The 121,681-nt window shown below is 38.9% G+C and overlaps 10 protein-coding genes and 3 long non-coding RNA genes across 18 annotated transcripts; 9 read left to right on the top strand and 4 right to left on the bottom strand.

Annotated features, from left to right (window-relative positions):
* Positions 1–9,332: 9,332 nt before the first annotated feature.
* On the top strand, positions 9,333–12,038 carry LOC139190162 (uncharacterized). Its single transcript, XR_011574209.1, has 5 exons — positions 9,333–9,547; positions 9,631–9,790; positions 9,896–9,964; positions 10,663–10,721; positions 11,749–12,038. It is a non-coding gene; the product is annotated as an uncharacterized lncRNA (long non-coding RNA).
* A 1,773-nt stretch (positions 12,039–13,811) lies between these two features.
* Positions 13,812–17,953, top strand: LOC103449331 (argininosuccinate lyase, chloroplastic). The gene is made up of 7 exons (XM_008388634.4): positions 13,812–13,972; positions 14,643–15,018; positions 15,119–15,499; positions 15,739–15,887; positions 16,489–16,780; positions 17,057–17,221; positions 17,381–17,953. The coding sequence occupies exons 2-7, from the start codon at positions 14,692–14,694 to the stop codon at positions 17,636–17,638; spliced, it is 1,572 nt and encodes a 523-aa protein (XP_008386856.3). The 5' UTR covers positions 13,812–13,972; positions 14,643–14,691; the 3' UTR covers positions 17,639–17,953.
* A 6,860-nt stretch (positions 17,954–24,813) lies between these two features.
* On the top strand, positions 24,814–25,423 carry LOC139190093 (uncharacterized). Its single transcript, XM_070809831.1, has 2 exons — positions 24,814–25,215; positions 25,301–25,423. Exons 1-2 carry the CDS (start codon positions 24,814–24,816, stop codon positions 25,421–25,423), a joined length of 525 nt encoding a protein of 174 aa, XP_070665932.1.
* Positions 25,424–31,814: 6,391 nt separating this feature from the next.
* Positions 31,815–36,332, top strand: LOC103449332 (protein XAP5 CIRCADIAN TIMEKEEPER). Its single transcript, XM_008388636.4, has 13 exons — positions 31,815–31,980; positions 32,427–32,651; positions 32,942–33,007; positions 33,106–33,170; positions 33,283–33,395; positions 33,766–33,844; positions 33,960–34,036; positions 34,122–34,183; positions 34,294–34,425; positions 34,526–34,579; positions 34,718–34,783; positions 34,976–35,050; positions 36,013–36,332. Exons 2-13 carry the CDS (start codon positions 32,481–32,483, stop codon positions 36,061–36,063), a joined length of 1,011 nt encoding a protein of 336 aa, XP_008386858.3. The 5' UTR covers positions 31,815–31,980; positions 32,427–32,480; the 3' UTR covers positions 36,064–36,332.
* Positions 36,333–36,743: 411 nt separating this feature from the next.
* LOC103449333 (co-chaperone protein p23-2) lies at positions 36,744–39,827 on the top strand. The gene is made up of 5 exons (XM_008388637.4): positions 36,744–37,194; positions 37,293–37,636; positions 38,919–38,953; positions 39,036–39,081; positions 39,659–39,827. Exons 1-5 carry the CDS (start codon positions 37,190–37,192, stop codon positions 39,688–39,690), a joined length of 462 nt encoding a protein of 153 aa, XP_008386859.1. The 5' UTR covers positions 36,744–37,189; the 3' UTR covers positions 39,691–39,827.
* A 904-nt stretch (positions 39,828–40,731) lies between these two features.
* On the bottom strand, positions 40,732–45,391 carry LOC103423160 (uncharacterized). 2 transcript variants are annotated; one of them, XM_029090804.2, is made up of 10 exons: positions 45,237–45,391; positions 44,627–44,912; positions 43,981–44,082; positions 43,615–43,784; positions 43,219–43,352; positions 42,929–43,106; positions 42,060–42,633; positions 41,794–41,906; positions 41,454–41,697; positions 40,732–41,223 (listed from the first exon to the last, which is right to left on the bottom strand). In XM_029090804.2, exons 1-10 carry the CDS (start codon positions 45,299–45,301, stop codon positions 40,990–40,992), a joined length of 2,100 nt encoding a protein of 699 aa, XP_028946637.2. In that variant the 5' UTR covers positions 45,302–45,391; the 3' UTR covers positions 40,732–40,989. The 2 variants fall into 2 exon arrangements, with proteins under 2 accessions (XP_028946637.2, XP_070665513.1); XM_070809412.1 differs by lacking the exons at positions 44,627–44,912; positions 45,237–45,391 and adding an exon at positions 44,203–44,268.
* Positions 45,392–46,811: 1,420 nt separating this feature from the next.
* On the top strand, positions 46,812–60,978 carry LOC103423161 (FH protein interacting protein FIP2-like). Its single transcript, XM_029090269.2, has 11 exons — positions 46,812–47,071; positions 47,543–47,652; positions 48,117–48,251; positions 48,960–49,115; positions 49,591–49,674; positions 58,273–58,319; positions 58,408–58,481; positions 58,702–58,760; positions 58,954–59,013; positions 60,047–60,127; positions 60,698–60,978. Exons 1-11 carry the CDS (start codon positions 47,026–47,028, stop codon positions 60,749–60,751), a joined length of 906 nt encoding a protein of 301 aa, XP_028946102.1. The 5' UTR covers positions 46,812–47,025; the 3' UTR covers positions 60,752–60,978.
* Positions 60,979–62,016: 1,038 nt separating this feature from the next.
* Positions 62,017–66,179, bottom strand: LOC114820089 (uncharacterized). Of its 3 annotated transcripts, none has more exons than XM_029090267.2 (7): positions 66,022–66,179; positions 65,320–65,381; positions 64,569–64,669; positions 63,557–63,818; positions 63,253–63,449; positions 62,731–62,918; positions 62,017–62,564 (listed from the first exon to the last, which is right to left on the bottom strand). In XM_029090267.2, the coding sequence occupies exons 3-7, from the start codon at positions 64,667–64,669 to the stop codon at positions 62,251–62,253; spliced, it is 1,062 nt and encodes a 353-aa protein (XP_028946100.2). In that variant the 5' UTR covers positions 65,320–65,381; positions 66,022–66,179; the 3' UTR covers positions 62,017–62,250. The 3 variants fall into 3 exon arrangements, with proteins under 3 accessions (XP_028946100.2, XP_028946101.2, XP_070665512.1); XM_029090268.2 differs by having other exon boundaries at positions 65,290–65,381; positions 66,022–66,172; XM_070809411.1 differs by having other exon boundaries at positions 63,553–63,818; positions 66,022–66,160.
* Positions 66,180–70,038: 3,859 nt separating this feature from the next.
* On the top strand, positions 70,039–71,028 carry LOC103449326 (uncharacterized). The gene is made up of 2 exons (XR_531353.4): positions 70,039–70,454; positions 70,786–71,028. It is a non-coding gene; the product is annotated as an uncharacterized lncRNA (long non-coding RNA).
* Positions 71,029–84,458: 13,430 nt separating this feature from the next.
* On the top strand, positions 84,459–86,253 carry LOC103449327 (protein VAPYRIN-like). The gene has a single exon (XM_008388629.3). It carries the CDS (start codon positions 84,475–84,477, stop codon positions 86,098–86,100), a length of 1,626 nt encoding a protein of 541 aa, XP_008386851.3. The 5' UTR covers positions 84,459–84,474; the 3' UTR covers positions 86,101–86,253.
* Positions 86,254–100,470: 14,217 nt separating this feature from the next.
* Positions 100,471–101,365, bottom strand: LOC114819930 (uncharacterized). The gene is made up of 2 exons (XR_011574045.1): positions 101,035–101,365; positions 100,471–100,921 (listed from the first exon to the last, which is right to left on the bottom strand). It is a non-coding gene; the product is annotated as an uncharacterized lncRNA (long non-coding RNA).
* A 5,564-nt stretch (positions 101,366–106,929) lies between these two features.
* LOC103449328 (5-methyltetrahydropteroyltriglutamate--homocysteine methyltransferase-like) lies at positions 106,930–112,183 on the top strand. Of its 3 annotated transcripts, none has more exons than XM_008388630.4 (11): positions 106,930–107,184; positions 108,194–108,547; positions 108,644–108,731; positions 109,229–109,356; positions 109,459–109,850; positions 109,934–110,097; positions 110,299–110,379; positions 110,475–110,641; positions 110,744–110,849; positions 110,937–111,389; positions 111,490–112,183. In XM_008388630.4, exons 2-11 carry the CDS (start codon positions 108,198–108,200, stop codon positions 111,856–111,858), a joined length of 2,298 nt encoding a protein of 765 aa, XP_008386852.3. In that variant the 5' UTR covers positions 106,930–107,184; positions 108,194–108,197; the 3' UTR covers positions 111,859–112,183. The 3 variants fall into 3 exon arrangements, with proteins under 3 accessions (XP_008386852.3, XP_008386853.3, XP_070665511.1); XM_008388631.4 differs by having other exon boundaries at positions 107,093–107,393; XM_070809410.1 differs by lacking the exon at positions 108,644–108,731 and having other exon boundaries at positions 107,093–107,184; positions 108,194–108,573; positions 109,179–109,356.
* A 993-nt stretch (positions 112,184–113,176) lies between these two features.
* LOC103449329 (uncharacterized) lies at positions 113,177–119,807 on the bottom strand. Its single transcript, XM_008388633.4, has 11 exons — positions 119,539–119,807; positions 119,338–119,417; positions 118,215–119,203; positions 117,195–117,294; positions 117,025–117,110; positions 116,362–116,444; positions 115,627–115,754; positions 115,452–115,553; positions 114,693–114,986; positions 114,478–114,600; positions 113,177–113,799 (listed from the first exon to the last, which is right to left on the bottom strand). Exons 1-11 carry the CDS (start codon positions 119,540–119,542, stop codon positions 113,419–113,421), a joined length of 2,370 nt encoding a protein of 789 aa, XP_008386855.2. The 5' UTR covers positions 119,543–119,807; the 3' UTR covers positions 113,177–113,418.
* Positions 119,808–121,681: the final 1,874 nt, after the last annotated feature.

The raw sequence follows: 121,681 nt of genomic DNA, 5'->3' as shown, positions 1-121,681 counted from the left end.
AAGCTCATGAACAGTACACTTTCACGGGAAGTTTAGAATCTAGGTTTTCCGAAGTAAAACTTACCTGAAATTGGTGTCTACGTGATCGTGGAGGTTCCAGGAGTTCGATGGTGGTCTTAAATGGAACGTTGGTACAAGATTGTGGTGGTTCTTGGTGGTTGCCGTGAGTTCGAGAGTAAGAGAGAGAGTGAGAGAGAGTTTTCTGAGAAGAATAAGAGAGAAGGAAAGGTTACGGGTTTTAGGGAATGTTTTGAGGGTAGGAGGCCCTACCTAAGTCCAAACACAATTTAACACATACAAATATAAATCTAACCCCAGTTTAGGATCTTAGAGTAAAACAAATGTCATACATTTACACACCTTAATCCCGTTTAGGGATATTTTAGTACTTTCACGTCCTCGGAATTTATAATTCCAGCCACCAACCAACCCAACAAAACTCATAAAATAGCCTCGGATACATATCTCTCATCCGTTCTTCCGTCTCCCAAGTAGCTTCTTCCACTGAATGGTTCCTCCACAATACTTTTACCACTTACTCTGTCTTAATTCTCAGGACCTTCTTTTTCCAATCCAAAGTCGTCATTAGCTCCTCACTAATTAGATCCAGTTTAATTCTCAATAGTTACACCAGAATCCCATGTGACGAATCTGCCACCTAGTGACAACGCATCGAAATATAATACCTTATGCACCTTAGCCAATTTTGAAGGCATCACAAACTTGTATGCAACTTTATTGATTCCTTTAGTGATCAAAAATGGTCTGATGTGTCTCCTTTCCAATTCTCGCCATTTTTGTTCGTGGTGAATTTTCCAAAATATCGACTCATGAAACACATCATGCACTTACAACAACTCTGGAAGCCATTCAATTCTATAATCAACTTCACCAACCTTTCGATGATCACGCCAAGTCCGATTCATTTAGGATTTAACTTGCCTTCCTTTCCAACCCGAATTAAACTTTTCTATGGTGAACACTTCGAAAATATAAAACCATTTACCTTATATACTCGATTAGTGGCATATCCATCTGTTGATCTCTTTTGCCATTCCTGGTTACTTCAGGTTAACTTAATCACATGAATACTTTGAGGAGACTCATCCATAGTCTCAGGGTCTACTAAAACTCTTTTGTGATCGAATCTTTCTCTACCCAGAAGCATTCCATCCACAATTCAGCAAAAATCAACACATATAACACGTTTCATGGACATTATGGCGTTACTTTGAAAACTGGCGAAACCAACATACTTAAGAAACTCAGCAGTTCCGTAATCCAATTCTCTTTCCATAAAACAAATAAGTACCGTTGCACTGTCTGGGAAAGGTTGTTACTCAACACTGGAGTAAATGTACTAACTTGTTACGTTAACCAACTATTACTTTAAATTCGACCGTAACCATCTTGTATACAGGGAAACTTGTATACATAGTCCAAAGTAATATCTTTCCATTTCCGTTTCGAAACAGAAAATAGTTATCTCAATCCAAAGGTTTATTTCTTTCTGCCACAATCTGCTGACCAATAAAACTGTCGAATGGTATGATAAATCTTATTACTTTTGGAATATTGCAGAAGTTGAACAGTGAACTTCGTCCAATATTTGCTTGCTTTAAATCCTTAGCATTAGGCACATACTTTTTGTTTTCTTGTATCCACATACCATTTGATTCACGAATCATGTACTCATTCTTTTTCCTTTCTTTCCTTGCCTCATATCAAAATCCTTCTGAGTAAACAAATATTGGAGACTCTTTTGATTTGTAAAATCTTGCATTCTCACTAAAATATAATGTCTCCATAACTTCACAGCAAGGATGGTAATCGTGACTTCCAAATCACCAGTAGGGTAATTCATCTCATGAGATTCCATTTGTCGTGAAACGTATGCAATCACCCTAACATTTGCATCAACATGCATCCAATACCATTCAAGAAACATCACTAAAAATTTATGATTACCACTATTCTCTGGGATTACTAAAATACGTGCATGAGTGAGGAAATACTTCAGTTGTTGAATCCTTTGCTCACAATTTCCTTCCCACTCATACATAACCTCCTTTCTCAACAGTCTCGTCAATGACAAAGCAATGACTGAAAAATCTTTCACAACCATCCAAGATAGCCTGGTAAGTTAAGAAATTCCAAATCTCAATTACGACTCGTGGTTGTTCCAAATTCTCAATTTCTGCTATCTTTTAAGGATTCACTTGAATACCTTAAGAATATATAACATATCCCAGAAATGCTACTTGATTCATCTAACATTCGCATTTGCTAAACTTAGCATACAATCGACATTCTTCCAATCTTTGTTCCACCGACTTAATACGTTTACATGCTCTGCTCTGGCTCAGAATATGCCAGGATATCTTCAATGAAAATGATATCTATTTATCAAGGCATTATTGGAATACTTCATCCATCAACTCATAAAACAGCATGAGTATCCATATAGCATCACCAAACTTCATAAAGACTATAACAAGTCCAGAAAAACCATCTTATGATCAACGTTACTCATAATCTTCAATTGATAATAGACAGACTTCAAGTCAATCTTTGAAAATATACAAGCACCTTTGAACTGATCAAATGAGCGTCAATACACCACAATGGATAACGGTTCTCATTCGTTACCCGATTCCATTATCTATAATCAATGGATAGCCTTAAAAATCCATTTTCTTCCTCATCAACGAACTGGGGCTCCCCCAAAGCGTTGTACTAGGTTGAATAAAACTTTTATCAACCAATTCTTTCAACTGAATTTCCAATTCCCTTAACTCATCATGAACCAATCTTTAACATAAATTTATACCTGGCAACAAATCAATAGTGAACCTCATATCTCTACCTGAAGGCAATCCAGGTATACTTTCAGGGAAGACATCAAGAAAAGTCTAACCCCTTTTTCATTTTTTTTTTATTTTTTATTTTTTTATTTTTTTTCACACTTCTCCGAGCAACATCCTTTAGTACCACATGAACTAAATATTCTTGGGCAGCCTTTCAAAACAATCTCTTTGCTTTCACAGCATAAATAATGGCTGAACTCACTTCACTTTGCATGCCCACTCATTAAGGTAATCTCTGATCATCCAGATCGATGGAAAGTAACTGGTTTCCCGTAACATTCCATCTAGTCACAACTATAAACAATCAATCTAATGGAATAAAATTAACTGACCCAATACATACTTTATTATTACTGAACATTCTAAATAAGTACAACACTAACATAAAATAACCTACCGGTTTGCTTGCTTAACGAATCCACGAATGAGTTATTAATATTACGGTCTGCAGCCCGCAATACTGATAAATCATCGTTGTCTCGATAAGTAGGCAACCACTCTCAAAGATATAACAATACTATTTTGCCACTCAATGCAAAATACATACACTCGTCTCAACTACATTTATTTACTACTCTCTAAGTAATAACATACATAATAAGAAATATATCAGCCGAAGTCAACTAGAATGACCAATACGGCTGATTCAACTCTTATCTCAATAATACGTCGGCCGGATCCACTCCGCGTGGTCGGTACGGCCGAGCCTATAACTCACCAATTTCTCATGCGTCAGTCGAATCCACCTCTCGTGGCCTGTATGGCTGAACATACTCATCAAATCTCTCTGTACCCACGGTCAATCCGACCAAACTACTAAATCCATAAACCTGCTGAATCGATACTACGATGTCATAGAAAACTGTTGGGTACAACTGATTTTAGGGACGATTCACAATTCTGTGTCCCCTCTGTTCACATAAACACATTCATTAATTTCACACTTCCCAAAGTGTTAATTTTGTACCTGCTGCACAAGGTACATTTCCTTTACTCGAGACACCTTGTCTCAAATATCTGGATGGAACGAGGCAAGTCTGAAAACTTTCTATAATATTCATTTATCGTCAACTTCCTTGATTCACATTTGCAAACTCTTGCTTACTACCATCGATAAATGCCGGAGGGATAAACTTTTCCTTAAACAAGTCCTTAAATAATTCTCAATCAGCTGTTTCCTCTGGTGACAACAATTAACAATCCTGTTTCCACCAGGATACAAATTCATACCCAAAACCAGGTAGTCGTCTCGACCCCTTGTCAGAAGGAAATTTCCTTTGACTTGCATAACCTGAAACATCTTTTCCAAATGGTTAAACCGTTACTTCGCTCCCTCAGGTTCATCATTTCATAAGGTGATTCAAATTCGACTCATAATCCGTCTTAAAATGTCCCTTTTTATAATAGACTGAATCACCATAATAATAGTTTTCCCTAAACCGCTATATTAGGGAGACTAAATTCCTCTAACTAAGTGGCTTGCTACGAGGCGGTGTAGTTCTGACAGAATTCACTAGAACTTCTCAAAATGTCCAAGATTGCAACCATGCTCTGATACCAACTGTGTATACCACGCCTTCCTCCGCAGAGATATTGTCCGCTTTGTGGTGGAACCCGGCGCACCGGTCCGACCCCACTCACGGGTTTGTTTTTGCAAGCCGCAGCTCCAAAACGCGTCTCTGAAGAGTACATGCGAGCGAATACATATAAGGCCCAAGGACAGCCCTCACGTTGTCGATGTGGGATACTACAATCCACCCCCCTTAGGGAGACCGACGTCCTCGTCGGCACACCGAACGGCCGTGAGTCTGGCTCTGATACCAACTGACACACCCCGTCCCGAAGGAGGGCATGCTGGCCGTCACGTGAGAGTGACGTAACCATTTGCACAGTACGGAAGCTTTAAGATACAATTGATAAGTTGATACACCCAAAGGTGAGTCCTAATTTTGTCCAATCTGTCAGAACACCGTCGAATTCCTCGTAGTCACCACACCTTTGTGATTCCTGAACCTGGAGGGGCGCAAAACCAAAATTGAGTGGGTCAGTAAAACAATTCTTTTCCAAATCCAAACATTTCTCAAAACGTTGTAACCCCTCTCCGTAAAACCTGTATACTTTCCCAGAAATATAAAATATAAATATACATATATATATTCTCAATACTTCAATTCATTAACTCAACATTTTCTCATATTAATTATGCCATGCCACATCATCTCAACATTTCTCATATTAATTATGCCATGCCACATCATCTCAACAGTAATAAGGTATGAATGCATCAACATAAATCATATCAGGTGCAATAAAGTAATCAACCGGAGGCCCTCTAATAGCCCTGTACGGTTGAACCTAGAGCTCAAAATCTATCACTCTCACTCTGCCGGAGTCACCTCTGTGACCTGTACGGCCTTCTGCACATAAGTTACGCTCTAGTGCTTCTCATAAATCATCTGTTGTAACATCCCACATCGCCCAGGGGAGTGATCCTTAAATGTGTATTCCCATCCCTACCTAGCACGAGGCCTTTTGGGAGCTCACTGGCTTCGGGTTCCGTAGGAACTCCGAAGTTAAGCGAGAAGGAGGCCAGAGCACTCCCAGGATGGGTGACCCACTGGGAAGTTGCTCGTGAGTTCCCAAAAACAAAACCGTGAGGGCGTGATCGGGACCCAAAGCGGACAATATCGTGCTACGGTGGTGGAGCGGGCCCGGGAAGTGATCCACCCCGGGCCGGGATGTGACAATTGGTATCAGAGCATGGTTGCAATCTTGGACATTTTGAGAAGTTCTAGTGAATTCTGTCAGAACTACACCGCCTCGTAGCAAACCACGTAGTTAGAGGAACTTAGTCTCCCTAATTTAGCGGTTTTGGGGGAAACTATTACTATGGTGATTCAGTCTATTGTCTAAAGGGACATTTTAAGACGGGTTATGAGTTGAATTTGAATCACCTTATGGAATGATCAACCTGAGGGAACGAAGTGACGGATTAACCAATTGGAAAAGATGTTTCGGAATATGCAAGTTAAAGGAAATTTCCTTCTGACAGGTGGGTCGAGACGACTACCTGGTTTTGGGTATGAAATTGTATCCTGGTGGAAACAGGAATGTTAATTGTTGTCACGAGAGGAATCAGCCGATTTAAAATTTTTTAAGGAAAAGTTTATCCCTCCGGCATTTATCGATGGTAGTAAGCAAGAGTTTGCAAATGTGAATCAAGGAAGTTGACGATAAAGTTAATGATTCGTCATATCAAGGATATAGAAAGATTCAGAGCTTCGAAAGAAGTGAAGCTAGAGTTAATTCTTCCAGCTGAGGTTTTAATGTCGCTGGTCAGAGTAAAAGTGATGGATATACTGGTAATCCCAGATATTTGAGGCAAGGTGTCTCGAGTAAAGGAAATGTACCTTGTGCAGCAGGTACAAAATTAACACTTTGGGAAATGTGAAATTAATGAATGTGTTTATGTGAACAGAGGGGACACAGAATTGTGAATCGTCCCTAGAATCAGTTGTACTCAATAATTTTCCATGATATCATAGTGTCGATTCAGCAGAGTTATGGACTTAGTAGTTTGGTCGGATTGACCGTGAGTACAGAGAGATTTGATGAGTTATATGTTCAGCTGTACAGACCATGAGAAGTGGATTCGATTGACACATGAGAAATTAGTGAGTTATAGGCTCGGCCGTACCGACCACGCGGAGTGGATCCGGCCGACGTATTATTAAGATAAGAGTTGAATCAGCCGTATTGGTCATTCTAGTTGACTTCGGCTGATATATTTCTTATTATGTATGTTATTACCTTGAGAGTAGTAAATAAATGTAGTTGAGATGAGTGTATGTATTTTGCATTGAGTGACAAAATAGTAATGTTATATCTTTGAGAGTGGTTGCCTACTTATCGAGACAACGATGATTTATCAGTATTGCGGGCTGCAGACCGTAATATTAATAACTCATTCGTGGATTCGTTAAGCAAGCAACCCGGTAGATTATTTTATGTTAGTAATGTACTTATTTGGAATGCTTAATAATAATAAAATATATATTGTATCAGTTAATTCTGTTCCATTAGATTGGTTGGTTATAATTGTGACAAGACGAAATGTTATGGGAAACCAGTACTTTCCATCGATCTGGATGAACAGAGATTACTTTTGTAAGTATGCAAAATGGATTGAGTCAGGCTGTTATGTATGCTGTGAGAGCAAAGAGATTGTTTTCGAAAGGCTGTCAAAAATACTTAGCTCATGTGGTGCTAAATGATGTTGTTTGGAGTAGTGTGAATAATGTCGAAAGAGTTAGACTTTTCTTGATGTCTTCCTTGAAAGTATACCTGGATTGCCTTCAGGCAGAGATATGAGGTTCATTATTGATTTGTTGCCAGGTATAAATTTATATTGGAGATTAGTTCAGGATGAGTTAAGGGAATTGGAAATTCAGTTGAAAGAATTGGTTGATAAAAGTTTCATTCAACCTAGTACAACACTTTTGAGGAGCCCCAGTTTGTTGGTGAGGAAGAAAATGGATCTTGAGACTGTTCATTGATTATAGACAATGGAGTTGGGTAACGATTGAGAACCGTTATCCATGGTGATGTACTGATGTTTATTTAACCAGCTCAGAAGTAATTGCGAAGATTCAAAGATTGAATTGAGGTCTGGTTATTACCAATTAAAGATTATGAGCGACGTTGTTCTTAAGATTGTTTTATGAACTATGGTGATGCTATATGGATACTCATGCTGTTTTATGAGTTATTGGATGAAGTATTCCAATAATGCCTTGATAAATAGATATCATTTTCATTGAAGATATTCTGGCATATTCTGAGCCAGAGCAGAGCATGTAAACGTATTAAGTCGGTGGAATAAAGATTGGAAGAATGTCGATTGTATGCTAAGTGTAGCAAATGCTAAAGTTAGATGAATCAGGTGGCATTCTAAGATTTGTTATATATTCTTAAGGTATTCAAGTGAATCCTTAAAAGATAGCAGAAATTGAGAATTTGGAACAACCACGAGTCGTAATTGAGATTTGGAATTTCTTAGCTTACCAGGCTATTTTGGATGGTTGTGAAAGAATTTTTAGTCATTGCTTTGTCATTGACGAGACTGTTGAGAAAAGAGGTCATGTATGAGTGGGAAGGAAATTGTGAGCAAAGGATTCAACAACTAAAGTATTTCCTCACTCATGCACGTATTTTAGTAATCCCAGAGAATAGTGGTAATCATAAATTTTTAGTGATGTTTCTTGAATGGTATTGGAGGCATGTTGATGCAAATGTTAGGGTGATTGTATATGTTTCACGACAAATGGAACCTCATGAGATGAATTACCCTACTGGTGATTTGGAAGTCACGATTATCATCCTTGCTGTGAAGTTATGGAGACATTATATGTTGATAAGAATGCAAGATTTTTTTTTACGAATCCAAAAAGTCTTCAATATCCATTACTTGGAAGGATTTTGATATGAGGCAACAAGGGTGGATTGAATTACTTAGTGATTATGATTGTACGATCAGGGCGATCGTGAATTGTTGTAACTGAAGCACTTGATAAGAAGACTGCAGTAAGAATTAATATCTGGTACGCTTGCCATGGTTATCTTCTTGTGGATTGGAAACCAACTAAAGTAAAGTTAAGAATGAGTACATGATTCGTGAATCAAATGGTATGTGGATACAAGAAAACAAAAAGTATGTGCCTAATGCTGAGGATTTGAAGCAAGCAAATATTGGACGAAGTTCACTGTTCAACTTCTGCAATATTCCAAAAGTAATAAGATTTATCATACCATTCGACAGTTTTATTTGGTCAGCAGATTGAGGCAGAAAGAGATAAACCTTTGGATTGAGATAACTATTTTCTGTTTCGCAATGGAATTGGAAAGATATTACTTTGGATTATGTGTACAAGTTTCCTTGTACATAGGATGGTTATGATCGAATTTGAAGTGATAGTTGATCAATGTACCAAGTTAGTACAATTACTCCAGTGCTGAGTAATAACTTTTTCCCAGACAGGGCAACGGTACTTAATGTATTTTGTGTTCGATGCGTTGTCACTAAGTGACAGAGTCGTCTCATGGAATTATGGTGCAACTATTGAGAATTAAATTGGATTCGACTTGATAAGGAACCAAGGACGACTTTGGATTGGAAAAAGAAGGTCCTGAGAATTAAGACAGAGTAAGTAGTAAAAGCTTTGTGAAGGAAATCATTCAGTCGAAAAGTATGTGGGAGAAAGAGAATCGGATGAGAAAGATTTACCCGAAGCTATTGTTGGAGTATGGTTGATTTAGTTGGTTGCTGGAATTTCGGGGACGAAATTCTATAAGGAGGGAAGATTGTGACAGCCCGTCCCGGAATTTTAATTCCGAGGACATGAAAATATGAAAATGCCCTTAAACGGGACTAAGGGGCGAAAATTTAACAATTTGGATTGAGTTGGACACGTGGGATCCCCACATCCCTCAAAACCTTCCCCAATTCCCGTACCTTGTCTCTCTATCTCTCTTCCCTCACGACTCTCTCTCACTCTCAGTTCTCTCTCTTCCTCTCCGACGCTCAACCTCACCCAAAACCACCTAAAACATAAACAAACGTCCAAGATAAGACCACATTTGGACTCCTGGAACTTCCACGATCACGTAGACATCAATTTCAGGTAAGTTTTGCTTCGAAAAACCCTAGTTTCAAAGTTCCCGTGAAATGGTACTGTTCATGATCTTCTAAATGACTACGTTTTAGGCTAAAACAAGATCACAGCGGGCTTAGTGAGGTCCCAAGGAAGCTCGGAGTGCTTCGTTGGAAGTTTTTGGACGTAAGAACACGGAGATTGACAAGTTCAAAGTTTGGCCGGAGCTTTCGAGGAATTTTCCGGCGAATCCCCGGCGAGTTAGGAGTCGAGGTAGGTATCAATCTCTTCGTCTCGTCAAGTACTACAACTTTCCTTTTTGTTTCACTCAATTTCGTTGAGTATTGAAGAAGTTATACTCATTTGAAAAATACCCAGTTTCCGGCGACCTCCGAGGCTTTCGAGGCATTTTGCGGCCAAAATACGGCTAACTAGGTGTTGTGCAAGGTACCATTCTCTTTGTCTCTTCAAGGGCTACAACTTTCGTTTTTGAATCACTTGATTTCGTTGAGAAATGACAAAGTTATGGCAATTTGAAAAACTGCCCGGAAAACGGCCGCCGGAAAAACCAGTCCGGCGACCCAAGGAAGAAGAAGGTGCTACAGTAAAAATAAAAAATAAAAATAAAATTATTTTAAAAATATGTCGACGTCCGTGACGTCGAGTAGATCACTGTGGTATATTCATATACCTAAATTGAACACCGTATGAGAAAGTTATTGAGGATTGTTGGTTAGGTGTTCAAATAACGTTTTATAATTTTCACATTTAGGTGAAAATGTGAATTGACGATCCGACCGTTGGATCGTCACCAAACTTTGATACGTTGCAATACGTAATATTTGAGGATTATTGGAACTTACAGATTGGGAATCCGATTTGCGGATCTTCCGGAATTGGAATTGTAAGTCCATAATATAAAATGTTAACCGTCACTTAGTTTTGGAAATTGACGGAGATCCGACCGTTGGATGGTAATGAAATTTTAGGATGTTGTCCTAGAGGTATAATGTGGACCTCTGGAAGTTATGGATTTAAAATCTGAGGGGTGGATCTTCCGGATCAATCTACGTAGTGACGTATTTTATATAAGTTATATATTTTATCGATATGAATTCTGAGGTTGGAATTGATTATTGTTTGAGGCGCCGATCGTCATGACGCCTTGGCGTATTGTGCTAGGGAGTTGTAGGGCGAACTCCAGGTGAGTGGGCAGTTTTGTTTTCCGTATATATATATATACTTGACGTTTCCCAGAAATTGAATTGAAATGAAAATATGTTTAAAATGAAATGCATATGAGTTATGTGGAAAAACGGGAAGTGAAATATCATGCATAGAATTGATATGAAAAGTATATAGAAATGTGAGTTGAAATGCCATGCATGAATTAATATATGATGCATATGTATGAATTGGTGCGGTGGACGCACAAGTAAGAATTGATTTATGATGCATATGTATGAATTGGTGCGGTGGACGCACAAGTAAGAATTGATTTATGATGCATATGTATGAAATGGTGCGGTGGACGCACAGGTGAGTATTTAATTACTGTTATGATGATGATGATATATATTGAGCTCAAATCCTGCACCATGGTTTAGTGCTTATAGTATTCACCGCATCGCACGCTCGCCTTGGATCCAAGTAGATGCTAGTCGTACAGTCCACGCGGAGTGGGTACGACAGACCAGTCGCGAGAGTGTTAGTGAGATTCCGACTGGTGGGTGACCTTAGATTATGTGCACAGATGATTTATAAGAAGCACTAGAGCGTAACTTGCGTGCAGAAGGCCGGACGGGTCACAGAGGTGACTCCGGTAGAGTGATAATGATAGATTTTGAGCTCTAGGTTCAACCGTACAGGGCTATTAGAGGGCCTACGGTTGATTACTTTCTTGCACCTGATATGATTATGTTGATGCATTCATACCTTATTAATGTTGAGATGATGTGGCATGGCATAATTAATATGAGAAATGTTGAGATGATGTGGCATGGCATAATTAATATGAGAAATGTTGAGATGATGTGGCATGGCATAACTGATATGAAAAATGTTGAAAAAGTGAAATGAAGTATTGAGAATATATATGTATATTTATATTTTACATTTCTGGGAAAGTATACAGGTTTTACGGAGAGGGGTTACAACGTTTTGAGAAATGTTTGGATTTGGAAAAGAATTGTTTTACTGACCCACTCAATTTTGGTTTTGCGCCCCTCCAGGTTCAGGAATCACAAAGGTGTGGTGACTACGAGGAATACAGCGGGGTTCTGACAGATTGGACAAAATTAGGACTCACCTTCGGGTGTATCAACTTATAAATTGTATAATTAAAGCTTCCGTACTGTGCAAATGGTTACGTCACTCTCACGTGACGGCCAGCATGCCCTCCTTCGGGACGGGGTGTGTCAATTGCTAGCTTATTGTGAGGTACTAAAAAAATGTACAAAAAGAATTAATTATTTGAAAAAACTGTTTATATGACGAAAATACCCCTACATTATTTGGTGCACTATTTTGGGTTGCTTTTGTATTTTTTTGTTTGGGGGGCATTTTTATCCATTTTTTTTTATGAAGCATGTGACCCCAAAAGGGGTTGTTGGCTTTATATATAGAGATGAATATGTGAGTTTGGAGATATTTTTTAGTCCGGCATGTGTACGGCCTAATACACAAGTGTACTAATGCAATCGTTTAAAATTGAAAAAAAAAATTCAACCAATTGTAACGTGACCATACACTGAAAATTTTCTTGCGAGTTTGATTTTCAATTTTGAAAATGGAATTAGGTATCGTTTGGTATGTAGACGGGACGGGACATGACGGGACGGAACGGAGAGGGAGCAAAGATGCCCTCGGATGGAAACAAGGAGGAAGGAGACGGAGAGATTATAATTTGATGTTCCACGGATGTGGAACGAGTCGTTCCAGAGCGTGAAGTGGAACGAAAATTCACCAAAAATTCGTCTCGTGGAACAGCGTGTTCCACCCATTTTAGGCGCACCAAACGTGGGACGGAACGTCTCGTCGCACTCCGTTCCGTCTCATCCCACGTACCAAACGGTAATGAGATGCATTATTTGCTTTTTTTTTTTAAATTTACAACCAATAATTATTTCGATACCTTGTTACTTAAGTTATGACTGACTTATTGTGTAATTCAATTTAATTTCACTTTAGATTATACAAGTATCAAAGTGATCTAACTCAATTTAAATAACATTACTTAAGTTAATGCTCAAACTAGGTTTAAATGGTTTTTCCTAATTCGAATAATATTTTCTAGATCACATGTGAATCTCCTCTATAATAAAAAAATCATGAGACGTATCTGTATTAGTGAGATGGTTCACATGTGTTTTACAACCCTAATCATATTGAACATGTCCCGGAATTAGTTTGGTCTCTAGGAAATATTTTTTAATTGTAAAATTAATTTTACTTCACCCAAATCCCTATATTATAGGTTAATTAGGGCACATCAAGTGCAAAGATGTAAAACAGGAGATACAAATGGAGCTTTTACAACTCTAATGACATTTTAATTGAAACTAATCTTTTGCACGCAGAGTGCGTGCAAAAGACCTTCTTTTTTTTATCATGGATGCTACGTGAGATTGAAGATAATTTTTATATGTTGATAAATGAGTAAAAAAAATGGAGGTTGGGTCACATATTTTTCAACGTGTCAAACTTTGGTATGTTTTGATACATTAACTCCAAAGGAAGACAATATGTACATATAAAAACCAAAAGTCTACTTGTAACGTGATTGCCTTGACCAAATCATGCTGTCTTTTAATGTATCAAACAAAGTAAAATATCAACGATATGTACATATCGTATACTTGTGACAAGAAGCCATGCTCATCATGGGTTTTGAAAATAGGGAAGTTAATGAAAAATGCTTGAAAATTTTGAGTTTTTATCGATAAGGACAAAATAAAAAGTAGAGTGAATAGTATCAAAATTGATTTTTTTTTGTTGTATAAAAATATGATATTTCGTTAAAATAAACAATATGCTTTTCGTTAAAAACCTCTTTGAAGATCAACAACATTTGCATATGTAAACATATCGTGACACAAACCATGCTTGCCATGGGTTTTTAAACTGGAGGCATTTAGGTCCATTTCAGTCAGATTTTGGCTACGGTTGAAAGATATTGTGTCAAGTTTTGGTATATTTAAGTGGTGTTTTACTACAGTAGTGAAAAATCATTGAACCCTTACTTGATTTAATTGATGCTGTGAGTTCGAATTCCGTCGGTGGTAAATTTAACATTTAATATAAAAATATGTATCGGTTGACAAAAAAAAAAAATTTGGTATGTTCTATTGCTTCCCTCGGCTGCACCAATCTCAGTACAACTGGCGGCTCCTCCAGTCTACACTGCCAGCATCCCAGCTACACCTCCACCCGCCTTCTGTCCTTCCTCCGGCGAATGTAAGTCTTCACTTCTTCTTTTCCTTTTTCTTGTAAATTAATTTATGAATTGTTTCTGAATTCTGATAGAGTGATTTTAGACTTAGGAATCAATGTTGATGGGTTTTAGTTGATAGATATTTTAGGGATTTACGATTTCAGTTAATGCCCAATTTCTGATTTCGCATAATTCCTAACCTTTGAGGGATTTAAAGGTTCAGATGATAGTAAAGATGAGAGCTTTGGATGATTTCACATAAATGTCTAATTTCAAATTTCCGACTTGGGTTTGTAATTGAGCTCGGCAGCTTTGCGGATTCAGTCCACTCCAATTTTTAAACCCTAAATCCGTCCCTGCTCAATGGCGGATGCCATTTGGTATTCTTTCACATATATTATTATTGTTCATCATCTTCTGCTAGCATGTATACTTCACAGCCAATTTTTTTTTTTTTTGGAAAGGATTCCATATCCAGTGTTTGGGATCACCATGACCGTCTTCTCTTACCCTTTGCAATGTTGTATACATTAGGTTAGGTTCTGGTTTTTCGTTTTCCTTTTCTAAAAATTTGTTAGAGATTGTACCTCTGACTGTTAGCATTTTTTTGTTTATGTTTTATGTTTCGTTATTTTGGTTATAATGGACGGCTGTACTAGTTGCTCTCCTTATTTTTTTCGAATTTGTTACCAGCCATAGATTCATTCTTGGTCCACCGGCTTAAAAACTTGTGCGCTAGTACATGAACATGGAGTCCTTAGCTGTATTCAACAACTCATTCTCACTCAGCTCTCCCTCACATGACCACTTCATCCCAAAAAACCTTCGACCCTTTCGTATGGCGTCTTTGCAATCTCACAGACAAATGCCCAAGCTGGAGGTCCGATGTGCCGCCCTGGCCCAATCCACTGACCCCAAGTCCAAGGAGGCCAAGCTCTGGGGTGGTCGCTTTGAGGAGAGTGTGACTGACGCTGTCGAGCGATTTACTGAGTCCATCTCGTTCGACAAAGCCCTCTACAAGCATGATATCATGGGCAGCAAGGCTCACGCTTCCATGCTAGCCAAACAGGTACTTTCTCTTTTCTCATTTTTTTTTTGTTTCTTTCAGTTTTGTTTTTTCTGGGATCTGTTTGGTTAGAGGGGAAGCTTTATTCTTTATTATGTTCTAGGGATTGATTACTGTTAATGACCGGGATAGCATCCACGAGGGGCTGAGCGAGATAGAAAGGCGAATTGAGAGTGGTGAGTTTGAATGGAGGACCGACAGAGAAGATGTGCACATGAACATTGAGGCAGCGCTGACTGATTTGATCGGCGAACCGGCTAAGAAGCTCCACACGGCTCGGAGCCGAAACGATCAGGTTTTGACAGATTTCCGATTGTGGATCCGAGACGCGATTGATGCAATTGGTGTGAAGATTAAGTATCTTCAAGTTTCGCTCGTCAAATTGGCAATGAAGAACGAGGGTGTGATTGTTCCTGGTTACACGCATCTGCAAAGGGCTCAACCTGTTCTGCTTCAGCATTTGCTCTTGGCATTTGTTGAGCAGGTTTGCTCTTAACTTATTAACATATATTTATATGGTTTCTGGCCCTTGTATTGTGGTAGTTGCTTTGTAATCATGCATTGTTTGTAGTGTTTTTAGAGGCTTGATAGTTGGTTTATGTATGATTTTGTCGATTTGTTGTTATTGCCATATAAAAATTGAAGCTTATGGAGTTTTCTTGGCCTCAGTATATGCATGGCCTTTGGAAGAGACTAATTTTGGCACTTTTTCTTGTTATGTAGCTTGAACGTGATGCTGGCCGTTTACTGGATTGCAGAGTGAGGTTGAATTTCTGCCCTTTAGGCGCTTGTGCATTGGCCGGCACAGGACTTCCAATTGATCGGTTTATGACCTCTGATGCTTTAGAATTCACTGCTCCTATGAGGAACAGGTATGTCCCTTGGTTTGACTCCTTGGCTGGGATCGAAGTTGACTGGTGCTAGTGAGCGGCAGCATGGAGCTGTGTTGCCTTTTTGTTTCATTGGTACTCTGCAAAAGATGTTGTAAACTGGTCAATAGTTAACAAATTAGTCAATTACTTTATGGCATTCTCATACCATCTCTTTTTCCGGTTTTCCCTTCCAATGCACATGAGACTGAAACATACATGATTATAGTTGTATGGTTCAATTTCGCTTTTCATTCTAATAAAAAAATTGCATGGAACTCTGTGAAAGAAGCAGCTGATACATTATCTTTTCTTTTAACTTAGGATTGATTATTATTTCCCTGTTTCTTACATTAACAATAACAAAGATTAATAATGTTTATCCACTTGTTGGCAAATGCAATTGTTCAACTTATCATACATTCATCACGCTTTGCCGTGAAGTCATACAAGTACATTAGGTATGCCCAATGATGTCAGTTAAATGAGTGTCAATGTTTCTTGGTGCCATCTGTTGCGTCTAAATCTTGTGGTTGGTTGTGTATTTCATGCTTCTTTATATGTGTTTTCATCAAATAATGATTTATTTCTTTTCTTAATGTAGTATTGATGCAGTGTCAGACCGAGATTTTGTCATGGAGTTTCTTTCTGCTAACGCCATCACAGCAATTCATCTCTCCCGGCTTGGTGAAGAATGGGTACTGTGGGCTTCAGAGGAGTTTGGATTTATCACGCCAAGTGACAAGGTTTCAACAGGAAGTAGTATCATGCCTCAGAAGAAAAATCCAGATCCAATGGAACTTGTTCGTGGAAAGTCCGCTAGAGTAGTAGGAGACCTGGTTACCCTTCTCACATTGTGCAAGGGACTTCCCCTTGCTTACAATCGTGATTTACAGGTATAATCTTTTCTTTTCTTTTTTGAATTTACATGCAATCAGCACGGACGGGCAGGGGTTCAGTTGGGTCTGTCCACTCTTTACGTTCTCGAGCCTGAAGCTAAGTTCTTAGACGGATTTGCATGCGTGTTACTTTACTTATGCACAAACACAATGCTACATAAAAGGATCTATTCCGCTTGCATTTACCGTATATAAAATTCATTGCTCTTTTAACTAATCCTGCAATATTTTGAATATGATTACAAAGGGTTCTTTCTTTTCCCCTTGAGACAGGAAGATAAGGAGCCTGTCTTCGACAGCGTGAAGACAATATTGGGGATGCTTGAAGTGTCTGCAGAGTTTGCACAGAACATTACCTTTAACAGGGAGAGAATACAAAAGAGTTTACCTGCTGGTCACCTTGATGCCACAACGCTTGCCGATTATCTCGTGAAAAAGGCAAGTTCTCTTGACTAACTTTCATTTTTGCCAATTATAGACGGAGCTTAGAACTTCTGAACTTGAAATCACAATTCTATTTACGCGTTTTACGATCACATGTAGTTCATAACATTTGTAAATAATTGCTACTGAAGTTGCTTCTCTTGTTTTATAAAGGGAATACCTTTCAGAACCTCTCATGACATAGTTGGAAGGGCAGTTGCCGTGTGCGTCTCAAAAAGTTGCGAACTGCAGGCATTGAGTGTCGATGAGCTCAAAAGTATCGATCCAGTGTTTGAAAAAGATGTATACGAATTTCTCGGAGTAGAGAATGCAGTGAAGAAATTCTCCTCGTATGGTTCCACAGGGTCAGCATGCGTCGCCAGTCAGCTCGATCATTGGGTTACAAAACTTGAAATCAACAAAGGGGTCTGACAAACTCTTGGTGCTGGAGATACATAACATGGATTGCTGAAACCGATTAGGAACCCGTCGCCGGAAACTTTGAATCTGTGCTTCACCGAGGACCGACGACTAGTCTTGAATAGGTGGAGTTAGCGAGTCTGAAAGATGCGAACTTCTTTAGGGAAGTACATACAATTTTGTAGTATTTTAATTTTTAGATCTGAAAGCTCGATTGTTGTTCTGTGAAGTTCTATTTGGATCAATTCTGGATCAATTCACACAATTTTCCTTAATTTGGTTGATAATTTCAACAGTTATTGATATGGGACGATCCCAAACTAACAAGACTCTTTGCATTGTAAGGGTCAGGGGAGGAACGTTTATCGTTCAACGGTTATTGATAATTCCATACAAATTGACCCGGGAGTTGAACGTAAGCCATGTAACTGTAGACATCGAAATTTTGGTAAATAAATGTTGACCGATAAATCAAAGTTTCAACGCTCATGTATTACATAAATTTTACACGTAGCGTGTGTCTAAACAAAAAATCGAAATAAGTTGGAAAAGTCATCAAACAGGACACGTGTCAACACCTGGCAGAAACGACTTATTTCATCTGGAATATTATATTCAAAATTAGGCCTTGGAAATTTCTATAAATAGAAGGCTAATTCATTCATTTGAAAGGAGGAATTCATATTACACCTTGAAGCTCTGAAGCTCTGAAACTCCGAAGCTCTCAAGCAATTCCCGAAAGATCAAGAAAGCCCTTTTCGTTCTTCATCAAATCCTCCTTCAAGATTAAGCCCCGACGGCTCTTGAAGAAAGTGTTCCTCGTTCTTCGTTCTTCGTTCATCATTCTTCCAAGATCAAGCCCCGACGACCCCTTGGATCAACAATCATCCACCTTCAAGATCAAGCCCCGACGGCCCCGTGAAGAACTTCCACCAAATTCAAGATCAAGCCCCGACGGCCCTTGAAGAAAGTGTTCTTTGTTCTTCGTTCATCGTTCTTCTAAGATCAAGCCCCGACGGCCCCTTGGATCAACAACATCAACAAATCCACACGTCCAACCGTTCTTCAAGATCAAAGCCCAAAAGCCCCTGGAGATCCGTTCATCACTGTTCTTCAAAGATCAAGCCCAAAAGCCCATTTGAAGATCCGCTCAAATCCACCTTCAAGATCAAGTCCACGGCCCTTGAAGAACGTTCATCCTTAGATCAAGCCCAACGGCCATTTGGATCAATCGCACATCCACAAATCAACACCTTACGGAGATTGAATCAGAGGATCAAATTTAAGAGAGATTGTAACCCAAAATCATCAAATACAAATATTATTTTGTGCACGTTGTTCTTGTCTCTTTCGTTTCAGGAAATTTCCATGTTCACAAATTTGGCACGCCCAGTGGGACCATCTCTACCTCTCATCTCTTTCTCCGTTCAAGAAATTCGAGCACACTTCCAAAATCAATGGCATCAAGGAAGGCTCAAGCTGTTCCCACAACCAACACGAAAAACAAGAGCATCCTTGCCGCAAGCGGCGCCATTTCAGGCATCGTAACTCGAAGCAAGGCAAGAGCTCTTGTTGCCTCCTCTTCCACCCCTACATCAACCCTGCCAAAGGAACAAGAGTACCCGAGGTACGAACCTGTGATCACCCTGGCCTCGCTAAGGGCACCAAGGGAGGAAAGCCCGAAGAAGTACTCCGAGTCTTTGTTTTCCGATGCTAACTCAAGCGACAGCACATCCATGCAAGTTATGGCTACCGGAGCAACTTCAATCGATGAGCAGCTGGCTCAGATGAATGAAGCAATTGCAAGGTTAACCCGAACTGTGGAAGAAAAAGACTTACAAATTGCAGCACTCGTCAACCGACTGGAGGCGCAGGATGGCGAGAAACCCAACCCGAAGATTGATCATCTGAAGAAGGAAGACGACGAAGAAGATGAGCCCCCGGTGAAGAAAATCGATGTGAAGCCGGAGCCAAACCAAGCAGCGGCACTCATGGGATCTCTTTCTATCCAGCAGCTGCAAGAGATGATCACCAACACCATCAAGGCACAGTATGAAGGAAGCTCTCATGCCTCCACGTTGTACTCGAAGCCTTACTCCAGGAAGATCGACGCTTTAAGGATGCAGAAGGGCTATCAACCGCCGAAGTTTATGCAATTTGACGAAAAGGGAAACCCAAAGCAACATGTCGCGCATTTCGTCGAAACCTGCAACAATGCAGGGACGGAAGGAGATTACCTCGCCAAGCAGTTTGTGCGCTCGTTAAAAGGAAACGCCTTTGAGTGGTACACAGACCTGGAGCCCGAGTCCATCAACAGCTGGGAACAGTTGGAAAGGGAATTCCTCAACCGCTTCTACAGTACCCGCCGCACTGTGAGCATGCTGGAGCTGACGAACATGAAACAATGGAGGGAAAAACCGGTCATGGACTACATCAACCGATGGCGTAATATAAGCCTCGACTGTAAGGACATGCTCTCCGAGATTTCTTCAATCGAGATGTGCATCCAGGGCATGCAATGGGGTTTACAATACATCCTTCAAGGTATCAAGCCACGGACTTTTGAAGAATTAGCCACCCGTGCCCACGACATGGAACTGAGCATCGCCCACCATGGAAAGAATGAGCCAATCACCGATTTCAAAAGGGATAAGGTGTTTACTTCAAGAGCAGACAATCATGGGAAAAAGCCCGCCAAGGAAGCTTTTACCACCAAAACCATCCCTATCAAGACCTCGTCCGCACCCGTCAAAATCTCCTTCAATAACAAAGCAAAGGAGATAAAAAGAAATGAGCCTTCCCACACCCAAGATAGGTACAAAAACACTTTGAGGGAACTGGAGCAGAAGGTATACCCTTTTCCGGACTCCGACATGGATGCAATGCTGGACGACTTGCTGGAGAAGAAGGTGATTGAGTTGCCTGAATGCAAACGCCCTGAAGAGATAAATCGTACCAACGATCCCAAGTACTGCAAGTACCATCGTATCGTGGGTCATCATGTAGGCAAATGTTTCATCCTAAAAGAACTCATCATGAAGTTGGCACAGCAAGGGCGGATTGAGCTCGACCTAGAAGACACAGCCGCAACGCATACCACTACGATCGTGTTCGGGTCCTTTGATCCCATGCCTCTTCAAGAAATACCCGACCATTCCAATCAATGCACAAGCTACACGGCACCTTCTGCACAACCATCATTGGGGGCAAACGACCAGGATTCACCTATCGATGATGAAGAAGGGTGGACATTGGTGACCTATAAGAAGACGAGGAAGCCAAGACCACAAGCTATAAAGCCAAAGGGGGAGCAAGCGAGAAAGCATCGTCGCCGCAACAACAGGAAGCCTAAAAGAAGTATAAGAGCTGCTAAGTCAACATATGCTGGGGAACCTATGGAGCAAGAGCCACGTATTCCTGTCTCCTTGCACGAATACTTCCTGGAGGACTTCTTCCAACAGTGCACTATCACTGCATGTCACATGGTCGAAGTAGAAATGAAAGAACCCTCAAAAGGCAAAGCTGTCACCATTGAGGGGGAAAAGGCTCCTACAATTGAAGAAGGTCTGCCAACACACTTTAGCATCGAGGGAGCGCTCTGGTTGCCAAAAAAGATGCGAAAAGCACTGGCAGCGGTCTTGGCAAGTTCCGACGACCATGAAGTGCAAGAAAGCAAGAACGAAAGCTTGAAGCTTCAACCACATGAATGTGCCACATGCTGTGCCGCCGAGGACGCAATCCACTTCACCGACGAAGACTTGCTGCTAGGATCCAAGCCTCACAACCGACATCTCTTCATCTCTGGTTACGTAAGGGAGCACAAAGTCAGCCGCATGCTTGTGGATGGCGGATTAGCCATAAATATCATGCCAAAGTCAACAATGACCACAATCGGCATCAAGGTGAATGAACTATCCCTAAGCCGTCTACTAATCCAAGGTTTTAACCAAGGAGGACAAAGAGCGATGGGCATGATCCGAGTAGAGATGACCATTGGTGAACTCAAGTCAAGCACAATATTTCACGTGATTGATGCAAGAACTTCCTACAGTTTGCTCTTAGGAAGGCCTTGGATCCATGCGAATGGAGTAATACCGTCCACCCTTCACCAATGCTTAAAATTTTACTGAGAATGAGTAAAGGTGATCTATGGCGACACCAAGCCATTCACCGAAGCCGAATCACATTTCGCAGACGCCAAGTTCTACATGGATGAAGACATGGTGCCCGAAACTCTTCCAAAAGAGATCAAATCCATGGGCAAAGCAACACCTAAAAAACAGGAGTGGCAAGCCGTGCCCAAGAAGCAAGAAGAAGAAGCTATGCCATCTTCAAGCAAAAACGACGATGAGCTTGCTAAATCTGCAACAACCAGAGGGAATAGGACGCATTCAAATGGACCAAACATACCCGTTTTCCGATACATCCCAATGTCGAGAAGAAAGAATGGTCAATCCCCGTTTGAAACTGCAGCAAGCAAAGTCGATACACAGCGGCACATGGATAATGTAAAGTTGCTCAAAACAAATGCAGTTTTGCCTCTGACACAGCTAAGCGACATTAAGGTTGCAATGTCATCACAAGGCTTCATAAAAGGCCTGCCAAAGGGGGTAGAACCAAGCTTTCTCCCAACCAAGATGACCGAAGAAGGTTTTGATCCAAACGCCTACAAACTCATGTTGAAAGCTGGGTACAACTTCACCTCCTCTGCAAATTTGGGAAAGAAGGATTTGAACACCATCAAAGACAACGAACGTGATCTTACTAAAACTCAGAAGAAGTTGGAGAAGCATGGTTACGGGGTCAACAACAACAAAGCTGGACTTGGCTTCACACCAAATGCACCGGTGAAGATCTCCAGCAAGGCAAAAAATGCTAGCGCTCAACACATCAACGTGAGCATTATACAAGATAAAGAGGAGCCTCGAACTGCCCCTCAGATGTCAGTATTCGATAGAATGAATCGTTCAAGGACCAGAGTTTCGGCACCTAAACTCATTGGCGGTCAAAACAGAACTTCCGTCTTCAAAAGGCTTAACACGTCAGTATCTCGAAGCTCTGTTTTCAAAAGGTTATCGAAACCTAAGAAGCAAAGCGATACGACTAGCTTTCCTCCACGATAGTCAGTTATGGAAAGACTTGGAAAAGCCAAAGAACCTTCCAAAAGGAGAAAGACAACACCAGAAGTAGAAAAGATCGATCGTCCGGCAGAAAAGGATGACGTTCGAAGTTCCATTCCTTCAAGAATGAAGCGCCAAGCAATTTTAGAGGTTAACATAGTTGGATCACTGAAAGTGAAAAGGCGCACCATCATCCACACTGGACAATCTTCATGCCAACAAGCTCGAGAGGTCAACACCGAAGAAGAGGCCCAAGACGTCTTCCACATCACAATCCAAGAAGGTGAAGAAGATGAAATCCTCGAGGAATATGTCATTGCAGCACCGTCACAACTCGAAGATGGGGGGCAAGCCGCAGTTGACGATCTCAAAGAACTCAACTTAGGCACAAGTGAGGAACCAAAGCTTATCTTCGTAAGTGCATTACTAAGTGCAGACGAGATAGAGAAGTATTACCAGCTGCTATTAGAGTACAATGACGTCTTTGCTTGGACCTACAAGGAAATGCCCGGCCTCGACCCTATTATTGTTGTGCATCATCTTGCAGTCAAGCCTGGAACGCGACCAATAAAGCAAACTCAAAGACGCTATCGATCCGAGCTCATCCCACAAATCGAGGCTGAGATTGACAAGTTGATCGAAGCAGGCTTCATTCGAGATGTGCAATACCCTAAGTGGATCTCTAACATCGTCATAGTTCTTAAGAAATCTGGACAAATACGTGTTTGCGTAGACTTCCGAGACCTCAATGATGCTTGCCCAAATGATGACTTCCCATTGCCAATCATTGAAATCATGGTGGACGCGACCACTGGCCATGAGGCACTATCATTCATGGATGGCTCTTCTGGATACAATCAAATTTGTATGGCTCTTGAAGATGAGGAACTAACAGCCTTCCGCACTCCAAAAGGTATCTACTGCTACAAGGTGATGCCCTTTGGCCTGAAGAATACTGGAGCTACATATCAATGCGCAATGCAGAAGATCTTCAATGACATGCTACACAAGAATGTAGAATGCTATGTAGACGATGTGGTGGTCAAGACAAAGAAAAGACCAGATCACTTGAAGGATTTGCGAGTAGTGTTCGAAAGGTTGCGAAAATACAACCTCAAGATGAACCAGTTAAAATGTGCATTTGGCGTCACATCTGGAAAGTTCATCGGCTTCATTGTCAAGCATCGTGGCATTGAAGTGGACCAATCAAAGATCAAGGCCATTCAAAGCATGCCCGAGCCAAGAAACCTGCACGAGTTGAAAAGTCTACAAGGACGGCTAGCCATCATCAGACGCTTCATCTCCAACCTTGCAGGGCGTTGTCAACCGTTCAGTCGACTCATGAAGAAAGATGTTCCATTCGTATGGGACAAAGCATGCAATAATGCTTTTGAAAGCATAAAGAAGTATTTATCAAGTCCACCTGTCTTGGGGGCACCTCTACCATGGAAACCGCTCATATTCTACATCGCTGCTCATGAAAGTTCAGTTGGAGCACTCTTAGCACAGGAAAACGAATCCCAGAAAGAATGAGCGCTCTACTACCTCAGTCGAACGCTCACCGGCGCTAAGTTGAACTATTCCCCAATAGAAAAAATGTGCCTTGCCTTGATGTTTGCCATCCAAAAGCTCAGACATTACATGCATGCTTACACCATCCACTTGATTGCTAAAGCTGACCCGGTCAAATATGTCATGTCCAAGCCAATTTTGACAGGACGACTAGCTAAATGGGCATTGCTTCTCAATCAATACGAGATCATCTACGTCCCAACTAAAGCCATCAAGGGACAAGCGCTAGCAGACTTCCTTGCCGACCATCCAATCGCAGCCGATTGGAAAATCTCAGACGACTTGCCTGACGAAGAGGTGTTCTACATCGACATATTTCCGACATGGACGATGTTCTTCGACGGATCTGCACGAGCAGACGGAGCGGGGGCAGGAGTAGTATTCATGTCGCCACAAAGGCAAATATTACCTTATTCATTCCAACTAAGCGAATTATGCTCCAACAACGTCGCTGAGTACCAAGCACTGATCATCGGGCTCCAAATGGCAATCAACATGGAAATCATAGCCCTTGAGATATATGGCGACTCCAAGCTCAAAATCAATCAACTCTTGACTGAATATGAGGTTAGGAAAGAGGATCTCGTCCCATACTTCCGGCTGGCAACGCAATTGCTACAAAGATTTGAGGCCGTAACACTAGAACACGTGCCAAGAAAAGAGAATCAAATGGCAGACGCTCTCGCCAACCTAGCCTCGAGCATAACGTTAGGAGAAGATGAAGCCACAAACGTGCCAGTCTGCCAAAGATGGGTAATCCCGCCTGTCACTGAAATGGTACTAAGTGATACAAATGTTATTTCCATACTTCCGGTCAACGTTGAAGAATGGAGACCGCCGCTGATCAACTACTTGGAGCATGAAATACTCCCAGATGATCCAAAACACCGTTCTGAAGTACGTCGACGAGCGCATCGCTTCCTCTATTACAAATGGACACTCTACCGGCGATCTTTTGAATGAGTACTTCTGAGATGCTTAGGCGAGGAAGAAGCCAATCAAGCCATGGAAGAAGCACACTCAGGAATATGTGGAGCGCATCAGTCCGGACCGAAGCTTCATTTCCAGCTCAAAAGAATGGGTTACTACTAGCCAAGCATGGTAAAGGACTGCCTAGAACACGCCAAAAGGTGCCAAGCCTGCCAATTTCACGCCAACTTCATACATCAACCGCTTGAACCATTACACCCTACAGCTACTTCATGGCCATTCGATGCATGGGGATTAGACGTAGTAGGACCAATTGCGCCAAAGTCATCTGCAGGAGAAGCTTACATCCTGGCTGCAACAGATTACTTCTCCAAGTGGGCTGAAGCCATACCCCTGAAGGAAGTCAAGAAGGAAACTGTCGTCCGTTTCATCAAGGAACATATCATCCACCGATATGGCGTGCCTCGCTACATTGTCACTGACAACGGAAAACAGTTCTCCAACCGACTCGTGGACGAGCTCTGCGAGAAATACAAGTTCAAGCAGCACAAATCCTCCATGTATCATGCTCCGGCCAACGATCTTGCAGAAGCATTTAACAAGACATTGTGCAACCTCCTGAAGAAGGTAATCGGCAGAACAAAGAAAGACTGGCATGAAAGAATAGGCGAAGCACTTTGGGCATACAGGACGACATATAGAACGCCTACCCAAGCTACACCTTATTCTCTCGTATATGGCGTGGAAGTTGTTCTACCACTCGAAAGTCAAATCCCCTCGCTAAGGATGGCTCTACAAGAAGGCTTGACTGACGAAGAGAATGCAAAGTTGCGCATTCAAGAGCTGGAAGCCCTGGATGAGAAAAGACTCGAAGCCCAGCAACATTTTTTTTCGAATGCCTCTTGTACTTCACGACATCCCAATACCAAAACCGGATCCACGAAGAAATCTTCACGCCTGACTTACCGAGGGCCTCTTGGAAAAGCTTATGGTACGCCCAGAACAAATAGCGGCAGCTCGCAGGCAATCCTCGACTGTTGCGACAAGAAAACTCCTCCACACTAGGAACAACCTCGTCATAAAATTTTCCCTGGATGGGCAGACCCCCTAGCTTGTGGAGATCCTTAAGTGAAATCGACATCTCCCCTCGAGCCGTGTGAAGCGTGTTGGTCGCTGAACACCAATGGTCAAAGAATGCACGAATGACGGAAGGATGACGATCATAACTAAACAAAGATGCGTATACAGCATGATAAATGCCTGTGTTGGTAAGTACATCTTTGGAGCGGCTCAAGACATCTTCAAGCCATTCCCAATAAAACTCAACGAATGCGGCTCCTCCAGTAGTCGACAGGGTGCTATTCCAAGCTATAGCTCCGCTACGGATACGATCACCAAGAAGCTTAGACTTAACCAAAGGGTTGGCACGATCATGGTGCGAAGAGTTCAAGATAAAAATCCTCGATCTGCACACCTTCCTCTTTGTAGTTGGTCGAACGGAGTCTACTAGCTCTCAAGATACCTCAGAAGACCATGACTTAATATGCATGGAGTTGTCTTTTATGGGAAGAACAAGTGCCTTAGGGCCAGTCAGTGGCGCATAAAGCTTCAATGTCGTTCCACTATCTTGTGGATCGCCTTCCTTCGCAAGAATGGTGATGGTGTTGTTTTTAAAGCACTTAAGAAACACCATGACTACAACGGAAAAGTCAGCCACAAAGCTTGAATAGGCACGGCAAAAGTGGGCAGCTACAAGACGGTCCTTCAAAACACGTTACAGTAGCAAAGAAATCCATCAGTGAAGGCACAAACACACTGTGTATAAAAATAGACACATTATATGGTATTATATGTGTGTGCGTATATGGGTGTGTGTGCACATATATATATATATATATATATATATATATATATATATATATATATATATATAAGACACGGCAACCAAGTTCCATATACAAATATATATAATGTGTACACAATGATGGTGATGGGACGATTGAAGGAATATATATATATTCTAGCATCATAAACAGATTATATATATATATATATATATATGAGGTCCAAAAAAAAAAAAAAAAAAAACATACCTAAAAGCTTGCTGTTACTGCACCACGATGTCACCCGTCTGCATCCTCCCTCTGCTCAATCTTCTGCCCATTGCCAAGACAACCTATGGGGGTATTTATAGGAAAAAAAGAAGAGAGGGTGATGATTAAAAAAAAAAAAGATGGTGCGGATTGCACCATCTAAAAAGGAAAAAATATAAAAATATAAAAAATAATATAAAAAATTCAATAAATAAATAATAAATAATAAATAAATTAAAAAAAAAAGAGGGGGGATGGTGCGGATTGCACCATCTCAAAAAAAAAAAAAAAAAAAAAGGGGTATGGTGCGGATTGCACCATCTGAAAAGAAAAAAAATATATAATAAAATAATATAAAAAAAATATATATATATATAATAAAATAAAATAAAATAAATAAATAATAAATAAATAAAAGGGGATGGTGCGGATTGCACCATTGAAAAGAAAAAAAAATAATAATAAAAAAATAGAGGGATGGTGCGGATTGCACCATCTGAAAAAATAATAATAATAAAAAAAATAATATAAAAAAAGGGGGGGATGGTGCGGATTGCACCATCTGAAAAGAAAAAAATAAAATAAAATAAAATAAATAAATATAAATATAAATATAAATAAATTAAAAAAAAAAAAGGATGTTGCGGATTGCACCACATGAAAAAAAAAACAAATGCATTGAGAGAAATAAAGTCCATTTCATTGATTTCTCTGGAAAAATTACAGACGGAACATTTACATACCAAAAAAAAAAAAAAAAGTGCAAACAAACAAAAGCCTTCATTGATCAGGTGGCGCCTCAGTACTCGGCGGAGCCCCAGATCGGAGAGGCACCAGAGGGTGATTATTCAGAGCATCATCACTCGGCGGAACCCCAGAAGGAGAAGGCACCGAAGGTTGATCATTTGGAGCTTCATTAAGCGGTACAGCCCCAGAAGACGAAGGCAAATGATGTTGGAACAAACCCACAAACCTCTGATGATCAAGTAAAATCTGACCGTCAGATTCCTGCATCTGGCTAATCTTCCTCTTCATGGTTGTAGCATAGTTATGTGCGAGCTTGTGCAACTGTTTATTCTCATGCTTAAGCCCTCTAATCTCCTATTTGAGACTCATCACCTCAGCCGCCAATGATTCAACTTGACGAGTTCGAGCAAATAGGCGTTGGGCCATATTAGACACAGAACCTGCACATTGCACACTAAGAGCCAGATAATCCTTAACAGCCAACTCATCAGACCGTTTGGAAAGTAGTCTGTTATCTTTGGGAGTGACAAGGTTCCTGGCCACCACCGCAGCGGTCATATCATTCTTCATCATCGAATCCCCAACGGTAAGAGGACCAGTAGGGGATATGAAAGATGGGCGCCATATGTTGTCTGGAGAAGGCGGGACTGCCTCTTCACCAAGATTCAAATCAAAACGACGGTCGGAGGATCCAGACATTTTCAAAGGTGTTGAAGAAATAAGAAGTCGGACAAAATCAAGATCTTAGAAGTGCACAAAGGGAGTTTCTACAAGCGAAAATTCAAGTGAGCTTTGAAACGAACTGCGTGCCTCTATAAAAAATCAACACTCGACGGGATTTCAGAGATCGAAGAGGCGAGCTCAGAATTCGAAGAGGTCAATTCAAAAATTGAAGAGGCAAGCTCAGAAATCGGAGAAACATCTTGCTTTTCCAGACGCGTCAGCACCCGTTACGCGCAAATTCAGCTTTGCGGAAATCACGGGCAAGTTGTCGAAGCGCCGATCCCAGATATCGAAGAGGTGCCAGTCTTTTTCAGCCTCGTCAGCACCCGTCACGCGTAAACTCAGCTTTGCGGAAATCACGGGCAATTTGTCGAAGCGCCGATCCCAGATATCGAAGAGGCGCCAGTCTTTTTCAGCCTCGTTAACACCTGTCACATGCACACTCAGCTTGACGAAAATTACGGACAATTTGTCGAAGATTTCTGATAAAGAAGAAAGCACGTGAAGCCATACTGATCAATCACGCATTGGTTGCCGACACAAGTAAAAGAATAGTACCTCTACAGGTACTAAAGAATTTCCTATAACTGTCCACCTTCACCCTCCATAGCAAGGCAGACATACATAACCTTTCTTCATCTCCGAGAATGCCTTCCCAACAAAGCCTCTCGAGTCACTCAGTGTTTCTTATTCCTTGGGGTACCTCTGCAAACAAATGACACCAAAGCAAAAGTATCTCATATCACCAGGGTAGAAAGCAAGAGTATCTCATATCATGCGTTCTCCCTGTCATTTCCTTTGTCCTTGTTCTTACCTATAAAGACAAGGATAAAGAAAACAATATGCCGGAACCTCCACTCAAACTCGGATGCCACATTTGCCTGGAGAACAGATAAGGCAAGTGAAAATGATACCTTGCAGCATGTGGAGACAACGTGCAGAAGAAACAAACAGAGAAGAATGCAGTCTTCACAGTCAGCTCAGCAGAAGGAGTCCGAGCTGAGGAACTCAAGAAACTGCCACATCTGCCTGAAGAAACAAGCAGAGAAGAATGCAGCCTGCACAGTCAGCTTAATAGAAGAAGTCTGAGCTGAAGAACTCGAGAAGATGCTACATTCTGCCAGAAGAATAGATAAGACAAGGGAAAATGATACATTGAAGCATGTGGAGACAAGCACAACAAAGCACGTGCCGATTCATCCGCTACTTCTTCAAAATCAAAAGTATCTTATATCATCAGGTTTGCAATCACTCTGGGTGGAGGACTCGTTTTGACCCTCAAATTCTTGGGTCGACTTGCTAAGCGTTGTGGGCTGCATGTGCCGTTTCACCACCCTTGGATCAAATCCTTAAAGATCAAGTCACCAACTGGAAGAAGAACCCATCAATCTTGAAGATCATACCGTTGACCAAACTGCTCAGGTGTGAATTAGAAAGATTGAACAAAGCAACAAGCCGTCACCTTCACCTCGTGCCTGCTTGCCATGTGTTTGAGTCAACCTTCAAGAATCAAGCTTCAACGGCCCTTGAAGAAGTTTCCGGCCAAATTCAAGATCAAGCCTCGACGGCCCTTGAGGAAATCACAAGTCCGATTCAAGATCAAGCGTCCACCATATTTGAATCAAATCCAGTTCAAGAATAAGCTGTGGAAAATCAACAATTGGATGAATCCAGAAAATCCTCCAACCCAGTTCAAGATCAAAGCTGTGGAAAGTCAACAAGCGCAACAAAATATGTGCCGATTCATCCACTACCAAAGCCAAAGATCATCTACCACATGAAGCTCCTTGTGGTCCAATTTCAACCTTCAAGATCAAGCCTCGACGGCCCTTGGATCGACATCTACATTAAGGGACTTCAAAACGCATCTCCTACACGTGACAAGCACATGTATACGACGCGCCTTGAAGTGGGGGCATTTGTAGACATCGAAATTTCGGTAAATAAATGTTAACCGATAAACAAAAAATCGAAATAAGTTGGAAAAGTCATCAAATAGGACACGTGTCAACACCTGGCAGAAACGACTTATTTCATCTAGAATATTATATTCAAAATTAGGCCTTGGAAATTTCTATAAATAGAAGGCTAATTCATTCATTTGAAAGGAGGAATTCATATTACACCTTAAAGCTCTGAAGCTCTGAAACTCCGAAGCTCTCAAGCAATTCCCGAAAGATCAAGAAAGCCCTTTTCGTTCTTCATCAAATCCTCCTTCAAGATCAAGCCCCGACGGCCCTTGAAGAAAGTATTCTTCGTTCTTCGTTCTTCGTTCATCATTCTTCCAAGATCAAGCCCCGACGGCCCCTTGGATCAACAATCATCCACCTTCGAGATCAAGCCTCGACAGCCCCGTGAAGAACTTCCACCAAATTCAAGATCAAGCCCCGACGGCCCTTGAAGAAAGTGTTCTTCGTTCTTCGTTCATCGTTCTTCTAAGATCAAGCCCCGACGGCCCATTGGATCAACAACATCAACAAATCCACACGTCCAACCGTTCTTCAAGATCAAAGCCCAAAAGCCCCTGGAGATCCGTTCATCACTGTTCTTCAAAGATCAAGCCCAAAAGCCCCTTTGAAGATCCGCTCAAATCCACCTTCAAGATCAAGTTCACGGCCCTTGAAGAACGTTCATCCTTAGATCAAGCCCAACGGCCCTTTGGATCAATCGCACATCCACAAATCAACACCTTACGGAGATTGAATCAGAGGATCAAATTTAAGAGAGATTGTAACCCAAAATCATCAAATACAAATATTATTTTGTGCACGTTGTTCTTGTCTCTTTCGTTTCAGGAAATTTCCGTGTTCACAGTAACATCTCATCAACTCCAACCAAACTTTAGGTCAAGCTCGTTTTTAATTCAATTCAAACCAATCACGCATTGTTGCTTAAAAAGTGATTGTACATGTCTCTTCTTAAAAAAAATTTATATCTCGTGTATTTTTTTTTAATAATAAGTATTTTAATTTGAATGAAATAATAACAGCTTTCGGATTCATCAAAAAATAACTTGAGGGTCGCCACGTAACCTACTGAAAGGGACACCTCCCCGCTTCTCTTCGCAACCATCTTCACCTCCCTCTAATTTGGTCTTCCCTCCTTTTCTCATTCGGATTCTTCCAATCGGCTCGTCTTCTTCTTCCTCAATTCGTCTCTTCGCACCCAGGTACCTCATCATCCTTCAATCCTTGATTATAAACTATTAATTTATGATTAAATTGTGGCTTAATTTTGCTAATTGAGGTAATAACAGTACCGATTTCTTGAGAAAATGCGTTCTTGATCAGTTTTATTATCTGCAGTCCTTGTTTAGGGAAAACAAATATTTGTGCTTTGAGTGGCAACTTCTAATTGATATTTAAATATTTAAATTTGTACATTTTCCTGATTACAACCAGTAGTAATTTCTCAAATTTCCAGTTCTGAGCATGTAATTTCTCGAATTTATAATTTGTATGAGTTCTGAAGCTGTTAATTTAATGCTGAAATTCCCTTTTATTTAATACAAATTATGAAAGTTTTTAATAATACAGGTCAGATTTCTAGTAGGTTTATGCTGAAGAGTTGGTTTTAACAAGAACCTAGATTATTAACCTTAATTTATTCTATCAGTTCAAAGTAAGGGATAAGAGGAGGGGTAGGGGTTGAACAGAGAGGAAGGAAAAGATGTCGGGCATGGGAGACGGATATGTGGGCACGGCCCAAGATGCCGTGAGGATCCGAAGGCTTGAGAAGCAAAGAGAAGCCGAGCGCCAGAAAATTCATGAGCTCAAAAGCAAGTCAGCCAACGATACAGGCCAGCCGGGTCTCCTCCAATTCGGGTCAAGTACCTCTGAGGTTTGTACTTGAAACTGAACTCATATCTAGGCTTTAAAGTTCCCCATGCGCATATATTTCGGTGTCAGAAATCTTAGGACTTTTTTATGTTGGTTCTGTGTACTCTCTGGTTTATCAATGACGAGAAGCATGAAAGTTGTGAGACTATTCATTCAAAAAAAATTTCTTGTCCTTACGATTTATGTGGTACCAAATAGGTGTGTTACAAACTTACAATAGATATAGATAACAAATTTTGTACGGACATAATTTTTATCGTTGATTAATGATTTTCTTGATTGATATTTCAGATTCTTGAGACAGCATTTAAGAAGGAAACCATTGGTTTGGTAACAAGGGAGCAGTATGTGGAGAAGGTAAATACTAAACAACTAGGATTGCTTTCTTTTACTTATACTAATGGAAGCATATGATGGTTAAAGTGCGGTGCTTGTGCTGTGAATTTATGTTGTAGAAAGAAAATATTAAGATCAAATTTGAGGAGGAAGAAAAGGAGAAACTTCAGAAGCTACAACAAGAGTGAGTTTCGTAACAGATGACTGTGTTGCTGTTTGATTTATGAACATCTGAAAGTGTTTATATTTGTCAATGACTGCAACAGTCTAATTTTGTTTTTCCTTTTATAATTCAGGGAGGAGCTTCTTCAATTACAAAAGCGAAAGAAGAGGAAGGTAAAGGGGGGTTCTCGATTGTCCTTCGCAGATGACATTGAGGATGGAATTGAAGAGGAAGATGGTGAACATAGTAAGAACTTCTCTCCTTAAAGAATTAAAATTTTTATTCTGGTTATGCAGTGCCTTAAGTTGCTCATAGGATTCATATTGTTCTTATTTTTAATGACAGACTGTCACTAAAGTTTATTGTATGGAACTTTGTAGATTGATTTGGCATTTCTTTTCACCATTTTATGTGACATATTCTCCCCTGATGAACATTAGGCATAGATCTAGACTGATATTTGTTGCAACTTGCATGTATAGAAGCGTCCATTCTAATTTTTTGACGGGAGGCTATATTTAGATACTTGATGTTTTAGTGGTCACTTGAGAGTATTCTCATCTAGTGTTTTTTGTGGATGCCCACTAGAAACTTAATGCTGATTCTTGTTCTACAGAAAGCACAGAGGCTACAAGATTACGGTGCAGTAGACTTGGGAAAGATCCTACAGTGGAGACCAGCTTTCTGCCAGATAGGTGTAACATTTTTCTCTTTCTTGCTCTTATGCACAAACATTTTTATCCCTCCCTCTTATTTCATTCTGTTTCAGTCTAGCATTTGAACTTAAGAGGTGCTATGGATGTATTTCAGTGAGCGGGAGGCAGAGGAACAAGCTGAGCGTGAAAGGTTGCGGAAGCAGTGGCAGACTGAGCAGGACAAAATACGAAGTAATTTTACTATCCTAATTTTCCCTGAGTTTATCTCCTTTGCCATTAATAAGTTTTGAAAGAAATTTTTACTGTGTTTTTTCAGAGGAGGCACTTCAAATTACTTACAGCTATTGGGATGGAACTGGGCATAGGAGAGTGCTCAAGGCAAGTAAAGCATGCTCGACTTGCATTTGTTTTCCCTTCATGATTTCTCTTTTAAAATTGAAGCTATCGTTTTTTCTATTATTTTTCATTTTCTCTTTGTTTCCATTCAGGTAACGAAAGGTGATAAAATAGGAGATTTCCTTAAGGCTGTTCAACAGCAACTTGCACCTGAGTTTCGAGAGGTGCGAACCACCTCAGTGGAGAATTTGCTATATGTAAAAGAAGATCTTATCATTCCACATGTAAGAAAAAATTGTTAGTGATGCATTTTCTTGGTAGAAGCTTTACTGAATAAATGCTAATTAATTTCTCATCACTTGTGTCATGGTTGTGGAAATACAGCAGCATAGTTTCTATGAGCTAATTGTAAACAAGGCTAGGGGAAAAAGTGGACCGGTAATGTTCAATATATCTTGTTATTCTTCTTCCATCATTTGGAAATATTGTATTAAGGTTTAGGTTTGTCTGAAATTTTATTGTAGGATGTGCTCATTGATGGTGACTCATTACGATTTTCTGTTGTATTTTGCATAGCTTTTTCATTTTGATGTGCATGAGGATGTGCGAACAATTGCTGATGCTACAATAGAGAAGGATGAGGTACATTCTTGTTTCTTTTTTAGTAATACTCTATTGCATAGAAAGTTTCCAATACTAAAGAAATGAAAGACAACCATAACTAAGTTAATGCCATGGCTTGACTATGCTTGGTTATACGTTTCAGGTATCTATTTCTGGTAATGACATGGCTCTCTTCGTATTCTTATATCTTTGCTTTTATTTTTGTGGCAGTCTCATGCTGGGAAGGTTGTTGAGAGGCATTGGTATGAGAAGAACAAGCATATTTTCCCTGCTTCCAGATGGGAGGTACCCTCTCTCTCTGACTCCCTCTCTCACTCTTAGGGATGGGCAACGGTTATGGCGGGCGGGTAACTGCGGTTATTTACCCATAACCGTTTACCCGTTGGGTATTTACATAAATGGGTATACCCATACCCATAACCGTTTATAAACAGTTAACCATACCCATAACTGTTAGGTATACCCGTTGGGTAGTCACTCTCTCTTCGTATATGTGTGTTATATATGGTATCTATGTCTGGGAGATGTCTACAACGAAGTGTCCCTTTCGCCTTTTCGCTCTAGACAGGCTTGATAGTGTGGTATACTGCTTGCCATTCTATAAATTGCATCTCTAGAGTATTAACTACAGTGCTTGAGTATCAAATTTCTATGTATGTAGACTACATACACAGAAATTGCATACTCAAAAGCACTATAGTTAATGTAGTGCGACCAATATCCGACTATTGTTGATAAATTTAATTTTTACGTGGGATAACATACTGTGTGCACCAGGACGGGCGGTAAATAAGTTTGATTATGGGAGTGCGGTTCAAATCCCTAACCTCTCTCTTTCAGTGGGATGATTGCCTACCGTCTTTACTACTTCATCTGAGTATTTAAGACATGTTTAATATATTTGAATAGTTAACATCAAACATAGAGTTGCAGATGAGGCTTCATGATTCTTTCTTCTTTTATAGCAATATGGGATGTTCACTTTTTGGTTTTGAGTGACAATATATCCACCTTAAAAGCGTATAGACCCATTATGCCTTGAATGTTTTCCGATTCTTTGATTGAAATAGCGGATAGTTCCTTCAAAGTTTGCATCATTTCTCTCATAATGTTCCAATATCGATATTTCTGTGTTTTTAGTTCCCCAATGTTTCTGTTTACAGAGATACTCTACGCCATTGGGTATTTGTGTATGATTCTTCAGCATTCTTTTCAGTCACCCGTTGTCTTTTTTTATTTCCTGGCAGATATATGATCCAACGAAGAAATGGGAGCGTTATACCATCCACGGGGACTGATTCATCATCACAATTCACAAACATGGGAGACTGAATGCAGTTGCGAGTTGTTCCTCTTAAGCTGCACAGCAATATTAGTTTGAGGTTTGAGGTTCATTTACTGCAGTTACTCATTTTTTTTCCCTTTCACTTAGTGATCGAAGCAGAGATCAGGCAACGCAACGGTTTTAGCAGATTGTATACCTTAATTGGAAGTGTAACGAAATCTGTTACGAGCATTATGAGCATCGTTCATTTGCAATTTAATTTCGATTAGCTTCTTTTGGTCATGCAATTTCTTTGAGGTTCTCCTCTGAAGAGGTCTCAGATGGCATACGTTGTGCTTATGCTTTTAGAAATGGTACGTTCATAAATAAGTACTTAGATTTAAGTAAACTAATACAATAGTTGGCTCTAATTTTACAACTTGTTCGAATTATAAGCGCAAAAATCGAAAGCGCAGTGGCGTTATAGTATATATATATCAAATCTCATTTAGTGAAATAAGATTTTGTTGTTGTTTGTAGTCTAATTATGAGAGTCGTGCTTGAATCAAACTCGTTTTATTTCGAAAAAAAATACGAACTGCTTATGAACTTTATGAGACGACTAGCTTGATTTTATACGTCAATATTGGAGAAAAGAATTTGGTCAAAGGCCACCAATCAACTAGCTATATTAAGGAATCGAACTCATCGTCTAACAGTGACATTTCTCATAAGGGGTTAAAATTATTAGACCGTGGTACAACTATGAAGTGATTAGTTCAGATACTTTTCTTACGTGGAGCCTACTATTTTGTTTAAGTGCCTCGCATTTAATTTACAATGAGCCTGCGTGCAAATGTTCTTAATCAACTAAGCAATTTTGAACCATGAACTTACGGTCCAAGAAAAGAGAAGAGTTTGACACAAAGCTGAAAAGAGAAAAATTTGATACAAAACCTCAAAAACAAGTACGAATACTCTTAATCAAGTGAGCTATATTTAATGGTTGAGCAATCTACATGGAATATTCCTTCTACATATTGTTTGAGTGTTGAGGGTTTTTGTCAGTTCTCCATTTCCTTGTTGCTTCGTACCCACTGTTCTTGCAGCACCCGGTACACCTGATCTCTGCCCTCCCTCTGCCGCAGCAACCCTCCAAAATGAGGTTCTCCTTCTCTCTCCTCCCTCAATCTCTCTCTCTCTCTCTCTCTCTCTCTCTCTCTCTAGATTTCAATTTGATTAACTTTTTGTTGTCTTTTGTAGTGGGACCAGTCGGCACCCGGAGGTTCTGTGGGCGCAGCGCTCCGACAAGGTGTACCTGACGGTGGCGCTACCGGACGCCAAAGATATCACCGTCAAGTGCGAGCCTGAGGGATTATTCAGCTTCTCCGCCGTGGGAGTCCAAGGCGAGCCCTTTCACTTCACTCTCGAGCTGTACGGTCCAATAACCCCTGACGGCTGCAAAACGAGAACTGGGTTGCGGAACATTCTCTGCTCGATCCAGAAGGAGCAGAGAGGTTGGTGGAAGCGGTTGCTGAAGACGGAAGAGAAGCCGGCGCCCTACATTAAAGTTGATTGGAACAAATGGTGCGATGAGGACGAGGAAGGTGAGACTTGTGACTTGTTTTTGTTTGTCAAGTTTCGATTATCGTCAATTGGGTTGTTTTTGTTTTAGCTGTTTGGTTTGTTATTGGTTTATTTTTCGAATTTTAATCATGTTTTGATTGATGGGGTGTGTCTGATTATGATTTTGTCCAACTAGATTGTGAGATTGAGGTGAATGGTGAACCCAAGATGAACTTTCGTATGGATCACATTTCGATTTTCATTAAATCGGTTGCCTTTATTTTAGCTGTTTGATTCTGTTATCGGTTTATTTTTCAAAATTTTCTGATGTTTTGATTGATGGGGTTTGTCTGATTATGATTTTGTCCAACTTGTTTGTGAGCTTGAGGTGAACAGTGAACCCAAAATGAACTTTCATATAGATTGCCTTTCGATTTTCGTTAAATGGTTGCATTTATTGTGGCTGTTTGATTCTGTTATCGGTTTATTTTTCAAAATTTTGTGATGTTTTGGTTGATGGGGTTTGTCTGATTATGATTTTGTCTAACGAATTTGTGATTTTGAGGTGAATAGTGAAACCGAAATGAATTTTTGGATAGGAATGTGAAAAATGAGCATGAGGTGGCACGAAGTTCATAGCTTGTGTGTTTTCAAACTATCTGGAATATATGAGTACATGTAAAGGCCCTACTTTGGCTAGTAGAATCATATATCTTGCCTTTCTCGTTGATGTGCTTGGCGTTGTTTGTCTGAGTAGTGAATGATTGAAATGAGAAAGCAGGACTATCTGGTGATTTGATTGCCTCACTGTAGTGTGTAGATAATGTTGGTTTCTAATTGCTCTAGCACATTAGATTGATTCTCTTTATGTCTATTTGTTGTTTACTATAAAGTTGTTGATATGTGTTGAGAAACCTCATTTCCAAGTGACATATAATAGCTCATCTGAAAACCGTTGACATGCTTAATAGGAAAATGGTACCCATCTTCTCTTGTGTAAGGTGAAAAAAAAAATGTTCCCCGCTGTGTTATCGTTACCTAGTTTTTATCTACCTCCAGTTTTTGCACAATCTTTCTGGAAAGTCAATTATATGAGGGCTTCAGTGGCTTAGGCTAATCCATAGAAATGATATGGCATCCCTGATCTTTTCATACCGTTATTGTTAATATGAAATGCCATGGTTGGTCAGGGGAATGCCAATTGGGCATGATTGCCGTTTTTAATTTGACACAATCTTTAGTATCATGTGCCTGCAAATTCAATATAGTTCTTGAGAGAGATTTTCCATGGATCTGACTCAACATTTGTGTTGTCTTTTGCAGCTGATTTGGCCCCCGATGATGATGATGATGATGCGGTAAATATGACACCTTATTTCATTTACAATAATGGAGTAGCTTCACCTAATCAGGTAAAATGGATTTTTTGTACTTTTGCAGTATGTTGGTCAAGATGGTGGAAGCAGTGACGACGAAGGAATGCTCTGTAAGTGTATTTTTTTCTCTATTTTTCCTCTTGGTCCGTTGGTGATGTTAGTCACAGTTAATTTTATAGAAGTATGTGCATTTGGTAATTTTCGCTGCTTAGTCCTTACAAAGAGTTCCGCAAAGTTCCTTTTACTAAATGTGGCGGCTTAAACAGCAAGCCAGTGGCAGCATCCTCTGTTTGCCGAACTCACTTGATAATCTATACGCATAGCGAGGCACATAAACTGTCAAGTTGTTTTTTCTTTTAAACCAAATTTGTAGACTCTCAGTACATTCAACATTTCTCCTTATTGTCTCTGCATTTTAAGACATTGTGTAATCGAATGTGTAGTATAGAACGGTTTTTCTATTTAAAAACTACAAGTTCTTCTCTGTTATTCTCGAGTTACCTTCTGTCGTCAATTTGTCCTTGAAAAAGAAGAAACCCTAGCGATGCCATTTAGGACATTGCGGTTTCAGTCAGTTGTTGAAGGAATTAGAGTGAGTCATATGAAGTCTGTTGGAAATGTTAAGAAGTGCTGCACCTGCATCTCTTTCTCACGGTTCTTTAACACCCGGTTTTGGCTTGTTTACAGATCTTCCGGACCTGGAGAAGGCGAGAAAGTAGGAAGACGATGACGAAGTAGTGAGTTATATGAAGTTAGTTAAACTTGATGGAAGGCGAAACACTTTGACATGACACCTTTGTAACTATTTGATCATATCCTCCTCATGCTCTAAACTTAGCATTATCTTTGGTTCTAACTCCATGGTTTCAAATTAATGTGACCTTAGCCCTTGTTCAGCCAGTCAGGGCTATAAACGAGCCGAGCCAAATTCAAAAAGTCTCTAAAAGCCATTAAAATTAAAGGAAAACTAATGAAAATGACTTGAAAACTTTGGGTTTTAATGATAATGACAAAATAAAGGGTAAAGTGAATAGTATCAGGATTGATTTTTTAATGTAAAAATATGGTTTTTCGTTAAAGTGAACAATATTGAGAGTTTTTCGTTAAAGTTTCCTAAAATTAACTCCGTTTGAAAAATTATTTAAAGAAATGCCATGGATTTATGGACACAATTTGAGTTTTATTAAGTGATTTTTTATAGAGATATCTTTATAGAATAATTTACTATGATTTGGTCACGAAAATTTTTGAGTTCACTAGTCATTGAATAGTCGAGTACTGTTCAATAACCTTCAGTAACACATGGGAGATGCAAAACCAATGAAACGATGAGAGAAAATCAGTGTATTAATCCATTGCAAAACCAATGGAACAATGAGAGCAAAGAGAAAATCGGTGTATTAATCCATCAACTTATCATTGTATTAATCCATCAGCTTATCGATTTGAGACGTAATGTTCACTTTGATTAACTTCATTAGAAATGGTAATGTTCACTTTGATTAACTTCATTAGAAGTTTTGTCACGTAATGTTCACTTTAATTAACTTCATTAGAAGTTTTGTCGTTTATTCCCGCTTTTTAAACTCTTTATTTAGATGAAAGTTCAAAGACCAATACTCGCGATTTTTTGGTTCAAACAGACCAAAACCCACAGTTCGACCAGAATTCAGGAACCGATGCTCCAATATCTCAAAACAAATGGTGTAACGAAGGCCAGGAAGATTCGATCTCACTGAATCGAGGCGCGCATAAGAAGCTTGTCATGTAACAAACTCCATTATTATTACATTACAAGTTTTGCTGTAAAGGAAGTATGACAATAACACCACTTGTGTACAATCTATAGCTCTTAACGATGATATTTATTTACACATGGCCACACATCCAAGCTACCCTTCTTCTGTATCCATTTACTGCAGTATCGAAAAGAAACCGGAGAAACCATGCCAGACCGGAATCACAAGTGCAACGTAAACTATTTCGGGCAGTTGGCAGTCGGAAGCAGCCTTATCTAGCTAGTCTGCCTTGGACTGTCGAGTCTCGACAACACGGACAGGAATGACTGGAATTGAATCCCACCATTCTCTTAGTCGTCTGCTGCTTTGGTTCTCCCCCTTACCCGTACCTAGTCTCGATGCCAATGTCGATGAGAAGCAACAAACTATGGCTGCCATTATAACGAACTTCACCGGAACCACCGTAAAAAATATTGCTGTCGCACTCAACAACACCATCGCCACATTTGCATGCTGCAACAACAATTAAACTTTGTTAGTTGGATTGATGCAATTAACACCAAGTTATCAATCTCTTATATGCGCATGAGAAAAGTCGGCGTAACATAAGCATTGCGACATTTGAGCCTCTGAATTTAGAATATGTTTCGACTCTTGCTACTAATATTACGCATGCGTATAGATCTGGAAATTCACAGTGAATTGTAGAAGTGAAGATATAGCTTGGCTGCATATATAAATACCTTGCGTGCCTTCGAAATATATATGGACCACAACTTCAATATCGAAACATTTGCTATCTGCATCATCTCCTGCACAGTTTGCATTCCACGTTGAGCAGACACTATGCTTTCTATTGTACTCTGGTCCGAGGCGGTGCATACGACTATCTCATTGCATTTTATATCAAGTCTTTGCAGCCTGGCTCTAACCATCTTCGCAACCAGCCAAATGAATAAAGCGGCAAGTGCTATGCCAACCCATTCCCTGCATAAGAAGTTATTCTTCACAAAATCCAATTCACCAACTTGGAATTTTATTAAAGCTTACGCAGCACTGCAGCTAGCTAGAGAAACGACATACTGGTAGGTGACTACTAAAGTCGCAGCAACCACAGTGAGAGTAGTTGACGGTCTTTCCCACATGAGTACTTCTTCAAACCAAGGCACTGAATTCCTAAGGGGCCTTAGTAGCTCCTACACAATAAAACAAAGTCAGATTGATACGTGGATGTATGCGAAGGTACACGTTAGACGGAATATTAAGTATAATATAAACTAAGATATTTTTCGCCATTGATGGATCATGGAAATTCCTCTAGAGTGATATGGATGGGGTTAGATATTTACCAAAAAGATAGTAGCGCTTTCACTGATTCCCTCTTCTTTAAGTTCCTTTGTGGTAGCTTTGGCAATAGCAATATCCTTTTCTTCCTCTCTTGACTGATTAATTGCTGTTTCTAATAAGGAACTGTTTTCGACTTGACCGCTTGGAGTTGGGGTTGCATTTTCGCTGCTGCCAACTTCCATCTCTTGGTCTAAACCTGAGATGATCATCGACTCTGACAAGTTCATGCTCCTTAGGATTGAACTAGCACTACATGGATGCCCGCTATTGCTCTTCTTAAGACTCTCTGCAAGCTCTTCCAGTACGTAATCTCCCTTCGGTATCTCATCGAACAAAGAAAAAATTAAGAATCTTGTTGGTGGAGGGGGTGATATTCTTAGCATCTCTCTTGCTGCATGGAGCCTTGTTATTGCTAGGATTGTCCTTGAATGCATCTCCCATGCTTGTATCGGACAATTTATTTCATACTTTGCTACGAAACGATGCATCAACATAATCTCCTTTGAGAGCGCAAGCCAAAGGTCACGCCTTGTAGAGCTTGTTACCTCGGGGAACTCCAGGACAATCTCCTCTGATCTAGAAATTTGGTGAAACAAATCATTAATCTATAACAACAATATAAGATTTTAACAAACTTCATGTAGTTGTGTTTCTGTTTGGTCAATGTGGCATCCACACAGCGTCGCAAGGAGCACTAGAAATCCCAGCGAAGATTTTGGTTTTTCAGTGTGTCAAATACTAGTTTCTACTAGTTTCTAAACACGCGACACATAGATTGATTAGCTATTTGGTGCTTTGGGTTAGACTAAAAAATGAATGCAAGATTTCGGATAAATACTTAAATTCATAAATGCAGAGCATATGCCCTCACAATTCAGGAGACTCGTAAATTATAGCCTTGTCAAAAAGTGGAGCACCCCATGGCCCTGTTGAAGCTGGTTTCACCGTTTGCTCCATATCCTTCGAAAGGTCTATTTTAAGAGCATCTTCATATGTTAATACTCCAGAAGCCTCGAAATAGAGTGCGTAATTCGTTAGCGTAAGCCTACCTGAAATACCAATGCATGGTTAGCCATATCAAATCGATTACTTAATTATATATGGGGAAAAGAAACTATATATAAGACATGAGATGATCAAAGTTCTCTTTTCTAAACAAACCAGGCCAACTTGTTCCTCCAATGTGGCGCACTACTCGCTGTGTGCTAGCAGTTCCCTCGACGTGTAAAATGAATTCGTCGTCTGCAAGCTCCACACCCTTCGGTTTTGCATGTTTTGCCAAATATTTTATACATCTATAAAATCAAAACAGTACAAAAAGGGAAAAGTTGAAACAATCTTAAAGAAACTTCAAATGCAAGCATTCTTTATAAGTTACACTACCATTTATACTGTCTATTCCCCTAAATGTATTGTACCAAATTTAATTACTCTTTGCATGTTATTATTTCAAAGAAAAAGGTTCAGCTAAGGTATAACGAGTGTCTCCAACAGTATTAGTATTGGGTATGCGTCGACGCATCATACAAATGAAATATATGGTTATAGATGCATCACCTATCAATTTCCTTTAAAAATTTGTCATAGGAAGGAAAATGGAGCCGGTTTCCCGTAGGCACCGTTAAAGTTTCAAAGGTAAATCTCCCATTAACAACATCTGTAACTAGTGGAACCAGCGACCCCATCCAAACAAATGCATCTTCTCCAACATTTTTCTCATTGTCAACCTGCCAGACAGTAGGTGAAGAACGAATAGAAACAAAACATAATTACAACTACAACGAGGAACAAAAGATTAGGGTTCAAGCAACGACCATTACTTTAACCTAGAACTTAGTTTAGTCCAACTTTCCATCTCTCTATGTATCTCGAAAAAAAAATTACAAAAAACGAAATTAAATCTTAAGAAATGATATAGCTTACAAGAAGCGGCATAAGATCTGAATAGAACAGAGAGATGTCATCTTGTTCTGAAAGACATTTTTGCGGCAATTTTTTCTCTTCTTTCTCCTTCGCCACACACTCCTGCAAAACCCCAAAAACATGACATTTGAACAATAACAAAAGAAACAACAAAAGGGCGATCCCAAGCCAACAAGGCTCCCACTTTGTGAGGGGAGGAATGTCTATCGTACACAGTCTTACCTTGCTTTGCAAAGAGTAAGGGTAAGGCTGCGTACATGTGTTTCCTTCCATACAAATATAAATATATCAATGCATCATAATAGTTCAATCAATATTGTAAATATGGTGGAGAAATCATATGTAATTTATATATGTTTCAATGTATTATATAGATATAGTCCTGATTGTGAAGTTGTTAACAAACTAACTAATTACGAACATAATTATGCAACTATTTTTTTCTCTTCAATAAAAAACAACCGTACGTTTAGTGGTGAATACCACATCCACCTCTGTGTGAGAGTTTAGGTGTTTTTAGGTTCGACTTCCATGAATGGTAAATTCTTCGATACCAAAATTTTTTCACTTCAACATCATCATGAGGCTTAGCCAAATCCCCGTTAGTAGCAACAGAAACAATCAAATTACGAACATAATTAATTACCGTAAAAGATTCCTCGTCAGCAGAGGTAGGCATCTCCCAAGCTAGCATCATGTCGAAGGTGAAGCGGCTAAAAGAGCCATTGGCAATCTTTTCCTCAATGGTTTTGCACATGTCACAACTCTGCATAACCTTGGCACTGCAAAATTCTACGAATTTCCTCCCATAACTATTCCTATTGTTGTTGTTGTTACTACTGATAGTAGCAGCACCAACCGGCGCCGTTTCATCCGTCTTCCATATAGTTTCAAATTCCTCCACCAATTTGTCCACCGGGGTATCCAGTTTCCTGAACGTAATATAATTATATAAGGATATATAATAGGATTTAATCAACATACATGCATATACACATGAAGACGTGGGCGTAGCCTCATTGGTTGGCTACAACGGATGTGCTCTCCTGTGCACCCTACTTCGAATCTCCCTCGACATGCGGTTTATAGTAGTTTAAAGTAGAAAAACGATTCGTATATAAAAGACACATATATTATATATATATATATATAGTCAACATCGATTTGAAAAATTCAACAAATACGAAAAAGAACAATATTTACAGGTGCAAAATATTATATATGTATGAATTGCATATCATATATGATGGACTTACAAAGCGCATTTTTGTACAACGTCGTTTGCAATGGAGGAGAGATGCTTCAACCTCATTGTGGACATTGTTGTATTGTTGCAGAACAGCAGAGAATTAGAGCAGAAGATTGCTTGGTTTTTAATAAGGAGGGATGAAGGAGAAAGGAGAAGTTGAAGGAGCGGCAGAGGCTGAGATGTGTTTCTTCATGGAGCTGCCACGTTTGGGTGGCCATGCAGCATTTGCTATTCCACCTGTTGCACGTTCCTCGTTTCTCTGAGGCCGACTTGGGCTGTCTTTTCTTAACCTTCTGGGTCGAGTTGGGCTGAATTATCCGGAATTAGAAACCAACCGAACATAGCTGATCTCACACTCTTGGCCCTATTCAAATTGCTAACTAGTTAGGGTTTAGGGTTTTGAATGGTTGTGGAGATTGAGAGTGTCATCACGACGGTAATTAACTTTTTAGTTTGGTTTTTTTATTACCCCGAACTTCATTGCTTGATAGTTGCTACAAGTGCAAGTGACTTGTTGCCAATGTACAAAATCTAGAGATACATAACTTGTGGACAAGATTGAGAAAATGGTATTGGAATTTGGGATTTTGGGTTGGCTAATTGACGCGTTTTGCCGCTAAAGGAAGTTCCAGGGCAGACTGGAGGTGGAAACAAGGTAATGATGGTGTGGTGCTGGTGCTATGATAAAGGTTATTTTTGGAATAATAGAGGGTGGGAAAACAAGATTTTAATTTTTATAGGGGGTGAGATTACAATGAGGTGGAGAAATAAGACAACGTAATGAGTCTAGTAGCACTCTTACAAATTTAACCTCTCTAGCATTGCTCAATTAAAAACTAGTTGAAACTTTGAATCTCTTGTCAACGCTAGGAAAAAAAAATCTCGCCAACTCAATGGTAGATGTGAGAGTGAATTAAATTGTGCACACTTTTTTTTCTCTTGATCGCAATATATTTATTTTAGTCTTAAAATTAAATAAATAAATCAAAAGTCGAAATACAAACAAAAGAAGACAAAATGTGTTGAGATTACTTCCATTTTTATGTTTTAATCTTAATTTTTGTTAGGAATTGTTTTGTCTAAATTTTAATAAATAAGTAAAATATGAAGAAACGGAAAATTATTTCTTTAGTGAGAAAATTGGAACAATGTCACCTTAATTTTAATTCAATTGGAATGTTGGTCTCTCAACTAAAAAACTGTAACCTTAATCCCTTTCTAACGACCAAAAATTATTATGGCTTTTAAGGGATCAAAACAAGTGGGCCATTAAATGAAATTTTAAATGTCTGAATCACTTGATCCAGTGGTCTTGGTGGAAGAGATCCAGAGAGGATCTCTTTTCCCTTAACCCATCAAAACATGCAGCTCTGGTCCTTTGTGTCAACTTCATCAGAATTTCCGTCAAAATAAGTCATGGTAAAAAGGATCATTGCATTGAAGTTGATGGACTATTTCCCTTTGGGCTAAAGTTCAAGGACCACTGCTACAATTTTCTCATTTTAGTTTTTCATATTTGTTCCTTAATTTAGTCTTTAATACGTGACACATGATTCTTTTTCACTAAAATTCTAACGATGTTGATGAAAATGACATAGTGGCACATTTTAATGAATTAACCGATCAATTGCTACGCTTTCCTCATATTCTATTTCTCGCTTGCTAAGCAATGAAGAGCTGCAAAAACACACTAACGTAAACTTACCTTCAACCTACAGTCATAAAGTCGGAAACAAAAAGCTCCGAGCTTTGAATTACTTGATCCTGTGGATTCCCAAATCGGAGCCCTCAATTCAATGACGAAGGTCTCCGAATCATCCTCTCTGATTCGCCTCAACATCGGTCAGCTTCCTCTCTCTCTCTTGCAAGTTGCAATCCAATCCAAAATGATTTGAATTTTCTGTTTCTTACAGTATAAAAATTTGTGTTGAATCGATTTGATCGCTCTCGAATAGAAGTTGAAACCCTAATTTTTCATTTTCTCAGAAAAGCCAAGCTATATAAGTAGACCAATTGAATGTTTTGGCGAGGCAATTACTGCAATCTGTGTGTTTGTGCATGTGTGACTGATTGGAGTTGTCAAAAATTCAAAATTGGGGTTTTAACTTATAAGCCTTGATTAGATTACACTTTAGAGGCAAACCACTTCAAACCCAACTTCAGATTAAGAGTATGAAAAGTGGATAAATGAAGAGTCTTTCTTCTCCAATTGAGCTCTTGAAGTGGTTTTGTTTAAAACTTATAGTGATGGTGTAGTTTAATAGAGCTTGAGGATTAGCTACATAATTTGGATACATTCTTGTCTGTTAACAGGAGGAAAGAAATTTTGTACTACTATTGATACTTTGACTCGTCGTGAGCCCGATTCGTTGCTTGCTGCAATGTTCAGTGGTCGCCATAGTCTATGTCAAGAAGCCGAAAAGGTATAAACTTCTGCCTTTGAGACATTTTAAACAGTTTTCCATTGTGACTATTGATTTCCCCACTACAACCTCACCAGATGTTAGATAATTATTTATGAACTTGAATGATCATGTTTGAGTAGGCTGAAATGGCGCTCAGTGGAAACATAGGGAGAACCATCTATGATGGCCTCCGCATGTTTAACAAAGACCAATAGGTGTGATGGTTAGGAAGTGATTTAATCAAAACAGGGTAGTGCTACGAAAGGAGATGGCAAGGAAGTAATTAGGAAAAATACAGTACTGTGTGATTTGTATGAAGGTACGATCCATATAGGATCAAGTGAAGGGTTGGGATTCAAGTAACAATCCCAAATGGTTGGACATGAATCATATTTTTTATTTATTTATTGTTATGTAAATATGAATGAAAACATTATTTTCAGTTTGTATAATGATAATCTGCTCCCGGGCTTTTTTTGTAGGGATATGTTTTTCTTGATAGGGATGGCAAACATTTTCGGCACATCCTTAACTGGTTGAGGGATGGCGTTGTTCCCACATTAAAAGATTCAGAATATTCAGAACTACTTAGGGAGGCTGAATACTATCAACTTCTAGTAAGTGTGGGTTTTACATTTTATATTCATTTACTCTTATTTATTAACGTCATCAATGGGCTGCACTCTAGTTCATATTGTGTACTTGTTTACTCAAATAGTGAATTTTTGTTCCGTAATTTTAAACCGATGGAAGGTTCAAATCAAATGTATTGAAGAGGATTAAAGGACAAAAATTAATAAGAAAAGTGTGGGAGGTAAAAAAGGGTGCATAGATAGCACCAACAACAACAACAACCACCAACGCATTAAAATTACAGTCTTATGTACATGTACAATATATGGACTAATATTTTTTTTTTTTTAAGATAATCTGCAACATAGGAATCTTAATTTCCAAACCGTGAATCTGGACCACATATTCAAGCAGTGATCAAAGTAGTTAATGTTTTGGATTCCCAATCTAATAATATAAACTGATTATTTTCTGGAATATTGAAAGACTCGAAACAAGTCCCTAGAGATAAAGTATTCACTTTGTAACTATACAACTCGGATGAAACATTTTTGTATATCTCTAACTATGTTGAAGTAATGGAGTTTATACATGTGCTGAGATTCATTCATCAATCTACTAATGAATTTACATGTCAAAAATATCTCCATTTTTATCCGCTTTCATTTCTCCCATCACAATGAATACTGCCTCTTTTCATTTGACAGTCAGATTGTTTCAACAATGTTGTGAATTTCTGAAACAATTTTCAGGGTCTGATGGATGGAATACATGCTGTTCTAAATAAGAAGAGGGAGGATGAAGAGGTAGATACAGAACTAACACGTACTGATATCATCAAGTGCATACAGTCTGAGAAAGTGCGTTTTCGAGGTGTCAATCTTTCTGGCCTTGACCTTTCCAAATTGGTAATTTCTCAGGTTCTCAATTCTGAAAAAAAAAAAAAAGTAAAAGTAGTACGAGATATGTGCCTTGTAAAATTCGGTTTCTAGAAATTTGAAAAAAATACACTACAATAAGCTAATATCCGTTTAGAACATCTAGTTTCAGAAGTACAGGCACATAATGAAGCCCCTAAGAGATCTATACATTTGCATTTTCTCTGCAACGTCCTCACTCATGCCTAGTGTACCAAGTTTTTTTACCAAAAAATATTTTGAATTTGTAAAACAACATCTATTACAATCTGTATTAAGAATCAAAATTTCCTATAGCATGTTGAAACCAGTTTCTTACTGCTTTCATAAATTAAAAGTAAGCATTGCTGGATTATTTATGAATTTAAATGAAAAGATGTTTTGGTTGGTAAAAGATGCATGATTATCCATTTATTTGATGCCTTGTCTCTGATGTCATGGTGTTACTTGATCCATGAAATTGCAGGACTTGTCATTTGTTGACTTCAGCTATGCATGTTTGAAAAATGTCTTTTTCTCACGTGCAAATCTTCAATGTGCTAAGTTCAAGGTAACCTTTAGTTATACATGGTATGTCTGGTCTGTTAAAAACAACTGCTGTTTTTTTTCTACATATTAAATGTTGTTATTCTAGCCGACCCCACTTAGTGGGAAAAGGCTTTGTTGTTGTTGTTGTATTAAATGTTGTTATTCTCACTGTATTTTTTGTCGGCGTATATAGTTTTCGTTTAACTCCGCCTATGTCTTACATGGCCGGTCCCAAGCCCGGATAAAGGAGGAGGGGGAGGGCGTCAGGTAGTCGACAGCCGGCACTCCATGATCACGTCGAATCCTTATGAAAATGAATCCAGAACAAAATCGCGCTAAAGCTAGGGCGTCACCCGTAAGTGGCGCGCTGTGTGGCCCGAGCACAGTGATAAGTGAGCAAGGGTCGCTGTATCTCCATCGGCACCCGGATGCAGTGTTAAATGAGCAAGGGGGCCATAGAAACTTCTTTTCGAACGACTCCACTCAAAGTTGTTTGGGAGCATATGCTCCTATCAACTTTACCCGGGACACACAAAAGAAGTACTTTGATCCTATTAGACAGGGGAGGGTGAAGAAGCTAGGACAGAAGGGTAGAGTTCAAGAGAGCAAAATGCGTTTAGGAACGTGGAATATAGGAACCTTAACGGGAAAATCTATGGAAGTAGTGGAAGTTATGGTGAGGAGAAGGATAAATATTATGTGCCTACAAGAAACTAAGTGGGTTGGTAGTAAGGCAAAGGATCTAGAAAACTCAGGGTTTAAACTTTGGTATTCGGGCACAAATAGAACGAGAAACGGTGTTGGCATCATCGTGGACAAGACCTTGGTACAAGATGTTGTAGATGTCAAGAGGGTAGGAGATAGAATCATGGCAATCAAGATTGTAATAGGACAAGAACTTATCAATGTGATTAGTGCGTACGCACCTCAAGTAGGGTTGGATACGAGTTCGAAGGAGAAATTTTGGGAAGATCTTGGAGACTTGGTGCAAGGAATTGCTCAGACGGAGAAGTTATTTATAGGAGGAGATTTAAATGGACACGTGGGCAGGGAGACAGGCAACTATGGAGGTTTTCATGGTGGCCATGGTTTTGGGGAGAGAAACGAGGATGGGGAAGCTATCTTGGATTTTGCAATGGCATATGATCTCTTCTTAGCCAACACCTTCTTTAAGAAGAGAGAAGAACATGTGATCACCTACAAGAGTGGGTCGTCAAAAACACAAATAGATTTTCTTCTAATGAGGAAAGGGGATCGTATAACTTGTAAGGATTGCAAAGTTATACCAGGAGAGAGCGTGGCTAATCAACATCGCTTGTTGGTGATGGATGTACATATCAAAAGAGTAAGACAAAAGAACAATACTTGGAAGTGCCCAAGGACTAGATGGTGGAATCTAAAAGAAGAAAAACAAGTCATTTTCAAAGAGAAGGTAATCACCCAATGTGTGTGGGATAGAGAGGGGGAAGCTAGCCAAATGTGGGATTCCATGGCTAGTTGTATCCGAAAAGTAGCAAAAGAGGTATTAGGAGAGTCCAAGGGCTTTGCCCCACACCAAAAGGAATCTTGGTGGTGGAATGAGGAGGTACAAACAAAGGTGAAGGCTAAGAAGGAATGTTGTAAAGCCTTATACAAGGAGAGGACCGATGAAAATGGTGAAAGGTATAGAAAAGCGAAGCAAGAGGCGAAGAAAGCTGTCAGAGAAGCTAAGTTAGCGGCTTACGACGATATGTATAAACGACTAGATACCAAAGAAGGAGAGTTGGATATCTATAAACTATCTAGAGCAAGGGAAAAGAAGACAAGGGACCTAAACCAAGTGAGGTGCATCAAGGATGAGGATGGAAAGGTTCTTGCTACAGAGAACGCGGTTAAAGACAGATGGAGAGGTTATTTTCATAATCTTTTCAATGAAGGACATGAAATGAGTGATTCTTTAGGGGAGTTGAGTAACTCAGAAGAGTGTAGAAACTACTCTTTTTATCGTCGAATCCGGAAGGAAGAAGTGGTTGTAGCTTTGAAGAAGATGAAACATAAAAAAGCAATAGGCCCAGACGATATACCAATCGAAGTGTGGAAACTTTTGGGAGAGACAGGTATAACATGGCTCACTGACCTTTTCAATAGGATTTTGAAAACGAAGAAGATGCCAAATGAGTGGCGAACGAGCACTTTGGTGCCTATCTACAAGAATAAGGGTGACGTACAAAATTGCATGAACTATAGGGGGTATTAAGCTAATGAGTCATACAATGAAGCTCTGGGAGAGAGTCATTGAGCATAGATTGAGGCAAGAGACACGGGTTTCGGACAACCAATTCGGGTTCATGCCAGGGCGCTCAACCATGGAGGCAATCTATCTCTTACGAAGATTGATGGAAAGATATAGAGATGGGAAAAAGGATTTACACATGGTCTTTATAGATTTGGAAAAAGCGTATGATAGGGTCCCAAGAGACATTCTTTGGAGGATTTTAGAGAAGAAAGGAGTACGAGTAGCATATATCCAAGCTATAAAGGATATGTATGAAGGAGCAAAGACTGCCGTAAGAACTCATGAAGGACAAACCGAAAGCTTTCCCATAACTGTAGGATTACATCAAGGCTCATCCTTAAGTCCTTACCTTTTTGCGTTGGTAATGGATGAGTTAACAGGACATATTCAAGATGATATTCCTTGGTGTATGCTTTTCGCAGACGATATAGTGTTGATAGATGAAACTCAGGAAGGGGTAAATGCAAAGCTTAACCTTTGGAGAGAAGTGTTGGAATCTAAAGGTCTTCGCCTAAGCCGATCAAAGACAGAATATATGGAGTGCAAGTTCAGTGCAAATGGAGGCCAAAACGAGTTAGGGGTGAGGATCGGAGATCAAGAAATACCAAAGAGCGACCGTTTTCGTTACCTAGGATCTATCTTGCAAAAGAACGGAGAATTAGATGGAGATCTCAACCATAGAATACAAGCTGGATGGATGAAGTGGAAGAGTGCATCCGGCGTGTTGTGTGACCGCCGTATGCCACTGAAGCTCAAGGGAAAATTTTATAGGACGGCAATAAGGCCGGCGATGCTGTATGGCACAGAATGTTGGGCGGTGAAACATCAACACGTACACAAAATGGGTGTAGCGGAGATGAGGATGCTTCGTTGGATGTGTGGGCACACGAGAAAGGATAAGATTAGGAATGAGGATATCCGGGGTAAAGTAGGAGTAGCCGAAATTGAAGGAAAGATGAGAGAAAATCGGTTACGGTGGTTTGGACATGTGCAAAGAAGGCCTACTGACGCTCCGATTAGAAGATGCGACTATGGGACAGAGGTTCAGGGCCGAAGGGGTAGAGGAAGACCTAGGAAAACTTTGGAAGAGACTCTAAGAAAAGACTTAGAGTACTTGGATCTAACGAAGGACATGACACAGGATCGAGCACAATGGCGTTCTAAGATTCATATAGCCGATCCCACTCAGTGACTTGGATTTTCCAAGTCTCCAACCGAGAAGTTTTCCTCACTCGGGAAATTAAGGGAACACTACCCCAACCTACATGCTCCACTCAGAAAGCTTCAACATACAAGCTTCAACATACAAGCTTCAACAAAAGAAAATTCAAAGAACTTAGCGAAGAAGGCTTTGGTGTATTTAACACAATATGTTGAAATGAAGGAAAGCTTATTTATTGATATTCCCGATAAGCTACAAATATGTACATATACATGAGTCAAAATAAACACACAAGAGGAAGCCTTCACAAAGGTTGCTTAGGAGAAGTCTCAGCAGTCGGTAGAGCCCCAGAAAGAGAAGGCACCGGAGGGGGATCATTTGGAGCCTCAGTACTGGACAGAACCCTAGAAGGAGGAGGCATCAGAGGTTGATCATTTGGAGCTTCATTACGCGGTACAGCCCCAGAAGACGAAGGCAATAAATGCCTTTGGAACAAACCCACAAATCTCTGATGATCAAGTAAAACCTGACCATCAGTTTCCTTCATCTGGTCAAGCTTCCTCTTCATGTTTGTAGCATAGTCATGTGCGAGCCGGTGCAACTGTTTATTCTCATGCTTGAGCCCTCTAATCTCCTGTTTGAGACTCATCACTTCAGCCGCCAATGATTCAACTTGGCGGGTTCGAGCAAATAGGCGTTGGGCCATATTAGACACAGAACCTGCACACTGAACACTGAGAGCCAGCGAATCCTTAACAGCTAACTCATCAGACCGTTTGGAAAGTAGTCTGTTATCTTTGGGAGTGAGAAGGTTCCTGGCCACCACCGCAGCGGTCATATCATTCTTCATCACGGAATCCCCAACGGTAAGAGGACCAGTAGGGGAGACGAAGGATGGGCGCCATATGTTGTCTGGAGAAGGCGGGGCTGCCTCTTCAACAAGGTTCAAGTCAAAACGACGGTCGGAGGGGCCAGACATTTTCAAAGGTGTTGAAGAGAGAAGAGGTCGGACAAATCAAGATCTTAGAAGTGCAAGAATGAAGCTTCTACTGGTGGAGATTCAAGTGTGCTTTGGAACTTAATGCCAGCCCCTATAAAAATCTGCACTCGACGGAGCTTCAGAAATCGAAGAGGCGCCTGCTCAGAAATCGAAGAGGCGTTTGCTTTCTCAAAAGTTGGGCTACTTAGAGATCACGAGGGTTGATCTCAGAAATCGAAGAGGTGTTTGCTTTCTCAAAAGTTGGGCTGCTCAAAGACCACGAAGGCCGATCTCAGAAATCGAAGAGGCGCTCGCTTTCTCAAAAGCTGGGCTCCCCAGAGACCACGAGGGCCGATCTCAGAAATCGAAGAGGCACCTACTTTTCCAACCTTGTCAGCACCTGTCACACGCACACTCAGCTTTGCGGAAATTATGGGCATTCTGTCAAAGACTTCTGGGGAAGTAGAAAACACATGAATCTTACTGTTCAATCACCCATTTCCCACACGCAACAATAGCTCATGGGTACCACAGATAACTTTGCCAAAGTTCTCTGCCAAAGTTGAGCACGTGAAGCTTGCAGCTCCCACTACATCGCTCTGACCAAGAAGGGTAAAAGAATAGCAAAGAAACAGCACTAACAAAGTTTAGACCCATAAATTTTGAAGGTCTAGCTACCATATTATTACCCACAAGGGTAAAGGAACAGTACCACTGCTGGATAATTGGAAAGTCCCTGTGTGTCAACCTCTGTGCTTCGTGGCAAGGTAGACTAGCAAACATGCCCAACCTTTACTCACATTCGAGAAAACACTCCCAATAAGATTGCTTGCTCCAAAATCGAAGATGCACCGTCCTCCGAATCTAAAGAGCCAGACTCCCAACATGACTATTTTCTTAAAAATCGAAGAGAGGGTAAAGGAACAGTACCATTGCTGGATAATTGGAAAGTCCCTGTGTGTCAACCTCTGTGCTTCGTGGCAAGGTAGACTAGCAAACATGCCCAACCTTTACTCACATTCGAGAAAACACTCCCAACAAGATTGCTTGCTCCAAAATCAAAGAGGCACCGCTCTCCGAATCTCGAGAGCCAGACTCCCAACATGATTACTTTCTCAAAAATCGAAGAGACACTGCTCCCCGAATCTCGAGAGCCAGACCCCCAGCATGATTGCTTTCTCAAAAATCGATGAGGCATCGTTCTCCGAATCAATCGAAGAGGCGCTCGCTTTCTCAAAAGCTGGGCTGCTCATAGACCACGAGGGCCGATCTCAGAAATCAAAGAGGCACCTACTTTTCTAGCCTTGTCAGCACCTGTCACACACACACTCAGCTTTGCAGAAATTATGGGCATTCTGTCGAAGACTTCTGGTGAAGTAGAAAGCACATGAATCTTACTGTTCAATCACTCACTTCCCACACGCAATAATAACTCATGGGTACCACAGATAACTTTGCCAAAGTTCTCTGCCAAAGTTGAGCACGTGAAGCTTGCAGCTCCCACTACATCGCTCTGACCAAGAAAGGTAAAAGAATAACAAAGAAACAGCACTAACAAAGTTTAGACCCATAAATTTTGAAGGTCTAGCTACCATATTATTACCCACAAGGGTAAAGGAACAGTACCACTGCTGGATAATTGGAAAGTCCCTGTGTGTCAACCTCTGTGCTTCGTGGCAAGGTAGACTAGCAAACATGCCCAACCTTTACTCACATTCGAGAAAACACTCCCAACAAGATTGCTTGCTCCAAAATCGAAGAGGCACCGTCCTCTGAATCTAAAGAGCCAGACTCCCAACATGACTACTTTCTCAAAATCGAAGAGAGGGTAAAGGAACAGTACCATTGCTGGATAATTGGAAAGTCCCTGTGTGTCAACCTTTGTGCTTCGTGGCAAGGTAGACTAGCAAACATGCCCAACCTTTACTCACATTCGAGACAACACTCCCAACAAGATTGCTTGCTCCAAAATCGAAGAGGCACCGCCCTCCGAATCTCGAGAGCCAGACTCCCAACATGATTACTTCCTCAAAAATCGAAGAGACACTGCTCTTCGAATCTCGAGAGTCAGACCCCCAGCATGATTGCTTTCTCAAAAATCGAAGAGGCATCGTTCTCCGAATCTCGAGAGCCATATACCACAGACCACTTTTTCAAAGTGCTCTGACAGAGTTAAAACATGTGAAACTGGCAGCTCCTACTACTGTGCTATGACCAAGCAGGGTAAAGGAATAGCATTACTACTTGTTGTTAGGGAGACTCCTATATATGTCGACCTCCATCCCCAACGGACAGGCAGACTTGCAAAAATGCTCAACCCTTCATCATATCTGAGAGGGCACTCCCAACAAAGCCTTTCGAAATATTCAGCTTTCTTTCCCCCCGATAATACCTCTGCAAACAAGCTATACTAGAGCAAGAATATCTCATATCATCAGGGTTAAAAGCAAGAGTATCCCATATCATGCTTTTTCCCTGTCTTTTCTTTTGGCCTTGTTTTTACCTGCAAGACAAGGAGAAAGAGAGCAATCAGTCAGCACTTGGAATCAAGCTTCCAGCCAGGAACTGACTGCCTGGAACCCCTTACCTGATTACTTACCTGGCATTGCTCTCGAGTACTCATCTTCAACATCTTATGTTTCCAGGGAAGATTCCGCATCTGCTTGAGGAACAGATAGGGCAAGTGCGAAGGATACAAGGAAGCATGTGGAGACAAGCGTAACAGCACACGTGCCGATACATCCATTACTCTGTCAAAAGCAAAAGTATCCCATATCAGCAGGGTGGAACGTACTCTAGATTTGATGGACTTGTTTTGACCCTCAAATTCTTCAGTCGGCCTTATACTCTGGAGGAAACCAAAAAACCCTCCAGCTCAGTTCAAGAATAAGCCTGTGGAACGTTACTTCTTCAAAAGCAAAAGTATCTCATATCATCTCTTCTCATTTTTCTTCTCTTTATCCTTCATGCTGCTGCAAGATGGGGAGAAGGTGAACAATCAGTCGGAGCTCTGATTGCTTACCTTGTCTGTCACCTCTTTCAGCAGACCCCCTAGCTCGGCGACTTGGGGGACTCCTACTACATGGTTTGTATCGCGCTTGACCAAGCCTGAAACTACAAGTAAGCTTCAAGTGAAATTGATACATTACCTTGTGCATCTCCACCAGTTAAAGATACCACCCCTGGATGGAGGAAGAGTACTTCCAGAGAAGATGCCACATCTACCTATGAGACAGATAAGGCAAGTCAAGACGACACCACACTCCGATACTTAGAAGTTTCGTGATTACGAGATCATTCTCCCACAATATTTCCTAATGTCATTTGTACTAAATCATTCACTTGTACTCACTAAAGGAGAGCTTGAACCTATGTACTTGTGTAAACCCTTCACAATTAATGAGAACTCTTCTATTCCGTGGACGTAGCCAATCTGGGTGAACCACGTACATCTTGTGTTTGTTTTCCTATCTCTATCCATTTATATACTTATCCACACTAATGACCGGAGCAATCTAGCGAAGATCACAAAAAGCGACCGTTTTCGCTACCTAGGATCTATCTTGCAAGAGAACGGAGAATTAGATGGAGATCTCAACCATAGAATACGAGTTGGATGGAAAGAGTGCATCCGGCGTGTTGTGTGACCGTCGTAGGCCACTGAAGCTCAAGGGAAAATTTTATAGGACGGCAATAAGGCCAGCGATGTTGTATGGCACAGAATGTTGGGTGGTGAAGCATCAACACGTACACAAAATGGGTGTAGCGGAGATGAGGATGCTTCGTGGGATGTGTGGGCACATGAGAAAGGATAAGATTGGGAATGAGGATATCCGAGGTAAAGTAGGAGTAGCCGAAATTGTAGGAAAGATGAGAGAAAATCGGCTCCGGTGATTTGGACATGTGCAAAGAAGGCCGTCTGACGCTCCGGTTCGAAGATGTGACTACGGGACAGAGGTTCAGGGCCGAAGGGGTAGAGGAAGACCTAGGAAAACTTTGGAAGAGACTCTAAGAAAAGACTTAGAGTACTTGGATCTAATGGAGGACATGACACAAAATCGAGCGCAATGGCGTTCTAGGATTCATATAGCCGACCCCACTTAGTGGGAAAAGGCTTTGTTGTTGTTGTTGTTGTTGTATATAGTTTTCGTTTCTTTTTATAAGATCAGTATATGACTATTGAAGCTTTTATATTTTGTCACAGGATGTTGATGCTGAGGGTGCCATCTTTCACAATGCAACTTTGCGGGAGTATGAATTCTAATAATTTCCAGTTAATGATGATATTATATTATTAATCGGTTGCTTGATTAATGCAATTATCTTTTGCCTTGGTAAGATGTGAATTTACTGGGGCAAATCTCCGTGGAGCTTTGTTGGCTGGTGCTAATCTTCAGAGCGCAAATCTACAAGGCAAACTTTTCTGCATTTTGGTTTCTGATAATATTTTATTACTATGTTATTTGTTATTTCCGTAATCATGTTCCTTAAATTCCTTGGCATATGTTTCTGTTCATTTAAACTTCAAATATTTTTTTAAAAACTTTTTTAATATGGATTTAGCTTATGTGTCTCTCGTTTACCCAGAGTTAAGACTGAATTTTCCTTTTAATTGTGTTGTGTCCCTTTTCAGATGCATGCTTGATAGATTCTAGCTTCTGCCAGGCAGACCTGCGTTCTGCACACCTACAGGTTCTGCATTTGTCAATCAGAATATAGTTCACTTGTTTCTGAGTAGTTTGTCCTTTTTTGGTTTTCGAGAACATCCAATAATGAGATAGTAACTGTTTGTTTGAGATACTCATATTACTTCGACTAATGAAGGCTTAGGATTTGGTACTGACAGAGTGAATGATGCATTATCTTCTTGCTCTTAATTTTTCAGAATGCTGATCTTACAAATGCCAATCTAGAGGGAGCTATTCTGGAAGGAGCAAATTTGAAGGTAAAGTGGAGGTTGTGTGTCAAAGGAAAAAAACTAACTTAGTCTAGTATGAATCTTATGTTTAAGAGATTAAAAGAACTCCTATAAATTCATTTTGAGAACATAATTATCCTGTTTGACTTCTAAAAAAGCTTATGAATTGCCATATTACATCTTTTTTCATGGCTCTAAATTTTCTGGGACACATCTTCACGGGCTTGCTAACACATTGCAATAGTAGGCAAGATATCTTGCTCTCCCTTTTTCGAGAAGAAAAGTACCATGAAAATAGTCTTCATTTTAATCCAATTACCGAAACATTTAAGCCTTTTTCTAATACTTTGTTTGGTCTGAGGCAGGGGATGTAAATGAAATACAGGTTCTTTCATTCCTTCGTTTGTTTCACCTTAAGGGAAATGAGATGATTTAGAAAGATCCCTAACAGTGAAGGCTGGATCACTTTGTGGTGAATTAGTGTTTCATGGTTAAATGAACATAATAAATGCTGGTAGTGGAACTCTAGTGTTAGGTAGAGAACTGAATACGACCAACATGTTCATCAAGTTAGGTTTGGGGTCAAATCGAAGGTGAGTTTGAGAAAATGTACGAGGTGATTGTGCTAGGTAGTCCTTGAAGACGAGTGGTGAAGGTATAATAAAAAAAACAATGTGAGATATCCCTCGTGTTGTTTTCTACTTTCAATCTGGTGAGATCTTACTTAGTAAAGTCAAAAATAACGCAACGGATATCTCACATTCTTCTCATTTATGGGAAATCAAATGTAAAACCTATTTGGTTTGCTTATTTCTTATATTCTATTATGTGATTAAGAATGCCTTCAGTTAGATATGTGTCATAATCATATAGCTGGTATGCGAGGCTGTTTTGGAGAAACACCCCACGTTTACATGAAATTTTTTTATAGAAAACAATCTGTAGTTCATCTTATATGACATTATCCATTATTGTTCAAAGAAATGAAATCGTAAATGAAACAAAATATCTCCCTTTCGTCCCTTTATTTATTTGTTTGGTTTGTCTTTTTGCATGCTAGGGTGCCAAGTTGAGGAATACCAATTTGAAGGATGCAAACCTTCAACGAGCTTATTTACGTCAAGTGAATCTTCGAGATACGGTAATGAAAGCTGATCAAAGTTAAAACCATTTTGTAAACTTCTATTTTGGTTATTGGTTTGGTAATTTTCTCATTTTTGGCTTTTAGCTTCCATTTTCTGTTAGAGACGGAGGATATATATGGGAGAAAGGGAGATATATAGAAGGGTGGTAGGAGGAGATTGAAGATATTGGCTTGGAAATAAAAACAATTTTAAGTTGTTTTCGTTTCAAGTTTTTATTTCATTCATCCTCGATTTTTCCCTCACCCCTCTCACCGCCTCTCTTCAAGACTTCATCCATTTATTTCCTCTCTATCTCTAACTGAAAAAACGCAAATGAAAAGCAAAAAACAAAAAGAAAGAAAAGGTTGCTGAATGGGCCTAAGTTACTAAAACTAGACAGTGAGTTTAGGATTTACTTTCCTCCCTTGAATTGAAGTTCGGAGGTCTGATATATGTGCATTATCCGTACAACCAGTGTAGAAATTGCAGCATTGAGAACGCCCTTTCTGTTGGTAGGATAGTTGCTAGGTGTGTCAACTGACAGCGTGCAATCGAGGATGTAACTCTAATTTTTATGTTTTGAACAGAATTTGGAAGGTGCAAAGCTTGATGGTGCAAATTTGCTTGGAGCAATGAGATGACATGGAATGATATGGTGCTATTTCTATATACTCTGGAGGTTTGAAATTCTGTTTGTGTATAATAACGTATTTATTCGTCTTCCGTACAAAGTATTGTCCAATTTGTTTACCGGCGATGCCTTGGTAATCAAATCATGTGGTTTGTACATAAATCTTGCACCCAAATTCAATTCATGTGGTGATAGACTGTATTGGTAAATGTTCAAATCAATTTTTTACCTTCTTTACCCCTTCCCTCTCCGATGCAAAGAAGGGAAATGATAACCATATACCCCTTTTCATCAAAAGCACTTTCAGTTATTTTCACCAAACCCACTAAACTCTAAACCAGCACCTCATCACCGTCCATGAGACCCTCGAGGTGTTGGATCAAACCGCACCCTGTACACTTGAGATGGTGAGCTGGGAGGAGGCCATAAGGATGGGTGATCAAGTCTCCGAACAAACTACCACGTTCGGGATGCTTTGGACCGAAGGAGAAACACCGGCAGTTAGAGAACTCGAGGAAAATATGGTTTCCTACTTCAATGTGCTGCAAGGTCTTGTTTCTGCTTTCGCATGGGAGTCGGGTGGGTGCAGGACCTACCATTTCCTCTTGTATCCATGCATCTGTGAAGCATGCTGTTGACACCAGTTGTAAGCTGTCAATCCCGCAATCGTTTGGTGCACCTGATACGAATATTACAGCGATTAAGCGAGCAATGACGCAGGTTGCGGTTTCCATGAAAAGATGTTGTGCGTGAGATGAATGAGCTTAAGCCGACAGATGGAATGAGCAATGACGCATAAAAACTTGGTGTGATGTTCTTGCTGAGGTTTCCTTGGTGGGAGGGTTTTAGTGATGGTGGCGCCGGAGGGATTTGAGAAAGGAAGTTTTATCATTACGAAAGCCGAAATTTGGTTGAAATGAGATTAAAATGGAGGACAAAAAGCACTTTCGATGAATGTGCTTTTGGAACTAACCACAAGTTGTGGTGCGATTGGCAAATTGCCACCTTCAGGTGGTGAATTCCCTGGTGCCTTTTTGGCAGGGGTTCGAAACCAGCTGAGAGCACTTTGTGGCCAGAAACAAGCCGAACCTCAAGCGGAGATTAGTCCCATCCCTGGGATGTGGGGACACTTTGTGGTCTTTACCAAAAAAAAAAAAATGTGCTTTTGGAACTAATCTTTAGTAAAAATGCAAGTGAATCCTAAAAAAAACACTTAAAAGTGCTTCTTGCAAAAAGCACTTTTAGAAACACTTCCAAACGAACCATCATTACGACTTCACGACTTCAACAAATGATGAAATAAAAATAATTTAACTATAACAGTATTACCAAAGAAAAATCAAAATCCCAAGTTATCTCAATGCAATTGCAATCAGTACCCTACCGACTACGGCAACTGTCCCGTTTTGCAATGCAGGTTGAGTGAAGAAAATGGGAAAACTGCAATTTCCAGTAAGTTAACGGAGACGAGGGCTACGTGCTCAAGCGCCAGCGCCACCACCACATGCTTTATTTTGCCTTCTTTGCAACGTTCGAGTTTCGCAACCTCTTTACTTGATTAGATGCCACGAACTCAGCATCGTCTCGGATAAAACTCCACCAAATATAAGTTAGAGGAATCGTGGTGGCATGCCAGGCGGCATGAGCATCCAAGAATCCGTAATATGGAGGGAAGTCATAGATTTCTAGGAGCATTGCAAGGCCTCCTCCCACTACTACCACCCACAGCTTCCAACGTGATGGATGGCGAGTGACGCCAGCCCAAACTGCCCAAATAAGAAGTTGAACCACCGCCATGACAACACAAACCTGCATGTTCCACCCTGCAAAGATTTTTTATTATCTCAATCAGATTGTCGTCGTGAGATTGCTATGCACGTCAAGAAACTACATGTTAACAAAACTATTTGAAGATTAAAGGAGGTGCAATTGATCAATATTCTCCCTCCAACTATACGTTAATGAAAAAAAAGTAGTAAACTGCCATACCGTAATCCAGTTTATAGAAGTTGAGGTACAATATGTGGGTGGTTACGAAAGCAAGCAGTGGAGCAGCAACCATCACTCTGACGGCATCATCTTTCACATCAAAACTTCTTAGTATGGACAGAATAAGTGAGTACCCAAGTATTGCCACTGCACATGAGTAGTCTAATTTCTCGGTCAAATCCACATCCCTGTAGTCCATTAGACACATTGATGATCAAGAAATGTGCCAAGTAACCAAACTCCCCCCCCCCCCCAGTAAGGATCACCAGGTGAGGTAAATTCAATGCATAAGCAAACCGTATTTATCATTCGTCTTTCATCCATAACTAGTCTTTCCAGAAAGATTTAGGGAAAATTAAAATGTCACTTAAATAGCACAGTAATAACTTAACATACAAACCAACGCTCCCAATTATATTACAACCCATTCAAGCATGAGCAAATATCCAAGTCCCAATAATAAAAAGAAATTTGTGAGTTTGCATATGGGTGGCACAAGTTAGAGTAGAATAAAAAGCTTACTTGCTATGGAACACAGCACTCGCGAACCAGGAGGTCAATGACAAGAGAGCATAGATATGCCATAAACTAGCAAAATAATAGTATGTCTTCTTATCCCGTCTCAGAGGCAAGTTGTAGTATAAAAGGATGAAAAAGGATATCCAACCATGAACATGCGTTGCAAGGTTGAGCACAGAGAAAGCTACGGAAGCAGGCTCCTAAATAAAGGATAACATGTCAAATAGCACCAACCACAGAACTATGATACCATTAAAATATATTGTAAAAGAAAATGTTGCCAACGCACAGTCCGAAAAAGGCAAACCTGGATCCCGTAAATACGCTTGAAGGGCCATTTACCATGATATTTGACTGGACCATCACCAGCTGCTTCTCTTTCTTTCTCTCTGTCAACCATACAATAGTAACGGCAATCACTTTGGCAATCCCATTGTTTCCACTGCTGATAAAGAGGTTCTTGCATGTACCATGGACCATCAACAGAGACCCCATCGGAAGAGGAATTGCAATGTGGAAAGCATCTCTGCCCTACACATCCGGTTTCTCCACATTCGTTTAGACAAGCCCTGAAGTTGCAAGTAATCATATATCAATTTCCAAATTCGCAATGTGAAATCCACATGACAAGTTACAAGGGTCGGCAAAATAACAAAATGTTGATTTTGCCAAAGAATTAATACACAAGGAACTTGTACAGCTTAGGAATAAACCAATTATTACAAATTAATTCCAGCAAGGTACTTACCAAAAAGAATTCCAATTGTGTAACAAGGATTGATAAATAGTTTTATGGAAGCTATTTTATTCAAGGGATACTTATTATGTATTAATTCATCCACTAAATTACTGATTAGTGAATTACCATATAGATATGCGAACACAAATATTTGAGGGAAAAGAAAGCTCCCTGTTCGAAATTCAAATGAGGAGCATTAATTGCTCATAATGGGGAGAACACCAATATGGCCCCACTCCCTGGAACGGTGTGGGCGAAAACTGGCCCTTTCCATTAGAACTTCCAATGAAGAGGAGCAATATAGCCATTTGGGATTCAGCTGAAATTTCAGTCATTTGGAAGATAAATGGCTGTATCAGGGAAAGAAAGCGTTCTGCATGCTAGAATAACTTAGTAGGCTACATTGTGTTCTAAATGATGAATGACAAGAAGCGACAAAACATAACTTTAAACTTTAAAGAAATATGAAAACCTCAAAAAACATACAAGTAGATGTGGCAAACGATTAACAACAGGTATAAAAGCAGCATACCTCAAAATGAACCATAAAAGAATATCTAAAAAAAGATAAAACAATTACCTATAGCGCGGATCAGCATCACCAGCACTGGCATCTAAAACTGTGAAGCTGACAGCCCATGACACCACCACAAAGAAAGCAACCCAATAATGCTTTAACATCTGAACATAGAATTACTGATCGATAAGAGTCTAAAGGTATCAAATTTGACCACTACAAGATGCTGAGATCTTAACTACTTCAGCGCATCAAATGCCACGATGTGGGTTAAACAATCATTTAATACTAATAACATCATCATTAATCTTTTCTGATATTCTTCGTTACAAAAACCAACCTAGGCAAGAATGAAAAAAAAAAGGAAATTTACTACTCTATACAGCGAAATGTCTGACCTTTCTGTTGGTGCCTATGTAGAATAGAATTAAACTTCTCTTTTAGCCAATTGTATATGTAATTTATTAAAAACAACAGCTTTGTTTCAATGCCTCATTCATGGTCACGTCCACTAATGACATTTTTGTTCAAGTACACCATCCCATATAAATTCTAATGGAATGAAGCGACAAATTAAAGTAGAGCAGGCTCAACTATATTCTAGATTAATCAATGTCGCTTTTGTCTTTCATAATTGTTTATCAAAGTTCCTCTCATAATTTGACTTCCAATTCATTATTCTGTCTTTGTAAAGCAATTTGAAAATATACAAGCAAGAGAACATATTCAATTGTCACTAGAGTGCGTGGAAATATCAGTAGACATGAAAAATAATGAGAGTAACCTCTGAGATTTAACTCTATAACCAACACACCTCTGAATTAAAGAGGTGAAAAAGCCCCCAATCCCAATCAATTCGACTGTGTAAAAACCCACCTGCAGTACAAAAACAATAAAATCGAATCATCAATTCACTCTAAAGTTTGATGATTGGTCAAACTTTAACCAAAGCATATGCGATACTAAGTATACAATGCCTTGTAAGTGGTTCGGATTCACCCGTTTAATTCCTCGGAATTCTTTAGCAAACATCCAGTCGTTAAATTTAGCAATATATGCCATGTACACTGATGCAATCTAGAATTAACCATGAAATCAATTTGGTATCTGATAGTATCTTCCAAGGTAACTCAGCTGGTGCAGATGGCGCTATGCACCTCGGTGCGGGTTTCATCCCCACCGATTCCCCTCCCCTAACAACGAACTATTTAACCCACTAACGCTATCGTTCTACTAAAAAAAACTCGGCAGGTAAAACAAACGACGGAATCGAAAGCGGTAGAGTTGAACAGATATTTAATACAGGATACAAGATCAATACATTTTCCATTGCTGCAACAAATTGAAAGATTCAATTTTTACGATTTTTACAGTCTGCAGAGTATGCAAATAAAAGGTGAACTTTTGAAACTGGATTAGTTGAATTGGGTGCTGAGAAATTATTGACTGCAATGAGGGATCTGAATCGGAGTAGTTTGTAGGGGTATGATCGGAGAAGACATGGATGCGTGCGTACCTGGAGGGGCAGGATCGTGGGCAGCGGAAGAGCGGTCAGCAGATCTGAATAGGAAGAGGGTTCGTCTTCCTTCGTTAAAGGCGAGAAAGGGTGAGCAGCTCAGGTCAAGTGAAGGGGACGACGCTCAGTTGGGTAGTGGATCTGTTGTCCCAATTTTCATGTCTTCTTTGTGTCTCCTTCTGTAAGTTTTTGACACGTGGCATTCACCTTAAGGGCTGGTTTGGTATTTCCGTGCTTGAAAAAAAACTGTTTCTACTGTGCTGTGAGAATAAGCAGCTGTGAAATAAAGCAGTAGATTGTTTGGTAAACTTTTTTGTAAAAGTGCTTTTGAAAAAAAAAAAACAGTGTTATAGTGTTTAATAATCTTTTATGTAAAACAGATGTGAAAAAAAGTCGGTTTTTCAAAGCTGGATTTTGTAGCTTTGTGTTTTTTGCTTTTTTTTCACTAAAACTGTGAAAAAAAACTGAAGCTGAATGTTTACCAAACACAAAAAAGTTGCCAGCTTTTTTTTATACTCATTTTTTTTCAGAATCATCTCAGTACTAAATCAGGTCTAACTCTACATAAGCACTGTTAACGTTTTTTTAATAGAATTAATATAAAAAAATTAAAGAAATACAAATAAACCCACAAGAACTCAATCACCCCATCACCCACCAAAATCACCCCGACAGCCACCCCTTCCCCTAATCGCCGACCATTTCGCTCGCAATCGCCGGTCTCTTTATTCACCAACCCATCATTGTCATCTTCTTCCTCTAGGTCAAATCAATGAAACCCAGTTTCAGCTCCCACAGCCCAACTGTTCTGGGTCATTGTCTTCGTCGTCAACCTCATCCTCCTCACCATATTGTTTCTGGGTTTGTTTGTGTTGAATTGGCGGTAGAGACGTTTGTGGGTTCTGGATTTATTAGGGTTGAAGTAGCGGTATAGACGATTTGGGGGGGACGTCTTGAACTTGTGGGTTCTTCTACGGGTTGGGAGATTGATGACTGTGATTGGATTCATAGGGTTGATAAGGACGATAAGGAAGATGAGTTTCTAGGGGGTTTAAGGGATTCTTTTTAAGGATTGCAAGAGATTGGGGAACGATTGCAGGGAGATTGGAAATGATGAGTTTCAACAGTGTCCTTTCGGTTTTTTTTTTTTTTTTTTTTGAATTTTTAAAATTTTAATTAAATTTTATGGAAAGTAACTGTGTTAAATTTTAATGTTAAGTAGAGCACACATGTCATAGGACTAAAGAAGAGACACATTATTCAGGACAACAAACCCATGACCACTCAATTGGCTTTTCAAACACAAGACAATTCAAACTCGAATATAGAGAAAATTCATACATTTCTAACCAATATAACTACGCCCAAAAGGCCGGCCAACTATCGGGTTTGCGAGTGTCGTAACGTTCATAAAAAAATACACATTAATGTTTATTGTGAGATTAAGTTTATCTCTTTTCTCTTAATATAAATAATATCGTTTGTTAAAAAGAAAATAAAAAAGTTTTGAGTAATGTTGCCACTTAGTACTACCCTCTAGTATTATTTATCTTTACTTATAAGTGAGAGGTCTTAGGTTCGATTCTCGCCAAAGGTGAATATGAACCACATTATTGCTAGTTTATTATGAGGCTAAACTCATCTCGTCCCCCTTAGTTTAGATAAATTGTTTGTTAAAATAAAGTTATGGCTAATGCTAGGGAGACTAAATTTTTAAACCAAATAATGTAATTGTTTATGATTATTACTTAAGTGTTGATTAACGTCTTTATTTTCTATTGGTGACACATCATTTAGTTTTCAAATTTGGTTTAAAAATTTAGTCTATCTAATATTACCCCTTAAGTTATATATTTAAACAATAGCAGTTAGATCTCATCACGTTAATGATTTAACGACTTTTATTCATGGGCTAGCAACAATGTGGTTCAAATTTATCTTTGGTAAGGATTGAACCTAAAATCTCTCAATTACAAATGAAAAAGGAATACAACTAATTGTACTAATGAGTGACTATTCACGTGTAACTGAAATATGCATTAGAAGTTTGGAAGGTCAACTGGAATGAATTGGATACTTGTTTAATTACTCATTCCCTAGCCCAATCATTGTTAAGGCCCAACTTACTTTTACTCATTAGTTGGTTGTCTCGCGTGACATTCACGTGATTTTTTTAGTTAGAGTTGCTAAATCTGGGTTTTTATTTATTTATTTATTTGTGTTAAATAATAGATTTTGTTAGATTAAATGTTAAACTAGTCACCGACGAAGTTTGAACCAACGCAGGCATGCAAGAACTCAATACCTTTCAACCACCAATCTACGTCGCTACAGACAAGTTCACCTTTCACAATTCTTTCGTTTGGTTACCATTTTTTGCATCCAATATGTTCAATTGTTTGTATTTACAGTTTTATTTGCCTGCTTCATATATGGGAAATTGATGGTTGTCTTGTTCTTTGATAAGTTTCGGAGATGGGTTTTGGGTTTGGGATATTGGGGGTGTCTTGGGTTGGTGTGTGTGTGTGTGTGTGGGGGGGGGGGGGGGGGGGGATTTGGTGCATTGCATTCTGAGAAACTCGTCTCAAATCGATGTGACGGAACATGGTACTTCCACCGTAAAAAATATTTGTATTGAATGCGTAGAGTGCAGCGTTATGTAAGGATCGTAAGCTTTAAAGACAAGAGAGGCAGTGTAATTAGTCAGGACTCGGGGCATGTGAACTGAGTATTTTGTGGCCGTTGGTGAGCCGGGGGTCTGCCTTAATTCATGCTAAGATTCTTGCTTATCCAAGTGTTGCCAAAAGAGAAGAAACATCTTCCATCTTTTGTAGTTCGCCATCGTCATATCTACATTTCTTCAATTTTCGTTTCTCCTTAAACGTCGTTTTATTGTATTTTCTACTAAATATAACGACTTAAGATGCTTTGAAATATGTTTGTCTCGTGTTTTCTTTGATATATTAAGTTTTAACTACTAAACGGTAAATTCAAAACCTACATCAAAACGCAAGATTAATGTGTAAAATATACATATGAAACATAACATGTTCGAGACAAAAATAGGATGGTTCTCACATGAAGTGAGACTAAAAACTTTTTTTTTTTTGGCTAGAAAGCCTTATAAATGACGTGGTCGGCATCTCGACTCAAGTTTTTCTTTGTATATTATTAAGCCATGCAGTCGACACAGCCATGATTCACGGCAAGAGTCGGAGACTTCGATGTAACGTGCCACGCCACAAACCAACAGTCGATCCGCAATGCCAGATCCAGGACAAAGTATTGGCCAAGAAAAACAAGAGGACTTTGATGTAGTAATAATCAATTTTATTTTTTTTGGTTTAAAATAAAGTGATCTTACCGACAACCGACAGATGTGGAATTTAAAGAAAGATGGAGTAGACTTTATACACAGTCTTTTCTACTTTGATCACCCAGTGTTTCCCGCGTACACGTTGACGAAGAATGGATATGGTATCGATGTGTTATAATGTTTGTTTAGATGTCCTTTTAAAATGTCTGAAAATATTTTTGGATAAATTGATTTTGAGTGCATTTTAGATGAAGTATCAGATATGTGCTTCTTGCAGAAAGCACTTAAAATATTTTTTTAGGGTTCACTTAAATTTTTACTAAAGATTATTGTAAAAAACATTTTCAACAAAAATGCTTTCAATCATTTTAAAAGCATATCTAAACAAGCCCATAAAATTATACATAGCTTCGACATATCGACTTTCGTTGAGTACAACACATATTTAAAGGTTGTATTTAATATAATGGCTTAAACTGGAGTGAGTAATATTATATTTAATCCAACACACAAATGTGTAACAATTGAGTGCATGTAGTAGACTCAAGAAAATAGGTGGCCGATGGTCAATGTACTTAGCAATCAAACCGCGGATAAACTCTAATATTAGTTGTTTATTTATTTGAAGAAAGACGGGAAAGGAAAGGTCGTCTTTTTTCCTGTTTTCCTTATAAATAGGCACACATTCAGCTTCATATCTCATATAACAAACGCTGCACAGAGAAGTTAGAGAGAACTGCTTGTTTTAGACAGAGAAGTTAGAGAGAGAGAGAGACTGAAAATGTCAGGAATCATGGGCAAGATTGGAGGTGCCCTCCACATTGGAGGCGACAAGGACAAAGATGACGACCACCACAAGGACAAAGATGGCGACCACCACAAGGACAAAGATGGACCACCACCGCAAGGAGAAAGATGACCACCACCGCAAGGAGAAAGATGACCACCACCACAAGGACAAAGATGACGACCACCATAAGGAAGACGACGAAGATGACCACAAAGACAAGGGCGAGAAGAAGAAGAAGAAGGACAAGAAAGACAAGAAGGACAAGAAGGATGATAGCAGCGACAGCGATTAATCCGTCGCATGTGCATGCATCTGCCCAATAATTAGGTAATTATTTCATTAGTTGATTTCATTTTTGCTAATCCACAAAAGAATTTTGATTAGTTAGATTTAAGAAACAAACAAAACTAGTCATTAAATTTTTTGACAAATGCTATTTTTGAAACATATTGTTACTCAATATTGTCCTGTTACAAGAATGACTTCACGTATAATTTTCTTATATTGGTTATGAGATTTATCTTTACAATATGACCTAAATGTGAGCAACACATGGTTGGCCAGGTTTAATTAATTTGTTAGTTAATTCATTTATTTGTTAAGTTTCAATTAATTGTTTATCTCTACCTGATTATATATGTATGATTTGCCCTTGTAGGTGTTTGGGGCGTCAAGAGAGCATGCTCAACTCCTGTTTCCTTTACGTTGCAGCCAATACTTAAATTTCAAGAAGAAAAAGGCTTGTTTCACAGCCCAACCAAAAACCAAGAACCAAAAAGAATGTGTGTATTTGCTGAATACTGTTACTAGCCACATGTAAAATGTTTCTGGCACGTTTTGAATATATGATTTAATGTGAAACCTTCGTAAGCCTTTGATATGAAATAATATTTTGGATGAATGCTCACTGCTTAGTATTATCTGTGTTAATCGTTTTAGTTGTTTAATATACTCTTGTATTGCCAATCGTAGTAGCATTTTTTATTAAAAAGACACTAAAGTATCATTTTGTATTAAAATATAAGTATTTGTCTCAACTTGTAAGTGAGAACTCTTTAATTTAAATCTCGTGAATGACAAGTTTAATATACATTGTGAATGACGAGTTTAACATACATTTTTATTACTAACGTTATCTTTGAAATGAGATAGAAGGACCTTTTTTTAATTGCATTCCAAGGCTAACAAAATATTTGATAGAGTTAAATAATATATTATGTGGAGGAGTGGCCAATAAACACATGCTTCTCATTTTTTGAAGATGATTAGCTTGTCGAATTTTTCTTCGATTTGTCGTGTGTTCAGGACATAAGCAATGCACCCAAATACTCTTAAGATAATGAATTAGTGATGTCTTCAAGCCATAAGCAATGCAGCCAAATACTGGGAAAAATTAAACATGCGTGTTCTTATTTAGTAGTGAAGAAGTTTGGTATTGTACGAGAAGGTAATAAACTAAATGAATATGTAAGCTTTTTATTTATAATGGTTTCTGAGATTGGCACAAAAGTTATCATTTTGGTTTTTGGCAATGGAAATCAATTGAAGTGGTCCATGAGTTTGTCCACGGTTTATTATTTTGATTATTTCATAAAAAATCTGTCAATATCCTCATGTACTGAAGGGGTTGGTTTGACAAAAATACCTTTAAAAGGTGGTCACGTGATTGTTCACGTGACAATTTAACGATAATATTAACATTTTTCACAGAATGATCAAAATAATTTACAAAGAACAAACTCAGGCACAACTTCTATCGGTTTTATAGTCATAAACCAAATGAATTATGCCATTTTCATGGTTCATGTAAAATAAAAAAAGAAGCCGAATATGTATATAGCCCAAAGTAGTTAAACAATTTACCCTAGACCTTAATGTCTTGGTTCAACTCCCTCCCTCTTTCAATATCGGTTACATAAGAAAAGAGAAATCCAATGAAATTTAGACCCCGGACACTATTTTATTATTTTTGTTGTCAAGCACTTTGAGTCTATGTCGTGTGATGGGGGTGAGGGATTTTGTAAATTACATTAAAGTTGTCACACTTGATATGATTTTTTTTCAATGGATTGGGTTTGTTTGGTAAGGAGGATTGTCAATGGATTGGGTTCGTTTGGTGAGAAATTGGACTGCAAAATAGTAATTGACTTTAGTGTTGAATCGGATTAAAGAGTAATTATATTAACATATCCCTTTATTGGAAAGGAATTGAATTCCATTCGGATTCATTTTGTGGAAATTTTCGGGATTTTCATATCTTAGTCATTCATTTTATATCGTGCAATCAGAAATCATTTGATTTTTTTATTTAATATTAAATACAAATAGTATCTGACGAAAACTGATCGCACGATATACAATGAACGGTTATGATGTGAGGATCCTTCGGATCCCCACAAAGTAAATATAGAAAGAATCCCTTCCCAATAGGAAAGGAGTCCTTATACTTTTTTTTTTTAGGAAAACTAATTAAAATGGTTTGAAAATTTTAAGTTTTAACGATAAATACAAAATAAAGGGTAAAGTGAATAGTAGCATGTTTGACTTTTTAGTGTAAACATTTGGTTTTTCGTTAAAGTGAACAATATCATTGGTTTTTCATTAAAACTCTTTCTTCTTTTTTTATGGTAATAAGTACTCTTTTATTGTGGTCCAAACTACATGTAAGGGAGCGGATCAACCAATATGTTAATTTATGCATTAAAAAGCACCCCATATGTACATAAGAAAAACATATGTGCATTTTTGTTCATAAAAAGAGATTTTTTTTTTTTAACTCATAACAAATAACGGGTGAATTGAATTTTCAAATCGGCATATCAATTGGGTTTAGCCAAATTAATTAGAACGATGTGCTTCATTCTTTGCACTTAAGTTTGAATTTTTCACTTTTGACTTACTTTTTTTTTACAATTTAAATTTTCTTTTTCTAAATTTGTAATTTATTATAGCAATTAATATCGTTTGTTTTAAAATAAATATTCAATAAAAATAATAAATAAAATAAGTGTCGGCAGGAGTTTACAGTTTCTTTCAAAAGAAGCCACAATAAATAAACCGTACACAGAATGCAACCACTCGCAGCAGCAAAAGTAAGATCGATGTATAGGTGTCAATCTAGTTGAACAAAACCAACAAATTAAGACAGAAAAAGAAAAAGATCAGAGGGACGGTACATCATACATGCAGCTAAATATATTTCTACATGATAATGTTAGAGAGATCATATTTCTAAACTAAATAACGTGGATATTGATAATTGAATTATTATTTAAATATCGATTAACGTGTTTATTTTTATTAGTAACACATCATTTAATTTGTAAATTTAGTTTAAACATGTGGTCTCCCTAGCATTATCTTTTCTTTATTTTTTTAAATGGACAACTGATGACAAGTTATAATTATTCATCTCTTATAAAGATCGAGAAGACTGACAATGACATTTCAGGCTCTGCTAATTACAGGTGAAAAAAAACATCAACCCTACCCGTTGTTTTCCTTTTTCCTTCAATGAAAACAACCTAAACCAGTGGGCTGCAGCTCAATGCCTATATATATATATAGACACATACATAAACAGCAACCGTTCACCAAAAAAAAAAAAACAGCAACCCTACATTATTCACCACCGTCTCAACTTCAACGTCAATTCAAGCACACGAAGTTTAGTTCTACTCTCAATGGCTTCTCTTGTACTTCTGTTGTCCGTACTAGGGCGTCCCAGGAGTGACAACACGGATCCAAGTAACTTGTGGGTACTTCCCCCTTCTTCTTCTTCTTCTTGTTCTAATTCTGCCGCCGCAGCTGCCACCTCCGCCGCTTCTAATTCTTTTACTGCCGCCATAAAACCGCTGATTAGAAATGGGAGCTGCAATTACCGTGAGAAAATGGATTTGGTGGATGACTATCTGCAGTTCGAGTCAAGAGTTTCTGTCGATTCAGTTTGGCCTTAGAGATCCATGTCCTGCTTTGCTATCTTCAAAATCTTAACTAATTTAATAATATTTGGGTCTGTTTGTATTTTCTTGTTAATCAGTAAGATCCTTTTAGGTTCTTTCGTGTTTTCATATAACTCTTTCAAGTTGCAACAATAAACTTGAATGCAATGGCTTCCTATAGAACTGCACAGAGACACATCAATACAACAGGTTGGGTGCATTTTTACTCACCATCTTTAAGTGGTGATAATATATTAATACTCACCACCATTTGTTATGAGTTTAAATTTTGAAAATACTCACTATTCTATTTATTATCATTAAATAAGTTTAAATTTTAAAATTTATATATATTCATCGTACAAATTTCGAATTTAAACTCATTCAACGATCATAAATAGAGTTGTGAGCAAAAATATTGTTTATCATTTTGCATCTCTCCAAGTGACACGTCCTTACAAATACAAACTGCAACTTCATGAAAGGTTGAGAATGAGGAGTTCGGCTAAGTCACACAATAAACAAACTTAATTTATTATCGAATTCGTCATCCACGAGGTTCCAACTTAAAACTTCTCACTAGAATAAGAATATCATCAGACCGTAGTACTGAGTGACTGAAATGTTGCATTTCTAATTAAACTAGAAATGGACCTATTTGGTAACCATAATTTTTTTTTAGGTTTTATTTCTGTTTGGTAATTAATTTTGATTTTTTAAATTTTCAAAATAAAGAAAATTGATTTTAAAATCAAGTCAAAGTTTAAAATCTCTCCACCAATATGCACATCAAAAGTAACATTTAAGTTAGAGTTCATTAAGTTAAATGATCTAACAACTATTTTCAGAAATGTGAAACTCTCCTACTAATGTTCTTTGGGTAAATTACATTTTACCCCCATTAGGTTTGGGGTTGATTTCAATTTTTTACATTAAAACATTTCAATTTCATACATTTATTTATCATTTTATTTCAATTTCATACATTCGTTAGAAAATCTGTTAAGTAAACCGTTAAGTGATGACGTGGCAAATAAAGGGTTCCCATTTGTGCTGACATGGCTGACACATTTATGCCACGTGGCTAAACATTTAATAAAAATTTAAAAATATTAAAATAATTAATTTTAAAAAGCAAAAAAAAAAAAAAGCCAAAACCTAGTTCGTCTTCCCCATCCATTCTCCCCACCCGAGCACACCCTCAACCCAAATCAGACACACCCTCTCTCCCCACCCGCAACCCCCAAACAACCCTCCCTGCCTTCTCTCTCCACAACCGACGCCCACGCAACCCCTTATGCCATCGCGAACCCAACCGATGAGATCTAGGTCTCCTCATAGACCCGTGGAGTGCTTAAGATCTCCTTGAAGAATGCGATCCATGACGCCATGACCTACACTAAGCATGCCAGGAGGAAGATTGTGACGGCGATGGACAGGGAATATGGGTGGGGATATCAGACGGGGAAGGTGGACGGAGAAGATGGTTTGGATGGAGAAGGGAGAAAGGGTGATGGGTGTGTAGGAGGGGGAGGGGGAGGAGCGTCTTAGGAGGGAGGTGGAGATGGAGGAAGAGAGGGAGGAGTTGTAGAGAGGTGAGGGGGAAGGAAGGGGATATGGGTGTGCGTATGAGTTTTTATTTTTATTTTTATATTTTTTATAGGGTAAATTATTATAATATTTTAAATGTATAAAAATTATTATTTTTGCCACATGGCACAAATTTGGCAAACACGTCAGCTCTTAACGGACCAATAAATAGAAAATGTAACAGATGTATTGTATTGAAATAAAATAGTACTTGAGGTATGAAAATGAAATGTTTTGAAAATATTGTATGAGGTTGTAATCAAACCTGAGGTGGTAAAGTGTAATTTACCCTTTTTCTTTTGCTCTCCTTTCTCGTCCATCAATTAGGAGCCACAAAATTTGTGGGCTTGGGCGGGGCTATGATGGGCTTTTTTAAAAAAGAAATTTCTGGGCTAAGATATGCTAAGATTTTTAGACCCAAGCCCAGGCCACGTGCTGAGCTTTCAATGTATTGGGTTTTTGCTTTCAATGTACCACAACTAGATCACATTATTTTGATGAATTGGAAAGAGCAATAAGTTTGAATGAGATCCGTACCATGGGATGAACAAAGTTGTATCAGCAATCAAGGGGTTAAAAGATCAAATACTTGTTGGAACATCGTATCATAACTGTGTCGTTTCTTTGATACAAGTTAGGGAATTCGGGAACTCCAAATCTTTTGCTTCATATCGAAATACTAGCAAAGAAGAATCTCACAATTCACACCGAGTCGAGAAATTATGGAAAGAAAACGCGGTGGCATCGAGAAGGTGTGAGCTATTGTTGATACAAGATAGACACCCAAAGAGAGGATTCATCCTTTTACAGTCATTTGATTTGGTAATAGTAATAAAGATAATAACGATGGAAAGAAAAGAACGGTTTGGATCTGTATCAAAGGTAGAAGGAAGAAATGGAGAGAAAATATGAAAACAAATTCCAACTTGAACCAAAAACCATCCACAGTGTAACCTACAGAGGTAGGCTACTCATCAACGTCGACCTTAAACCTGTCGTACCATTACCCAGGGCCTTCGAATTTAGTGGATAATTCCTTGAACACTCTGATGCACTTCCCTTGATGCTATGAGAATGTGTCCAACCACATCGTGCACGTGTTACAATTGAAACCATCTTTGGATGGAAGTTCGGACGCATGGAATGACTTATTTGAACTCGGAACTACAAATTCTCAAAGGAGTTTGATCGTGCCTTCATCTTGGTGTGGCTAAAATTTTCAAGTTAATGAAAGAAACCGTACATTAATAGTTGTGTTTGGTCATTTAATATTACGGTTTTGTGATATTTTCTTTTTACTTGTAAGTGAGAGGTTTTAGGTTCAATTCTCGTCAAAGACGAATTTGAATCACATTATTATAGTCAATTGTGAGGTTTAAGCCACTCTCCCATCCTTTAGTGTATGTTTATACCATACTTAGGGCCTCCGTATTTAGATCTCATATAAATACTCGAGGGACTCAAATGTAATTATGTAATAAAGGAAGGGGCAAATATGTAATAAGTGAGGAGCCCTTATTCTATAAAATGACTCCTCACCCTCACAATAGGGGGAGGCCAATTCTTATGCCTTAAGCTCTCCCTCTCAAAGCTTTCACTCTCATAGAGCAGCTCCCTCTCTTCCTCAGAAATACAATAATCAATGTGGACGTAGCCCAAACCTTAGGGTGAACCACGATACATCTTGTGTTATTTACATTTCATGCAGATTCACGGTCGGATTTATGTTGTTCCAAGACCTCCGGTTTTGTGCATCAACATTTGGCGCCGTCTGTGGGAATCGATACAAAAAGTTGTGTCGGTTCTCTTTCATTTTTTTACCTCCACCATGAATCTACAAAAACCCAGCAAGCCAAAAGCAGAAAATATGAGAACCAAAACTCTGAAGGTCTCCTCCGCCCTGCTCTGCTTCTTCTTTCTCAGCTGCCACCACCTACTCCGCCATGCACAAGCTCAAGTTCCGAGCACAGAAGGATACACCTGCTCAGCCACAACCAACCAAATAGTCATTTTCGTCGGCTGTCAGTCCCACTCAGGTTCAGAGTCCCAAGATCCTCTCGGGTCAGATCGACAAACTCTAGTCCCAAGGTCTTTTCTTCGTTCTTCTGTCTGGACACGACACCCTTTTTTATATCTACGCGGCATCATTTCGGATCCAATCCCAGCTTCAACTACCACTGTTGGCGGTAAAACTCATTCAAATCAGGCGTGACACGTTCGTCACAACCCACTTACCACATCTCTTTCTGCCCACAACCGTAGTTTCAAAATTTCAAAAAATTCTCTGCCACCGCCACCGTGTCAACCGTTGGTTTCAGCGTCTTGGATGGAGAAATCGAATATTTACAGAGGCAGTTACACTAACGGAGCTTACCATCCAACCTTCTCTTCCTCTTCTCGCGCCGATGTCAGTCACAATAGATTATTGGTAGAGCAATTGCCTTAGCTTCTCCTCCGCACGGCCGACGTCTTACGAAAACAACCAAAAGGACGAGATTGACCCAAGGTACTGTTCGAATGGTGCGATTACAACCAATGGATGATCGTCAGGGATTCCCCAAGAGACAACAAGCCTCCAGCTGAAGAGATGATCAGGAATTATGAAGAGACATATGTTAAAGGTTTGAACATCAACGTCTGTTCCGTTAGCTGGACTCAACATATAACTTATCTTGCGGTTGGAGCTAGCAATGGAAAAGTCCAATAGCAGGCGAAGAAGAACAGGAGAGAACCTAGGTCTCGGAACTCTCAGTGCAAAGCTTCATCTTTTACAGGAGAATCATGGGGGAGCACATGGCGGACAGCAAAAGAAAAAGAGAAAGTAAAGCAGAAAAGGAAAAGAGAAAAGAAGAAAAGGGGCAAAATTATAAGGTTCCTATTATTATGATTCCTTTTGTCTACCAGGTGAAGAGACAGAGAGAGTACGATGGAAAGCAGAAAGCAAAAGTAAGGAATAAACATCACACCAGAATGATGTGGTTTACTTTTCTTGTTTTTTTGTATGATGTAATTTATTTTTCTTATCTCTCAGGGACATCTGTACAAACCCCATCAGAGGGTAATAATACTAAAAAAAAAAAACGCAAAGCCCAAAATAAATGGGCTGGAATATTGTGTAAAAGGCGAAGACCCATCAGCCCAAAATAGCTCCAACCATGTGATCAAAAGTACGCCCAGTACTCCAAAATTATTCGGCAACCTGCCGCTATTAACACTAACCAGGTGATGAAATGTACAACCCGTACTCTAATATCATTTGGCAACTAGCCATTCATGCCACCAACCAGGTGATGAAATGTACAACTTGTACTCTAATATCATTTGGCAACTAGCCATTCATGTCACCAACTAGGTGATGAAATGTACAACCCGTACTCTCCTTCATGCCACCAACCAGGTGATCAAAAGTACACCCAATACTCCAAATTATACATGAGCATTACTCATGTCATTCATACATAAACATTCATGAGCATCACTCATGACAATCATACATAAACATTCATGACCATTATTCATGTCAACATTCATGAGCATCACTTATGTTAACATTCATGAGCATCACTCATGACAACATCCATGAGCATCACTCATGTCAATCTAGCTTCAAAAGCTTCATTTACAGAGCTCTAGCTTCAAAAGCTTTATTTACAGAGCTACAGCTTCAAAAGCTTCATTTACAAAAGCTCTAGCTTCAAAAGCTTCATTTACAGAGCTCTAGATGCAAAGCTTCACTTGCCAAGCTTTACCTACAAAGCTTAAGTGCAGGGTATACAAATACCGCCTCCGAACAACCGTCACTTCGGCCCGTACATGGATTCAATTTGAAGTCTCCAGCCAACAGACTATATTGACCGAAGACTTGAGGGACTACATTATGTACCATATATTGGGCCTCAACTGGGCCTTATGAAAATACTTGGGGGACCTATCCCATCATTTATGTATTGAGGAGTAAGCCCTTATTCTATAAAAGGGACTCCCTCACTTTCATTAAAGAGCACTCATGAACAATACTTAAGGGACTTAGCCCATCAATTATGTATTAAGGAGCGAACCCTTATTTTATAAAAATGACTCCCTCACCTTCGTTAGAGAGCATCGCCGCCAGCTGAGCAACCGCCTCGCCGCGAGTATCACTCATAACCCATAATTTATGTATTGATGAGCGAACCCTTATTCTATAAAAGGGACTCCCTCACAATCATTAGAGAGCATCGCCGCCTACTGAGCAACCGCATCGCCGCGAGCATCAACTCTAGCCCATCATTCATGTATTGAGGAGCTAGCCTTTATTCTATAAGGGACTCCCTTACCTTCAAATGCCACAAGCCGAGCCGACCAAGGCAACATAAGCCACGAGCCAAGCAGCCTCGCAGCATGTGCTACTTCTAGTTAAGCATTATTTCAGATTGAGCACCGCCTCATATCGAGCATTAGTTCAAGACAACATCTAGTTACTTCAACCCACACATGGACTAAATTTCAAGTCTCCAGCCAAAAGACTCTCTTGACTGAAGACTTGGGGGACTACTGTTTATACCATACTTAGGGCCTCCGTATTTAGATCTCGTATAAATACTCGGGGGACTCAAATGTAATTATGTAATAAAGGAATGGGCAAATATGTAATAAGTGAGGAACCCTTATTCTATAAAAGGACTCCTCACCCTCACAATAGGGGGAGGCCAATTCTTATGCCTTAAGCTCTCCCTCTCAAAGCTCTCACTCTCATAGAGAAGCTCTCTCTCTCCCTCAGAAATACAATAATCAGTGTGGAGGTAGCCCAAACCTTAGGATGAACCACGATACATCTTGTGTTATTTACATTTCATGCAGATTCACAGTCGGATTTACGTTGTTTCAAGACCTCCGGTTTTGTGCATCAACAGTGTACATAATATTGTTTGTTCAAAAAAAAAAAAAAAACAAAGTTATGTTCGTGACATGCATGGAAGCATCCCCGTCCTCCAAATTGGGAAAGGATGCTAGGGATATAAACTAGGTGTTGACCCCAATATCAGGTTAACGGGGTTGGATTGATTATTATACTTGTCATGTATATATAAAGAGTCAGTGGCGGAGTCATAAATCAAGGCTAGGGGCACGTAGGCTAGACCGTAATTAATTAAAGAGAAATGCTAAGTAAACTTTTTTAAAAGTGGAGTTCTTCACGAACTCTTTGTCATCTCATGTTTTTTGCACAATTTATATGTCAATATTATAAAATATTGTGTCAAAAACATGAGGTGATAGAGAGTGCATGGAGAGTCGCACTTTGAGAGTCTGCGAAACATTTCTCTTAAACAAAATGTATGGGAGGAAAGGTTTATTCTTGGTACTGGCATCAATCATTATTTTGAGACAACATTATTTCACACTAAGGGAAGATTTAGGTTAAGCACATAATAGGCATGTCATAATTATAATTTGGTGTCACATTAGTCATTCAAATGAGTTGAATTTAAGGCTTTCTACTTTCATGTGAAGAAAAGTACATGTGGTGCTAGTTATTTGGCATAAAGAATTACAAACTAAAAAGAAGGATGAATCTTTTAGAGTTTTCATGCAACATCAGTATTGAGAAAATTATACCATAAGTTTAAAACTAATTATTAAAAACATATGGTGGCAAGCACTATACAGGGGACTTATTTCAGATAGAATTAGTTTTCAACACAATTGCTCTTTCATGTGTGGTGCATGTTTTAACAATTTGTAAGGGCAAAATGCTATATGCTATGGTGGAGCTGCAGAAGGGGCCTAGGCGTATTGTGGCCTTCATGTGGTTATGCCGTTGTAAAGAGTAATGATAGATAACTCATATTTTGGGAGATTATATTGTACGACTTTTCTAATAAACGTAGTGTTCACTAATACAAGTAGATCACATTCTTATTAGAGATGTACAATGCGGTCTCTCAAAATTTGATCTTCCTATCATTAGATTGGATAGGTTTTGTGTCTAGTGTTTGGTGTATACATAGAGTGTTTCAATATGATTGATTGAATTCAAAATTGAATTAGTTAAACAGAATGGGAAAAAGGCGCGATGGATTTGTATCCTGTGTCCACCAACAGGTTATGAATCCTGTACTAGTCTGGACTTGGATTCAAAATGATCCAACCCATCATGCTCTTTGAATGCATGAAACAACGGTCTTGGCCTCAAATCCATTTTAAAGGCTAATAACATGTCTCATCCTGCTCACTAAATAGGCTCTTACATTTTGTTTTGTTAGAGACTTCTAAGTCTCAAGAGATTGAGGCCGAATGATTGTACTACAAAATGTAAATAGTAGAGATTAGAAATGCACCACATGTTCATTACCAAGCTATGTGAGGAAAATTTGCTAATCTCTACTTGAAAAGTGTCATTGCAAATGTCCATAATGTTGTGATGATCATGTAATGCATTTCTAGTCCCTTTGTTTATAATTTTGGGCCCTTATTATTTTCATTGAAAGATCTTATTGAAGCAACAACAATGAAAATATTGAAATTAGTGGAAATGTTGACACTCGGAAATTTAAAATCGAAGAAACTATCTATGAAATTGGACAAAATTTGAATTTTTTTTTTGTCATACTAAAATTGACATAAAATTCTTAAATTAAACATAAATATTTCATTGAATGGCATATGCATGAAAAAATAATGCTGAAAATTCTTATTTTATTCTCTTTTCCCTTTTTCATTTAACTTGTTCGTACTTTGACTCTTTCTGAGACTAACAACCAAAATAGCAAGTCCGAATCTCCCATCTGCGTCGATTATGAATACCAGATGCTCTAATTGACAGGAAAAACAACTCATCGTGCTTGAATGTATGATTGCAACAGCGCGAGTAATCCAATCAATGAGCCTTTTACAGTTTTCTTTTTTCTGGTAAACAATCCAGTTATAGTTGGCTGGTGTGCTGCAACGTCGCAATCGTCGAAAAGGTCCTGTATGTAATTGGAAGAGCCAAAGACAAGGCTGATGATTTAAATAGAGCAAATGGCTAAAAGAAATTAGCTAGTAAATGAAGTTAAAAGGTTTTTCACTTTTCAATATTGGAAGAAGTTCTAAGTCCGAATCTCCATCTCCGTTGATTATAAATATCGGATGCTCTAATTGACAAGAAAAACAACTCATCATGCTTGCATGTATGATTGCAACAACGCTAGTGATTCAATCAATGAGCCTTTTACAGTTTTATTTTTCATCCAGTTATAGTTGGCTGGTGTGCTGCAACATCGCAATCGTAGAAAAGGTCCTGTTATGTAATTTGAAGAGCCAAAGACAAGGCTGATGATCTAAATAGAGCAAAGGACAAGAGGTATAGGGTAGGGTTCTCACCATTTCACAAACCAAATGATGCCACGTGTCAATGTTCAGCAATTTGTTGTTGTGGCTAGTTGTCTTGCCAGCAGAAATATTGAAACAAAATCCATTGAAAAGGTTCATAGTGCCTGTTTGTACATGGTAGTAGGATTGAGTTGCTGCACAAGAAGAATTGTTTATATTTACTCAGTAATATTCTTGTGATAAAATTATCAGAAAAAAAGAAAATATTCTTGTAATAAAACTTATACGTTCACATAGGGTTGTTAATTTTAATTTTAAATGAAATTAACTAAGAAAACTGTGTTTTAATAATCAGTTTATAGTTGTACTCCTAGAAATTTTCAATTGGATGGAGAGCATCTTGTTTGCTTCTTCATTGATCCCACTTTGTTAAACAATTAGGTTAATTCATTTGACCTAAGTCTCCTCTAGACAACAATTAAAAAAGGTTTTCTTGTGCATAAGATAAATTATAATGCAAAACTGAGAGAGCGATATCCTAGAGAAACAGCCATGTGTTATAAATAGGAAAAAGCTAGAGAGATAACCTTTATGAGGGACATGAGAGAAGCGGGTGCAAGATATCATACTGTTTAATTTCGTAACTATAACACAAAAGATTGTAGGAAAAAAGGAAGGGAGGGATACTGATATTATTGCTTTCACTTCTTTTCCTTTTCTATGTATTGTGATTACACACGGAGTGCTTTTTATATATAGCCACATCCGTAACAAACCAAAAAGTGAAGTGATTTCTCTTTTTGAAAACTTCACATAATAACAATCACACTGCTGTGGCCTTTTGAAAACATCACATAATAACAATCACACTACTGTGGGCATTCATTCTCACAATTTTACAACACCCTGAAATTATAATTAACTTTGTTTTTTCTACAAAAATTTAGAAAAATGATTTCTACATACTATTTTAACCTTCCATGCCCCAAATTTATATAAAAAAAAAATTGATACGGGTGTGTTGGGGGAGAATAAGAGTGTGTGAAAATCACTCCTCAAATATTAAGGTGACTAAATTCTTATCTAACACTACATTATTGTGATATTTCTCTTTATTTGTAATTGGAAGGTTTTATATTCGACTCTCATACATTACGAGTTTGATACCGAATAAATATAACTACCCGTTGTGTGATTTTGTCCAAAAATCTCAGTTCTCTAGTGCAAATGTATACTGTTGTATTAAAAAAAATTGTTCATACAACTCTGGTTTTAGGAGTTATCCTCTTCCAAGTTGAGACGACTAATAGAACAAGTCAGCATTGTTTTTAACACCCCCACTTGGCATTCTCTCATCAAAGCCGGCTTTCGCATTCCCTTCTCTTAAACTACACCCACCAAACCCAATACTTTCACATTCGAATATCACTTCCTCCTTCAGTATTTCATGTGTCTTAATTTTTTCTATACATCTTAAGAACCCTTAAAACCCATTGATTTGAAGGGAAAGTGAAAATCAAAGAAAGATGGACAGGCTCATAAGTTTGGAGCCATCAAACCTTGTTGCAATACGGATCGAACCGGGACAGAAATGCTACGGCCAGCTCACTTTACGCAACGTTATGTACACCATGCCGGTAGCCTTCCGGCTCGAAGCGTTGATCAAGAATCGTTACACGGTGAGGCCTCAGTCCGGGATCATATCTCCTCTCGAGAAGTTGACGGTAGAGATTGTTTATCATCTTCCGCCCGGGTCCAGCCTCCCGGACTCCTTTCCTTACTGCCATGATTCCTTCCTTTTGCATAGCGTGGTTGTGCCTGGAGCGGCGATCAAAGTGTCTTCTTCGACATTCGATGCGGTTCCAAACGATTGGTTCACCGCAAAGAAGAAACAAGTGTTCATAGATAGTGGTGTCAAGATTATGTTTGTTGGTTCACCTATTTTGGCACAACTTGTGTCCGATGGTTTGATGGATGATATTCGAGAAGTGCTTGAGAAGAGTGAACCTTCATGGAGAGCCGCCGATTCTGTGGATTCTGAGGGCCAATCTTTGATTCACTTGGCAGTTGCTCAAGGCCGGCCTGACCTTGTCCAGCTACTTCTTGAATTTGAGCCCGATGTGGAGGCTCAAAGCCAGTCAGGATCTACTCCGCTTGAGGTTGCAGCCTCAAGAGGAGAAGCCTTGATAGTTGAGCTTCTATTGGCTCGACGTGCCAGCACTGAACGATCTGAGTCCTCCACTTGGGGACCTATTCACCTCGCGGTCGGAGGAGGCCACGTAGAGGTTCTTAGGCTTCTTATAATCAAAGGGGCAAATGTTGATGCGCTGACAAAGGATGGTAGCACGGCTTTGCACCTTGCTGTTGAGGAGCGAAGAAGGGACTGTGCGAGGCTCTTATTGGCAAGCGGGGCTAAAGCTGAAGTTAGTGATTGTAGAGATGGTGACACGCCTTTGCAAATCGCGGCAAGCCTAGGGGACGAGTACATGGTGAAGCTGTTGCTGCAAAAGGGTGCGAATAAAGATGTAAGAAACTTTGCCGGTCTAACAGCCTATGATGTTGCGGCGGAGAATGGACACACGAGACTATTTGATGCCCTTCGACTTGGTGATAGCTTGTGTATCGCGGCGAGGAAGGGAGAGGTAAGAACAGTTGTAAAGTTGCTTGAGACAGGTGCGGCAATCAATGGAAGAGACCTACATGGGTGGACTGCTCTCCATAGAGCCTGTTTCAAAGGGAAGATAGAAGTCATTCGAACGCTGCTTGAAAAGGGTGTGGATATGGATGCTAAAGATGAGGATGGATACACTGCGTTGCACTGTGCAGCGGAGTCGGGACATGCGGATGTGATTGAGATGTTGGTAAAGAAAGGAGCTGATGCTGAAGCTCGAACTAACAAGGGTGTGACTGCACTGCAGATTGCTGAGTCTTTGCACTACGTTGGGATTACTAGGATACTTATTCATAGAGGTGCAACAAAAGACAATAGTAATATGGCACATATCTTGACCCAGGCCTCAGTTTCATTTGGCAAAAAATCTATGGGACTAGAGGAGGAGATCATCAAAGGAGGAATGAAGAAGAAGAAATCGAGTCGAGCTAGAGCTCTTCATGGAAGCTTCAATCGTTCGATGCCATTAGCTGTTGTTTAGCTAGCTAGTAAAGCTGGAACTAATATTGTTGCATTGGTATTTTGAATTAGGGTTTTCACATTTTAGAGCTCACAATGACGCTGCTTTTGACCGAAAGTATATGCGGAAGAAGTTGTTGACTCATTAGTACGTAGTATGTTCAATCTAAATTAAAACACCTAAATACGTATATTTTGTTATTAAAACAAACTTGATGTGTATCAAAATTGATTGTAAATCCTTATATATGCTAATAAGTGGATGTATTGTATTGTACGTTTGTCACTTGATCTACAACATATGACATAGAAAGCAATGAGATATTCATGAATGAAGTTTTGCAGTATATATTGCTTGTTTGAATCCCTAATACATATTGTTGATGCACAAAATCAGCGAGGACTTTGGTACAACAGAAAATGTTAAATTTGTGACCTTCGCTAGATTACTCCGGTCACTAGTATGGATAAGTATGTAAATGGATAGAGATAGGGAAGCAAACACAAGATGTACGTGGTTCACCCAGATTGGCTGCGTCCATGGAGTAGAGGAGTTCTCATTAATTGTGAAGGGTTTACACAAGTACATAGGTTCAAACTCTCCTTTAGTGAGTACAAGTGAATTATTTAGTACAAATGACATTAGGAAATATTGTGAGAGAATGATCTCTATTTATAGAAGAGAGTTTCTAGTTTCATTCTGACATTGACACGTGTCGTGTTGTGATTGGCTTCTGATATTGACACGTGTCATGCTATGATTGGCTTCTGATGTCGACATGTGTTGTGTTGTGATTGGCCTCCTGGTTGGAGGGAAACTCTTATGGGTCATTGACGGTATAACGTTGACCGGTGCTCAGTAGTTTCGGGATTGGTCAAGTATGGTACAAACACATATCATAATTGTTCGGCTACAAATCTTAATTATAAGCCGGCAGTAAAATATCATCATTTACCAGATTATAGGTGAAAGGATACTTAATCTCTTCTGGAAGAGACGAGAGATTGTAGAGAAATTTTCGATAACATCTCCTTGTCAATGGATTATGATAACTATGCATGCAATCACCTGCAAAGAAGATAAACAAACACAAAACCTAAATAATCCACACAAGAGCTGATAGTGGCTCGGCTAATTGTGCCTACAACCACTCTCACACCCTTCGGATCAAACCCTTTTACTCCCCCCTTAGGCCATCTCCAACCGAAGGGTCCAGAGGGCCAGAGGGTCGAAAATAGCCCGAAAACCGTCTCCAATCAAGGGCTAGGCCAGAGGGCTGTGGAATCTAAAAGGGCCCCACGGAATCGGAGAGGGCTAGAGGGCTGGCCAGAAAAATCATATTTCCTGTCGGTTATAACCGACATGAATGCTTAAACTAAAATTTGAATCCAACGGCTAGCTGGCGCCAGTTACCGTTGGATTTTTTTTTTTTTTTTTTAAGGTTTTTTGGGCCTTTTTTTAAAAAAAAATTCTTAAAAAAATCTATTTTTTTTCCTATAAATACCTAAACCATTCATTCACCATTCCTTTAAATTTAATTTGTAGTTTTTAAATTTAATTTATAGTTTTTAAATTTAATTCATTGTTTTTAAATTGTAGTTGTAGTTTTTAAATTTAAGTTGTTGTTGTTTTTAAATTTAAATAATAAATTATGTTTGGCCTATGGCCCTCGGTTGGAGACGATTTTTTGTGACATGGCTAAAACGAGCCATCTAGCCCTTTGGCCCTTAGTTGGAGACGGAGGTAAATATGACCATGTATTGTTCATTAAAATATTAATATCTTGGAAGGCCAGAGAGCTAAAACGAGCCATTTAGCCAGTCATCGGTTAGAGATGGCCTTATAACTTTTGAGTTATCGAAAAACTAGTAGCCCAATACTTGTGATCGGTCACCCGCTGTGATCCACTTGTCGATCAACTTCCTCGACCTTTTTTTAAGAAATCTTGGCTGTATAGAGAATTTTTTCGATATAGAAAAAAAAATTACACCTAATCAAATGAGACATAAACATCTAGGGTGCGTTTCTTATACTGGACTATTTCGGATTTGACTAGCTTCAGAGACTAAGTCAAACTGGCTTAGACTAGACTAAGCTAGATTGGCTTAATGAAGTCTTTGGTGCAGTATCAGACTAAGAAGTAGAATAATAAAAAATAAAAAAATTTCTTTTACTTTTTCTAGAATTCTCGAATGCTTTCCCTTTTTCCTGCTCTTTTGTTCCTTTTTTTTCTTCTGGAAAAGTTGCTCCACAACTGGTGCAAAGCTTCAAGGCATTGGGGTATTCGAACTTTTTCTTGCTCTTTTGTTCTTTTTTGTTTCTTGAAAAGGCTTTGCATATGGTGCAGAGCTTCAAGGGATTGGAGTTATTGCAGAGCTTTAAAGAATTGGAGTTATGCAATTCGAATCGGAGCTTCTTCTACATTGGAGCTTCCAAACAACGACCCTCCTTCCTTATGGATCTCGCCAATCGATTTTCAAGTGGTCTCTTTGATTTGGGTTTCTCCAAACGGCGGGAAACCGAGATGCCCGCAACGGGATGGGCGAATTGAGGAAGAAGTAGTTTTGGTTTGGGTTTCTCGAACAACGAGAAGCCAAGATGCGCGCAATGGCTAAGCAGAGGGACGAAGTGAGGAAGATGAAGTAGATGGGAAGGGCAAAGTTGCATAAAGTTCTTAGCAGTCCGTCCAATTTTGGGGGCCTCGCTAGGACCGGTTAGTGAAGCATTTAGTGTAGGCAAGTCCCCTTTGGTCTCATTAAACCTAGGCCACGCTGTTACCAAACACGGGACTAGACTAACCCTTAGTCTAGTCCAGTCCATTCCAATGAACCTTAGTGAGGGAAAACAAACACCCCCTAGTGTATTATCACCTTCCCAACTGCAAATCCTTTGCGTTTTCGCCTCCTTTCCGTTCCTCCTTGGCTTGCAAGCCACCTTACACTTGTGATCCAACTCAACATGCATGGGTTTATTATAGTTCATCGGACCGAAACAATAATCTTTTGAAAATTGATTTCATTATCTAACAAGGCCACCCTTAGGCCTTTAAGTGTGGTGGGCATTGAGGATGGAAGAGAACTCCAAGTGGCCCAAATCATAAACATTGTGGCATCCACATTAGCATTTTCTATTGGGGAAAAAATAAACGAATGTTAGCATTTTGTCATGTTGACATGTAGCTGATGCATTCGCTATGACCATCTCTATCATCCTTCAAATGATATGAGCAACCTCAAGTTCAAAAAGCAGCACTAACTATTCATAAAACAATTAATGAGGGGATTTCCAAGTAAGATGAACCAGTAAACGCTCTAGTTTGAAGAGTCCATTTCATTAATAGTATTAGGTTTTCGCCAAAGAATAATATTTATGAAGATATTTAACGAACTAATACACTCACAGCAAAGTTGTATACCACTATCAATTAGCCACACACACATATCAAACTCAATCACGAGTATATATTATTATCACATTCACATGAGCTGAATTTGAGCATGCCTCCGGCCAGTTGAAACACCTATCACCAACTCAAAGCTAGTTCTTTCTTTATTTCATTTATAATATGGGTCGTAATTACATTATTATGAATCCATTACATCTTAGATTCAAACTATCTCTCTCTTTTTTTATAACTTAAACAGTAATATCGCTAGTAAAAATATAAAAACACAAAACAGAGAGTGAAAATTTAGAAAAGTGTTAAGAGTTTGGAGGATGCATTTTCCTGTGGGTTAGTGGACAATTTAGTAAAACCAAAAGGGAGCAACCAATGGTTGGTGTTGAAAAGACACTTTTTCCTTTTTGTAGTCTCATAGATCACCAACCGTGAATTATCCTCTAAGGTGAGTTGGTGACTTTAGGTATTTGATGTACATCTGGTCCATATACCTACCTACAAGCTGACGTGCGCTCTTTGTCGAAAATCAATCTGATACAAAAAAGGGTTACTATCAGTAATGGTTTTTGGTCAATTCGCAGTTGCATCTAGAATAATTACTATGAAAAATCTGTGCGCAACTTTAAAATAAACGAAGACATCTTTTACACGTATCATTATTTAGTATTTAAAACAATAAGCACAAGAAAAGATTAATGGATATTTTGCTGATTGTTCAACAAATTATACGTCTGTAATGATGTATTTTTCGTAATTATATAAGGAATTATGCTAGATTAGTCCTTCAGTGCATGTCACAGGAGCCAACCCTCGATTCAAAGGAAGAAAGGACAAACACAAACACCCACCCCCCATATCCTAGCTTTTTTCTTGCAGAAACAAGAAGCAGCAACTGCAAACCAACTCAACGTCTAGGACTTATTTTTACCATCTCGCAACCTATATCGTATGAATACATCGCCACGTAATGTTTGATGAAAAAAAAAAAAAAACGATGGCATATAGATAAAAATTTGCACATATTTTTATTTTACCATAAAGCCTTTGCAGTTTAAACTTTTGTCCTATGAAAAAGCACAGTACATTTAAAACTTTATTTTGGGAGGGCTGCGAAGGAAGGATAACCTTCCCAAACTTTGACATAACAACAGACCACAAGCAATATATTATTTTTATACCAATGGCAGAAACAAAAGAGTTCAACAATTTCTAAGAGCTGAAAGCCTATCATCCGAACAACAGAGGAAACTGTCAAATATCTCGTCCTTGATATTTGCATTGGAGTTGACTCAAAGTGAATCATAATCCTAGGTTCATATGAATGGTCAAGCTCAATTTGAGTTAACTAGGACAAAGCTAAAAGCCAAGGTCACAGCCCAAGGACGAGAACGAATTTGTAACTTTAGGTTCATTTGGGAGCGGCAGAGAAGAAATAGCATCCATACAAAATTGGCTTCCTCTAAAAACAAGATAAAAATTAACTCTCGAAAGCGATGAATACCCTTGATTATGGTCTAGAATCGCTACTCCGAGGCACCCTCATAATAGCTCAATATCGATTTCGAGAGTTAATTTTTATCATAATCAAAGGTGATTCAAACCATAATCAAAGAACTTATATAATTGGAGTCTCATTTCCATCGTAGATCATCTTTTTCTTCCTCCTTTTCTTCCGTACAAACTTTCCAAAGAGTAAACACACAAAGCAATTCGCTAGAATTCTATAGTCCAATGCGGGTTGTAAAATTAGGTAGTTGTATCCTGGTCGAGCAGATGTTGTAGAATCATAAGCACAAGAGTGAGACGAAAATACTGTTCGAAGAACATAGCTTTTGCGCTAGCCTCTACCTTTGATTCATTCAAGTTAGTATCATTTTATTTATATATTTATTGTGTAATTTCAACTCTGCCTATGTAAGTTTATCTTACATGGCCGGTCCCAAGCCCGGGTAAAGGAGGAGGGGGAGGGCGTCAGGTAGTCGACAGCCGGCACTCCACAGTTACGTCGAATCCTTATGAAAATGAATTCAGAACGAAATCGCGCTAAAGCTAGGGCGTCACCCGTAAGTGGCGCGCTGTGTGGCCCGAGCACAGTGATAAGTGAGCAAGGGTCGCTGTATCTCCATAGGCACCCGGATGCAGTGTTAAATGAGCAAGGGGGCCATAGAAACTTCTTTTCGAACGACTCCACTCAAAGTTGTTTGGGCGCATATGCACCTATCAACTTTACACGGGACACACAAAAGAAGTACTTTGATTCCATTGGACGGGGGAGGGTGAAGAAGCTAGGACAGAAGGGTAGAGTTCAGAAGAGTAGAATGCGTTTAGGAACGTGGAATATAGGAACCTTAACGGGAAAATCTATGGAAGTAGTGGAAGTTATGGTGAGGAGAAGGATAAATATTATGTGCCTACAAGAAACTAAGTGGGTTGGTCTTAAGGCAAAGGATCTAGAAAACTCAGGGTTTAAACTTTGGTACTCGGGCACAAATAGAAGGAGAAACGGTGTGGGCATCATCGTGGACAAGACCTTGACACAAGATGTTGTAGATGTCAAGAGGGTAGGAGATAGAATCATGGCAATCAAGATTGTAATAGGACAAGAACTTATCAATGTGATTAGTGCGTACGCACCTCAAGTAGGGTTGGATATGAGTTCGAAGGAGAAATTTTGGGAAGACCTTGGAGACTTGGTGCAAGGAATTGTTCAGACGGAGAAGTTATTTATAGGAGGAGATTTAAATGGACACGTGGGCAGGGAGACAGGCAACTATGGAGGTTTTCATAGTGGTCATGGTTTTGGGGAGAGAAACGAGGATGGGGAAGCTATCTTGGATTTTGCAATGGCATATGATCTCTTCTTAGCCAACACCTTCTTTAAGAAGAGAGAAGAACATGTGATCACCTACAAGAGTGGGTCGTCAAAAACACAAATAGATTTTCTTCTAATGAGGAAAGGGGATCGTATAACTTGTAAGGATTGCAAAGTTATACCAGGAGAGAGCGTGGCTAATCAACATCGCTTGTTGGTGATGGATGTACATATCAAAAGAGTGAGAAAAAAGAACAAGACTTGGAAGTGCCCAAGGACTAGATGGTGGAATCTAAAAGAAGAAAAACAAGTCATTTTCAAAGAGAAAGTAATCACCCAGTGTGTGTGGGATAGAGAGGGGGAAGCTAGCCAAATGTGGGATTCCATGGCTAGTTGTATCCGAAAAGTAGCAAAAGAGGTGTTAGGAGAGTCCAAGGGCTTTGCCCCACACCAAAAGGAATCTTGGTGGTGGAACGAGGAGGTACAAACAAAGGTGAAGGCTAAGAAGGAATGTTGTAAAGCCTTATACAAGGATAGGACCGATGAAAATGGTGAAAGGTATAGAAAAGCGAAGCAAGAGGCGAAGAAAGCTGTGAGAGAAGCTAAGTTAGCGGCTTATGACGATATGTATAAGCGACTAGATACCAAAGAAGGAGAGTTGGATATCTATAAACTAGCTAGAGCAAGGGAAAAGAAGACAAGGGACCTAAACCAAGTGAGGTGCATCAAGGATGAGGATGGAAAGGTTCTTGCTACAGAGAACGCGGTTAAAGATAGATGGAGAGGTTATTTTCATAATCTTTTCAATGAAGGACATGAAAGTAGTGCTTCTTTAGGGGAGTTGAGTAACTCAGAAGAGTGTAGAAACTACTCTTTTTATCGTCGAATCCGGAAGGAAGAAGTGGTTGTAGCTTTGAAGAAGATGAAGCATAGAAAAGCAGTAGGCCCAGACGATATACCAATCGAAGTGTGGAAAGTTTTGGGAGAGACAGGTATAACATGGCTCACTAACCTTTTCAATAGGATTTTGAAAACGAAGAAGATGCCAAATGAGTGGCGAACGAGCACTTTGGTGCCTATCTACAAGAATAAGGGCGACGTACAAAATTGCATGAACTATAGGGGTATTAAGCTAATGAGTCATACAATGAAGCTCTGGGAGAGAGTCATTGAGCATAGATTGAGGCAAGAGACAAGGGTTTCGGACAACCAATTCGGGTTCATGCCAGGGCGCTCAACCATGGAGTCAATCTATCTCTTACGAAGATTGATGGAAAGATATAGAGATGGGAAAAAGGATTTACACATGGTCTTTATAGATTTGGAAAAAGCGTATGATAGGGTCCCAAGAGACATTCTTTGGAGGATTTTAGAGAAGAAAGGAGTACGAGTAGCATATATCCAAGCTATAAAGGATATGTATGAAGGAGCAAAGACTGCCGTAAGAACTCATGAAGGACAAACCGAAAGCTTTCCCATAACTGTAGGATTACATCAAGGCTCATCCTTAAGTCCTTACCTTTTTGCGTTGGTAATGGATGAGTTAACAGGACATATTCAAGATGATATTCCTTGGTGTATGCTTTTCGCAGACGATATAGTGTTGATAGATGAAACTCAGGAAGGGGTAAATGCAAAGCTTAACCTTTGGAGAGAAGTGTTGGAATCTAAAGGTCTTCGCCTAAGCCGATCAAAGACAGAATATATGGAGTGCAAGTTCAGTGCAAATGGAGGCCAAAACGAGTTAGGGGTGAGGATCGGAGATCAAGAAATACCAAAGAGCGATCGTTTTCGTTACCTAGGATTTATCTTGCAAAAGAACGGAGAATTAGATGGAGATCTCAACCATAGAATACAAGCTGGATGGATGAAGTGGAAGAGTGCATCCGGCGTGTTGTGTGACCGCCGTATGCCACTGAAGCTCAAGGGAAAATTTTATAGGACGGCAATAAGGTCGGCGATGCTGTATGGCACAGAATGTTGGGCGGTGAAGCATCAACACGTACACAAAATGGGTGTAGCGGAGATGAGGATGCTTCGTTGGATGTGTGGGCACACAAGAAAGGATAAGATTAGGAATGAGGATATCCGGGGTAAAGTAGGAGTAGCCGAATTGAATGAAAGATGAGAGAAAATCGGTTACGGTGGTTTGGACATGTGCAAAGAAGGCCTACTGACGCTCTGATTAGAAGATGCGACTATGGGACAGAGGTTCAGGGCCGAAGGGGTAGAGGAAGACCTAGGAAAACTTTGGAAGAGACTCTAAGAAAAGACTTAGAGTACTTGGATCTAACGGATGACATGACACAGGACCGAGCACAATGGCGTTCAAAGATTCATATAGCCGATCCCACTCAGTGACTTGGATTTTCCAAGTCTCCAACTGAGAAGTTTTCCTCACTCGGGAAATTAAGGGAATACTACCTCAACCTACATGCTCCACTCACAAAGCTTCAACAAAAGAAAATTCAGAGAACTTAGCGAAGAAGGCTTTGGTGTATTCAACACAATACGTTGAAATGAAGGAAAGCTATTTATTGATATCCCCGATAAGTCATAAATATGTACATATACATGAGTCAAAATAAACAAACAAGAGGGAGCCTTCACAAAGGTTGCTTAGGAGAAGTCTCAGCAGTCGGTAGAGCCCCAGAAAGAGCAGGCACTGGAGGGGGATCATTTGGAGCCTCAGTACTGGACAGAACCCTAGAAGGAGGAGGCAGCAGAGGTTGATCATTTGGAGCTTCATTACGCGGTACAGCCCCAGAAGACGAAGGCAATAAATGCCTTTGGAACAAACCCACAAATCTCTGATGATCAAGTAAAACCTGACCATCAGATTCCTTCATCTGGTCAAGCTTCCTCTTCATGTTTGTAGCATAGTCATGTGCGAGCCGGTGCAACTGTTTATTCTCATGCTTGAACCCTCTAATCTCCTGTTTGAGACTCATCACTTCAGCCGCCAATGATTCAACTTGGCGGGTTCGAGCAAATAGGCGTTGGGCCATGTTAGACACAGAACATGCACACTGAACACTGAGAGCCAGATAATCCTTAACAGCCAACTCATCAGACCGTTTGGAAAGTAGTCTGTTATCTTTGGGAGTGAGAAGGTTCCTGGCCACTACCGCAGCGGTCATATCATTCTTCATCACGGAATCCCCAACAGTAAGAGGACCAGTAGGGAAGACGAAGGATGGGCGCCATATGGTGTCTGGAGAATGCGTGGCTGCCTCTTCAACAAGGTTCAAGTCAAAACGACGGTCGGAGGGGCCAGACATTTTCAAAGGTGTTGAAGAGAGAAGAGGTCGAACAAATCAAGATCTTAGAAGTGCAAGAATGGAGCTTCTACTGGTGGAGATTCAAGTGTGCTTTGGAACTTAATGCCAGCCTCTATAAAAATCTGCACTCGACGAAGCTTCAGAAATCGAAGAGGCGTTTGCTTTCTCAAAAGCTGGGCTGCTCAGAGACCACGAGACGTTTGCTTTCTCAAAAGTTGGGCTGCTCAAAGACCACGAAGGCCGATCTCAGAAATCGAAGAGGCGCTTGCTTTCTCAAAAGCTAGGCTGCTCAGAGACCACGAGGGCCGATCTCAGAAATCGAAGAGGCACCTACTTTTCCAGCCTTGTCAGCACCTGTCAGCTTTGCGGAAATTATGGGCATTATGTCGAAGATTTCTGGTGAAGTAGAAAGCACATGAATCTTACTGTTCAATCACCCACTTCCCACACGCAACATTAGCTCATGGGTACCACAGATAACTTTGCCAAAGTTCTCTGACAAAGTTGAGACACGTGAAGCTTGCAGCTCCCACTACACCGCTCTGACCAAGAAGGGTAAAAGAATAGCAAAGAAACAGCACTAACAAAGTTTAGACACATAAATTTTGAAGGTCTAGCTACCATATTATTACCCACAAGGGTAAAGGAACAGTACCACTGCTGGATAATTGGAAAGTCCCTGTGTGTCAACCTCTGTGCTTCGTGGCAAGATAGACTAGCAAACATGCCCAACCTTTTCTCACATTCGAGAAAACACTCCCAACAAGATTGCTTGCTCCAAAATCGAAGAGGCACCGCCCTCCGAATCTCGAGAGCCAGACTCCCAACATGATTACTTTCTCAAAAATCGAAGAGACACCACTCTCCGAATCTCGAGAGTCAGACCCCTAGCAGGATGGCTTTCTCAAAAATCGAAAAGGCATCGTTCTCCGAATCTCGAGAGCCAGATCTCCGACTGGATTGCTTGTTCGAAAACCGAAGAGGCACCACTTTCCCAACTTCAAGAGCCGGATCTCCTTGGATAAAGCTTGTCTGTAATCTTTACACGCAACATCAGCTTTCCAGATACCATAGACCACTTTTTCAAAGTGCTCTGACAAAGTTAAAACATGTGAAGCTGGCAGCTTCCACTATCGTGTTATGACCAAGCAGGGTAAAGGAATAGCATTACTACTTGTTGTTAGGGAGACTCCTATATATGTTGACCTCCATCCCCAACAGACAGGCAGACTTGCAAAAATGCTCAACCCTTCCTCATATCTGAGAGGGCACTCCCAAAGAAGCCTTTCGAAATATTCAGCTTTCTTTCCCCCCGATAATACCTCTGCAAACAAGCTATACTAGAGCAAGAATATCTCATATCATCAGGGTTAAAAGCAAGAGTATCCCATATCATGTTTTTTCCCTGTCTTTTCCTTTGGCCTTGTTCTTACCTACAAGACAAGGAGAAAGAGAGCAATCAGTCAGCACTTGGAATCAAGCTTCCAGTCAGGAACTGACTGCCTGGAACCCCTTACTTGATTACTTACCTGGCATTGCTTTCGAGTACTCATCTTCAACATCTTATGCTTCCAGGGAAGATACCGCATCTGCCTGAGGAACATATAGGGCAAGTGAGAAGGATACAAGGAAGCATGTGGAGACAAGCGTAACAGCACACGTGCTGATACATCCACTACTCTATCAAAAGCAAAAGTATCCCATATCAGCAGGGTCGAACGTACTATAGATTTGATGGACTTGTTTTGACCCTCAAATTCTTCAGTCGGCCTTATACTCTGGAGGAAACCAGAAAACCCTCCAGCCCAGTTCAAGAATAAGCCTGTGGAAAGTTACTTCTTCAAAAGCAAAAATATCCCATATCATCTCTTCTCATTTTTCTTCTCTTTATCCTTCATGCTGCCTGCAAGATAGGGAGAATGTGAACAATCAGCCGGAACTCGAAATCAAAGTTCTGATCTGGGACTGATTGCTTGGAGCTCTGATTGCTTACCTTGTCTGTCACCTCTTTCAGCAGATCCCCTAGCTCGGCGACTTGGAGGACTCCTACTACATGGTTTGTATCGCGCTTGACCAAGCCCGAAACTACAAGTAAGCTTCAAGTGAAATTGATACATTACCTTGTGCATCTCCACCAGTTAAAGATACCACCCCTGGATGGAGGAAGAGTACTTCCAGAGAAGATGCCACATCTACCTACGAGACAGATAAGGCAAGTCAAGACGATACCACACTCCGGAACTTAGAAGTTTCGTGATTACGAGATCATTCTCCCACAATATTTCCTAATGTCATTTGTACTAAATCATTCACTTGTACTCACTAAAAGAGAGCTTGAACCTATGTACTTGTGTAAACCCTTCACAATTAATGAGAACTCCTCTATTTCGTGGACGTAGCCAATATGGGTGAACCACGTACATCTGGTGTTTGCTTTCCTATCTCTATCCATTTATATACTTATCCACACTAATGACCGGAGCAATCTAGCGACGATCACAAAAAGCGACCGTTTTCGCTACCTAGGATCTATCTTGCAAGAGAACGGAGAATTAGATGGAGATCTCAACCATAGAATACAAGCTGGATGGATGAAGTGTAAGAGTGCATCCGGCGTGTTGTGTGATTGTCGTAGGTCACTGAAGCTCAAGGGAAAATTTTATAGGACGGCAATAAGGCCAGCGATGTTGTATGGCACAGAATGTTAGGCGGTGAAGCATCAACACGTACACAAAATGAGTGTAGCGGAGATAAGGATGCTTTGTGGGATGATTCGTGGGATGTGTGGGCACACGAGAAAGGAGAAGATTGTGAATGAGGATATCCGAGGTAAAGTAGGAGTAGCCGAAGTTGAAGGAAAGATGAGAGAAAATCGGTTACGGTGGTTTGGACATGTGCAAAGAAGGCCTACTGACGCTCCGGTTCGAAGATGTGACTACGCAACAGAGGTTCCGGGGCCGAAGGGGTAGAGGAAGACCTAGGAAAACTTTGGAAGAGACCCTAAGAAAAGACTTAGAGTACTTGGATCTAACGGAAGACATGACACAAAACCGAGCGCAATGGCGTTCTAGGATTCATATAGCCGACCCCACTTAGTGGGAAAAGGCTTTGTTGTTGTTGTTGTATTTATTGTGTAATTTCATTTTGTGTTGCAAGTATTTTTTAGTAATAAAGTATAAGTATTTCAAGTTGTGTATTTCTGTTATTTTTGTTTATAAATTGTTCTCCAACAACAATGACGAGCTTGGAATCATCTTTGACTGGATAGATTCTCTCTTGCAACATAGGCATAATTAGTAGCATCACCCATCCAATAAATTTTTGTCAAGTGTTCAAAAGATGAACTACGCAACCATAATAGAAGTTTGACATGTGGTGAATCAATGGCAAGAAAATACCTCTCTTTTAACTAAGGTTTTGGGGTAGGTAAACTTCCCAATCTGTAATATATACACACACATATACGAATTCTTTAAGGAAATGGATTTCCATTTTTTTTATATAAGGATTAGTTGTGGGAGCTCACACCACATTGAACTTCGATGATCTAAACCGTCTATTTTCAAGTTGCACCTCATGGTTCATCTTTATAAAATATTAGCCAAATCGGAAATATTTGAGGAATCTAATTGAGTTCAAAGAAATTGATGAACACTATAGTTTCATATTGAATTGATTTTTTGCATAGATGATCTATGAATCAGGACTAATAAAATAGATTGTTCAAATTAGTGAAGTTCGATGTGGAATTGGTCCCACAACTAATCCCCATTTTTTTTTAACAAAAAAAGAGGATTCTTTCCCTTATAGGACTGCACACATATATGTATATATAAAAATTCTTGAGTGCTCCAGATGTTTTAAATAAGAATCTAACGGTTAAAACACCTAAAATACCTAATACTCCTAATCACTCAAAGAAACCTTATGAGTGAATGTTACCGTTGGTTTGGACTGAGTACAACAAGTTGATAATTTAAGTAGGAGAATCCAAATGAAAATGTCTATAAATGGAAAACGACAACTGCTGCAAGCAATTTGAGCCCAAGCATCGGCCGCGAGGGACGAAGACAAGGCCATGCGGTCCACTGCCCTACTGCAGTGATGGATCTCCATGTGACATGATAAAACGTGAACTTCACTTGGCCCTGACAAAAATAAAAGGAGCGTGGGCATTGATTTTAGTTCACTCAAAACCACGAGACAGCCTTAAATTTCCAAATCATGCAAGTTGTAAATCTTATTGGATGTGCGTGTTGCGATGGAGATTGGGCAAAGGCAGAAGAACTCCAAGTACTACCGACACCTAGTGTGCGTGCATGTACGCTATTCTTATTCGGTCCCTCCCAGCTGAATCTGGCCGCATTTGCCGAAGCCATACAATTCAAAGCTGAACTAATTTCTCCCTCACCGTCACCGACATTTTATTTGTATAGCAATGTGATCTCAGATCCCCAAATCAAACTTTAATTAATTGTTTTTTTTCAAAGAAATAAAACTTTACTTGTAGATGATGATTATATTTAATCACTTTTCCTTTCTTTTATTTCCCTTTTACCTGAATTTTGATTTGTATTAACCAAAAGTCTCTCATAATTTGTTTTCCTAGAAATACTTTTATTAGAGATATGTATTTATAAAGTTAAAGTGTTTCATAGAAAAAGAACCGCCTTGTAGCTCTCTTCATCATAGAAAAATCACTAATACGTCATCTTCAAACTGAACTTAAACTTTAACGCCAAATTAGTATAGATCTTAGTGTTCTTGTTTGATTTCCTTTCTTTATCTTTTGCTATTGTTATTTGTTTCACTCACAATTGTTCTCGTATTCATTTGTGTTTATGTGCGCACAACACCTATCATTCCAGAACCTTAATAGAGACACCATTTCCTACGTCTACATTGAAATATCTCACATCGACTATATATATGAGAAAAGAAGATTTTAAATATCCTAACCCCACTCGAACTAATACTGAGTCTTTTGAAATAAAACTTCACACCTGACGGATTGTGCAGGTAGTAATTACCAAGATGGGAATAATATCAGTATTATTGGAAGGGACCTTCGGCCTATCTCTGTGATAATTTGACATGCTCGGCTTCCCAACTGAAGAATTCTCTCACAAAATATTTCTCTAACAACACAAACTACAAAGGGAAGATCCCCAAGTAGCATGCCAAAAAGAGGAACTAGGGAAAATGTTTTTCTTTCAAAACTCGTTGGGGACTGCAGTAATCGGCACTCTTCTTTTGCTAACAAGTCCAGATTCGAAAGCGTAGACGTCCCGAAAACCCACTCCACAGATTATCCCAAGCTAGCCAATGATCTTGCACTTATCCAATCTACTAGTTCAACTCAACACAAAACAACTTTAGCAAAAGAAAGCTGTGGTACGTTAAAGAATGTAAACAATTATGCATGAGCAGATATCCGAAATTGTTGTCTCTTAGACTCTTACCGACCGTTTTCTTCTAGAAGCCAGACTACTACCGAGCACGGCACCGGTCTCAGACAATCCCTCAGGGAAACATAGCTAGCCCTTACACAAGTCAACTCAAAGGTTTTTGGAGAGATCTGAGAGGCATGGATGCACCAAGACTCTAACTACTGGAAAATTCCACAATCTTATAACGATCCCAGACATTGATATCTGAAACCGTTGTTTCTAACAAGGAAATCTCATACGTGAAATGCAGGTGAGGAAGAAGTAGGAGGAGAACTGAAGAAATAGGAAGAGAAAGTAGAGCAAGAAATTTGGAAATAGTTAAAAATTGAAGATTTATTACGATACAATGGTTGGAGCTCAAGCTAGTATATATAGGGGTAGTGGTGGATGATTTATTAATTAGTTAGATTTTATAGGGTGATTTGTTGAGATTGTCAAAGCTATTGGCAGACAAAGTAATTAGGGCGAGAGATAGTGAGAAAGTAATAAGAAGAAGGGTTAATTTTGTTGCTCTAATGGGCGTTAGTGTCATTTCATATTAACTTTTGCAAGCATGACGATAGGATCAGATGGAAAAGTGGTATCTGACTGGTCATATTAGCATATTAATGGACTATGTTAATATTTAATTACAATAAGCTCAAAGTTTACAAGAGACGTGGGTCGGTTTTAAAATTCAGGTATTGCAAATCTAGACGCATTTAGATATTAGAGCAGTGTGCTTAATTTTCCGCACTTAAATTCAACTTCTTTTCCTGAAACTTCAGTCAAAATGATTTCTTATAGGGAACTTTAATGAAAAACTTCTGATACTATTCATTTTAAGGAAAAACCATATTTTTTACACTAAAAAGTCAATCCTGGTACTATTCACTTTACCCTTTATTTTATCATTATCATTAAAACTCAAAGTTTTCAAGTCATTTTCATTAGTTTTCATTTTCTTATATTTTTTCTTAGTTTTCTACCGCTTACCATGTTTATACTTGTGGCTTATTTTCTAACCAATTTATATAACTTTGTCATTTATATTTTAGTTATGAAGTGAGTCGAAAAATGGGATAGAGGGACTGGCATGGTATCATTCTTTACTTATACCCACTGACGGATCCATATAGGGACCTGGGAGGTCTCGGGACCATTCGGAAGCCCAAAGAAACACTTGTGATCAACCTTCGAGACCCTCCAACAATTTGGGCAAGTGCAGTGGAGAGGCTTGTTGCTTCCATGAATGTGCAAGCAGTAGTGCTTATAACAAAGAAGAAGAAGAGGTTTTAATTTTTGTTTTAAAAGACCTAGCCAAAACGATAGCATTTTTGAGCTAGGTAATTATAAAGAATTTAAAAACTAAAATATCTTTGTTTTATCCACAGAGCCCAAGAACCCTGGTCTTTTCCAGTATCCCCAAATTATATTTAAGAATTCTCAGCTCCAATCGTCGCAACCTTCCAATTTTCAACCCAAGTTATCCTATTCCCCACCACCATTTATCGTTCCACCGCCTTTAGCTGCCTAATTTTATTTCTTCCAAATTCATATAAGTTTTTGAATCCTAGACTCTAGTCCCAACTCCCAATTAATAATATGTATGTTACATTAACAAATTTTATCTTTATAGAGTCACTAATTGCGTTGTGTTACTGAGGAGAATTTGTTGGTTTAATACCCTTGAGATTAATCTTGATTTATTCAATGAACCAACTTCAATAGAAAATAGTGATATGAAACCAAATTAGTCCTCTTTTTTTTTTTTTGAGCTTTTATGTTGGGACCCCACGATCTTGAAATCCTGAATCCGCCATTGCTTATACCTAAAGAATTTTTAATACATTCAATCATTTGACTTAAGGTAAGTTGAGACTAAATACTAAACGTAACAAATCTTTCATATTTAAGTTTGAATACAAGATTAAAGTCAAACCATGTCTCTAATTAAAATGTTTGTGACCTAAGCTAAAACAGTAAACTGTAATGAGTTGCCCGTGTGAAGAAATTACATTAACTTTATCTATTTTTACAAGAAAAGAATGATGAAAAAATTCTACTACCTAGAACTCTTAAGATTGTATTCATTAAGATTCGATTATAACACGTTATTGGCAATACCAAAGACGATTGTTACTTATGCTACACGTAAGATTAAAATAGTGTTTGAAATTTCTCCGTTACGGCTTATATTTTTGTAAAAAAACTAGAGAATCTCTTAAATTTAGACTAAAATCGACAGATTTTGTCTATATTTCCAACATATGAGTTAAATATCAGATAAATTTTTATATTTCGTCTAAACCAATATTTGACATTCCTTAAAATTTCATTTAAATTTCCACAGTTTTTGAGCAAAATTCAATTGAAGGCAACCAGACACATCCCGTCCCGAAGGAGGGCATGCTGGTCGTCATGTGAGAGTGACGTAACCAGCATGCCCTCCTTCGGGATGAGGTGTGTTAGTTGGTATCAGAGCTAATCCCTAGCCGGAAGTGTGCCGACGAGGGCGTTGGGCCCCTAAGGGGGGTGGATTGTAACATCCCACATCGCCGAGGGGAGTGATCCTTAAATGTATATTCTCATCCCTACCTAACACGAGGCCTTTTGGGAGCTCACTGGCTTCGGGTTCCGTAGGAACTCTGAAGTTAAGCGAGAAGGTGGCCAGAACACTCCCATGATGGGTGACCCACTGGGAAGTTGCTCGTGAGTTCTCAAAAACAAAACCATGAGGGAATGCTAAGCCCAAAGCGGACAATATCGTGCTACGGTGGTGGAGCGGGCCTGGGAAGTGTTCTGCCCCGGGCCAGGATGTGACACAACCAATATCGATTTACTATCAATATATCCATCGATATTTCCAGAAATTTTTCATATCCATATTTCTACCGCATTGATATTTTAAACATTGAATCAAAATAGCAGTCTCACCAATTGCATAATCAAGGAGCAAACAAAATAGAAATTTAAATTGTTTAGAAGTGAGGTTATTATTTTGAAAAGCTTAACAAAAAATCCTAGAAAAATAAAAATCACGTGGCACTCTCATGTTATAATTTACTAATATTATCGTGCGTTTTAAGTATAAATTCTGATCCCATTCCACCAACTCACTAAGCAACAAAACAAGTACCCGCAGCATTTTTGCATACTAATCAAAGAATACATTTGGTAATTCACACAATATTTAGTGCATTAACTAATAATTAATTGAGGAAAATGTTAGTCTCCCAACAATAGTGCAAACAAGTTGGCCCGCCACCAACCTCCCACAAACTTCAGTCACCAACTCTGAGCTAAAAATAAAAAAAAGAAAAAAAAAAGAAAAAAAAAAGGAACTCACCAACTTTCTCCCTTGTTTTTTTTTTGTACAATCATTTTCATCCAATTTTATACAGCATTACAAGTTACACAAAATAACACGTTACCAAACTTAAGTCAATCCGACGACAACAGCGTATTTTCTCATCTACATTCCGATTCTGAATCTTTAATTTTAAAATTAATTTGATTTGACTGTCGTTTGCTCATATATATATAATTTTTTTTAAAAGAAATGTTATTGACACTTCAAAAATCTTATTTTACACTCATTATTCATAAGTGTATTTTTCATTCTAAATATAAAAAATTTGGAGTGTAGAACGAGAATTTTAGAGTAGCAATAATAACTCTCTAAAATAAAAAAACCAAAAATTTAGGAAAACTTTACTCATGCTTGTGGATGTTTGGACCAAACGCTGTTGGGGAGCGTGACAAACTGATAATGCTGACTCAACTGGGAGATGTAGGTTTGGGATTATTTGTGGGGATTCTAATGATACTCACATTTAAGCTATTTATCATGGTTAGTTTTCGTTATTTATTATTTGTGTTTAATTTTAAATAAAAATTTTAAAATAATTTCTAATTATGTGATTTACAATAAATGATTATAATGTGAAAATTTCTAAGGTCCCGACAATTTGATTTCTGATGAAATCTAAAATTTCTAGGTTTTTTTTTTGGGAAACATTTCTAGGTTTTTTTTTTTTTTTGGGAAACATTTCTAGGTTTGTATGCATTATGAAGGTAGTGTACTTTTCAATACAGCACCAATCATGGGTGGCTTACACTTGCCGTCATTTGATTTGACTCTTGAGTAGGTGGTCTACGTATTTCCTACTCTTGCACTCTCACAAGACAAATTTACCGATAAATAATTTTGTGAAACTTTCTCTCCATTTTCTTGGAAATGATAACTATACTAATCAAACAATTTACATTTGTGGATAAATTCACATTTTAGAACCACGGACAACTATCATATAACGAACAAATTTCGTTAGTTTTCAAACTACAACAACGTTGTCGTTTTTAATTTACTATGAAGATGTTTAACAACCGCTCATTTCACCGATTGTGTTATCTAAACCTTGAAAAATATTACACCAACAATCCTTTCGTTTACTGATACTCTCTTTCATTGTTGAAAAGTTCGAATCTCTGACCATACTGATATGCACTAACACGTCTCACTCATTTCCACAACTTGAACAAACAAAGCAAGTTTCCTTTCATTTACAAGCAGGGTTGGAGATGGTCTAATTATGGTATTACATGACTTAAATTTTTATGAGTTAACTCAAAGCAATAGGCTGGTGCTAACAGATAACCACACAAAATAACTCCTCCAACTCCACAGCTTCAAATCTAATAAAAATGGACAAGGATTGTCTGCCCTCCCACTTCCGGTGCCATTCCGTGACCTCTTGTTTTGTGTGGTCACGGTTAAGCTACGTCAACATTTTATATTATTTTTTATAGAGATAATAAGACAAAAATGAATAGTAATATAAAATGTTGACGTGACTTAACGGTGACCACACAAACAAGAGGGCACGTGAGGGCACCAGAAGTTGTAGGGCAGACAATTCTTGTCCAATAAAAATTCTCTCCAGATTCCACCCACTCCCCAAACATATTGGTGTCGACCCCACCAGATGCCCTCACCTACCGCGTCGCCCAAAACCCACCATCGTCTCACCACCACCACCCACAGCCCACAACAAGCGCGTCACTCCAAAATAGTTAAAAAACACCACGGATTTAGTGCCAAATATAAATAAAATAATTACCATAAATAAATAAAAAAATTATTATTACCAATTTTTCCATGCATTCCCGTTTACTTGATGATTTTGATTGTTAAGTTTAACTAAATTATAATTTGTTTAATCCATTTTAACTATGGGAATTGTTATTGACATTTTAAAATTCTCATTTTACACTTCAAACTTTCTATATTTAGAAAGAAAAATACACTTGTTAGTAGGGTAGAAAGTAATTTTTGGAGTGCCAATAACACTTCTCTTAACTAATGTTATTAAAATTTTAGTACTTAACAGAAAAATATGCAAGTGGCTTTACCATACTGGTGGAAAGGTGTTGAACTATTGCATGACGACATAGGTTCAAACCCCACTGGTCGCTAATCTGACAAAAATTTTAACAAATAAAAAAACTGAAAAAATAGAATTCATCTAATTATTGAATAACGTTAGATGACTAAAATAAAAATTCCGTAATCGAAAATATAGGAAGAGAGTACAAATGAGAAGGTTGTTTGGCGCTGTCTAACAAAAGAAACTTTCTATAAAATTAAAATCAGAAAACAAATAAAAAAATAAAAATAAAAGGTTCAAATATCGTTAGTAGCTAATCTAACAAAAAATTTAACAAATAAAAAAACTGAAAAATAGAATTCGTCTAATTATTGAATAACGTTAGATAACTAAAATAAAAATCTGTGCTCGAAAATATAGAAAGAGGGTACAAACGAGAAAATTTAACAAATAAAAAAACTGAAAAATAGAATTCGTCTAATTATTGAATAACGTTAGATAACTAAAATAAAAATCTGTGCTCGAAAATATAGAAAGAGGGTACAAACGAGAAGGTTGTTTGACGTTTGTCATAACAAAAGAAACTTTCTATAAAATTAAAATCAGAAAACAAATAAAAAAAAGAAAAAAAAAAGTTGATAATCCCAGATCTAGGAGCAGCTTTTGATTATAAATAGGGCACGAGTAAGGCATTCGAACTCGCTCCGCTCTCTTCTCTGCTAACAAATACTGATAGGGAAGAAGAAGTGAACCCCCCAAAAGAAAGAACCAGTCTTCTCTATCCCTCCGAAAGGTACGAGTACCCGTTCTTTCATTTACTCCCTCCTCTTATTCTGCCTCTCTCGTCCAGTATCGCTCTCTCTCAGTAGATTTCCAATTGTTTTGCCATGCCAACGTGATCTAGAACCCTCGTGCTTCCCACCCATTTTGCTGTTTCTTTCCTTTTTTTTTTCTTCAAAGATTTGATCTTTGTCTTCTTGTCTTAGGCTGAGATCCGTACTGGTTAGTGTCCATTTCTGTGATTCTGTGGTGGGTTTTGCTTAAATTTTGAATTTTTTGGATACCCTTTTGGTTTGATTGAGTGAACGAATTGCTGGCACTGGGATTTTGGGGTTTGTGGATTTTGGGTTGCGGATCTGAGTGTGTTGTGGTGTTTGAATCCGTAGATCTGCTATCGGGTTTTTGGGTTTTGCAGTAGATCTCTGTTTCTGAGCGGTTAAGATTTTCTTTAGGATAAGGCCAAAAAATATGGATTTTGTTTAGTGGTTCAGATGAATTCCATTCTTTTAAGATTGGATCTAGAAGTGAGAGCATTTCTCTTTGAACCATTTCTACACTATACTGCGATTTGAAGATGAAATTGCCTGCTTTAAACATTAGATCTATAAGTACAAAGATTTTGTGTTTAAGGTCGTGCTTTCTCTGATCTATGATTGGATTTGATAAAGACATTCATTCTCTGAGCTTCTTATTGTCTCAAATTTATTTAAGTTCTGTTCTGATTTTGTTACATAACTCTAAATAATTACACTTTTGTGAATCTGTTGTGTTTCTTAATTTTATGGGGGTATAAACTTAATAGTACTTAAATTAAAATGAAGAAGTGTTTTAACTTTGCTTTGTTGAATGATTGGTATGATTGGACTTTAGATCAATGAGTTGATGAGTTTGAATTATGCAAGCCGAAGTTTCTTGTTATTGGGCATCATGGATAAATCTCCGAGCTTTTATGCATAATATATGTTGTCCTAGTTGTTGATTAAGTCAGCTAAACTTTGTTACATCTTGATCTTATCGAACAGAGAAATGGCGTCTCACATTGTTGGATATCCCCGTATGGGCCCTAAGAGAGAGCTCAAGTTTGCTCTTGAATCTTTCTGGGATGGCAAGAGCAGTGCTGAGGACTTGCAGAAGGTGTCTGCTGATCTCAGATCTTCCATCTGGAAGCAGATGGCTGATGCCGGGATCAAGCACATTCCCAGCAACACCTTCTCATACTACGATCAGGTGCTTGACACCACCGCATTGCTTGGGGCTGTCCCACCAAGATATGGGTGGAACGGCGGTGAGATTGGATTCGATACATACTTCTCCATGGCCAGAGGAAATGCCTCAGTTCCTGCTATGGAAATGACCAAGTGGTTTGATACCAACTAGTAAGTGAACCATCTCTGAGCATTTTGTGGATTCGAAGCTTCCAAGTAGCATGAATTGATAGTCTTATACTAACTTTAACTGATGTATTAAAACAGCCATTTCATTGTCCCTGAGTTGGGCCCTGATGTGAACTTCTCTTATGCTTCTCACAAGGCTGTTGAAGAATACAAGGAGGCTAAGGCGGTATGTATTTGTTTTTATACTCTTTTTAATTTGAGTGTTTGAGATGGGTGTTAATTAGAATGGTAAAAGGAGAAACTTAATATCTTGGTTGTAGCATTATTTTTTAAGAGTGTTTGACATGCTTAGGGTTGTATGTTTTTGTACTATTGGTTTTGTTCTTTTTTTGTTTATTCGGTCATAGAATTAAAACTTAGAAGCTACATTTCACCGCATGCCACTTGAGCTAAACTTGTTTGCCATGGTGGTTTTGCTTCACTTTATCTATATGTACACATATCTAAAGGAACATCCTATTTAATCGATCCCACAAATATGATTCAACAATTTTGTTTTTATATATGTATGACACACATGGGCGGATAATCACATGGTACACACACATGCATATCTGAAAGGGCAATCCTTGCTGGGGGACCCGATTAGCAATGGTGCAACTTATCCTACTAGCTATCTTTATTCAAGTTATGTGTTGATGTATTTCAATCTCTCTTATGCAGCTTGGAGTGGATACTGTCCCAGTCCTTGTTGGCCCAGTGTCATACTTGTTGCTGTCCAAGCCAGCCAAGGGTGTTGAGAAGACCTTTTCTCTTCTCTCTCTTCTTCCTAAAATTCTTCCTATCTATAAGTAAGATACCTTGGTTTCTTTTTATGTATCGTATATATTTCTTTTTTATTTTGTTAAGTTGAAGTATTCACATTATTGTTCCAATTATGATTGTCTCTTCAGGGAAGTTGTATCTGAGCTTAAGGCAGCTGGAGCTTCATGGATTCAATTTGATGAGCCCACACTTGTTTTGGATCTTGAATCCGACAAGTTGCAAGCATTCACTGGTGCCTACTCTGAACTGGAGTCAGCTTTATCTGGCTTGAATGTTCTTATTGAGACCTACTTTGCTGATGTTCCTGCTGCGGCATTCAAGACCCTCACTAGCTTGAAGGGTGTCACCGCTTATGGTTTTGATTTGGTCCGTGGTACCAAGACCCTGGATTTGATTAAGAGCAAATTCCCCAAGGGAAAGTACCTCTTTGCCGGTGTGGTTGATGGAAGGAACATCTGGGCTAATGATCTTTGTGCCTCTCTAAGCACATTGGAGACCCTTGAAGGCATTGTTGGAAAAGGTATTCAGTTTTTTTTCTGCAGTTCTTTGTGAAGTAATTTCGTTTTTTAAAACTTGTATATCATTAATTGTTTGTCTGTGCAGATAAACTTGTTGTCTCCACCTCCACCTCTCTTCTTCACACTGCTGTTGACCTTGTCAATGAGACCAAGCTCGACCAGGAAATTAAGTCATGGTTGGCTTTTGCTGCCCAGAAAATTATTGAAGTTAATGCTTTGGCCAAGGCCTTGGCTGGTCACAAGGATGAGGTAAAACCTTTGGTTGTTTTTTGGTCTGTTATAGGTCATAGTCATAAAGTTGGAGTAGTGGGCAGTCTAACATGAGCTGCATTTTGGAGTTTGAGTTTGTTCGATTCAGCATTGGTTTCTCACGGTTTGATTAATTTTTCTTTTCTTCTTGTGTGGTATTGTAACATGATAAGAACTCACCTTTTCGGTTTTTGTCATCAGGCATTTTTCTCTGCTAATGCCGCTGCCCAGGCTTCAAGGAAGTCCTCCCCAAGGGTGACCAATGAGGCTGTTCAGAAGGCTGTGAGTGCTTCATTTTCCATTCATGTGCCTTTCAAATTGACATGTGGCTAAAAATGGTTTGGTACTTTGAGTTGACCATTTCTTTTTCTTCTCAGGCTGCTGCTTTGAAGGATTCTGACCACCGTCGTGCTACCAATGTTAGTGCTAGACTCGATGCTCAACAGAAGAAGCTTAACCTTCCAATTCTCCCAACCACCACCATTGGATCGTTCCCTCAGACCATTGAACTCAGGAGGGTTCGCCGTGAGTACAAGGCCAAGAAGTGAGTGAAGTTAATTGTTCCTTAGTGTTTTTAAAAAATTGTGAAATTATCACAATTTTATTAATAATGCATGAGTAAACGTGCTGATGGTTCTTATCACAGGATTTCTGAGGAGGAATATGTCAAGGCCATCAAGGAAGAAATTAATAAGGTTGTTAAACTTCAGGAAGAGCTAGACATTGATGTCCTTGTTCATGGAGAGCCTGAGGTAAGCTTTCATATATAAATGTCTTGTTCATTTTTTCAGTCCTTTATACTTGTTCCTTCAATTCATTATTGGTTATTCTCATTGCAGAGGAACGATATGGTTGAGTACTTCGGAGAGCAATTGTCTGGCTTTGCCTTTACCGCCAATGGGTGGGTGCAATCATATGGATCTCGATGTGTGAAGCCACCAATCATCTACGGTGATGTGAGCCGCCCCAAGCCTATGACTGTATTCTGGTCATGTGCTGCTCAGAGCATGACTGCCCGCCCAATGAAGGGTATGCTTACCGGCCCCGTCACCATCCTGAACTGGTCGTTCGTCAGAAATGACCAACCCAGATTCGAGACCACCTTTCAGATTGCTTTGGCCATCAAGGATGAAGTGGAGGATCTTGAGAAGGCTGGTATCAGTGTTATTCAGATCGATGAGGCTGCTTTGAGAGAGGGATTGCCTCTAAGGAAGTCTGAACATGCTTTCTACTTGGATTGGGCTGTGCACTCCTTCAGGATCACCAACAGTGGTGTCCAGGACACTACCCAGGTATTATTCCGCCTCAATATTCGCTTCAATTCTACTCATTATGTTTATCTTCTTTTCTCCTGTGCAATTTTCCTAACTGGTTTTGTTTTAAAACCTGCAGATTCACACTCACATGTGCTACTCCAACTTCAACGACATCATCCACTCAATCATCGACATGGACGCTGATGTGATCACCATTGAGAACTCTCGTTCCGATGAGAAGCTCCTGTCAGTCTTCCGTGAGGGAGTCAAGTACGGTGCTGGAATCGGCCCTGGTGTGTATGACATCCACTCTCCAAGAATACCATCAACCGACGAGATTGCTGACCGGATCAACAAGATGCTTGCAGTGCTGGAGACCAACATCTTGTGGGTGAACCCCGACTGTGGGCTCAAGACCCGCAAGTACCCAGAAGTGAAGCCGGCGCTCAGCAACATGGTTGCTGCCGCCAAGCTCCTCCGCACCCAGCTCGCCAGTGCCAAGTGAATCGTTTGAGAGGAAGGGAGGGTTGAATCCTCACGTTCTATTGCGATCAAATGGATGAGAAATCATGTTTTTATTGGTTTAATAACTGTGTGATGAAATATTTAGTAGGGTTTTTAATGCGGAGGGCATTTTATCTTTTATTTTTGTTTGTTTATTTTTCCTTTATATTTTGTATTTTTGAGGCTGTGCCTACTGTTATTTTCAAAGACACCAATTTGATTGGTGTACTTCAATCGATGATAAATGAAGAAATGGTCATCTACCAATTTGTCTTAACGCTTTGTATACTTAATCAATGATAAATGAAGAAATGGTCATTTACCAATTTGTCCAATGTACGTTTTAATGGTTTGTTTGGAAGTGTATTTAAAATGGCTAAAAATGTTTTTAGTGAAGATGTTATTGGGATTCTCAAAAACATAAATGTTTCTTGTAAGAAGCATCAGTTATGTGTTTTTTGTAAGAAGTTAGCAGTTCAAGTGATTTTTTTTCTTCAAAATTTACTTGTATTTTTACTAATATTGACTAAAAAAAAGAACATTTTAACAAAAAAACTTTCAATAATTTAAAAGCAATATCCAACGAGCTCTAAGTTGACAAGAACAAAACACTTAAATTTGATTTTTTTTATATTCTGTATAGATTAATTAGTGTAAGATCATTTTTTATGGTTATGCAAAAATTATATATTGGTCCTAATCATGGAGAAATTTTTTAAAGTATTCCTGGCACCTATGCCAAGTGGTGTTCTTCATCTGTACAAATTTAACTAAATTTAGTTAAGTGTCAAATTTCCACTAATGAGAATACCACCTGCCACGAGTGTCCGTACCCTAAAAAGTTCTCCTAATCATGCCTGCTAACAATAATGACAATGTCAACGCACATGTTACTAGGTTAAATTATTACTATTCCCACCTGGACTACTTTCTGGAAATAAAAGAAAATAATTTGATCACATTGGTACTTCACCTAAATTTTCCTTTTCATTACAAGTGTTACTCAAGCTACATTAAAAAGATAGCGGAATGTTTGAACTCGGAATGCAATAGGTTGAAGAATATACTAAAACACATCTACAACTTGCAAAATTATGTTTCAATTGGACACTTATGGTTAATTTCGTATATATATTTACGTATTATGACATCCAGAATATCACCGTTTTCTTAAGCATCATGGTGCAACATGGTAGCAAGACCACGTGCAATTTTATCTCGAAATTGTCCAGTTTGGTAAGAAGACCAAACATGAAACATAACACCAACTTTGCACCGGACCAGGTGGGTTTGGTTTGGAGTTTCAGAAACAAGCAAGGTGAGGAAAAAGGACAAGGATTGTCTGCCCTTTTACGTTAACATTTTATATTACTATTTATTTTTGTCTTATTATCTCTATAAAATAAACAATGTAAAATATTAACGTGGCTTAACCGTGACCACACAAAACAGAAGGGCACGGGAGGGCAGACAATACTTGTCCAAGGAAAAAAGACCACCTAATGAAAATTCTACCATTCGCCGGCGTATTTATACAAAATTTTATAGATACCTAATGGAATCACATCAGAACTCCCTCAACATTACTCAGGGCTTTCTTTGCAAGCTTAAACTTTTCCTTGAGGGCTCTATTGGCTTCCACAATATATTTGATGAAAAACTCGATCCCATGCCGAAGACCTTCGAGCTCCGGGGAAACAGCTACACGCGTGAATATGTTCCATATGAGGCTGTCAGGATACTCAAAGATGGCCTCGAATAGCATCCGGAAATACATTGTCCTTTTTGCTGTTAGCTGCTTAATGTCGACTAGATCTACCGTCTTCAATACTGCAAGGGAGAGGGTGAAAGAGGCTACCATCTCTGCTACGAATTTTGCTAGGTGCATTGACCCGGTAAGCGGCATCGACTCCAGATCTTTGAAGTGGTCCCAAAGGCAAAACTGCGGAGGAATGGAAAATATTTATGACATAAACGTTAAACGAAACAAAAATTGTTGTAATGGAATAAGCAGCAATAGAAAGCTAATATCTAATCGGGATTCTGCATTTCTCATTAAAATCAATCCATCCATGGTTCTGATTTCTGTGGGTGGCGAACCAGGAGAAGATTCTAAAACCATACCATTGAGAACAATACTGTGGAGAATCAAGAACATGACACAACTGAAGATATTACCGGAACGTAAAGGTACAAGTTCCAAATTTTGAAAGCAAAATTTAGATTGTTGCAATCGAGGAGTATTTGGATTGGTGTAAGATCCAAGGCATTCACTCAAGTGATTCAAAGCTGGTATACGGTTTGATATAAGGAATGAGTTGATTCGCCAACCAGCTTACAGCCTTGAACATGCTTTCCAAGTCACATTGGACAGGGAAGACTACTTGGGGTATTCAATTACAAAATCAATTCGTTTTCGAACGTTAAATGCTTCCAAAAACCCTGAACTCTCCCTCCACACTGGCCCCTCAACAATATGTTTCTCAAGCTCACCCTTGGAAGGTTAATGCCACAACCAGGCCAAGCAACATAAATACCCGACAATAGAATGCAAACCAATTGGTGACGTAAGGACCAATTCTAAAAGAACGCAAACTTCAAAAGACTTCACAAGAAATACCTGTAAAGTGAACTTGTGATTTTTGTCATGCTCACACAACTTGGAAGCCAGAGTGGTGTAATACTTGTTAAACACTTTCTCCTGCAAACAACAGTCCACAAGAACCCTGATGATCTCCCTGTCCTGTAAATGGAACACCAGAAAAATAAATTTTCGAAGACAATAAAAGATGACAGAAAAAAGGTATATAAAATTCCAAATCTGATGACACCGACCTGCTTTCCAGGCAAATCCAATCTTAGAAGCTTCTCAAACGCATCAAGATAATCCTCAGCACTCATGATTATACAAAAGATTGCCCTCCTGGCATCTGTGTTCATTCTCTGTGCAGCAGCAATATGCAGCATTTTCTGGGTTACAAGAACCTCTTTGTCTATTGTGTTGGCAACATCTTCGACAGTGTCTGTTGCTGAGGCAATATCCCCAGATAACCACCATTGGCCCTTCTTACTAGAATCAAGAAGTTTGCTCCATTTAAGCCCTCTTATTAAACTGTCTTCTACCCGTAACTGAAAAAAAAAATACAAGGATTGTGAGGTGAATGAAAGCCAGACGAAATCCACAAAATTGTCACTCGAATGACACAATTGTTAACACTGCACTGATCTCTCTCACTAGGACATAGGTTTCATATCGTGAGAGCATTAGCACTGCACTTCTTCAGGTCATCTTGGCGTGCTCATTAAAATCTTTTCATTTTCGTTGGGCCAAGGAAATTCATTAACATTAGTCGGAATATAGTTTAACAACTTAAATGCCTTTCTCTTACCTTTTACTCATCTAACTATAGTAAGCCTTGTATTTATGATAAAAAGACACATGATTGGTTTTACAATTTTAACATTCTTCACGAATAGCCATGAGGCAATAAAAAAGCAGATAAGGGAAACTCATGACAGATTTCCTCATCCTAATATTTCATTAATTTGGAATTCAAGAAGCACTGATAAAGAAAATATAAATGAACTGAAGACCTTTTGTAGCCATTTCTTTATCCTAGTATGCTGTGCAGTATCCTCTTTAGGCCTTTTTTTGTTGTTCTTGATGTCCAATATGGTCTCAAGCATGAATTCCATCTGCAAGTATCAGAAAAGAATTGTCAGATTTTGATGCAAAAGTTAACTCTTAGAGTAAAGATGTCTAACTTACTCTTTTGCCGTTAATATTATCCTGGTTATCTCCACAGGAGGCCTTTAGCTCATTCACTCTATTTTGAACACTTTGAATAAAGTTTTTCATCGCAAGAGGATCATCGGCCCTTATTTTCATTCCACAGCCTGTTCAGTTAATAAGAATTCATGTTAGAAACGATTTGTGATTTCATAAGTTGAATGATGTAAGAGTTACACTACAAAATCATGAAGAATGTTAATCCACTACAATGTTATAAGTTGAACTAGACGTTTTAAACAAATATGAGAGTACGAAATCATGCTTTGTAAAAAATACCAAATGAATGGAGACACAAAAAAAAAAAAAAAGAAAAAAAAAAGAAGAAAGAATGGAGATAACAAACGAAATGCAGAACCATTTGATAGATGAATGCAGGCTTAATATGCATCTTTTGTCAAAACGTTAATAACAAAATGTAACAAATTTTTATTTCGAGGGTCAAGATGTTTTATTATGAAAGGGCTCTTGTTCGGAATGGAGGGAGTAAAGATCTGCAGCTTGCAGATGATACCATATTTTTGCTTTCTGGGATAAGCAGAAATTTTATAATTTACTCAGTGCACGAAACGGAAATCTTGTTGTCGGGGTTAAATTTAACACGTCCCAAACTTTTTTTTTTTTTTACAAAGAAAAAAGAAACAAAATGCAGAAGATTATAGAAGCCAAGGCCACATAAGTAAAAGCATGTGGCAGAAATCCAAAAGTGCTTACTTTGTAAAACTGTCAGGATGGTAGAGACATCAACCTCGGTTAACCGCTTGCTCAAAACAACCAGAAAGTCGTATATCAATTCACTGAAACGTATCACCAGAAGAACAGAAATTAGAAAAGGGTTGACATTCGAGGAAATATTGTAGAACATACTCATTGAAAATAAACTTTGAAAAAAATTAATTTAGTAAAAAAAAATATTTAGTAATGAAAGAACAAATCTTCATGAGGTAGTTTCACCAAAAAGATTAGCTTGCAAAATCATTGCAAATTTATTTTTCTTCTTTTTCACTTATCTTAATAAATAACCAAGCATATAATTGTGCTATGCTACATTAGTCTAGGAGAAAAACAAAAACATTGACAGTTATCTCTTCGTTCATGTAAGTAGGAGCAACTCTATCGTTGAACTATGATGTAAGAGGTACACTACAAGCATTGATGCTAATATCCAGATACACTTATTTTCATTCAAGGGATGCATTCGCAAGGTTCAAAGACTGAAAATTAACCTGTCCAAAATTATAATCTCAAATACAGATTCAGAGTGATATATGTTTTGAGTTAAAACTTTCTACATTAATAGCTTTGAACTCCTTCAAATTCAGTTTTTATTTACGTTTTCTAAAAATTCAGTTATGCATGAGAATTCAGGTTACCTACCTCGAGCAAACTCCAAATATGCATAAATATGAAAGTAAAAGCGTAACATTTCTCAGCGAAATATTGTCTTCTTTGTGGTACTCGTCCTAAAACAGAAAAGAAGATGAATCAGTTTAGTCAAAAGCTTTTTGGATAATTGATCATCAGACTTAAAGAAGTTAGTGGCTCACCTCAAAGGTTTTTGCAAGTGAAGCCAAAAGGTTTGCACCAAAGTCCATTCCTACTAAACAGGCCATGCCTGCCACAAGAGCAGCAAAAACAGCAGCATATCTTCACAACAAAAACCGCATAAACAGGTCAATACACAGATAAGTCGAAACACTAAAACTTAAAAATAAAAGTAAGGATTAGCTTTATATCCAATTATGAGACTAATGAAATCAAAACTTAAGGAACAAACTTCTTCGAATTTGCAAGGATTTAGTATATCATGCCCGGAACAATGGACAGCTTGAATCTGCATGACTCTGGATATGTGCAACTCTAAAAGCTCCAATGAATGAAATAATATTTACTGTCCCCCTAAATATACATTCTGTGCTATATCAAATTTATTCCCATGTTATGCAAAAGGGGAAAGGAAAACAAACGGATTCTACTAAGATTTTATCTGCTAAACTTCTTCAAACGGTAGAAGAGGTTTCAACAAAAATGAGAAATACTCATAACCTACAACAATAATAGAGCAATACCTGTTTACAAATACAGGAGTAAAGAAAATATTTCAGGGATACCAAAAAGTTGGAAGTTTATTTGTTTATCTGTCTTTCATTTGATTCGCTCCACAGAAAAAGCCAATTACCAAAGTCCTACACAATTGTTCTCCCAAGAATTTCTGCAACCTATACTAACCATAGGCCCGAAAACAAATTTTTGATCTCGTTTTTTTTTTTTTTTTACAAGTGATCTTTTTGTCAGCACAGGAAAAGACACAGAGATCAACTGAAGCCCTTATATGCAATAAAAGACATACACAAAATCTATTTTAATGACAAAAAAATTTTACTTAAAGCCCGATGAATAGAAGACTTAAAAGAACACGTTGGTAAAAGAAGATCTTTATGTTGCTGCTAAACAAAACCAATCTCAAGCCAAAAGGTGGAACTACAATTCTCCATGAAGCAAGTTAGACTATACTGGTATGATAGTATCAAACGTTGATTAGTAAAGTAGAAAAACTAAAACTTAACTGTTCATTCCCACGAGGACCGCCAGCACAAGATGATATAACCTCCTCACTGAACATTTGAGAAGCAATGGCACGAGGAATAGAACGAAAAATAGCAGACAGGTCTCCTGTAATAGATTCCACATTAGATTCGGACAACCTATTCAGAAGACCTCTTACGCGTCTACGAATCTGACTATGCTCTTCTGGCTCATTCCCTGCACGAGATCTTAAGTGAGGAGCTACATACTTTTGAGGAGCAACATATTTTTCAGGCGCCTTCATGGGAACCTTTTCTGATGCCATCTCTGCACCACATGACTCCATTTGCTCAGATACATCAACCATCATGTCACCTTCCTTGGCTTCTTCAGATTCCTCTATCAGCTTTCTCTTCTTATTTCTTTTCCTCGATGATTTCTTGGAAGGAAAGTCTTCAATTTCCACCTCTGCACCATCAGTTACTGCCTCCTCTGGAACTCCTCTAGAAGGTAGCTCACCTTCTAGCCTGCCCTCCAATGACTTATCTTTCTTCCGTTTCTTGTGTGACTCGCTATTCTTAGATTTTTGAACAGGTAATGCATCAGCATATATCGTTTCTTCTGTGCCAAATGAATCAACAGGTAAGATCCCTTCAAACAACACATTAAGGCCAAAATCCTCCCCCTTCAATTTCCCATCCTTCACTTTGAGTTTCTTTGCAAGTCTCCTTTCTAATTCCAAATCCTCCTCAGCCCCAATTCTATCCATTTCAAGATACTTTTCAAAATTCGTTTTCGGGGTTCTCTTAGATACCTTTTCTCTTTTAACCGCCTTTGAGGCCTTATGATCATCTCGTTTCAGAAACTCTGCTTTCGCTTCAACTTTCTCTTCCACCGTATTAGATTGAAACCTAGTCTCATTTCGCTCAGAATTAACTCTTTTCGCAGTCAGACCAACAGAATCTTTCTTCTTCTCTACATTTTTCGACTTCAAATCCCTGACATTGGCTTTACCAAGCTTTTGAATATTCTGTTAAATTCATATTATAAATAAAAAACATCACCAAATCCATATATTGCTCAAGGCTTCAAATTTCAGACTATATGAAGAAAAAAAAGACAATTAATTGTGTCAAATAAAATTAAAAATTGAAGACTTGATACCTTATGTCGACTCCACAACTCATGCTTTGTTGCTTTCTTCGCCAACCGAGCTTCCTTTCGCTTCTCTCGTCTCGATTGCACTGTTAGATTAAATATATGCATCAATTAACTCTCTTTTTCTCTCCATCTTCCCCAAATTATCAAACCCTAATCGAAGAACATAGATGAAAAAGCAAAAAAATTGATAGAGAATAAACTTACCCATGATGAAAGACAGCAGGAAGAAGAAGAAGCGGACAGAAAACTGACGGTAGCTACAGTGGGCAGAGAAGATAGGGCGGGAGCGTCGAATGAAAAAGTAGTGGAGTGAGGGAGAGTGAGAGAGGTGAGAGGGCGGCTGGTAAACAGAAAGTTCGACGGAGTTGGATGGCGGGGATAACTGGCGGCGGTCTGAAGGGTACGTTCAGGAATCAGGATTTAGGGTTTAGCGCTTTAGTTCACCGATGTGTCACACGTGTGGCGCCCACAACACTTAATCTTTGTTTTCGTTAAGAACATGAGGTGGAGTAGGTATGGGCAAATACCCATTGGTTATGGGTAACCGCGATTACCTGCTCATTTAAATTAAATGGTTATAATTATGGATAACCGTTTAGATAAATAAACAGTTATGGGTATAACCGTTTACCCGTAAAATTTAAATGGGCGATTATGGGTATTAACCACGGTTATAAACGGGTAATCGTTTACCCATTTATTATATATATGTAAAACTAACACAAACTATATTCTCGATCCAATAATACTTAGCACCCAATAAATTAGCAAGGAGTTCATGGATCATTCTCTTAATAACATTACTACAGGAATGATGATTCTCATCATCAAGGAATTGATCAAATTAATTTAAATTCCTTGCAGGTAACCGTGAAATTGACAGAAATGCTTTGACATAAATGTCTTCTAAATAATTTTTGTAACCCAATAATACTTAGCAAATATTATATTTACCTTCATTGGTAACAATTAAAAATATCGTCTCTAAACTATTATTTCAATTATTGGAATGGTATAAGGACTTAAAAAATTGAAATATGGAAATGTATGATGAATGTACCTATAACGGTGTTTAATTGTCAAAAAAAAATTATGACAATTTTTTTTTTAATTTTCAAGTTGTTAAAAAACATGTAGACGAGTGAAAAAAGGGTAATAGTAAAAAAAAAAGATAAACGGGTTAAAAAGGATAAATGGGTAAACGGGTATTAAACGGTTACGGTTAAATGGGTATGTGGTTATGGGTATGGTTAACCGTTTATAAACGGTTATGGGTATAGGTATAACCGTTGAGGCAATTACTCAACGGGTAAACGATTATGCGAGTATGAACATAAACGGTTATGGGTAAATTAACCGCGGTTACCCGCCCGCTTAACCATTTGCCCATCCCTAGTGTGGAGAGATCATGAAACATCTCATGTTTTTTATTTTTAAATAATAAATTTTGTTAGATTAGATGTTAGATTAACCAATAACGTAATTTGAACTCACACCGTCATGTAAGGGTTCATCACATTTTTCCACCATTTTGGTAAATGCCACTTACAAAGCGTCTCACTTTTGAGAGAAACCTAACATTTATCTTTTATTAATTAAAATTGATAATTTAGAATTACTAGTTCAATTCTTGTAGAAGACAAGTTTGATATTAATTTACTAAAACAATTTTTTTATGTGTTTTAGTTTTAATTCTTTACTTGAGAATTGCAGAATTCGTTTGATGTGAACTAATTCGGCGGTTGAATTTGTATCATCAGACGAGATTAATCCGTGAAGGATCCTCATATAGAACTAATCCGGAGAGAATGTGCATCCCTTATTGGGTAGGGGTGGGCACGGTGCGGTTCCACTCTTAAACTGGAACTAGAACCGAAAAATATTAACAGTTCGATTCGGTGCGGTTCCGTTTAAATTTATTACTAGAACCATACAGTTCAGTTTACATCGGTTCCTATTTGGTTCTTACCGGTTTACGAATCTGAATACTAAATTATTTGAACACCAAATCATCATGCATTCACATACGTCTTTTAAAACGATTATATAAAGTTGCATACAACACAAATCTTTTTTAATACAAATGTCTTTAGCAGTGGCACTAAGTTAACAAAAAGAGACAATTAAAAGAAATATGCGTTGGTCGGTCAGCAAAAAAAAAAAAAATCAAGAACTTAAGCAGCATCGATCTCCTGATATTGGCAGCAGCAACAACAGTAGCAAGCAAAAACATTTGAGGGTGGGTGAGCCCTAATTGGGATGGATTCACTGCTTTGCAACTTGATGAAACTTATTTTTCAATCTATTATAACATGACACGTATATATATATATAATTAACTTATTTA

The sequence above is a fragment of the Malus domestica genome, chromosome 12 (assembly GCF_042453785.1).
Source record: "Malus domestica chromosome 12, GDT2T_hap1".
NCBI classification, from domain to species: Eukaryota; Viridiplantae; Streptophyta; class Magnoliopsida; order Rosales; family Rosaceae; genus Malus; species Malus domestica.
This window is presented reverse-complemented; position numbering and strand designations above follow the sequence as displayed.

Bases quoted from the DNA above. Each gene is read 5' to 3' on its own strand.
- LOC103423161 (XM_029090269.2), top strand. From the start codon at position 47,026: ATGACGAAGGTCTCCGAATCATCCTCTCTGATTCGCCTCAACATCG. The intron at 49,116-49,590 runs GTAATTTCTCAG...ATGAAATTGCAG, and splicing joins GCCTTGACCTTTCCAAATTG to GACTTGTCATTTGTTGACTT. The intron at 59,014-60,046 runs GTAAAGTGGAGG...TTTGCATGCTAG, and splicing joins TGGAAGGAGCAAATTTGAAG to GGTGCCAAGTTGAGGAATAC.
- LOC114820089 (XM_029090267.2), bottom strand. From the start codon at position 64,669: ATGTTAAAGCATTATTGGGTTGCTTTCTTTGTGGTGGTGTCATGGGCT. The intron at 63,819-64,568 runs GTAATTGTTTTA...TTGCAACTTCAG, and splicing joins GATGCTGATCCGCGCTATAG to GGCTTGTCTAAACGAATGTG. The intron at 63,450-63,556 runs GTTTGCCTTTTT...TCCTTTATTTAG, and splicing joins AGCGTATTTACGGGATCCAG to GAGCCTGCTTCCGTAGCTTT.
- LOC103449328 (XM_008388630.4), top strand. From the start codon at position 108,198: ATGGCGTCTCACATTGTTGGATATCCCCGTATGGGCCCTAAGAGAGAG. The intron at 109,357-109,458 runs GTAAGATACCTT...TTGTCTCTTCAG, and splicing joins AAAATTCTTCCTATCTATAA to GGAAGTTGTATCTGAGCTTA. The intron at 110,642-110,743 runs GTGAGTGAAGTT...TTCTTATCACAG, and splicing joins CGTGAGTACAAGGCCAAGAA to GATTTCTGAGGAGGAATATG.
- LOC103449329 (XM_008388633.4), bottom strand. The intron at 117,111-117,194 runs GTGAGCCACTAA...TTTCTGTTTTAG, and splicing joins CACTTGCAAAAACCTTTGAG to GACGAGTACCACAAAGAAGA. The intron at 114,601-114,692 runs GTCGGTGTCATC...TTCCATTTACAG, and splicing joins TGGATTTGCCTGGAAAGCAG to GACAGGGAGATCATCAGGGT.
- LOC103449331 (XM_008388634.4), top strand. From the start codon at position 14,692: ATGAACATGGAGTCCTTAGCTGTATTCAACAACTCATTCTCACTCAGC. The intron at 15,019-15,118 runs GTACTTTCTCTT...ATTATGTTCTAG, and splicing joins CTTCCATGCTAGCCAAACAG to GGATTGATTACTGTTAATGA. The intron at 16,781-17,056 runs GTATAATCTTTT...CCCTTGAGACAG, and splicing joins CTTACAATCGTGATTTACAG to GAAGATAAGGAGCCTGTCTT.
- LOC103449333 (XM_008388637.4), top strand. The intron at 37,637-38,918 runs GTGAGACTTGTG...TGTCTTTTGCAG, and splicing joins GTGCGATGAGGACGAGGAAG to CTGATTTGGCCCCCGATGAT. The intron at 39,082-39,658 runs GTAAGTGTATTT...GCTTGTTTACAG, and splicing joins TGACGACGAAGGAATGCTCT to ATCTTCCGGACCTGGAGAAG.
- LOC139190093 (XM_070809831.1), top strand. From the start codon at position 24,814: ATGGAAATCATAGCCCTTGAGATATATGGCGACTCCAAGCTCAAAATC. The intron at 25,216-25,300 runs GTACGTCGACGA...TGAGATGCTTAG, and splicing joins ATCCAAAACACCGTTCTGAA to GCGAGGAAGAAGCCAATCAA.
- LOC103449327 (XM_008388629.3), top strand. From the start codon at position 84,475: ATGGACAGGCTCATAAGTTTGGAGCCATCAAACCTTGTTGCAATACGG.
- LOC103423160 (XM_029090804.2), bottom strand. From the start codon at position 45,301: ATGTCCACAATGAGGTTGAAGCATCTCTCCTCCATTGCAAACGACGTT. The intron at 44,913-45,236 runs GTAAGTCCATCA...TATTACGTTCAG, and splicing joins GTTGTACAAAAATGCGCTTT to GAAACTGGATACCCCGGTGG. The intron at 42,634-42,928 runs GTGAGGGCATAT...CCAAATTTCTAG, and splicing joins ATTTACGAGTCTCCTGAATT to ATCAGAGGAGATTGTCCTGG.
- LOC103449332 (XM_008388636.4), top strand. From the start codon at position 32,481: ATGTCGGGCATGGGAGACGGATATGTGGGCACGGCCCAAGATGCCGTG. The intron at 33,008-33,105 runs GTAAATACTAAA...TTTATGTTGTAG, and splicing joins GGGAGCAGTATGTGGAGAAG to AAAGAAAATATTAAGATCAA. The intron at 33,171-33,282 runs GTGAGTTTCGTA...TTTATAATTCAG, and splicing joins CTTCAGAAGCTACAACAAGA to GGAGGAGCTTCTTCAATTAC.